The 140,000-nt window shown below is 41.7% G+C and overlaps 9 protein-coding genes, 1 non-coding gene and 1 pseudogene across 15 annotated transcripts in view; 6 read left to right on the plus strand and 5 right to left on the minus strand.

The window, feature by feature from the left end:
- Nucleotides 1–1,816: 1,816 nt before the first annotated feature.
- Nucleotides 1,817–6,790, minus strand: LOC143302041 (proteasome subunit beta type-6-like). The gene is made up of 5 exons (XM_076616530.1): nucleotides 6,686–6,790; nucleotides 6,016–6,215; nucleotides 5,235–5,364; nucleotides 3,979–4,123; nucleotides 1,817–2,086 (listed from the first exon to the last, which is right to left on the minus strand). The coding sequence occupies exons 1-5, from the start codon at nucleotides 6,770–6,772 to the stop codon at nucleotides 1,956–1,958; spliced, it is 693 nt and encodes a 230-aa protein (XP_076472645.1). The 5' UTR covers nucleotides 6,773–6,790; the 3' UTR covers nucleotides 1,817–1,955.
- Nucleotides 6,791–7,413: 623 nt separating this feature from the next.
- On the plus strand, nucleotides 7,414–14,096 carry LOC143301803 (uncharacterized). Of its 2 annotated transcripts, none has more exons than XM_076616198.1 (3): nucleotides 7,414–7,498; nucleotides 8,435–8,505; nucleotides 11,062–14,096. In XM_076616198.1, the coding sequence occupies exons 2-3, from the start codon at nucleotides 8,442–8,444 to the stop codon at nucleotides 11,865–11,867; spliced, it is 870 nt and encodes a 289-aa protein (XP_076472313.1). In that variant the 5' UTR covers nucleotides 7,414–7,498; nucleotides 8,435–8,441; the 3' UTR covers nucleotides 11,868–14,096. The 2 variants fall into 2 exon arrangements, with proteins under 2 accessions (XP_076472313.1, XP_076472314.1); XM_076616199.1 differs by having other exon boundaries at nucleotides 11,065–14,096.
- Nucleotides 14,097–18,971: 4,875 nt separating this feature from the next.
- LOC143301897 (TAR DNA-binding protein 43-like) lies at nucleotides 18,972–30,983 on the minus strand. Its single transcript, XM_076616328.1, has 4 exons — nucleotides 30,646–30,983; nucleotides 27,534–27,703; nucleotides 26,975–27,115; nucleotides 18,972–26,219 (listed from the first exon to the last, which is right to left on the minus strand). The coding sequence occupies exons 1-4, from the start codon at nucleotides 30,881–30,883 to the stop codon at nucleotides 25,353–25,355; spliced, it is 1,416 nt and encodes a 471-aa protein (XP_076472443.1). The 5' UTR covers nucleotides 30,884–30,983; the 3' UTR covers nucleotides 18,972–25,352.
- A 1,677-nt stretch (nucleotides 30,984–32,660) lies between these two features.
- On the plus strand, nucleotides 32,661–32,779 carry LOC143302148 (5S ribosomal RNA; annotated as a pseudogene).
- A 1,705-nt stretch (nucleotides 32,780–34,484) lies between these two features.
- On the plus strand, nucleotides 34,485–34,603 carry LOC143302143 (5S ribosomal RNA). The gene has a single exon (XR_013057887.1). It is a non-coding gene; the product is annotated as a 5S ribosomal RNA (ribosomal RNA).
- A 1,931-nt stretch (nucleotides 34,604–36,534) lies between these two features.
- Nucleotides 36,535–59,486, minus strand: LOC143301752 (tumor protein p63-regulated gene 1-like protein). Its single transcript, XM_076616140.1, has 6 exons — nucleotides 59,286–59,486; nucleotides 57,167–57,496; nucleotides 56,351–56,442; nucleotides 55,172–55,348; nucleotides 53,697–53,928; nucleotides 36,535–43,964 (listed from the first exon to the last, which is right to left on the minus strand). Exons 1-6 carry the CDS (start codon nucleotides 59,484–59,486, stop codon nucleotides 43,851–43,853), a joined length of 1,146 nt encoding a protein of 381 aa, XP_076472255.1. The 3' UTR covers nucleotides 36,535–43,850.
- On the plus strand, nucleotides 57,546–67,684 carry LOC143301832 (uncharacterized). 3 transcript variants are annotated; one of them, XM_076616240.1, is made up of 7 exons: nucleotides 57,546–57,633; nucleotides 59,294–59,495; nucleotides 61,343–61,489; nucleotides 61,947–62,046; nucleotides 62,790–62,907; nucleotides 63,382–63,598; nucleotides 66,276–67,684. In XM_076616240.1, exons 6-7 carry the CDS (start codon nucleotides 63,539–63,541, stop codon nucleotides 66,933–66,935), a joined length of 720 nt encoding a protein of 239 aa, XP_076472355.1. In that variant the 5' UTR covers nucleotides 57,546–57,633; nucleotides 59,294–59,495; nucleotides 61,343–61,489; nucleotides 61,947–62,046; nucleotides 62,790–62,907; nucleotides 63,382–63,538; the 3' UTR covers nucleotides 66,936–67,684. The 3 variants fall into 3 exon arrangements, with proteins under 3 accessions (XP_076472355.1, XP_076472357.1, XP_076472356.1); XM_076616241.1 differs by lacking the exon at nucleotides 57,546–57,633 and adding an exon at nucleotides 57,656–57,889; XM_076616242.1 differs by lacking the exon at nucleotides 61,947–62,046.
- A 7,435-nt stretch (nucleotides 67,685–75,119) lies between these two features.
- On the plus strand, nucleotides 75,120–78,768 carry LOC143301889 (MICOS complex subunit Mic10-like). The gene is made up of 4 exons (XM_076616319.1): nucleotides 75,120–75,230; nucleotides 76,528–76,575; nucleotides 77,453–77,562; nucleotides 78,421–78,768. Exons 1-4 carry the CDS (start codon nucleotides 75,152–75,154, stop codon nucleotides 78,442–78,444), a joined length of 261 nt encoding a protein of 86 aa, XP_076472434.1. The 5' UTR covers nucleotides 75,120–75,151; the 3' UTR covers nucleotides 78,445–78,768.
- Nucleotides 78,769–82,439: 3,671 nt separating this feature from the next.
- Nucleotides 82,440–97,613, plus strand: LOC143302053 (uncharacterized). Of its 2 annotated transcripts, none has more exons than XM_076616545.1 (6): nucleotides 82,440–82,527; nucleotides 83,871–83,958; nucleotides 84,827–84,969; nucleotides 87,795–87,925; nucleotides 90,378–90,444; nucleotides 91,869–97,613. In XM_076616545.1, exons 2-6 carry the CDS (start codon nucleotides 83,885–83,887, stop codon nucleotides 91,997–91,999), a joined length of 546 nt encoding a protein of 181 aa, XP_076472660.1. In that variant the 5' UTR covers nucleotides 82,440–82,527; nucleotides 83,871–83,884; the 3' UTR covers nucleotides 92,000–97,613. The 2 variants fall into 2 exon arrangements, with proteins under 2 accessions (XP_076472660.1, XP_076472661.1); XM_076616546.1 differs by lacking the exon at nucleotides 82,440–82,527 and adding an exon at nucleotides 83,523–83,585.
- Nucleotides 97,614–97,672: 59 nt separating this feature from the next.
- On the minus strand, nucleotides 97,673–108,079 carry LOC143302052 (uncharacterized). Of its 2 annotated transcripts, none has more exons than XM_076616544.1 (8): nucleotides 107,897–108,079; nucleotides 107,660–107,723; nucleotides 106,737–106,770; nucleotides 104,517–104,606; nucleotides 103,308–103,445; nucleotides 102,519–102,710; nucleotides 99,373–99,519; nucleotides 97,673–98,237 (listed from the first exon to the last, which is right to left on the minus strand). In XM_076616544.1, the coding sequence occupies exons 1-8, from the start codon at nucleotides 107,967–107,969 to the stop codon at nucleotides 98,142–98,144; spliced, it is 834 nt and encodes a 277-aa protein (XP_076472659.1). In that variant the 5' UTR covers nucleotides 107,970–108,079; the 3' UTR covers nucleotides 97,673–98,141. The 2 variants fall into 2 exon arrangements, with proteins under 2 accessions (XP_076472659.1, XP_076472658.1); XM_076616543.1 differs by having other exon boundaries at nucleotides 99,373–99,549; nucleotides 107,897–108,078.
- Nucleotides 108,080–139,393: 31,314 nt separating this feature from the next.
- Nucleotides 139,394–140,000, minus strand: part of LOC143301753 (uncharacterized) — a 51,290-nt gene continuing 50,683 nt past the window's right edge. Inside the window, exon 15 of the mRNA XM_076616141.1 lies at nucleotides 139,394–139,717. Within this exon, the coding sequence (XP_076472256.1) occupies nucleotides 139,427–139,717 (291 nt within the window). The 3' untranslated portion in view covers nucleotides 139,394–139,426. The remainder of the gene's footprint in view (nucleotides 139,718–140,000) is intronic.

Below are 140,000 nucleotides of genomic sequence, written 5' to 3' on the forward strand. Positions count from 1 at the left end.
CACACACACACACACACACACACACACCCGCACACACACACACACACATAATGTGAAAGTAAGCGTTCAGTAACAAAGAAAGACTACAAAAACAACAACAGCTATTCATTTTAGCATTCCTTTGAAGCAGGGGGGAAGCGGTGTAGCGAGAGTTTTGAATTTGTGTTTGTCATGCCATCTGTGCACAGGGATTATTATCATAAAACTACTGAAGCGATTTCTATCACCATAGCGTATCTACGTAGTCCAGGACACTTTCATAGCTTCTATGCCTATTTCATTAAAAAACACACACAAAAAGCATGCAGCAGTAGAAGCATCATTAGCAACAGCAGGTAGAGTACTGTGCAGCAGCAACAGTTGTGGAAGCAGCAGTGGTGTAAATAGTAGCAGTTGCAGTAGCAGTTACAATATCAGTAGCAGCGGAAGCAGCTGTAGTAGCCACCAGCAGCAGAAGCAGTAGCAGCAGCAATCACGGTAGTAGCAGCTGCACCTGTATAGCTGTAGCAGTCATAGTAGTAGCAGTAGCACCAGCAGTATAATAGCAGTGACAACTATGATACTAGCAGCAGCAGCAGCAGCAGTATGGTAGCAGCAGCAGTGGTAGTAGTAGTAGTAGTAGTAGCACCACCAACACCAGCAGCAACCTCATTAGTAGTCATGTCAGTTACGTGCAGAAGGTCAAATTTGCAGTTTACTTTCCCATGGCACTGCTGCTGCCAACAAACTAGCTTTTTTTCTTTCATACGAGGGATGTCCATTCAAGATTTCCCCTGTCTTACTTCCGGTTATTGCAGGAGGCTAAAACTGCACAAACATAATAGTCAATATTTCTATAGTTCACGTAAAAGTTTGCATATCTGAACTCCTAACAGTTTCTCTTTTACAGGTGCTATGGTGGAGTACAGGTGTCATAATGAAGCCAGTGGAATACAGAGCGGTCATCAGGTTTCTGTACTTGAGAGGCCGCACACCAAGGGAGACGTTTGATGAGATGAAAGAGACTATGGGGAGGATGCTTCATCGTATGACGTAGTGAAGCACTGGCAAGTGTGGTCAGACAACGTTATTTCACCAACGTTCAATAGTTAAGGGGTTAAAACACATTTTGAATTGTACCTCTCTGGGGTTTTTTTGGTTGTTGTTTTTTTATTCAAACTGAGTTTTCTGAATTTCAGTTATTTTATTCAACTTCAGTTTTCTCTTGTTAGACGTCTGTTTTCTGGAGCTCAGTCCCCTTTGGTTGTTATCAAAATTCAGTTTTTGGAACTAAACTCCCTCTTTTATTCAGTTCGGGTTTCTTTAATCCATCCCCTCTTTCATTCATGTTCAGTCTTCTTCCAGACTGAGCTATCTTTCTTTCTTTTGTCCAAATCGAGCCATTTGCTTTTTTTTTTTTTTACAGAAGCTTTTTGCTTTTACTGTGAATGGTTCTCCTACTGTTCATGTTTCAGGTTCAATATTCTCTTCGAACTAAAAAAAAAAAAAAAAAAAAAAAAAAAGCCCACACAAAAAAACGGAGAATCAATATTCGATTCAAAATACTTCATTATCTGCTCCAACCAAAAACAGAAAATTCTCAATATGGATATACTAGGTATGCATACATAATCATTTGTGTGTGAAGGTGAAAATGTCTCTTATTAAACACGATTTTTGTTGGGTTTTTTGAAGATTTTGAGTAACACACATGGATCTGTCCACACAGACACTTCCTTAAGACTGAAATTGAAACTAATTACACATATATCCAAAAGTACAGCACTTTCTCTCACTTACCACATTCGGGACAAAAAGACCCAAACCTTCCAAAAAGTTCAGCTTTCACACTCAATTTATTCAAACAATTGACCACAAAAAAACAACAACTCAAAAGAAATAATTTTCCATCCATTAAATTTTCAACAAGATAACAAATGAACATGATGAGCTAACGACAAAGTCCTTCAGTCCACTTAATAATCATCAAAGAACTTGGGTATCTGGTCTCCTGTCAGAGTGAACCGCTCCACGCCGTCTTTGGTAATGGCTGCCATCCTGATGATCCCTCCACTGGAACCGTCACGGTTGATGGCCAAGGACACAGCTGATAAGAACAGAATTGAACAGAACAGAACAGATCTTTATTACCAAGTGTACCGTGGTCACAAGGAATACTGGGAAGGCGAGGGGGAGGGGCATGGGGGGGCAGGGGGGGGACAGTGCATAAATTGTAAAACATACATACAAACACAATTACAGTAGGATTATAGACGCATTTGTATTTGTATTTGTATTTCTTTTTATCACAACAGATTTCTCTGTGTGAAATTTGGGCTGCTCTCCCCAGGGAGAGCGCGTCACTACACTACAGTGCCACCCTTTTTTTTGTTTCTTTTTTTTTTCCTGCATGCAGTTTTATTTGTTTTTCCTATCGAAGTGGATTTTTCTACAGAATTTTGCCAGGAACAACCTTTTTGTTGCCGTGGCTTCTTTTACGTGCGCTAAGTGCATGCTGCACACGGGACCTCGGTTTATCATCTCATCCAAATGACTAGCGTCCAGACCACCACTCAAGGTCTAGTGGAGGGGGAGAAAATATCGGCGGCTGAACCGTGATTCGAACCAGCGCGCTCAGATTCTCTCGCTTCCTAGGCGGACGTGTTACCTCTAGGCCATCACTCCACATACAAGTGCTTGTGCATGGGCACGCTTGCTCACACGCAAGCCACACCCTTCCCACCCACCAACCCAATCCCCACCCACCCTACACACACTCACACATACTCAGACCACATCAACATGCGTGCTCACTTAAATATATGCCATACATTGCACATTACATATGGATGGGGGTGACGACTAGACATTCAGTTACATGGTTGCTTATTGCACAGTTCTCTTTAGAAGAATGAATGAATAAAACACATTTGTTTTCAAAGAAAGAACAAGCACTCATGAAGCAAAAGAAAATGATCTGGATTGCAGAACACATGGCTGAATGAATGAACAAATAAAGCATCTTAGAATCTTCTAAAAAGAAAAAAAACAAGCATTCATGAAGCAGAAGAGAATGATTCTGATAGCAGAACACAACTTCCTGAACAATATGGATGCATGAAGAGCGGAATATGAGTCGCTGTTATTACTGCAACAAGAAAGGCAAAGCCTCTATCACTTTCAAAAAAGATGTCAATAACATCCAGTGTGTATATATATATACATATATATACAGTGAGAGAGATACATACATACATATATATATATATATATATATATATATATATATATAGGGATCCACACAGGGAAGTGGGGGCCCCAATCCTCTCCTGCTGTTTTAAAACTTTTTTTTATACTTTTTTTTCTCTCTCTTCCAGTTTTAGAGTAATGCATGCGTTTGAATGACTGGTGCGAAAGCGCTTTGATTTGACTCTGCACAAGATTCAGAGCTATATAAAAATAATTATTATTATTATTATTAACCCATTCACACCTGGGTGGAGAGAGGAACACGGAAATAAAGTGCCTTCCCCCCCACCCCCCCAAGGTCAAAACACCATGCCCAAACAGGGCCTTGAACCCTAGCACAGGAGAACACTGGATCACAAGTCCAACATCTAAGAGAGTACAAGAATGAAGCAAAAGTGCATGCTTTTGATTACAGAAAACACACTTCCTGAAAACTGTGGTTGACAATGGCATTGGAGCTAACTGTCCAGCTGACTTACTGCACAGAGTCATATTATCAAGACTGCTCAATTAAATATATATATATTTTTTAAAACACCTCAAAACTGTCATATCTGAGAAAAAATAAACACTCACTCCCCCGCACACACCCACACCCACTGACATACACCCACCCCCACACAAACACACACGCAGCCTCACACACACATACACGCACAGACACACACACACAGCCACACACCCTCACACACACACTCACACACACAGCCACACACACACACACAACCACACACATACACACACACTCACCACTGGACACAAACTTGAGACACTCTTCCTTTTTCATGCCCAGTTTGAACTGGGCGTCCACGAAGCCATAGAGGTAGGTGCTGCCTGACCCACCGATGGTGAACGGCAGTCGCTGCATCATCCCTCCAATGGGAACAGAGTACACCTGAAACAGTTTGAACCCCACCTGACAGGCGCAAAAGCCGAGTGGTTAAAGTGTTGGACTTTCAATCTAAGGATCCTCGGTTCAAATCTCGGCAACAGCGCCTGGTGGCTAAAGGGTGGAGATTTTTCTAATCTCCCAGGTCAACGTATGTGCAGACCTGCTTGTGCCTGAACCCCCTACATGTGTATAGGCAAGCAGAAGATCAAATACACACCTAAAAGATCCTGTAATCCATGTCAGCGTTCAGTGGGTTATGGAAACAAAAACATACCCAGTATACACCCCCCCCAAAAAAGGAGTATGGCTGCCTAAATAGCAGGGTAAAAACGGTCATACACGTGAAAACCCACTCGTGTACATATAAGTGAATGTCGGAGTTGCTGCCCACGAACAAAGAAGAAGAACCCCTACTGAAGGTGAAATTCCAAAGACCCAAGAAAATGATGCAAAATTTGCAAGCCATGAACTCATGCAAAATTTGCAAGCCAAGAAAAAAACAAAGAGCTGTCCATCCACAGACCCAAAATGTACGTGCCGGTTTGAAATAAAACCATGGCACCAGTATACTGAAAGCAAACACTGCATCAAAAATAAGAGATTTTGAATGCAGTCCTAAGGAGAAATGTGAAACAAAGAGCAAACATGTATCAATTTTGGGGTGAACAGCACTTTGAAGCTCAGGCAGCAAATGGGTGCTTGCAACAACCTGGTTTAGAAGTTTGCTTTTGAAGATCTCTTCATGAAATACATGAGACTAACAATGGAACAATTTGCTCAAGGTCCTTGTGGAGGGGGATCTCATCAAACACGGTCTCAGCTGAGAAAAGATCTGCCCAAAGACTGGTAAAACCTGCAAGTGAAAAAATGTTTGCAGTGAAGTCCGTGCAGAGTTTGTGCGATGCTCAGATCAATGTGTCTACGCAAATGGCAAAAAGGCTGATACAAATTCTTTTTATTGTGTGAAGTTCACATGTGAATTTTGGGTCTATAGAATTTCACTTTTAGCCTTCATTCACTGTCAGCTGATTTCTTAGGCCCATCACACACAGGGTATCAAGCATCAGGTTTTCAAATCTAGACAGCATGGACTGGAGGAGGTCATGACTTTTACCTGTCCTCCGAAGCGCCTGTCCCAGCCAGCCACAATGATGCCAGCAGACAGGTTGTCACGGTGATCGTAGCAAAGCTCTCTGAAGACGTTGACGGCTGTCTCCACTTGCGGCTCCTCCCCCATCTCCATTCTGATCAGTGGACAGGTTCAGGTAAGAACAACAAGTCAAGACAAGACAAGACAAGGCAAGGCAAGGCAAGGCAAGACACCCCTATCTCCATTCTGAAAGCAGTGGACAGGACAATGCAAGGCAAGACAAGGCAAAACAAGGCAATACAAGACAAGACAAGACAAAGCAAGAAGAAAAATCTATTTCAGAAAACCCCACAAGGACTGAAAAATCAAATCCAAATCAGCCAATTAGGTTTCAGCTTTAAGGAGGTGGGCAAGGGCAATCACATAAAAACAATGTATAATAAAGATTCTGACTTGTTAGGTCAGTGTCTTCTCTGTTTCACACATCCTGTTTTTTTGGGGTTTTTGTTTTGTTTTTTCAAGTGTTATTCGGTGAAGTATACATATATGCATGCATATATCTATCAATCAGTCTATCAATCTATCTAAACATATACCGATAGATAGACATATAAATACAGATAGTGTGTGTGTGTGTGTGTGTGTGTGTGTGTGTGTGTGTGTGTGTGTGTGTGTGTGTGTGTGTGTTGTTGTTGTTGTTGTTGTTGTTGTTGTTGCTGTTGCTGTTGCAGCAGCAGGTAAGAGGAAGCCCTGATCAACAACTCTACCCCCTCTCATCCCCACCACCCCCTGTTCCACCACTCACCGGTAGAAATCCAAATGGTATTTGACAATGTCGGCGATGGCTTGAGTGTCTGCCGCCGAGCCAGAGCGACAGCAGTAGATGAGGTCTGTGACCTTGGTCAGTTTGTCTGTCACACGGTTGGCAATGTAGGATCCTGTCGTCGTGCGGGAGTCAGCACCAATGACGACGCCATCAGCGAATTCCACCGCCATGATGGTTGTCTGTGGGGGGTGAGGTGGCAGAGGTGGTAGGGATGTGAGTGAGTGACATGACAGTGAAGAAGAAAATGATATACATATATAATATGCCATATATCATATACTGGTATACAGAAAGTAAAATATATTTCTTTTGTCTTCTGTAGTAATTTAACATCACAACTACAAAACAAAGTGCATCTGAATCAGTGAATGCGTGTGCACAAGTGTGTGTGTGTGTGTGAAACAAAAAATAATTAAATTCGATTTTTTTTTCTTCTTCTTCTTCTTCATCTTCTTTTTAATACGTGAAAAGAAACGATCAGTATGATAATCAGTCTGTCACCAACAGCAGCAGCAGCAGCACTGCAGCAGACAGTTTTTCTTCATCACTACGGACGCCGGTAGAGTCATCAACTTTGATTTACAAAACTTTTACTAATCTAATGGTTTATTTTAGTTTGTAGAGTATATAAGCAACAAACGCTGCTCACCCCTGTGGTAACTTCGCCAGGGCGAAGTCCTGCAACTTGTGCCATTTGATCGCTTGGAAATATGTTTGTCATCGCCGCCGTAGCCATCTTTCGCTTGTAACTCAAGGGAGATCACTCATGCATTCACGACATATTATGTGATTATAAGCATGGTCGCCGCTGTAAAACGACAAAGTTACCCTTTCTTTTCCTCGCTTGATTGTGACGGTCAAACTGAAATATGCTTCTACACATGTGCATGTGCCCAAAGTTTGATTTTTTACATATGAAGCAGTCAGCTATTTTGAAATAATTTTGAATATTCAGCAGATGTTACTCAACAACATAATAAACGATTGACCACACTAATTACTTTTTAAAAAAGTGTCTTGGTTATTGCCAGATTTACACACACACACACACACACACACACACACACACACACACACACACACACACACACACACACACACACACACTACGTACATACATGCGTGCGCAGAAATGTCCATGCCCCAGTGTGTGTGTTCAGGTTTGCATGTGTATTTGTGTTTCAGTACAAGTGTGTGCTCATGTATGAGTATACATGTACGTGAATGTGCATATGGATGCACGAGAGCGCACACGCGTGTGTTTGTATGTGCATACACGCGTGCGTGTACGAAATTGTAAAACTGTTTGTACAACCGTACTTTTAACAATCTAGAGCATCGTGTCAATAGCCAAGAGAAGAGAATTTCTTCAGGGGAGGGAACTTCGTTTGGGACATGTTGCACATGAAGTCCCACCACAAAAAATATTGTTGACAGGACCACGGCGGTCATTTTTTAACCTGTAAGTGCTTGTATGCAGCAGTTTGTTTTCAAAGCTATTGTATGGTTCGTTTTGCAAGCATCGTAAGGGTGTTATAATCGGAAGAGAAATTATCTTGATTGTGATTTTATTTTCAGAGCCGCACATCCCTGTTCCAGAGGTCACTCTATGAATCCAAGTTGGAACATTCGGAAAGTGATAAAATAAAACTTACGATTTTCCTCCTAGTTCTATTTTAATAGTTTTCATGAAGCACACATGAGTCCTTTTCGCATGTAATTTTTCATCTGATTTTGAATTTTAAAGTAATGGATCACAGGACTTCGGGTGGTTTTGAATGTGTGTATTTATTTTATTTTAAAGAGTTTTCATTTATGAGAGTTGTGTTATTGTTACGTTGTTAGATTTTGATTTCTTATCATGATTGCACAAATATGGTAAGTTTGGCGCTGTCAGTGTACTGGAAGTTAGACCACCAGCCGTTATTGTTGACTTATTCAAAGTTATTGTATTGTGCTTTCTTGTGACAGCATACGCTTTTCTTTTTGTGTGCATTCATGTGTAAGAGTCATTGTTGTGTGTAACACAACATGTGTGGGTGGGAGGAGTTTGGAACCTGCAAGGAAAGACTTGTACATTAATGGCAATGCAAGTGAGCAAATGGATACTGTGCATAGCATTTCTTCGTATTTGTTGATTTTCGCTCATCATTGGGTATGTATACTAACAGTAGTTTTAGCATGTGTAAACTTTTGTTTGTTTGTTTTTGCAAAGCTTAAAGCAGATTTTAATAGAAACAACAACAGTATTTTAGCATCTAGTTAGTTGTGTAATTGCTCCAATGGCAATGAATATAGTATTTTGAACAAAATTGAAATGATCTTTATAGCCTATGTCATCAGTTGTGTTTTAAGCTGTAGTGGAAAGCTGTTACTGATGATGAAAATGTTGTTCCAGGTTAAAGATGGCTCTCCAGGGCAAAGTTTTCCACAACCTGTGTCGTTCAGTGTGGCGTGTAAAGCTGTCAGGTCAGTCAGCGCTAGGAAATTACCAAATTTGTAAAGAGTGTAACTGCTACTATAGTAATTAATCAGTACATTAACGGTTAAAAGGTGGTGCCCAATCCTCTCCTTCCATCGTCTGAACCTTCCCCAATATTAAATCAGGAACCCATTCACACGTGGTTGGAGTGAAGATTACTGGAGTGAAATGCCTTTCTCAAGGACACAACACCGTGCTGAAATGGGGCCTCAAACCCTGATCACTGGTGAACACTGGATCACAAGTCCAATACCTTACCTGCTATCATCATTGATACATGTATGATACTTGCTGCTTACTACTCCCGTAACCCTCCAGGTTTGTACAGGCATGATGGAACACCACAATGTAAGTCTCCACCTGTCACAGTGGTGCGCTAGTGCCTGGATTTGAGCACATGAATAATGATAGAAATGTCTATCCAGTCCACTCAGTGATGTTATCCATCTATCACTTTCGTTTATCTAACCCTTTTCCTCTTCCCTGAGCTGTGGATGACGTTGGAGAGGCCAGTCAAGTTAGTAGTTACTAATGGCATGTGGTCTCTCATCCACAGCAGTTTTGAACAAAGAAGAGAGGGAGGTAAAGAAAGGAAAGGAAAACCGACCCCATATATATCATAATTATATGATATTTTTCTGTGTATCTGTGTATGAGTGTGGATCACAAATCTTGATAAAGTTCATTTCACAGAAGCGTTTATAAATACAGCGGTTGCTAAGCTAGAGGGCCTAACTCTGTCTCATTGATGGGATCATACTAACACATACAATGAATTCAGGAACAGGGTTTGTCGTCAAAGAATTAACATCTGGATATAAGCTACAGTGTATGCATATGTTTTCATGTAATATCTGGAACTGCATCGCAGTGTATTTCTGACCTTCTAAGCAGATATATATGTATGTCCCTTCAAGGTCTTTCCGCTCTTCTGCTGATGATGTAATCCTTAGTCTTCCCCTTTTTTTTTTCTTTTTTTTTCCCCAAGGCCTGACTAAGCGTGTTGGGCTACGCCGCTGGTCAGGCATCAGCTTGGCAAATGTGGTGTAGCGTATATGGATTTGTCCGAACGCAGTGACGCCTCCTTGAGCTACTGAAACTGAAACTGAGCAGAGAGAAATGTGATAGGAGAGCCTTCAGTTTTTCAGCTGTACAGACATTGAATTCACTGCCTTTTTCAGTACGCCACAGTCCTTCACTCACATCTTTTAAAGCAAATCTAAAATCATTCCGTGATTCCTGTTCAAGCAGTCTCTAATTAAAGGACTCCATTCCATATATGTATTCCATTGTTCAACATTTATTTTTACCGTGTGTGTGTGTGTGTCTGTCTGCATGTGTCTGCATTTGTGTTTGCATGTATACAAACTTGACAAGTTTGGCAAGCAAATTTGACAAGTACATGCTGCTGTCTAAGAATAAACGATGCTTGACTTTCACACAAAAATGATGTTGATCATCAGATCACTGGAGACAGTACACAGAAAGGTGGTGCCAGGGCTGATGCAGATGGGGTTACCCAAGTCTCAGAGCAAAAGTCAAGCAAAATACTTAAGTGTATTGCATTGTATTGTATTTTTGTCACAACAGATTTCTCTGTGAAATTTGGGCTGCTATCCTCACGGAGAGCATGATGCAACACAGAGCGCCAACCATTTTTTGTATATTTTCCTGCCTGCAGTTGTGGTTTTTTATGTTTTCCTATCGAAGTGGATTTTTCTACAGAATTTTGCCATGGACAACCCTTTTGTTGCCGTGGGTTCTTTTACGTGTGCGAAGTGCATGCTGCACATGGGACCTCAGTTTATCATCTCATCCTTATGACTACCGTCCAAACCACCACTCAAGGTCTAGTGGAGGGGGAGAAAATACTGGTGACTCTGCCGGGATTCGAACCAGTGCACTCAGATTCTCTCGCTTCCTGGGCAGACGTGTTACCTCTAGGCCATCACTCCACATACTGGTCATGATTGGAGCAACAAGAAATGATGAGAACAATTGTCCGGCTTACAGCTTTTGCCATGTCTGATTGTGAGCAAGTGGGAGGGGATGTGTGTGCAATAGGTCAAATGTCATCTGTTTATGAAGAAAGTTGCCCATATTTGTGTCAGCATAGATTGTGTGTGTGTGTGTGTGTGTGTGCATTTGTGTTTGCATATATGCTTGTGTGTTTACATGGTTAAGAATGTATTAGTATACATGCATGTTTGAATGCGTCCGTTACTTAGTCTAATGGATTGCAGTGCCCTCTTGAATGTGTGTGTCTGTGCGTACATGTGTTGTGTATGTGCATGCATGCGGGTGTGTGTGTGTGTATGTATGTGTACCTGTTGAATGCCATAATGAGTTCCCACCACATGAGTGCACAAGTTACATTTAGTTTGTGAGTCTGTTTTGAGCAGATTATTCAAATTAAAGTTATTGATGAGATGTGTGTGTGTGTGGAGGAGAGGGGTGGGGGGCTGTAAAGTGCTTTGAGAGGTTTTAAAAACATATAAATGTTCTATTATTATTATTGTTTTCATATTTTCTGCCTTTCCCAGCAGGTAGCACAGGACATAGAGATCTGCTGAACGGGTCTGTCGCTGCACTAGGGCATCAGCGCCAGCTGTCATCTCTCCCGCAGCGCCCCCTGTCCGCCTCTTCCCAGACCTCCCCACCTCCACCCCCACCCCTACCCTGTTTTCACACAGAGGAAACAGGCTCCAGTGTAAGCCTTCACAAAAAAACCCAGAAAAAGACCAGCGTGGAAGTTGAAGGACAGTGTTACCAGAAGGAGGCAGACACTAAAGTCGATATCTCTTCCAGTTTCTCCAGTCTTTGTTTACATGCTGACGTGAAGCCGCGTGTGTCTGTGAAGGGCGGATGGGGTCTGGCCTCGTGGCCAAGCCGGGACCACATGGAGTACGTTTGCCCGTCGGAAAAATCATCAGCTCTCCCGGAACTGGTGATCCTGGAGCAGCTCCCCCTCACCACCCCCTCCTACGACTTGCCCCAGACTTCAGCCATCGTTTCCCACATCATCGACCCAGCTTCCAACTCATCAGCCGAAATCTCTGAGCCGACCAGCTCGGAAACCACCAACGCTCCGAAAGAGGCTCGCATGATCATGAAGATCCGGCGGAAGAAGATGAAGCGGCACCTTCTGAAGAAGTTCCGGAAGCGCATGGCGTTCACGCTGCGGAAGATGAAGCGGGACAGGCGGAAGAAGAAGGAGGCGGTGTTCCAGGCGCGGCTGGCGAAGATCAAGGACTGGGGCGAGTCGTTCAACGCCAGGGACTGGGTGCAGCAAGAGCTGGACAAGGCCCGGAAGGGCGGGTTCTTCATCAACGTGCTGGAGAGAAAATAAGTGACAAGGAATGTGTTATGTTTAGTCTCTGTGTGTGTATGTGTGAGCATTTACCTTTGCCGTCATTAAAGAAGAACTGATTAAAATTCGTGTGAAACAGAAGAAAAGTGTTCTTCTTCGATCACAGGCATGATGGGTGGCTGAAGGAGAAAAAATGATCAAGTATTTCTGTAATCTTTAGAGTCATGTGCAGTTGAGTGGTAAAGGAAAAAGTGGTGTCTGTGCATTGAATGATCAGCACACTCTTATTAATGTATTTATTATTATATTGCATTGCCTTTCTCTTTTTTTATCACAACAAATTTCTGTGTATGAAATTCTCCAAGGAGAGCGTGTCACTACACTAAGAGCGCCACCCTTTTTTTTCTTCTTTTTTTTTCTGCTTGCAATTTTATTTGTTTTCCTATCAAAGTGGAATTTTCTTCAGAATTTTGCCAGGGACAACCCTTTTATTGCCATGGGTTCTTTTACATACGCTATGTACATGCTGCACACGGGACCTCGGTATATCGTCTCATCCGAATGACTCGTGTTGAGGGAGAAAACACTGGCGACTTTGGGATTCGAACAAGTGTGCTTAGATTCTCTCACTTCCTAGGCGGACGCGTTACCTCAAGGCCAACACTCCATGTCCACTCTTGTGTGATACAGCAAGGCTGTGAGCACACATTTAAGATAAGATTTGTTCAAAAATTATATTTTGTGAACAAACACTCTGCATTGGACTACACTTTCTGTGGATTTGCATTGCTGCTGTTGATTGTTCAGATTAAAGTCTTGTGCATCATCTTCCAACACAATATCCTTGTATTCTTCTGGTCAGGACATTGGGGAGTGTGTGTGTGTGTGTGTGTGAAGGCAGGTTGAGTTGTAGTGCAAGGAAATACTTTTATGCAATGTGGGATAGGAAGGGATGTAACTAACTATTATTTTCAAACATTTCTCCGTGCGTGCGTGTGTGTGTGTGTGTGTGTGTGTAAAGACATGTTGAGTTGTAATTTACCAGTGAGCTGTTTTCTGCTATGTGGGATAGGAACGGGTGGTATAGTTGTGTTTTCAACAATAAAGCAGCAAAAATTGTGACTGTGAACATGCATGCAACTGCAAGTGGAGTTTGGTGTAGAGAGGGCAGGGGAAGAGAGGGTTAAATAACTTAAAATGACGCAAATCATGTGGTACGTATATATTGTGCGTGCAGAATTGGGGGTGCTGGAAGCTGTGGGTGTATGTTGTGTTATTGAAGTGTTCTGATGTGTGACGGATAAAACATTGTTAGTGTGCAGCTGTGCACATCAGTGTGAGACGTGGGTCGCAGACTGATAAAAGAATGAGAATGTTAGATAATTTCATTGTTGAAGAGGACAAATGTCCCATTAATATGTCGTTGGTGAGCTTATGATCTGATACATTTCTTTGTCATCTCAGACACTGTGTGTGACAAACTTGGGTAACAACATGATCCTCCCCAAATTTCCAGTTCAGTGGTGACAAGGCCAGCATCATCACTCACTTGAGGCAGTTTCTGCCAATTGATATCTTAACATTTGTTTCAGAAAGTCTTTATTTTCACAGCTTCCTTTTTATGTTTTTCACTTTCAGGGCTTCATACTCGTATTCCTCATTTTCAAGACTTCGTTTGGATATTTTAATCTTCATGACTTCATTTCCAATCACATCCAGCTGACTGTCTTTAAAGTACAGGAGTGTTTTTAACTTAACATACTGATATTGAGTGATAATGAATTTGTTCATTTTTGTCATAGCTGATTAACATCTTTAGACTCGAGCTGGAAGAATGTGTCAGCCAATTGTTTTCGATGTCCTGTTATGTTTTTAATCGTCAGGACATTTGTTGTCCCTGTGGATGTACAACCCAGTGTAACCTGTGAAAACGTGACAAGAGGTGGGTGAAGAAAGATGAAGTTGCTTCAGATTATGATGGTGGGCACCTGATGCACGTCTTGGGGTGTGTGGGCTTTTTTGTCTTTATTTAACAGTCTAACTTTCTGTGCTGGGAATATTCTGTACAAAAGAAAGTATGGCATGTAATTATCTTTTTTTTTCCAATTAAACTAAAGAGTGTCTGGGGGTTGATTTTTTGTGGCCATCATTGAAAGTGTTCTCATTTTTCCTGCTGATGGTAATAGGAGGAATGCTGTCTTTTGGGCTTAAGTCTGTCAAATTGTGTCACATTCCAGTTGTTAAACAAATAAAGAAAGAAAGAAAAATATATAGGGTAGGTATGAGTAATTGCGAACAGTGTCTAATTGCGAACGATTGGTATACCGCCCCACTTCGAAGCGTTCTTAACAGCTGCATTTCACAATTTAACATCTGCTTCAACCTTTTTCTAATACTTTGATGAATAGCCATTTCCAAGAAACAGTCAAATATCAGCTATTTCTGACTGGTTCTGCACTCTTTCTTCTCTTCACGCACTGCTGCTGACCAAAGTAACAAACGTGTTCTCGAAATCCTAAAATCAGTGGAAGCAAGTTGTAGGACTTTGACACAGTTTGAAATAGCTGATTTGATCGGATATGTTGAATGAGCAGTGCCAGTGCTGGGAGAATTTAAGAAAGCATATTGGTGACAGATCAGAGTGTCAGTTTTGACAGGCATCTGCAAAAAAGTGTCGTTTACAATTAGACCATAGGATATTTTGACGCGAGTCTATTTGCGAACGATGTTGCACAGCTATTAAGCACTCTCAAAAGGGTGTGTTTGTGTGGGGTGTGTGTGTTTAAATGTCTGTTTGTGTGCATGTGAGATCAAAACCAACAATACAATAGTCTTCTGCAGTGTTCCTATAATAAGTTATGTCTAATGAGTTCAAGACCTGCTTCTGTTTTAATTGTCAACATATACCCAAAGCAATCATTTGCAGTTATACTTGCCCGTTCACATTTACCCTCAGGCACCCCTGCCATTTCAAATGTTGACAAGAACGAGCAGAACTGTTCCTGATGCAACCAGTTGGAGAAAGCCTTTGAAAACAAAAGAACTAAGTTTGACTATCATACGACTTGTTATCTTTACAGTACACACGTTGAGCTGGTCGCTTCAACTGGATCCATACCTACCCTACTACACACAAGTCTGCCACTTTTTTCTGTCTGCTAGTGTATTTGTTTTAATGTCAGAGTTAATGTTTCTTCAGCCCATTTGTTGCCATGGTTTCTTTAACCTGCGCTGGTGCGTACTGCATATATGGGTGCTTGGTTTTTCATCTCATCTGACTGACTAGCACCCAGGTCACCACTGGGAGACTTCAAATCACCATTCGTTTGAGGGATTAAACCCTTGGATTCCCGCTTCCTAGTTAAGCACATTATCACGAGGCCAACGCTTCAGTAAGTGGCAGTGATCTCGGGTGGTGTGGTCTTGTGTGTCACAGGGCAGGAAGAAGGTTAAGAGTAATGCTTTATGTATATTTTGTGAGCCGCACAAAATGTGTCAATGTGTGTGTGTGCAGGGTGGGACCTGGGTACGTATGTTCATAGGTTGAGGGTTGGTCCTTGGTGTCTGTGAGGCTGCAAATTGTTGCATGTGTGATGTATGTCTGTGTGTGTGTGTGTGTGTGTATTAGCCGAGTGGTCAAAGCATTGGACTTTCAATCTGAGAGTCCAGGGTTCAAATCTCAGTAACGCTGCTTGGTGGGTGAAGGGGAGATTTTTCCAATCCTGCAGACCTGCTAGTGCCTGAACCCCCTTCATGTGTATATGCACACAGATCAGATACGCACATTAAAGATCCTGTTATCTATGTCAGCGCGGCATTCTGTGGCTTTTAAAAACAAGAACTTGCCCAGCATGCACACCCCCAAAAATGGAGTACGGCTGCCTACATGGCAGGGTAATTGAACAAAATTGGTCTGGCACATAAATTGTTACATGTCTGAGTGTGTATGTGTGCGTGCCTGAAATCTGATAGCATGACACAGGAAACGAATGGTAAGCGCCCAAAGGCAGCCATCAGTCGGCTCTACCCAGGTAGGCAACCTGTTGTGCAAATTAGCTCAAATTTGAAAAGCGCTTAGAGCTTGGTCGACCAGGGATAAGCGTTATATATAATTTTTCCTATCATATCATTTGCACACATGTATGTGGTTTCACTGGCCAGTTTTTGTTGTTTTATTTCCATGATTTGCCTTTTAAGTATCTTTGACTCAAATATTTCAATGTATTTACTTGTTTATTTTTTTATTTAAATGTTTTACACAAACTTTGGGTAGGCTTTCAAGGCCTGACAAACATGCTGCATTTATGCAGTACAGATGTGTTGGTGCAGTTTCAGTTTCAGTAGCTCAAGGAGGCGTCAACGCGTTCAGACAAATCCATATACGCTACACCACATCTGCCAAGCAGATGCATGACCAGCAGCGTAACCCAACACACTTAGGCCTTGAGAAGAAAAAAAAAGGGATCAGTCTGTGCGCTCTGGCACCTTGTAATTGAATGAAGTTTAATGTGATAGTGATTCCAGTCATGAATCCACACACTTCAAAATACGTCTTTTAATGATGATGAAAATGATAACGATGTTTCCTCCCATAAGGAGATCAATGGGAAGAAGTCTGTCCTTGGCAGAATCCTTGGCCTTTCTGGTGACTGTCAAGACCAGTCCGTGACCAGCAGGCTCTTCAGCAAGAAAGGGCAGGTATTGACTGAAGCTGTGGGAGGCAGCTTCCGTTCTTCCTCACCTTCCCTCCTGGACTCTTCAAAGTTGGTCACAGCACTCCTGGTGGTTGTTCTCCTGCTGTTCTTTTCAGAAGCCAGCTGGTCCCAGTGATCAGTGCTGGCCAGAGCAAGTCGATGTTTCAGCTGATCTTTTAACCGTTTGCATGGGACCCTTTAACCCATTAACTTTTGTTCTCTTCCTTTTTTTAATAATTGTTGTCCTTGCACTAATTCCTCATTGATCTCTCTCTTGAAAATCATCCTATTTGTTCAGACACTAAATTCCAATGTGGTCAGAAAAGCAGCATCATTTTCATCACAACACCAGCTGAAACTGGCTATGCTCATTTCTGGAGCGGTAAAAGTTTGTGAGCGATGCATAACCACTTGATATCAGATAAGAAACCCATTAAGTTGTCTTTTGGCTATTGCCTGACAGATTCATGCAATTGCATGACATGCACCATGTATGTGTGTGCGCGCATGTGTGTGCATACTTGTAAATGCATGCTTACAAATATAACATATAACTGAAATATAAAATAATAATAAGTGTTGGTGGATCAAGAAATTTTCTGTTTCATACATGATTAATGTCTCCCATGTCCTTTATGTCATGGGTTTTGCTCACCCTATCTATTGTATCTATAATCAAATAGGATTTATTCAGTCATTCATTTTCTCTCTCCACAAAAAGATAAAAACACTCAAAAAGAATCCTTTCTGTGTTGTCAATGTCAAATGTTTACTCATAAAACATCAGTACAGCCATGCACACCAGAATACAACAGCTCCACACTTAAGTTCTGAAAAAAAAAAGAGAAAAAAAAACAAACTCATGCTACACAACTCTAAGCCAAAATGGTGCAAGCATCATGTCCAAAAACTCAAAAAACAATACACTTTCCTGTGAGAGAATGAAAACCATGGTAAAAAAAACAACACCACACCTCAACTGTTTCACAAAATGCCATACAGAACCACACTTAAGTAATAACGCCAGTGTGTGTGGACACCGTTAACACACTGCCTCCTGAAGTGAGGGGCCAAAAACAGAAAGGAGAGCTTTATTAAAGCTTCAGGTGTGATTTAGTCGAGTTACTTCTACTTCTCTTGTACCTTTTTTCCTTCTTAAAGTGATGGGGGGAAAAAATTCAAAATTAAATTCCACAAATTAGCTCTTTTTTTTTTCTTTTTTCTTTTTTTAACAAAAATACAGACTTAACACTCTTCTGCTCTTTTTTTCTTTTCTTTCTTCTTCTTCTAGTGATGAAAAATTAGACTGTCACAATGAAATAAACTTTAATTATCTAATGCTGTGTTTGTTCAAATTACATAGTCTCTAACTTCTCTGCTTTACTTTCTTCTGTCTGTTTTATTCTCCATTATTAATCAATCAGCCCCCTGATTGTTTTCAGCTTATCACAACTGCTTGCACAATTCTCACTTTCTTTTCTTCTTTTTTGTTTGTTTTTTAAACAATGAATAATCAGTTCTCAGATTGTTTTCCGTCATACACCAACATTAGTGATTATTCTCCTCTGAAGTCTTGCCAAAAATTAAATTCATAAACGCGCAACGTTTTACTGAGTTAACTAACCCTAATGAGTTAAACTTTGACAAAGAACAAGAATTTACGGTCTTTCCCCAATTACCACTTATGTATTAAGTCTGCAGAAAAAGTCATCTTTGAAGAACAATAATTTTACTGTCTTCCAGCAATAATTTCTGGTCTTTTCAGTTTATGCTTTTAAAAATATGTCCTTGTCTGCAGAAAGTTCTTTTCTGTTGTTACTGTTGTTGAAACTGCATAACATGTTATCAAAAACCATTTTTCTTTTTACATTCATTGAAAATAATCCAGATAACGTATATTGATAAAGTATAATCTAGATCTTTAAGACTAGTTGTCACTTCAGTTGTTCAGTATATCCTGTAAACTTCTCTTAATGTATCTGGGGAAATTCTGTCGGTCTGTTGTATTATACACCTAAATAACTTTTTTTTTTTTCAATCACTTAAGACTTTGGCAGAGTTAACTGTGACACCACACCAGTAAAAGATGTTTCACCCTCACAGTGTGAATATAACAACTATACAAACACAGAACACCACAAGTGTAACACACCACATACACAAGGAATCAAAGCTCACTAAGCCAACTAAAAGGAAAAAAAAAAGTTTTCTTCCAGAAAAATAACCATCAATTCATTCTTCCAGGTAAATTCCACTCAATTATTTACACAGATGAAAAAGATGGGAAGAAGAAAGAAAAAACCGCACTCAATTCATTTACTCCATTTTGTTCTTTTCCCTTTTTTTTCTTTAATTTTTTACTGTCAGACAACAGGGAGGGTATGCAGATGGTAAGAGCAAAACTGTATGATGGTAACACACCTTTTCATGTTCCAACAGAGTTTAAAAAAAAATCTGTTGCTTTTTCTGCTTAACAACTGAAACTTGGGGATGCAATCAATAACAAAAGACTAAGTCAAATAGCAATAGCAGAAAAGATGTATCCATCTACAATGGCAAGAAGATGTTCTTTTTTCATAGGTGGGGTTTCCCCTCTCAATTTTTTTTCTTTCTTTTCCTTTGAATCTGGTTGGGTTTTTTTTTTGGTTTTTTGTTTTTGTTTTTGTTTTTTTCTTTCTTTTTTTTTTTTCAAATTATGAACAAAAAACAACCTTCAAACCAAGCCAACACCAACAGAAACATGTGAAAATATCATCAAACACGGGACAGATTCATCAAACACTAGACTGATTCAAGGGGCTTTTAGGGGGGATGTCGGGGTAATAAGATACGTCAAACCACCACTCTGATGATTGCCAGTTTAATGGTGCTGTACCAATCACTACAGCAACAGAGAACTTCACATCTATTCACAGCCACAACCACAAATCTCCAAATCCCCTCCAACCCAGTTTTGGGTACTTAGCACATTTAATATGCTTCGTTAAATTCATATGCCCAGTTAAATTTTTCAGTAAGAAATACTCGTTTAGTGGTTGTGGCATAATTAATCATCCTATTCTTTTATGTTGGATGTTGCATTAAATTTTTCAGTAAGAAATACTCGTTTAGTAGTTGTGGCATAATTAATCATCCTATTCTTTTATGTTTTGTGTTGCACAGAAATGTTCTGCCAAAAAAGGTAAAAGGTTCATGGCACAAACCTCTAACAGGTATGTATTGGGTAGTCACGTGAAACATTGAAAACAATCGTGTTCAATGCCATAACCATGCACAGGGTGAAAGTAGTGGTGTGACATGAAACCATCACAAAATAAGAGTTGTCATTGTCTATATTTCATTATTTTCAAGCAATTTGTCAATATTTGCAATGATCATTCTAAACACTTAAATTGTTTCTTTTTGTCATACATGTGCATCCAAGCACAAAGACCAGTTCCGTAGCCATTAGAATATTTCATGTGGCAATTTCTCAAAATGGAGATGTGTGTTTGTGGCTTTGAACAGACATATCAGTGTGTGAGTATGGTGTTGCCAGTTTCCCACTGACGCATACAGATGTTACTAGTGGTAGTACAGGACAAAGAGTCACAAGAACCACATCCCACTTAAATGCAGTCACAAGTGTTCGGTCACAAACAACCAACAAAATGCATACATACATACATAACCTCAACAACAAAAAGACATGCTAGACCGAGTACAGGTACAGGGAGGTCCTCTTATGTACATGGATACAAAAAATAAAACAACCAAAGAAAAATACAATGCATTAACTAACCCAATCTGCATCACCAGGATATTTAGTCTTCTGTTAGCATTACTTGGCAAATACCTCATGATCCAGTGAGTCAAGACAGGACCACATTCCACTGATGCCTCCTACAGATGCAGTCTCCTGATACAATTCATGAAAAACACCTTTCCACACAACCTGATTTTGTTAAACTACAGGCCGGATATATTCTACTTCACAATGTTGCTTAAGACTGATCATTTTCTGTTGACAAGGACTTCAAAAAAATACTGGTGGAACGTAAATGATCTGACAAAGACCTCAAAATAACTGGTCGAATGCAACAAACTTCCACTGAACATCAGTTTTCTGTGAATCACACTTACGAGCACTACAAGCATACATCAATGTCATTGGTGATACATTCACTTAGGACCAAATCATATAACAACTGGTTTCACTAGTGTACAACCATTTAACAAGTCTTAATACAGATCTTACAGACTTGTATAAAATGGTACTCAAAAATACACGTTTACACAATTTGAGCCTGTTGAACCAAGCCATACCATGAAGCATGGTAACACCTCAATTTAGTGACACAGATATGAACATGTTTACACAAGTTTGCTATATGCAGAGTGAGAAACACACACACCTGTCGCCATCAATCCCAATAGACCACGCTGCATTCCATTTCATAACTGATCTTAGTTAAATTCCATGTTTTCGTATACTGTTTTGTACATTGCACTTGTTATTCCACTATCACTATATATGCCACCTTTTCAAGTTCTATTTAATTTCTGCCATTGGAGACAAGATGGGGAGCTCAATGCAGTAAAAATGAATCATTCACATCAAGGCTTGCAATGCTCCATACTGTGTCATTTAATATCAGTCCAATTACAAACATCTGTGAACAGTCTTCAACCAATCACTTGGTTTGTTTCGTTGGTTTTTTGTTGTTGTTTTTCTTTCCCTCCATCCATTACTTTATCAGATTAATAGAAAGGCTTCATATCTGAAATCAATATTTTGTTTTCTTTTTCTCCAACCTTTTTGATAGGATTTTGTGTGTGTGTGTGTGTGTGTGATTATGTTTTTACTTTTTAGTTTTTTTCTCTTTTTTTTTTCTTTTTCTTTTTTTTAATTAATATAAAAATGTCATACCAAGCATCATGGATCCATGCAGTACTTGACAAATGATGAATGAAATGAACCCACTTACTCTTCCCATACCCTATGATACCTGAACAGCCTTATAACGCTATTATGCACCAAGGTCACACTGACAGTTAATGACATTGACAAACACTGCTTCCCACTCAGCCAGGTTTTCTTCTTGCAAACCTCCAAAAAAATAAAGAGTTCACTAACACTGCATCAGAAGACCCACTCAACCTCTTCACTCTTCCTTTCTGAATGATGCACAAGTTGTTTTCTTTGCTCACTCTACCCTCCCTCTCCACCCAAACAGCCAAAGAGCTTTTCTTCTCCCTCATGAAGACACCATTCTTCCTGAAGCCGAAAATACACAGCACAAATGACCCACTCACAAAAGAACAATAAAAAATACAGATGATGTGACGAGATTTACCACCAGAATCCTCAAGCTCAAACACCTTCTACAACCGTTCACCAGTAAAATGCCCGCAGAATGATTGAAAAGACATGCAACAGGACGCTACCTGGCACGCTACTCAAAGGCGCTCTCTTCTTCACGCTCCACAGCACAACTCTTCAGACCATGCATAAACCTGATTCTTCTTATCAAATGACTTGGCAGAAAACTCACCACCAACATCAAGACAACCACTGGACATCCTGGCTACCAGGTAGACACAAGAACAGATGTCACGACGCATTAATGGATTACAACTGAATGGAGTACAATTTCCTCAAATGCTGTAGTCTCACTCCCCCTTTATGTACAACACTTAAGCAACACTGAACAGGAGCTAACGCATGTACACCTTCACTCCAACCACTTCCATCATCTGGACTTCACTTTAATTTGCTGTCATCAGCTGGCCAATACTCCAAGTCCGTTTCACACAACTGTTCTCAAACTAAAGAAAAGTGGAATAGTAAATAGATCTGTCATCCAAGCTGTTGCCCTTTATTTCTAAATTCCATGAATGTTTGATCTTCAAGGATGGAACTAAAGCCAGCTGAAGCTGAACATCACCTTTTCATTTTAAGCACTCACCTCTTCGCACTGATTTCCACAAATTTGGTTATCATTAAATATCCAACAAAGTGCTGGGAAGGGGGAAGAGAGGGGTATTGGTGATGTGTTATAATGTGCATTCAACACGAAATTTCTCCTTTTCCTTTGAAAAACTATTACAACTTTTTTTTCTTTTCCTTGGGTCACAAAAACTTTGTCCTTTCAATCTCTAGCTGCACAATCAAAAAATACTCCTGAAGTTTCTCACACACACTCCCCCCCAAGCCAAGATGAATGACAACCTGTCAGAAAGAAAGAGAAATAACAACTATGAACAGTGATAATTCTGCCATTGATCAATAATTTCATGCAAATTTGGCTTCTGGTAAGCACAACAACAGGAACACCAGACTTGTAGCATCGGTTCCCTTCACTCGGCAGGTCCACAAACACCGACAACCACACACACATCTATACACAAATGCATTATTGTAGACACCTCTGCCTACTGAATACACCCAACCTTCACCCTCCTTAAACTCAAAAAAAAAAAAAAAAACACCAAGAAAACTGCAACAAATTTCCACATCGTGGCATACACAGAGTCAGAAGACCTTCACAGCAAACACCACACTCTTAACCAACCAAATGAAGAGAGAGAGAAAAAAAACAAGAAGACAGAGTGAGAAAGGAGATGGGGGTAATGCAAACAGGCAGCCAACTGGTTAAAAACAGACATGGCAGAAATACAAAAAGAATCATAAACACTTCCATCAACCACAGATCACTGTCACTTCAACCAAGCAAGCTGAGGAGGGCACAGCTATATCATCATACCCGTGTTAATGACAAAATCTTTCATTATCTGTAGCACAGAGAGAGACCAGAGATAAACACATTTTTTCCTCTAGGGTATGCAGTAAAACACAATATGTCACAAAAACACCACCAAATTTGCAAACGTATATATATTATACTTTCAGTTCTATCAACCCCAAACTGCTTACAACAATTAATTAGAAAAACGCATTTTCCAACACCTCAGTCAAATAATTTTCTGCCCCATATCTGGTGTTACATCTGGGAGCTAGATAACAGGCTCTTGCAAACACATCATCGTCATCGCTCACCGCCACTCTCAACCGATAAATACATCATCACGGCCATGGACACTAAGCAACTCCTCTCACCTACACCATGCAAACAGCTGCTGCCCTTGGGTGGTTGTTATAAGCATGACCAGGATCACAACGAAGCGCACAAGACAAAATGAGCGAAATTACTCCTATGAGTTATAATAAGCAAAGACTTCCAGTACAACCATTCGTTTCCCTCCATCTTTCACAACTTTTTTTGTAGTTTTTTCCCTGCCACTCCAGCTACCAAACCCCAAAATCACCAGGTCATCCACTCCACTCCAAACAAACATGCTGATCAAACCCAAACTTTTGTTTTCATGCAAGCACCTCTATGTGAAAAAAAAATAACCCAAACAAGTCGCCACTCCTTTTGCTTGTACTTCTTTTCCAAATCACAATATCCTTTCTTTCTTCTGTCTGCTTCCAGCTCACATATCTGGGGCCTATCCATCTTAAAAAGGGGAACAGATTTATTTATTAAAAAAAAAAAAAAAAAAAAACCAGCCTGCTAAGCTTCCAATGTGTTCTCAGCATCTCAGACAATCCAGATCTCATCCAAAACTGAGTCAAATTCACATCTACCCTGCTTAAACTGCACAAAGTACCAACATCAGAAAGTCAACATGACATAAGAGAACAGTCCCATCTTGTTATATTTCGTTCATCTGTGACTGTGAGATCCTGAAAAGCTTCTACTGATCTGTCTCTTCTAGGGTTTGTTAAGTTGTTTTTTCTTTTTCTGTTCAGTGTTTCATGTCTCTGAATAATACAAGTGACACTTAATGATTTTTAAAACCAAAAGTCAGTGGACACAGTACAGAGTATTCATTGTCTTAATAAACATTCATCTGCACTCAACTTCTCTGAACAATGTTTGTTGTTTTTTTGTTGTTGTTGTTTTGTTTTGTTTTTTGTTTTTTTAGTTAAAAGTTCTCCAAAACAGTGAGCATCAACAACTAGGGAAACAGCTCAGAAGAAAGAATTGTTCCCAAGATAACAGTTTTGTGGCATTCAACACACTGCTAACATCTGAAAAAAATAAGTTTTTGTCATGCCTCATTCAGTTAACATTTTTACCACTTGTTTCCTTTCACCAGAAAACACAGGAGCATGTACACAGTATAAATTATTTTAAAGTCTGTTGGACCTCCCTCACTCCCCCCAAAAAACTAAGACTAAAATCATATAAAGCATACTCAGGGAAAAAGGAAGTTTTATTAACTTGCACTGTTCTTGTTTCTTACAACTGTTATTTCACACCTGTTTACTTTCAGTACTGGACTTTTCTGTTTCCTGCTCACTAAATCAGCCAAAAACATGTGACAAAAAGAGACTGCCTCTCAATACAGAAAACCCGTGAATTTGGATCAGTTGCTTAGTTATTACCAGGAACTGTTAAACAGGTGTTAAACCAAAGGAAGCCCCAAGAAAAGTTTACAAACTTAAGTTTTCCATATCTACAGCGTAGCTTTTTACCATAAATGGGGAAGTAGGGGAGCAGATCAGGGTTGAAAAAAAAAAAGAGAGGAAAGAGAGAAGAAAGAGAGTCAAGGTGAAATGCGGCAGGTGTTTTGCTTGCAATTTCCACCAGGAGAGAAGAGAAAAAAACCGCAACACCACCATTCATCCATTCCAAAAAGGACAGGAGGACAGGACCGTTTGACCACCAAAGGACCAACCCCCCCCAATAGGACCCACCAACCAACACACCCCACCTCAGGGGCAGGCAGGCAGACCTCTCCACACCACACCACAACAACACCAACAACTCACACCAACGACCTAGTTCCAGCCGGTGGGTGCCTTGGAGTGGGTGCTGCCCCACCCGGCAGCCATCTGGCTGGGGCTGTGGGTGGTCATCTCTGAGGCCTGCGTGCCCCCCCATCCCAAGAAGCCCCCAGCCCCGCTGGTGCCGTTGCCCACCGACCCGAAGGTGGTAGGGGCCGGGGTGGTGTTGGTGACAGGCTGCGACTGGTCGCCATTGCTGGCTCCGGAACCTCCAGGCCCCGCCATGCTAGCCGGCACAGCGCCTCCCTGACCCCCAACCTGACCCTGCTGCACCACCCCCCCCTGCATCCCTCCCCCTGCCCCTCCCTGCTGGTTGGTCAGCCCCAGGGGCCCCCACCCTCCCTGCCCACTCAGCACTGCCTGGGCAGCAGCCAGCATGGCGTGGTTCAGCTGCAGTGCCCCCAGCCCCAGGTTGCCCAGCCCCAGGTTGTTGCCGTAGGAACTGGCCGGGTTGGAGGTGGAGCCAGGGCGTGCCGCGTGGCTCCACGACCCTTGCGAGTAGCTGGGTGAGTAGCCTGCCAGGTGGCTGTAGTTGGAGCCACCAAGACGCCGGTCCCCTCCCATGCCTCCGCCACCCCCACCCATCCCTCCCCCGTAGCCGCCTTGCTTCTCGCTGGCCTTGGGTGCGGCCCCGCTGATGTGCACAGAGGCCCCCTTGATGATGTGGTCCTCACCGCACAGCGACTGGGCCACGTCCGGGTCGGCGAAGCTGACAAAGGCAAAGGCGCGGAAGGGCTTGGGGATGAAGACGTCCACCACCTCCCCAAACTTGGAGAAGTACTGGCGCAGGTCCTCAGCGTTCATGTCCTCCGTGCAGCGCCCGACAAAGACCTTGCGGTTCATCATCTGCTGCGATCCCTCCTGACAACACACCATCTCCTGGTCACACATCTCTAACAGGCTTTAACCTATATCTTTATTTCAGCACCTTCACTCTATGTTTATGGCCACACCCTACTCCAAAGTTTTAAGGTGCCATAGCCTTCTACAGCCATCAGAGCAGTGAATTCATATCTACTGTGTCTAGGAAGGCGGAGACCAATCATCTCCTTCCACAATTATAACCTTCCCTGACCAAAGCCAGGTACCCATTTACACCTGGGTCGGGAAAAGTAAAGTTCCTTTCCCCAACGACAAAACATCACACCAAAACAAGACCTCGAACCCTGATTTGGCTACGGCGCCAAATGGTGCACGTGTTTACTTAATACTCTGAGCCAATTCTCAACGTCAATTCTCACATAATTTCCAAGATACTAGCTGCAAGTGTAACTCGCTTTTATCTTAATGAACAATGGTTAACATATACTACCATTTTAACATTCATAGGTAACCAACTACTACAATCAATCACTGCAAATTTTTCTTCCAAAAATCACATTTCACAAATGTTGTTACCATCTCCCACTGGTGCCAATTCCAAAAGGGTAGAGTGATTTCTGTCCTGTGCAAAATACTACTCTGCTCAGGCGGAGACACCAAAAGCAGGTGCAGCTAGTGGCCTTGCTTAGTGTATTACTTTCCTTCTGCAAACGGTTTACCTACAGTGTCTACTTTCACTTTAAATTTCACTGGATCAAATCAACACACACACACATACACTGACAGGCACCAACCTTAGAGTTTGGGATGCGGACATCACACCACCGGCCATCAATCATGTGGCGTTGGGCCATGCATTTCAGCTGAGCATCGTACTCGGCAAAGCGCACGAAACCGAAACCTTTGGACTGACCCGTTTTGGGATCTTTCTTCACCTGAAATACAGAGTGACTAATGTTAAACAACTCTTTCAGTGTAATGAGGCACAGACCTAAACAGTGCAACTGAGCAATGACAATGACCACTGATGATATCAATTGTCACAAGTGATACAGCTAGTTATCTCCCTTCCTCGAATCCTCACTCCAGTTAGATGTATGTATATATATATATATATATATATATATATATCACAATGCATTTTCTTCATTCTCAGTGCCGGTAAAAATAAAAAGTAGGAATAGCAGTAGAAGGGGTGTGGGATGATGGGAGGGAAAAGAGAGAGACAGAGAGAGAGTACAAATTGCAGCTTCTAAATTGGATTTAAACATTTGTTATTGAGAACATAAACTCTGCAAAAAGAGAATAAATGTGAACAGCAAAATTTTTTTTTTAATGTCAAATGCCACCTACCTGCACCATGAGAAGATCACCAAACTGAGAGAAGTAAGTACGCAGGTCATCCTCTGTACTCTTCCAGGGTAATCCCAGCACGATAAGGTCACTGCACTTTTGCCGGCTGCTGCTTTTTACCGGCTTCACCACTGTGTGCTCCGCCACTGATGAAGCGCATTTGCCTTCAACTGCACAAAGGAAAACAACTTTGCATTTATAGGACTATGAAAATATCTACAGCTAGTTATCTCCCTTCTTCTAATCCTCACTCCAGTTTCCCTGTAAAAGGATTCATTTTCATCTGCAGAATACTTGATCTCCAATAAGAAAAAATTGTTTGTGGTGTATGTTTTTACATATTGCATAAACAATGTGTTAGAATCACAGTCATTCAATATGAGACACAAAATTCTTAAATGCAACTCGACGTAAGTCTCAGTTTCACATACATGAAACAGTAAATGAGTAATTACAATGATGCATATGCAAACATCAAAATAACAAAATAGACATAAAATATATATTTTTACTGCATTTTTTTATGTTTTAACATGAACCTATAATGCACAAATTTTGTACAAAATGGTAAAATAGCAAACCTCACAATATGTGATTTTTTTTTTTTTTTAACTGTGTACATATAGTTTTCAAATGTAAAATAAAATGTACAGCTTTTTGAGAGAGAGACTGTGTGTGTGTGTGTGTGTTTGTGTGTACATGTATGTGTGGAGGAAGGTGGCAGAATGGTTAAGACGCTCAGCTGCCAATACAGAGAGTCCGTGAGGGTGTGGGTTCGAATCCCGCTCTCGCCCTTTCTCCTAAGTTTGACTGGAAAATCAAACTGAGCGTCTAGTCTTTCGGATGAGACGATAAACCGAGGTCCCGTGTGCAGCACGCACTTGGCGCACTGAAAAAGAACCCATGGCAACGAGAGTGTTGTCCTCTGGCGAAATTACGTAAAATGAAATCCACTTTCATAGGTACACAAATATGTAAGCATGCACTCAAGGCCTGACTAAGCGCGTTGGGTTATGCTGCTGGTCAGGCATCTGCTCAACAGATGTGGTGTAGCGTGTATGGATTTGTCCGAACGCAGTGACGCCTCCTTGAGAAACTGAAACTGAAACTGAAACTGTGCACGCACTCATGTCCATGTGTGGGCTTTTTTTCCTTAAGGAATACATGGTCTTTGGACAATAAAAATTTTTTTTAATTTAGACCTATCCATGTGTGTGTGTGTGTGTGTGTGTGTGTGTGTGTTGTAACAAATGTGTGTGTGTGTGTGTGTGTGTGTGTGTGCTGTAACAAACTATTTAGCATTTCTATCAAAATTCCAATCATGTGACACACACACACACTTTTAAAACATAAATACACAGTAACACGCACAAAATGTTGAGCTTTTTGCAGACACAATAAAATGCATAATTAGACATTCTGCTTTAATTCATATCTTCCCAATCCAAAGCACAAATCAAACATGCCATGAAAAGTTTATTCTCTGTAATGAAATACACGCCTGGTCAACAGCACAGAATGAGAAAAGGGACATGTATCTGCTACAAGCAGCAGTTGCTCAAGTTGCTTCCTCTTGTGAACAGCAGCATTCCTAAGTTATGTGCTGACCACACCAATTACCACAAAAAATCCCTAGATGTTTCAGGTACAACATGAATTCATGCACTGACTGACTGCCGAGTACTTGAACTGCCCAAACAATAAACACACCAACTGAGTATTTGCACAGAAAACTTTTTTTTTTCAGTGGTAATAAATCAGCATGCTTTAGGAGTATATCATTCGACAATTTGTTCACACTTCCATTCAGTCTACATCTATGAATTTCTGGATAAAACCATAAATAACGTGACTTTGGGAGGAATGGGTTTTCTTTTTTCAAATTTGCTTTCTTTCATTCTGCCCCCTTTCTATCCCACATTCACATAATGTAACTTAACATTTTAATGTTCAATGACTGACCTGAACAAAATTATTATCACACAGCTTATGATTTGATTGGGTTTGTCTAAAAAATGAAAAATGAAAATACTATCAAATAAAGACATGCACATGCTAGGTACTAAAGGACATTCATTTTGCAGAATCATCAACACACACACACACACATATATATATATATATATATATATATCAGAAGTGAAAGAAGCTGGAACTTTCAAGTATCCAGACATCAGTTTATTCTAACATACATTTTAAGTAGTTTTTGCCTATATTGGTGGTTTATTTCAAGCCACATTATTTCAAGGTATCTTACCTTATAGTAATACTGGAAATGAAAAATTACAGAAGTTATCTAATGTAAAGATTAATTGAATATAGAGGCAAATTGATTGCCTAATCAATAATCCAAATAATATGCAATTTCAAAGCTAACATGGGTTATACATAGTAATATTTTCGGTCAAACATACATACCCAAATTCCAAAATAATGTTCATTCTTATAATTTTTTTAAATAAGAGCAAGAGGGGGACGGGTGGGGGGTTGGAGCTGCTAATCTACAAGCATATACACACCGCAGTCATTACAGCAGATACATAAGGTTTGTTAAAAAAAAAATTTAAAAATAAAAAAATTTAAAGTGACCTCCAAATGGGGTCGAGAACAAAATACCTAGCCTACTGCTAAGGTAGCAACGCAAGTTATTTTTTACTAAATAAATAGACACCGTCCAACATACAATTTATATTTAACACAGTAAACAAAATATCCCTGGTTGACAATTCAAACAAAATAATTAAAAATAATAAAAGAGAGGAAAATACTTCCATCCGAAATGACTCAAGTGAAAGTAGAAACGTAATGGCAGAGTTGCTTCCCTTGTATCAATGCAACCTCCCCTCCCCTTTTCCACGCCTTCCAAAGTAAAACACGTCGTGCATGCACTTAGAGACAATAACATGCGTCGCTTTATACGTTTATGTATTAGACTATTGCGAATTTAGTCGCATTAGATGTGCAAAAATTGCTAAATTATTCAATTTTACTTAAGCAAAGTAACCACATTACTCGTTAGAGGGCGCAACGGAGCACGAGGGGGAATTTGTCAAACATTTGGTTGTCATAGCATGGTAACATCTAAAACATAGCAAAACAAGCAGTCACCTACCTTTCGGAAACACGCAGATGAACACCTGTTTTCCCCAGTCTTTATCCGGAGGGTAAAGACGACCATCTGATAATCTGATTCCCCTCATAGAGCCGGTGTCTGGGTTCCGATACTTCAACCCACACGATCCTGGGAACTGAGCAGACAGGGTGGTGAGCAAGATGGTACCGTCCTCCTCAACTGGCAGCTCCAATGGCTCATCGCCATCGTCTGCTACCACCTTGATGTACTGTATCATAGTTCTGATGCACAAGGAACACAAAGTTCCTGCACAACCGAATGTTTTCCTTCCGAATTAACTCCCGCCTAGCTCCCAGGTACGCTAACGAAGATGGCGGCCTAGCTCGCAAAGGGTTTCGGGAAATTGTTTCCAACGGTGATACATCGTTCATTTTATCAAAACAGATATTTTTTTGTTGTCTCCATAAAGATTGGCAGTTATTCTCTGTTAGATACAGTTTGAGTCACTGCTGATAAAATATTTTGGTTACAGTGAATATATTATGATAAGCAGTTGGCTAGTGGTATGATGTCCCTTTGAATTCTAGAATTATGTCCCTTCCGTCCGAGTAAAAGTATGGACACAATACTATGTAATTGTATCTTTGTGCGTAAAAAAAACAAAAACAAAACAAAAACGAGCAAAAACACAAATTGGTTTGTCTGCTGTCCATAACCAACGAAAGTGTTAATAATGATAGTTTCATAGTAGTTATCTGAAAGTAATACATAAGAAACAAATTCTTCAGACTTGGCTGATGTGACATTTTTTTCTTAATCACAGACAATGATAGGGTAGACGAGACATTTGTTTTATCTTAATCACAGACAATGATAGGGTTTGACCTTAAGGGTGTAGGCGCCAATAGGTCGTTAAACTCCAATCTATCTATGATAGGGTGTGTTCGAGGTACATTCAAAAGGTCCGCATCAGTAAACGTTTCGACTGACTTGGCCCATCAGTCTCTCTGAAACACAGCTTGTTCTCTCTCTCTCTCTCTCTCTCTCTCTCACTGTTTTTATACTTTGTCGATTAAGTTTCAGTTCATACATTCCGAGCACAGTTCACGATGATACAGCTTTGTTTTTTGGTTATACCTTTCAGACGGCTAAGAGGCGGAGTTGGTTGAGTGCCTGTAGCCAGGGACTCGACTCAGAACAAAATTAATATAACACGACTGATTCATTCTCTCAGTCGCTCAAGAACTCTAGACACATCGACACTTTCTTGAGAAATGTTATATGTGACATCGAATGACGATGCCGCTAAAATCGGATGTGGGAATACTTGCTGCGCTCTCCCGCCAGGCCAAGGCCACACATCAGTCATAGTGCAAATCAACGGCCGTGACTGATTAGTAAATTAATTGCTCCAGCTGAAGGAACGCATAAATATATGCTGGCACATCCATGTCGTACTAAGAAGCATTGCATACAGCATGTATGAGTCATCAGTCCTATACAGATTGACATAACCGGTTACGAACTACAGTTCGGCCAACTGAACAGCAAAGTGAGAGTTGTATTATCAATGGTTTCTCCATTGCAATGGGAAATCGTTTACAACTTAGTCTTTTGTGACGGAAGGATAATGACTGTCAAACTAGAAGGCAATATTGCACTGGCTCTTCAGTTAGTGCTGCAGCCTGGGGGTTCACTGAGCTAGTCGGCCCGCTTTGGGAACCATCCCAACTGACATGGTCAACCGTCCTAAAACCCTAGTCTTGGCCGAGACGGAGTGGGGATGTAACATGGGCAAGACACTCTCCACTGTAATCAAGCCCAAAATAGTCGAGACAGCAGTTGCCTCCTCTGCCGCGGCGGTACTCAGTGATGGTCATAATCGGACACGACTGACAATCGGCACATATACACAGCACAAACATCCTGAACATTCACAAGATTGAACCTGATAATGCACATGGGTAACATGTCAAGGAGAGGGGGAAAAAAAGAGAACAGGACAGTGAATCACTGGTTGAGGGTATATTCTTTAAAATGTTCCATATGATAACGCCAACGGCCCTATCATGTTGAAAACACCGGTTTTCGTCCGATCACCGAAGATTAGCAACGTCGGGTCCGGTCGATACTTGAATGGGTGACCGCCTGGGAACACCGGGTGCTGTTGGCAAATATTTATACTATTTTTATCTTCTCAATTTTTTTATACGCATAGCCTTCTCTTTCTTTCCCGCGATTCTCTCTCTCTCTCTCTCTCTCTCTCTCTCTCTCTCTCTCTCTCTCTCTCTCTCTCTCTTTGCTCTCTACCGTTAAATGTATTAAGTACTGGCTCAAGTTAACACAAATGGATGAACACAGATTGCCATATAAAGCATACAAAATGTTGTTAGACTTAGATAATAAGGGTAGAAGAAATTGGGTTTCAAATGTTAGAAAGAAATTATATGAGTACGGTTTTGGTTTTGTATGGCTAAATCAAGGTGTTGAAGATATAAATGTTTTTATTCGTGTGTTCCGCGAAAGATTGGTTGATTGTAGATGGCAAAGTTGGAATTCTCATATCCAGGACAGTGACAGATTTAAGCTATACAGAATGATCAATAATTTGCATAATGTTCCAATTTATATGCGTATGCATATTGCTAGAGGTTTGAAGTATTTAATGACGAAATTTAGGTTCGGTGTCTCTGATATTTTTACTCATCTGTATCGTTATAGACAGTCAAACATTTGTAATTTGTTATGCCCATTATGCAAAGAATCAACTGAAGATGAGGTCCATTTTGTGCTTAGTTGTCCAGCATTGAGAAATATTAGAGAACGATTAATTCCACTCAGATTTTATAGACAGCCTTGTTTATTTAAACTCATTTTGTTATTGTCGTCTACGAACGAAACTATTGTACAACATTTTGCTTTATATTTGCATAGAGCTTTTAAACAACGCAATGCTTATGTAACGTAATTTTTTCTTTGTAGAAATATGCGACTTAATGTCAATTCCATGTGTACCCCCTTCTAAGGGGCTATGGCCTATATGAATAAAACATCTACATCTACATCTCTCTCTCTCTTTCTCAGTCTCTCCAGGCTCTCTTTTGTACAATTTCAGTTCTGGCAAGACTCAGCTTGAGGAAAACAAATGAAGTATATGTATATCTCTTTGTGGGGGTGTCAAAGGAATCGCACTGTTTGCTTTCTGGATTTTATAAAGAAATTACTTGGTTTTTCAGAAACGAAAGAATGTAAAAATCTGTCAGATGAAGATTCAGCCACTCGGTGTTGATAAGTTGGCGAACTGACTCAGTTCAATTGTGTGCATCAGTGGATGTTGCTGTCACTGAAAGGCATGAGAATGATGGAACAGCAGATCCCCTCTCTTTGCCAGTGCTTACTGATATATATATATTTTTTTTATCCTTGAAAGCTAAATACGGATAGACATTTTCGCCCAAAACTCTCCGCCGGGCAAGGGGAAGGTGAGGGCGACCCGAGGAACAGCACTCAGGGGGAAGAACTGCTTCAAAACTACGATCATATCACATGAAGAGTTATGTCTCTTCGATATACTGGTTTACTTGGTCTCGACGTATTAAAAAAAATTCGAGAATGTTTGGTCTCGCCGAAAGGATGTTTCCGTCTCTCGATCTGACTAGTCTAGTCTGTCTATCTGTCTGTCATTTTACTCTGTGAATGCGTGTGCATGGGCACCAGTAGAATATGTAGACTGTGTGGCCACCTGAGTTTGACACTTTATATATGGCATCTGATCAATAAGAATTTAACTGGTCAAAAGAATATGGACCGAAGAAAAAGATCATGATGATCGCTGGATGAGAGTTTGCTATACGTTTGTTAAATTTCTATCGCATATTGCCAACGGCCATACCACGTTGAAAACACCGGTTCTCGTCCGATCACCGAAGTTAAGCAACGTCGGGCCCGGTTAGTACTTGGATGGGTGACCGCCTGGGAACACCGGGTGCTGTTGGCATTTTTCTTTTTTCTTTTTCTTTTTTTCCTCATTTAAATTTTTTTTAAATACACATAACCCCTCTTACCTTTCCTCTTTTTTTCCTAGGTTTTTTTTTTTTTTTTTTTTTTGGGTGGGGGGGGGGGGGGGGGCTTTTTGTTTGTTTGTTTGGTTGGTTGGTTGTGTTGTTTTTTTGTTTTTGTTTTTCAGATACATAATTGTTCCTTGTTTTTGTTGTTGTTGTTGTGTGTGTGTGTTTAAGATATATAATTGTTCCTTGTTTTTGTTGTTGTTGTTGTTTTGTTTTTTAAAATATATAATTGTGTCCATTTTTTATAGCAACTTTTAGGCTCAGGGGGAAATGAGGTAGATAGCATAGCTGGGTGTCTCTTTGTGGGGTTGCCTAGAAGTCACGTTGTTTGGGTCTGGATTTTAAAAAGCTTTTTTTTTTCTGGAATGAGACAGTCTAATTTGAAAACCTGTAAGTTGAAGAAGATTCCATTATCCACTTGGTGTTTAAAAGCTGGACTTCTCAGTTCAGTTATGTTGCTGTAACTTACTGCCCGCGGAAAGGCAGCGTGTGATGGAACAGTAGATCAACGGGAATCCCCATTCATTCTTTGGCCAGTGTTCTATTTTGGTCTTTTAATGGTACACCGGGAAGACATATCATACACACATTGAGATATATATATATGTGTGTGTTAGATACACATGTATGTTAAAATGTATTTATGCAGTGTGTGTGTGTGTGTGTGTGTGTGTGTGTGTGTGTGTAGTCACATTTTCCTGTGTGTGTAACATTGATGTAATGTTTTATGTTAACAAAAGCGTTTTTGTAAAGCACCTAGAGCAGATTTCTGGATACTGTGCTATATAAGTATCCATTATTTTATATATATATATATATATATATATATGTGTGTGTGTGTGTGTGTGTGTGTGTGTGTGTGTGTGTGTTTATGCATACACACCAAAACTCGCAGCCCTGTTAGAATATTGGGGAAGGTGAGGGCGACTCGAGGACAGCACTCAGGGGAGAAAACTGCTTCGAAACTGCGATCATATCATGTGAAGAGTTATGTCTCTTCGACAGGACAGTCCGCTCAGACACACCGTTTCGAGAATGTTTGGTCTCGTTGAAAGGATGTTTGCATAGACCTGTATGTCTGTCTGTCTAAAACATGCCATTTTATTTTATCGGCAAGTGAAAGTCATTCAGATACTTGGAATTCAAGTGTGTGTGTGTGTGTGTGTGTGTGCGTGTGTGTTTGTTTCTTTTTAGGGAAGGGAGGCCAGGGAGGCTTGGGGGGGGGGGGGGGGGGGGGGGGGGGGGGGGGGGTGAGGGTAGTGGTCAACATTCTATGACCCACTGCTTCTCAAATGGCAATGAAATATACCAGTTCAGAGACAAGAGACAGACTCAGGACTCTTTTGCTGGCCTCAGAGTAATTTGACATGCACTTGGGATTTTTTTTTTTTTTTTTTTTTTTTTTTTGGTCTTCAGTCAACGCCACGCCCTTTCTCTCCCAATGTATTTATTATTATTCATTCTACATGTCTCATGTTTTTTGTTTATTTAATAAATAATTCATTCATTCTGTCAGTGTGTGTGTGTGTGTGTGTGTGTGTGTGAGGGCATGGTGTAAAGAAGTTGTTTTCAGCTTATCCATAAAACATATTGTCATTGTCCCTCTCTCTCTCTCTCTCTCTCTCACGACTTATCCACATGTCAGCTAAGTAAATTGTAGGATTGTGTAATCAGAGTCCAAGCAAAATTGTACTAGAATACTGTCTGTTATTGTTGACTATGTTAGGAGCCTGATGACTAATGAGCATTAAACCATCTGGAATCTGGAATCTCTCTCTCTCTCACACACACACACTGTGAAAAAGATACCCATGCACACACAAAAACAAAACCATCACCAAAAACAACATCAATGAAACAATTCAATTTCAAAAAAGAAGTTTATTACCAAAGTGCATAAAACCTCAGCATGTAATCCTGTCAGCTGTTCTATACCAGTCACAGAGAATCATCTGCAAAAATCTACAAGATGTTTATTACCCAAATGCATAACACCTCAGCATGTAATCATGTCAGCTGTTCAAATTAATACTAGTCATCAAAAATCATCTCCAAAAATCTACAGGGACAATGCTGTCTCACATAAGAACCAACTGTCTGTGCATGCCACATCTACATCAATAATAGTTATGCTCCATCATCATGCATGTATTTTCTCTTCTAAAGGGGCAATGGATGATAGTGTACGATCTTACAACTGCACAATGTGACTCATACTTGAAAGCAATGTCAGATATCATTTCCAGAATCCAACAGGCACAACAGCGGAGTGGTCAAAGCATTGTACTTTCAATCTGAGGGTTCAGGATTCCAATCCCAATTGCGGCACCTGGTGGATTAAAGATACAGATTTTTTTCTTCTGATCTCCCAATTCAGCATATGGACAGACCTGCTTAGTGCCTGAACCCTCTTCATGAGTTTACATATGCTGAAGGTGTCTGTATGTATCTATATCTATATACCGGGGTATATATATATATATAGATATATATTAAAGACCTCTTATCCATGTACATCTTCAGTGGGTTATGGGAACAAGAACACACCCAGTATTCATACCCCTGAAAATAGAGTATGGCTGCCTACACGGTGCAGTTTAAGAAAATAAAAGGGAAAAAAACAAGAAGTTATACATATCAAAACATGTAATAAATATACCAGTTACACAGTCTGAAGGTACTATTTAGTCTACTAGCAAGACAGCCCTAAGATACTTGTTAGGTTGTTGACAGGTTACATTGCCTAAAGATACTAGTTAGATGGCATACTAGTTATGTAGCTGAAAGATACTAGTTTGTCTACTAGTTAGCCTACAGATATTAGTCTACTAGTTAGAATACTTAAAGATACTAGTTTGTCTACAAGCTAGATAGTCTAAAGATACTAGTCAGATAGACTAAAGATATTTGTTAGGTGGTCAACACTTTTCACAGCCTGCATATACTAGTTAGAAGCCTACTAGTTGGACAGCCTGAAGGCACTAGTCCGATAGTCAAATAGTTAGATATCCTAAAGATATCAGGTAGCCCACTAGTTAGATGGCACAAAGATATTTGTTAGATGGCCTACTCATTAGATAGCAGTACAGATATTAACTATATGTTCTACCAGTTAGGTAGCCAAACGATACTGGTGAGAGATGCATGCAAACAGTCTTGATTGATTACACAGGTAACAGCTGCCTGTATCTGAACATGTCAACGCCACAAGCATGCATGTTTAGTTGAGCTTCTTTTTTTGTTCAGATGTTTTGAATTCTCTAATACATTTCCTCACAAGAAACACATCACATTTTGACACAGTCATCAATAATTTACTTTTTTTCCTTTCTTCTTCTTTTTTTTTTTTTTTTTACCTGAAAGAGATGGGAAGATGGGTGTGCAGGAACACTGAACACATGCTGTCCTTGCACCACAACCAGTCACTGTCACTGAGGTACGTAAAGGATAAGGTAAGTGAGATTGATAAAACTGTACTTAAAAAGAAAAAGAAAGAAAAAAAGACTGTTTGCAATAAAGAACATCATTTCAGGAATCGGTGATTTTCCACAATGAGGGAGGAAAAAAAACTGTAAAAAAAAATTGGATGATATTTCACCAGATTGGGTCAAAACTTCATGAAAAATGGACAAAAACACCAACTATTTCAAGTTCAATTTTGGTTCTGTGCCCAGTCGACTGAAAAAGGCAATGTCAAGACTGAAAACGTCATGGGACAAAACATACCAGCACAATAAGGTAAGTGCATAGACTGGTTTTTCCCCTTTCTAGAATGGAACCATGGGCCAAGCGGTTAAGCATCCTCCCAACACTCATCATGATTCTTCCCCACCCATCCCCAGCCCTTCACCTTCAAACTGATAACATGATTTTTTTGAGAACTCAGAACATTAAACAAAAAAAACCTGTGTCAAGTCACCTCGAGCAGATTGTCTGATGCGTCAACAATAATGTCTGCATGTATGAAAACTGATTTTTCTGTCTCCATTTAAAAAAAAAAAAAAAAAAAAATCACAACTGTGACAAGATGAAGCAGATTTTTGTTATGCATAGTTTGGTCAATATGCGTACTGATGACCAAGGGATTTTTTTTTTTCTGGTCATGATGTGAACAGCTGTCAAATACACTGCTTACAAGTCCAGCTGGTGTTCTCTCTGGAACAAATAAACGAACCTTACAACAACAATAACAACAACTTACAAACCCTGAATCACATTTTCTGAAAATGACAACAACTACGAAAAAAAAAAAAAAAAAATCACATGGCAGTCATCTGTATTGTAAAAAAAAAAAAAAAAAAAATTAAAAAATTAAAAAAATCACATGGCAGTCATCTGTATTGTAAAAAAAAAAAAAAAAAAAAAAATTTAAGCGAGTAAAAAGGAAACCACACAAAATCAATACATTCAGTCTGGCCTTTGATTTTTCAACTATCATGAAAACATTACTGGTAAAAAATGAACACACTTCGTTACCTCTGGGGGAAAAAATCTATACAGAAGCAGAAATAAATAAATAAATAAATAAATAAACATACAAATGAAGGGAAAGAAACAAAGCAACGAATCAGTCAACAGATGAATAATAACAAACATGATTCTGTTGATATGGAGCAACAATCAACAAAATGACTAGAGCTGACTGCTTGACACCCAAACCTACGTGACACATAAACCAATCTAATTACGGCTTCTTCTTTTTTCTGAAAGGAATGTATCTTCATCGTTTTGTTTTATTTATTTATCTATAGTCTGTTCATCTCAGATGATGATATTAGACTGAAAATAAATGATATTATTATTATCATTATCATAATCGTTATTATCATTTCTATCATCATGATTATAACTGTTTAGTATCATTGCCTAGTTATTCATCATTTCTGAAAACCAATGGCAGGGGAAGAATTATTCAACTGAAAAAGGGGTGGCTGAGGTGGAGGGGGGCTGGGGGGAGGGGAAGGTGGGGGAGGGGGATTGGGGGGGGGGCTGAAGAAGGAAGAGAAAGAGAGAGAGAGAGAGAACAGAATGTGGAAAATGTAAACTGGAGAACTGGAGAGAGTTAGTGTCAGTGACTGGAGAAAGAAAAAACATGATACTGGAAGGGTGTGTGTGAAAAGGGGGGGGGGGGGATGGGGGAAGCGGGATTAGGACAGAAAATAAATCAATAATCTTACACTGTATGCAATACTTCTATAGATTATTATTTGAAAAGAGGATGATGTGGGGACCTACAGTACCTTCACAAATCTTGAAGTGGACAGAATTTCCAGGTGATGAAAGAAGCTCATTTAACTAACTGATCAAGGCGGAGAGAGTTTCAGGCGAAGGGACAAAACTCCACGGAGAGACGGACAGAACATCACAGAGAGATGGAGAGAATTTCTTTAAAAAAAAAAAAAGATGGACCAAAATTCAGGCAGGTGAACAGAATTTCAGACAGATGCAACAATTTTCAAAGAGACTGACATAAGTTCATACCAGCAAAAAAAAAAAAAAAAATCAGAAACTACACCAAGGAGCCAGGAGGATTTCCCTGAGATTGATAAAACTGTATTTTAAAAAGAAGAAAGAAAGAGAAAAAGACTGTTTGCGATAAAGAACATCATTTCAGGAATCAGTCATTTTCCACAATGAGGGAAAAAAAACTTTAAAAATTGGATGATATTTCACCAGACTGGGTCAAAACTTCATGAAAAATGGACAAAGACACCAACTATTTCAAGTGCAATTTTGGTTTTGTGCCCAGTCGACTGAAAAAGACAATGTCAAGACTGAGAACGTCATGGGACAAAAACATATCACCACAACCGCACCATATAAGAAATAAATTAAAAATCTGCCCTTAAACCTTAAAAAACAAAAAAGACAACCACTAGAAAAGAAGTTGTTACATAAAAATTAATACACACATTAAAGATTATATATATATCAGTATCAGTAGCTCAAGGAGGCGTCATGCACTGCGTTCAGACAAATCCATATATGCTACACCACATCTGCCAAGCAGATGCCTGACCAGCAACGTAACCCAACGCACTTAGTCAGGCCTTGAGAAAAAAAGAAAGAGAAAAAAGAAATATCTACATTAAAAAAATATTAAAAAGAAAAAAAAGGAGATAATGACAATAATAATAATCATAATAATAATAATACATATATATATCCCTTCAATTAAGTGTATCTGTTACATATATCAAACTATATATATATGTATGATGGAAAATAAACAAAAAGTTAGGAAACATAAAGATACATATTTTAGATTGTGTGTACACAGATGTGTGTGTGTGTGTGTGTGTGTCTGTCTATGTCTATGTCTGTGTCTGTGTGTTTCTGTGTGCATGTGTGTGTGTTACACAACCATGTAACTACTTCTTAACTGGTAATCTCATCAGATGCTGTGATTTGTTACACACACACACACACACACACACACACACACACACTCCAAGCAGCATCATGGGAATAAGTGAATTACTTTCCTGCATTCAGAAAAGTATGCAAACGTGAGGAGATTCCCCAAAGTGCAGCACAAACAGCAAGCAGAGAATGTAGCGGAGACGTGTACTCTCCACAACGCTGTGTGGCTCAGAATGCTGGAGGGTGTCTGAGAGTGACCCAACGAAGTTGTCAACCTTCCACAACAACAAAAAATTCGAAGAATCCTGCGAGCCTTCTGGCCCAGAACCACCTCCAATCGACAACTACTTGGAGACCATCATCATGAGAAGGCGGAGGAAATGAATGGGACATGTCATGTAAAGGGAGCAAGGCAAACATCACCTGGACAGCCCTTCACTGAACAGGTAGACGCAAGAGAAAAGGCCAAAGAACACCTGGCGCAGAACAGCCAAAGGGGAATTCCAGACCCTGAAACACACACCTGGGGCACCATTCAGAGACCGGCCCAAAACAGATAAGAGTAATGGTTCTTCACTGCTGCCCTGGGAGCCAGAAGGCTTAGTGGGGCTGTAAGTTCGAAAGAAAAGCCGGGGTCCAGAAGTCTCTTTACCAGAATGTGGGTCTTGATACCGAAACCAAGTAAAACAAATTTCAAAGGTCATGATTCTTTTACCCCTTCCTCATTCAAACTTACTTATCACATTCTGTTCTCAAAATCAAATGATCTCATCAAATGCGGGTCTTGATGCTGAAACAAAGTAAAACAAAGAAAATCAGATTTAAAGGTCAACATCCTTTTCTCTTCCTCGCTCACACCAACTTATTACATTCTGTTCGCAAAGTCAAATGATTTCATCAAATTATTCATCTCCGACATGAAATAGGAAAACAAGACTAGCTGCTTTTTTTTCTTTTCTTTCCCTTTTAATCTAAGCAAACCGGCTCAGCTGACAAGGTATGTCTAAGACATACAATAATAACTAATTGCCACAATCTCCAGCCGTCCTTAACTTCCCACATCGCCGCACCCCACCCCAAAGAAAAAATTATTAAAAAAACCAAAAAAACATACACACACACAATAACACATTGTAAAATCAAATATTTTATGCTGAAAATCCCTCCGTAACAATCAAACGTGTGATCATCAGTTCTCTGATCATCGTGAAGAGCACCATCACCATCCCAAAACAGCACCTCCACACCCCATCAGCACAGCACCCTCCCATGACGAAGATGGCAGTGATCATAAATTTCTGATTACAAATAATTACAAGGGCTAACAACCCTGATTCCACACACCGAGGCACGCAAAATGAACGGCTGAGAGACATCCCCAGTCTTCACTTTCCTGACACCATCCAACAATACACAGGACACCGTCAGGTTCTTTTCTTCGGATTGCCAGACGGACCTCCCTCCAAGGTAGGCATCCAGGGCTCCACCCCCCCACCCCTTCCTCCCTTCCATCCCCCCCCCCCCCCCCCCCCCCCCCACACCCCGTGAACAACACAACCTTCACCAAACTAAACCTCCACCCCTCAACAACACAACCTTCACCAAACTAAACCTCCACCCCTCAACAACACAACCTTCACCAAACTAAACCTCCACCCTGTGAACAACACAACCTTCACCAAACTAAACCTCCACCCTGTGAACAACACAACCTTCACCAAACTAAACCTCCACCCCTCAACAACACAACCTTCACCAAACTAAACCTCCAGCCCTCAACAACACAACCTTCACCAAACTAAACCTCCACCCCTGGACAACACAACCTTCACCAAACTAAACCTCCAGCCCTCAACAACACAACCTTCACCAAACTAAACCTCCACCCCTCAACAACACAACCTTCAACAAACTAAACCTCCACCCCTGGACAACACAACCTTCACCAAACTAAACCTCCAGCCCTCAACAACACAACCTTCACCAAACTAAACCTCCACCCCTCAACAACACAACCTTCACCAAACTAAACCTCCACCCCTCAACAACACAACCTTCACCAAACTAAACCTCCAGCCCTCAACAACTCTTAATGGCACCAGCCAATATGCCGCAAATCTCAACTCTACCATATTATCATTCTTCACAAAACTTAACTTTTCTTTCTTTTTTTTTCTTTTTTTTCTTTTTGATACAAATCTTCTAAAAAAAAAATCTGATAAATTCAAAATCAAACATGTACTTTAGCAAGCAGACAATTGCCATTGATCGATATTCAAATATTCTATATGACAAACACAGCCATAAAAAAAAATGTGTTCAAACAACCTGAAGAAGAAAAACAAAAACAAAAAAACATTAAACAAATTTCTTTTTAAGTCACAAATCAATGAAGCATGTGTTCAATGTTTTCACTGGGAAGGCCCAAAACAGATGATTTAAATGCAGTCTTGATCAAGGTACGTCATTCCTTTCATAAATACTCAAAAGAGTGAGACATGAAATAAAGGGGGAAAAAACAGTGAAAGGTGCAAGATTAACACCTATAATATTCAGCAATCATTACTCATATCAGCTGACAAAAAAAAAACAATCACAGTTTTCAACAACAACAACAACCAAAAAAACAAACAAACAAAGAAACAAAAAAAACAAAGACAGACAGGAAAATCAGTAACAGCATTTCAATCATGAATAATCATTTGAAACGGACTCAAGTGATGACTGTAAATCAATCACATGCAGTCCGTCCACAATATTTGACACGTGAGCACTCAAGTCCAAAAACCCCAGCAGCGAAACGCTTCCTGACCTTCAGAAGCACAGTCCATTGCGGTCACGGAAAAAGCCAAGACCACTCTGGTTGAACACCATGGAAGCCACGCTTGCATAGCTCTCGATCTCAATAGGGCCTTCGATAACTGTCACCTGGTAAAAAAAATATTTAAAAAATCAGATGAATCAGTAATTATATGCATATTTATATAGCGACTATCCTCGGTTGTAGATCAAGCTCTAAGCACTTTACAAACTCGGGGTCATTTGCACAACAGGCTGCCTACCTGGGTAGATCCAACTGACGGCTGCCATTAGGCGCTCATCATTCGTTTCCTGTGTCATTCAGTCAGATTTCAGGCACACACATACACACTCAAGACAGACATGTAACATTTTACGTGTACAACCATTTTTGTGTATTAACCCCACCATGCAGGCAGCCATACTCCGTTTTTGGTCACATCTCATGACAAAATCAGATATGAGTGCTAAACCCCCTCGTTCACCCACCCCATCTAGCTAGAGAGCAGTGTGGGTTGTGCTGCTTGCACGAGATTTTCAGTCTGTCTCGGTCTCAGTTCAGGCTGTCACTGAACTGAGATCAGCCTCTTCCTTGTCAACAAATGACAAGATTCTGGGCTTTTCGCCCGCGACTGTCAGAGGAGGCAGCCGTGCCAGTCTTTGGCTCTCTTCAGGGCTGTTTGCCGTCTGGACGCTTGTAGTGGGGATCATTTTCCTCCGAGTGGTCGTGGTCTCTGTGTTCTCTGTGTGAACTTCCAGCTTTGGGGTAGTGGTACCTCTCTGGAAGGTAAGAGGAGACTGTAAAGACAGTCCTAACCTGTGTTCTGTCTGTTTGTCTTGTGTTCATGTCCGTGAATGAGAGAGAGAGAGAGAGAGAGAGAGAGAGAGAGAGAGAGATAGGAGGGAGCGAATATTTGAGTAAATATAATACTTTGCTCTTTTATGTGCATTTGTAGGATGCGTATGCATTTTTAGACATAAATTTTATAAGAATGTGATAAAATATTTGTTACGTGTATTAAAGGGTTCAACCGTAAAATCTAGATTTAAGTTTTCCTTGTGAACCCCTTCAGTTGTTAGTTCTATTAATGTGTGTGTATGTGTGTCACTGTATTATATATGATACATAAGCTAGAATATTCCAAACTACCCCCTTATCCTTTTCCGTTATCCTTGCTCTTGGGTGTGGTTGTTGTCAGCCTTTTAAACTTCCGAAATAGCGCAGCTGAGTAAAATTGATCTATTCTGTAGCCCATGTGTTGATCAGGGAGGGGTTAAACTGAAATTTTGTAAGATCTGTTTTCTTTACGAATTCTGGCTAGGTACATTTAGGTTGTTTAATTGGGGTTGTCCAAAAGTGAATCCTACCAGTGGATAATAGATTATATACAGTGGTTTCAGTGTTCCCACTTTCGTGTTTATCCACGGACTTCCCTACTCTTCCACTGACCCTCCACTGTCTCCCCGGGAACCCCTCTGCCTGCCTTTGACTTCCTTGGTCCAGGCCTCCGTTGGCTGCTGCCGCCTGCCGCTGGCTTCCGTCGCCAGCGTTCTCTGGCCTGGCGCTCAGCTGTCTGGGTGTTCTGCCCTTCGTCTTCGTCGTCACTGCTCTTCGTCTTCGGCGTCACTGTTCGTGTTCGTCGTCGCTGTTCTTCGTGTTCGTCGTCGCCGTTCTTCGTGTTCGTCGTCGCCGTTCTTCGTGTTCGTCGTCGCTGTTCTTCGTCGTCGTCACTTACTGTTCGTCGTCGTCGTCACGACAGCATTAACGTTGTGCTTGTTTCCTTATCTTAAAGCTCTGTTTTTGTTGTGTGTGTGGGTTTTTTGTGTGTGTGTGTGTTATATTTATCCATTCTGTTATTTAAGTGTTGTTGCAGCTGGGGTTGTGGTTATTGTTTGTGGGCAAGCTAGGCGTGTGATTAAACAAATGTATGTGAACCCCGGATTGTTGTAGTCTGTGTTTGTGTTGTCTGGGTGTTAGTGCTGGGCTGGGTGGGGGTTTCTAGTCCGCTCTCTTATAGAGCGTGACAATTTGGTGGAGATGCGGGGTACGTTAGGTTACAGTGGGAGGGGGGGGGGGTGTAATCGTTTTGTCTGTTACCTGTGTACATATGATATCTGATTAAAATTATGCTGAGTCACTGGAAGAATGTTTGGGTGAGGTTAAGATAGACACCTTACCTGTTCAAAAAGTTAGCTGTTGTTCAGGCACTTGATTTCGGCTGTTGATTTTTGCCGAGTTTGGTTTGCCTTTCTCGCATTCTGCGAGGAAAAAAAAAACAGAAAAGGGGGGAAAAAAATGCCCACTCGGCGACAAACGGCTGCGGCCGTCACTCCCGGGTCAAAGTCCCAGAGGGATAAGTCGAGTACCTCTACTCCTTCTCAGATAGATAAGTCAGGTTTGTCTGGATGGATACGGGGTCAACTGAAAGAGGATGACCCAGGTAATCTGTCTGATGATGGAAGAAAAGGGGACACTGTTCCTCTATCTCACCAGGATCCTTACACAAAATTCAAAGCCATGGGTGCTGACATGGGTTTGACTGGTGAGGCCCTTGCACGGTTTGTGGTTGATGCTGCTGCTAAGGAGGAAGAGCGCGCAAATAGGGAGGAAGAGCGCCGTTACAGGCGCTGGAGGGATCACAGGGAGGATGAATATAGGGAAGAGGAAAGACGGTATAGGGAGAAGAGGGATGAGGAGGATAGGCAGCGGTTTGAAAGGAAGATGGAATTAAAGCAAGAAGAGGTCGAGGCTCAAATAAGCCAACCGTTTTCCCTTGCTCCTTACGATGGGAAGGGTGACTTCGACGACTTCCTGACCCATTTTGAGAGGGTAGCGCTTCTCAATAAGTGGAAGCCAAGTTCATGGGCAGCTCGCTTGGTAACCTTGTTACAAGGTCGAGCTAGGGACGCTTGTCTGCGAGTGCCTCCGGAGAGACTTCATGACTATGAGTCATTGAAAGCTGCTTTACTCCGCGAGTTTCGGCTAGATGCCCATGCATACTGCAAGCGTTTCCGATCGATGCGGAAGCTTGCAGAAGAGACCTTTATCCAATTTCTGGAAAGGCTTAAGGTCTGTCTGTCTCGCTGGTGCACAGCTGCTGGTCGCGATTACGACAGTGCTGAGGACTTAAGGGACTTGTTCCTTCAGGAACAGTTCCTAGCTACCCTTAACCCTGACCTCGTCAGTGAGGTTAAGCGTGAGGAACCAGATAGGGTGGAGGAGGTAGCACGCATTACCTCGAAGGTTGTCGGTGCCAGGAGAGCGGGACGGATGGCTGAGAGTGAGGCACGAGCCTCCAGGAAATCCAGAGATCATGGTCTTGGTGCCAAACCTCATGCGGAGCAAAAGGCCGCATCTCTTGGACAAAGTAGTTCCGCTCTTAGCGACAGCTCAAGGGGTGTCGAGAGAACCAGAGGAGTTACCTGTTTCCTCTGCGGGAAACTTGGACATGTGGCCAAAGAGTGCCGCCAGCGGAAGGTTTCCCTTGTGGCACAGCCGAGCTTTAGGCAGCAGGGTTCCCATTCCCCACCTCCATCTCTTTGCGTTAACTGTGCTGCAAAGCAGTACTCGCCACGATGTGAGGCTTTCGTCAACGGGGTTTCAGTCCCGGCTTTGCGAGACACCGGAGCTCACATGGTTGTCGTTGCACGCCATCTGGTCAGTCCAGATTCTTTCACTGGAGCGACTGTCCGTGTGGTGCTGGCCGAATCGAGATGCACCTCTGTCCTACCCATCGCCAGAGTAGATTTCCAGTCTCCTTTCGTGGAAGGCAGGCTAGACGTGGCTGTAATGGAGGCTCCTGTGGAAGAGGTCCTTATTGGCAATACTGCCTGGCGCGAGAATGGCACTTCAGTGCCCGTGCCAGTTTACTCGGACGCCAGTCTTGTGGGTGCTGTGGAGACACGGGCCCAAGCAGCTGCCAGGGCTAAAGAGTTACCTCCCTTGCCTGTCAAGGACATCCAGATCCATGTGTCTAGACAGGACCTAGAGCATCAGCAGGATAGCGATCCTGACCTGTGTCAAGCTCGGGAGCTGGCTGTGTCTAAAGCCGTCAAAAAGACACGATCTGGAGAGGTCATGTACTTCAGGAAGCAGGGAATACTGATGCGGCGGTTCAAGGACCATCGGGGGGAAGCAACCCAAATCTGTGTTCCTAAGGAACTGCGTTCCACAGTGTTGCTTCTTGCCCATGAAGCCCCCATGTCTGGTCATCTTGGGGTTAAGCGCACGCAGGGAAGAGTTTTCCCACATTTCTACTGGCCTGGCATGTGTGCTGACATTCGGCGTTTCGTCCGTTCTTGTGACAGATGCCAGAAGACGGTAGCTAAGGGTCGAGTCCCGAAAGTGCCACTCGTCAAGATGCCCCTCATTTCAGAGCCCTTCAGTCGAGTAGCTGTCGACATTGTAGGACCTATATCCCCTTCATCTGAGTCTGGCAACAGGTACATTTTAACAATGGTCGACTATGCAACCAGGTACCCAGAAGCTGTCGCTCTCAAACACGTTTCGGCTGAAACTGTGGCTGAGGCGTTGTTCACCATGTGGACACGAACAGGTGTTCCTGCTGAGGTTTTGACTGATCGTGGTTCTCAGTTCACAGGCAGTGTCATGCAGGAAGTCTATCGCCTCCTGTCTGTGCGGGGCTTGACCACAACCCCCTACCACGCTCAGTGCAACGGGTTGGTGGAGCGTTTTAACGCTACTTTGAAGGCAATGCTGCGGAGACTATCGCACGAGAAACCTCGAGCCTGGGACCGCTGGATTCCCGCTCTGTTATCTGCCTACAGAGAAGTTCCCCAGGAGAGCACTGGCCACTCGCCTTTCGAGCTGCTCTATGGGAGAACAGTACGGGGTCCCATGCAGATCCTCAGAGAACACTGGCTCCACCCTGAGAGGCCAGAAATTCAGACTGCTGCTGAATACGTGGTAGAACTGCGAAACAGAATCGCAGAGTCCTGTACCATTGCTCAGCAAAACCTCGAAAGGGCCTCAAGGCGGTACAAGGGTTATTTTGATGCCAAAGCAAAGCAAAGACAGTTCGCTGAGGGGAGCAAAGTACTTCTCCTTCGCCCCACCAAACAGAACAAACTGGAACTTGAATGGCAGGGTCCATACACTGTTCTGCGTCGTGTGGGCATCGCAGATTATTGCGTTCGGATTGGCGAGAAAGAAAAGCTGTACCACGCCAATCTGCTGAAAGAATACATTGAGCGCACTCCTCGAGGGACTGTGGCTCTGGCTGTGATTGAAGACCCAGAGGTCTGGGAAGGAACGAGGACAGTGGAACGCGACATTCCACTCATGCCCCTGGAGGCAACTGAAGGTCCGGAGGATGTTGTGCTGGCCGCTGATAACTCCTCACTGAAAGAGGCCATTCGTGAAATGACTCGAGGGTTTAGGGATGTTCTCACTGACTTGCCTGCCTGTACGAACCTCGAGACATGCACGCTCAATCTCACCTCCGACACCCCTATTAGGGCTAAGCAGTATCCACTGCCCTACTCCCAACGTGAGACGATTCAAGAGGAGGTCCAACAAATGTTGAAGATGGGCGTGATAGAGCCATCCTCGTCCCCATACTCCTCTCCTATCGTCCTCGTAAAGAAGAAAGATGGGAAGGTACGGTTTTGCGTCGATTTCCGTCGCATCAATAAGATAACCGTGTTTGATGCTGAACCAATGCCAGATGTAGAGGCACTGTTTTCCCGGTTATCAGGGAAAAAGGTGTTCTCGAAGCTAGACCTTTCAAAGGGGTACTGGCAGATCCCCGTGGCAGAAGCTGATCGCCCTAAAACAGCTTTCACTACTCCTCAGGGACACTTCCAGTGGTGTGTAATGCCGTTCGGCCTCAAAACTGCTGGCGCAGTATTTTCCCGCATGATGCGGAAGTTAGTACTGCCTCTCAACAGCCCGGACGTGGACAACTTCATGGACGATGTTCTCATCTCCTCCGCTGATGAAACACGGCATCTAAGGCTCTTACGCAGCGTGTTTTCCCGGTTGCGTGATTGCAAACTGACAGCACGGCCCTCCAAATGTTTTCTCGGCCACAGGGAGTTAGACTATCTGGGTCACCATGTGGGTGCTGGGAAAATTTGGCCAGATGCAGAAAAAATGGAGAAGATCCGAGAATCACCTCGTCCCTGTACGAAACGACAGCTCCGAGGGTTTCTGGGCCTCGTGGGGTTCTACAGGAGGTTCGTTCCTCAGTTTGCGGAAATCGCTCTTCCCTTGACTGAGAAAACCAAGAGCAAGGAGCCAAACGAAGTTATCTGGGATGAGTACTGCGAGGGAGCTTTTCTGCAGCTCAAACAAATCCTCTGCAGTAGGCCAGTTTGCTGTCTCCCCGATCTGTCCAAGCCTTTCATACTGCGGACTGACGCTTCGAACGTGGGGTTGGGAGCTCTTCTGCTCCAAGATCAAGGTATGGGTGCTCAACCAGTGGCGTGTGCCAGTAAGAAATTGAGCCCAGCCGAACGCAATTACCCCACAATTGAAAAGGAATGCCTGGCTCTTGTGTGGGGTATTCAGAGGTTTGAACCCTACCTCTACGGGAAGGAGTTTGTCGTCCAGGTGGACCATGCGCCGCTGCAATATCTAGACAGGGCCAAAACGGTCAGCGGCAGACTGACGCGCTGGGCTCTACAGTTGCAGCCTTTCTCGTTCAGGGTGCAAGCCATTCCTGGCAAAGAAAACGTTGGTGCTGACTTCCTCAGTCGTCTGCCAGAGTTGGATGAAATATGATCTGAATACGGCCCAGTTTGAGTGTTAACACCTGAATGAGGCAGCTGTATACTGGCCATGTGTATCTTTTAATATTACTTATTAGTTGGTAAGGTTGGCAATTCTATAATTTGCAATTCATCCTGCTATTCCAGACTTCATAGTTTTGATGATGTTGTTGTTTTTTCATTTAATTGTTTTGCCTTTCCTTACGTCTAGTTTCAGGAGGGCAGTGCCTTGGCATATGTCTCTGTTTGAGAGGACATTGTGGATGATACGGCAGTGGGAATGTGTGTTATTGTGTTTGTCATTCTGTGTGACATGTTTATAATTAAGTTTCAATCTTCGTTTGAACTTGTGAGGGGGGCTGTTGTCACATCTCATGACAAAATCAGATATGAGTGCTAAACCCCCTCGTTCACCCACCCCATCTAGCTAGAGAGCAGTGTGGGTTGTGCTGCTTGCACGAGATTTTCAGTCTGTCTCGGTCTCAGTTCAGGCTGTCACTGAACTGAGATCAGCCTCTTCCTTGTCAACAAATGACAAGATTCTGGGCTTTTCGCCCGCGACTGTCAGAGGAGGCAGCCGTGCCAGTCTTTGGCTCTCTTCAGGGCTGTTTGCCGTCTGGACGCTTGTAGTGGGGATCATTTTCCTCCGAGTGGTCGTGGTCTCTGTGTTCTCTGTGTGAACTTCCAGCTTTGGGGTAGTGGTACCTCTCTGGAAGGTAAGAGGAGACTGTAAAGACAGTCCTAACCTGTGTTCTGTCTGTTTGTCTTGTGTTCATGTCCGTGAATGAGAGAGAGAGAGAGAGAGAGAGAGAGAGAGAGAGAGAGATAGGAGGGAGCGAATATTTGAGTAAATATAATACTTTGCTCTTTTATGTGCATTTGTAGGATGCGTATGCATTTTTAGACATAAATTTTATAAGAATGTGATAAAATATTTGTTACGTGTATTAAAGGGTTCAACCGTAAAATCTAGATTTAAGTTTTCCTTGTGAACCCCTTCAGTTGTTAGTTCTATTAATGTGTGTGTATGTGTGTCACTGTATTATATATGATACATAAGCTAGAATATTCCAAACTACCCCCTTATCCTTTTCCGTTATCCTTGCTCTTGGGTGTGGTTGTTGTCAGCCTTTTAAACTTCCGAAATAGCGCAGCTGAGTAAAATTGATCTATTCTGTAGCCCATGTGTTGATCAGGGAGGGGTTAAACTGAAATTTTGTAAGATCTGTTTTCTTTACGAATTCTGGCTAGGTACATTTAGGTTGTTTAATTGGGGTTGTCCAAAAGTGAATCCTACCAGTGGATAATAGATTATATACAGTGGTTTCAGTGTTCCCACTTTCGTGTTTATCCACGGACTTCCCTACTCTTCCACTGACCCTCCACTGTCTCCCCGGGAACCCCTCTGCCTGCCTTTGACTTCCTTGGTCCAGGCCTCCGTTGGCTGCTGCCGCCTGCCGCTGGCTTCCGTCGCCAGCGTTCTCTGGCCTGGCGCTCAGCTGTCTGGGTGTTCTGCCCTTCGTCTTCGTCGTCACTGCTCTTCGTCTTCGGCGTCACTGTTCGTGTTCGTCGTCGCTGTTCTTCGTGTTCGTCGTCGCCGTTCTTCGTGTTCGTCGTCGCCGTTCTTCGTGTTCGTCGTCGCTGTTCTTCGTCGTCGTCACTTACTGTTCGTCGTCGTCGTCACGACAGCATTAACGTTGTGCTTGTTTCCTTATCTTAAAGCTCTGTTTTTGTTGTGTGTGTGGGTTTTTTGTGTGTGTGTGTGTTATATTTATCCATTGTTATTTAAGTGTTGTTGCAGCTGGGGTTGTGGTTATTGTTTGTGGGCAAGCTAGGCTGTGTGATTAAACAAATGTATGTGAACCCCGGATTGTTGTAGTCTGTGTTTGTGTTGTCTGGGTGTTAGTGCTGGGCTGGGTGGGGGTTTCTAGTCCGCTCTCTTATAGAGCGTGACAGTGCATGCTGGGTATGTTTCTGTTTCCATAACCCACCAAACGCCGACATGGATTACAGGATCTTTTAACGTGCGTATTTGATCTTCTGCATGCGTATACACACGAAGGGGGTTCAGGCATGAGCAGGTCTGCATATATATTGACCTACGAGATCAGAAAAATCTCCACCCTTTACCCACCAGGCGCCATTACCAAGATTTGAACACGGGACCCCCAGATTGAGAGTCTAATGCTTTAACCACTCGGCTATTGCGCACGTCAATGATGAGAAACACTGCAGGGAAACCTTTAGCTCTCTTGGTTCTTCAGCTGTACAAACTTTGCATGAATAAAGACACACCGCTCACCTGCATTCTATGGATGAACATCTATTTCTTCCACATGTGGGTTTGTGCATTGCATCTGTGTGTGTGTTTATGTTATGCACTTCTGTATACATGTTGATCTATGTAAGGTGCTCAGAGCCTTTATGTTATCATGCACTTCTGTATACATGTGTTGATCTATGTAAGGTGCTCAGAGCCTTTATGTTATCATGCACTATTGTATACATGTGTTGATCTATGTAAGGTGCTCAGAGCCTTTATGTTATCATGCACTATTGTATACATGTTGATCTATGTAAGGTGTTTAGAGCCTTCATGTTATCATGCACTTCTGTATACATGTTGATCTATGTAAGGTGCTTAGAGCCTTTATGTTATCATGCACTATTGTATACATGTTGATCTATGTAAGGTGCTCACAGCCTTTATGTTATCATGCACTATTGTATACATGTGTTGATCTATGTAAGGTGTTCACAGCCTTTATGTTATCATGCACTATTGTATACATGTGTTGATCTATGTAAGGTGCTCACAGCCTTTATGTTATCATGCACTGTATACATGTGTTGATCTATGTAAGGTGCTCAAAGCCTTCAGTCTAATATCATCATCTTAGAAGATGAACAGACTATAAATAAACAAACGAAACGGAACGCGCTTAGAGCCCATGACATGAGGAGTTTGCGCCAAAAAGTACTACCTATTAGTATTATTATTATTATTATTCTCATTATATGTCGAATGAGGGTTGTCCTGCACTTATTCAAAAGAAAAGAATCTTCTTTGCAAGGGTAAAAATGATTATTAAAAAAAAATTTTTTTTAAATCAAAAAAAATCTACTGACCTTCTCGTTGGGCCGCTTGGCCTTGAAGACCTGACTGGTGGCCTGGACCAGGGCCTCGAAGAACTCATCCACGTTGAAGGTGGCCGTCTCGTTCTCCTTGGGGTGGTAGAGGACGGGGTGGTGGGCCAGCGTCAGCCAGGGGATGTCCGAGCACCAGGGGTTCCACCTCTGCCCGAAGGAGAGTTCTGTCCCCTGGTTCCAGCGGATCTGGATCCCACCGTGCTGCCGTTCGCTGCGAAGCCATACCATGCACGGTTTATAATTACAACAATAATTAGTAGAAGTACTACTACTACTACTATTCCAATGCAGACTGATGCTAATACCTCTAATGCTAAAAACACATTACACACACACACTCACTACATGATGGAGCTCTGAGGGGACTTCCATGACATGGCTAGCACCAATGACATGCTACATTACACACACAATATACACACAAACATACACATACTACACAAAGACATTACACACACACACACTACTCAAACACATTACACAAACACACACACTCACTACATGACGGAGCTCTGGGGGTACTTGAAGTCCCCGACATGGATGGTGCCGATGATGATGTGCAGCACTATACACACAATATTTACACACAACAAACACACACTACACAAACACATCACACACACACACACACTCACTACATGACGGAGCTCTGGGGGTACTTGAAGTCCCCGACATGGATGGTGCCGATGATGATGTGCAGCACTATACACACAATATTTACACACAACAAACACACACTACACAAACACATTACACACACACACACTCGCTACATGACGGAGCTCTGGGGGGACTTGAAGTCCCCGACATGAATGGCACAATAGTTACACACAACACAATATTTCCACATAACACAATATTTGCACATAACAAACACACACTACACAGACACATTACACACACACACACTCACTACATGACGGAGCTCTAGGGGTACTTGAAGTTCATGACATGGCTAGCACCAATGACATGCTACATTACACACACAATATACACACAAACATACACATATTACACAAAAACATTACACACACAAACTACTCAAACACATTACACATACACTACACAGACACATTACACACACACACTCACTACATGACGGAGCTCTGAGGGTACTTGAAGTTCATGACATGGCTGGCAACAATGACATGCTACATTATACACACAATATATACACATAACAAACACACACGACACAAACACATTACACACACACACTACTCAAACACATTACACATACACTACACAGACATGTTACACACACACACTCACTACATGACGGAGCTCTGAGGGTACTTGAAGTTCATGACATGGCTAGCAACAATGACATGCTACATTATACACACAATATATACACATAACAAACACACACGACACAAACACATTACACACACACACTACTCAAACACATTACACATACACTACACAGACACGTTACACACACACACACTCACTACATGACGGAGCTCTGGGGGTACTTGAAGTCCCCGACATGGATGGCACCGATGATGTGCAGCATGACTCGCCGAAACTCCTGCTGGTGCTGTGTAATGAAGTTGTACTTCACCACCAGGATGGAGTTGGTCGTCAGCAGCACTATCTTCTCCCTCTCCAGGTCCCAGTGATCGATCCTGCAACAGTGCAAGCCCCCCCAAAAAAGTTTTTAAACTTCTTCTTATTCTTTTTTCGTGGGCTGCAACTCCCACGTTCACTCGTATATACACGAGTGGGCTTTTACGTGTATGACCATTTTTACCCCGCCATGTAGGCAGCCATACTCCGCTTTCAGGGGTGTGCATGCTGGGTATGTACTTGTTTCCATAACCCACCGAACGCTGACATGGATTACAGGATCTTTAACGTGCGTATTTGATCTTTTGCTTGCGTATACACATGAAGGGGGTTCAGGCACTAGTAGGTCTGCACATATGTTGACCTGGGAGATCGTAAAAATCTCCACCCTTTACCCACAGGCGCCATCACCGTGATTCGAACCCGGGACCCTCAGACTGAAATTCTAACGCTTTAACCATTTGGCTATTGCGCCCGTCAGTTTTTAAACAATCTTTAACATATCAAGGCAAGGAAAGGCAGGGCAAGAAGTTTTTTTCATGTACCCCATGGGGGGCATAGAGTTTCAGTTTCAGTAGCTCAAGGAGGCGTCACTTCGTTTGGACAAATCCATATATGCTACACCACATCTGCCAAGCAGATGCCTGACCAGCAGCGTAACCCAACGCGCTTAGGGGGCATAGAAACATTACATATTGACGTCTGCAACACACACCATTTAAACAAAACGAGTGATTTCAAAAAGTAAAAACAAAAACAAAAACAAAAAAAACAAAAAACAACAACAACAACGAAAGGCCCTCATAACAAAGTAAAATTATTGTTTGTATCAACAACATAAAAAAGTAAAATTTGTAACAAAACACAAAGTAACATAATTACAACACAAACACAAAATTATGTCAGTATACACTTCATCAGTGTGTTCCCTCAATGACAAAGGGAAATAGGTATATGTAACAACAGCAACACACACACACACACACACACACACAGCAACACACACACACACACACACACACACACACACACACAGCAACACAAACCACATGCTGACTTACTCTGTGAGGAGCCAGGCACCCAAAAATTCTCCATCCAGTTCTGGTTTGATGATAGATCGGACTTTCTCCACTGCACTCTGAAAGGCGTTGTCCTGCACACACGCACACACACACACACACACACACACACACACACACACATACAGTACACACACAGAGGTGCACAGAGACACATAAACACACACAGAGGTGTCCACACACAGGCACACACAAACACACACACACTCAAACTCACACATACAGAGAGAGAGAGAGAGAGAGAGAGTTCAAAATACAGACCCTTCACTCCTGCGCTGATGCTCAGCACATGTCATACAACACAATGGCACTAATAATGTGCTGATGTACATTGTTGTCCTAATACCAAGCATTTTCTGTTTCGCTCAGAACAACAGAACAAAAGTCCGCTAGGCAAGAAGTGAGAACAATCTACTCCCTTTAAGGATGGTGCTCAAATGTGTGTGTGAGTGTGTCTGACAGTGAGTGAAAAGGGTGATGTATTGTAACATTCATTCATTGCAAAGGAACATGAACAGGCACAAGATCTTTTCAACACATTTCAAAACTGTGTGTGTGTGTGTGTGCGCACGCGCGTGTCCGTGTGTGCATGTGAGAGAGAGAGAGAGTACACGCTGTCATAAACGCTGGTTCACGTGCGTGCGCGCACGCACGCACGCACACACACACAGACACACACACACACACACACACACACACACACGCACACACACACACACACAATAGGACTTACTGTCATTATCAGCACCAAAAAAAGAAAACGAAATAAAGAATAAGAAAAGATATCAAGCTCTTCACCTTGTAACTGAAGAAAGTCCTAGCAGCCATGTCGGACTTTGTTTGCCCTGGACGCAACGATGTTCTGCTACTTGAACTGCGCACACTCTGTCGTCCGACCACACTTCCCGGACGATCTCTGGACAATCCAGGGCCTTCGAAGCCAACCTCTGGCGTTCCTGCTCCATTCTGTGTGTCGCTTTCAATCTGCAGGGTTGCGCCGACAAACGCTCCTTCCTGAAGAGGTTTTCCATCGTCCAGATTGGCAGCTTGGTCCCTGCCTTCCGCAGGACGAGTCACTGTTTCTGTCGCCATTTTGAAACAAATAGTGTTGTCGATGACGTCACTTACCTGGCGATCACATGACCTGGGTCACATGACTTGATGCATTTAGCTTGAAGGACAACTGCGTACCATCTTCACTCGAAAGGCGTATGCCTCCAGGAGTGTAAGATGTTGCTTATAACTCACACTACGTGATTCACAGGGTACAGCAGGTGTTATACGAAATATCTGTTGCTTATATGACTTTTTTTTTGTTGGAATGGGAACTCGATGAGGACTTTTTTCATTCATGTCACTAAGTTCGCGGAAGCCGACAGCGTCGATAAACTCACATGAGTTAGTCAGGTTTTATCACCAGTCGTTAGCCTTGAGGCTGCTGTCCAAAATATGGTGTTAGTATTCTTTCAAAGATGCTGATGTTTTCATTTGGAGTAGTTAGTGTTACTTTTTGAATCAATGGTATGTAGTCTAATGATTTTTTTGATATTGTTACTCCCAACGAAATGCCACGTTCACAATTGTCTACCCCAACCACACCCCCTCCTCCCCCTGATCCCCACTCCACTACACATACACTTGATGGCAGAATTATCAGATCCACCATCCTGTACATAATTTCAGTCAACCCTTATACCCACCCCACTTCACAGTTACTCATATCAATATTTAGGCCTGCAGGCCTGATAAGGACTTTGACCTGCATGAAGTGGGGAAGAAAAGAGTCCCCACACATTAAGCATTTTCCCAACATTGAGTGCACAATGCTTGTCTGTTCATAAGTCAAGAAATATCTAGATGAGTTTTGTATTTAAAATTCTGTAAATGAACGTCAAGATAATCTTTGACTCACTTGTGTAAACAAAGTGAGTATATCTTATTTAAAGTAGTCACTGTTCCTGCAGAAACAGCATCTCGTTTCAAATTATTCCAAACATTTGTCACTCTGTTACTATTAGGTCATCATTCTGGAACCATTATGAATCTGAGTCAGAGGATGAAGAACCAGGAGATGAAAGGCTTTAGTCAAGGGAACGTTATCATTAATTGCCCCGAAAGCAAGCAATGACCAACACTTTTCATGCTTTTTTTATGATTGTACAATAAAAAGTTTTGTAAAAGAGAGAGAGAATAGCATGACAGTGGAGGGGATAACTGTTCAGCGAAATGAAAATGTAACTTTAAAAAAATGAACTTCATTACTTAAAAATGTATTATGGTTTTGTATGATAATGATAGATAAATAGACCCATAAAAACACATGGATAGATAGATACATACACCCAAGTTATATAATCATCTGTTACTTAGGTGGCATGATGAGAAAGATTAAAGTTTATATCTACTCATGTTCCTTCTAATTCTGCATATAAAATTTGCACAGCAATGTAGTGCAGGGCAAGCTGGTGTTGTTTTTTTCATTTTCTGTTCTGTTTGTATGCTTGTCTGTCAATGAAAATAGATTTTTTTTTACAAAATGTAGTCAGGGAAAACTTGTAGCTGTATGTTACAACAACAGCACATTCAAGGGGTTAATTTCAATGGATAGGACTTGTGAGGCCTGTTAAACTGAAGCAACTAAGCTACTGCTGCTGCCTCATACCCAGGATAGTGTATTATATATTTTCAAATGGGTTACTTTTATTATAGCAGGACAAGGGCAGGTAAGGCAAAAAGCTAGGCAATAGCCACAATTTTTCACCTCAAGTAGGAATGTGTAATGCTCACAACAAGGTCTGGACATTCACTCCACCAGTCACACACACACACAGGAGCAGAGAGGGAGAAATGTGAATATCCCCAAAAGCTATACCACATACCATTTGCAGAAATCATCAGGATGTTTTGCACTGGAAACTGTTTCAGACACAATGATGGCCAGAAACACCACAGAGCCGGGGAAGACTACCACAGAATTTGCTGCAGGGTGGTTGTGGTAGAGCACAGGTTCCAGTAGCTCACTGATGGATACAAGTTCATTAGACTCTGTTGGACTGTCACTGTTTGGTTCCAGTAGCTCACTGAACGGACCCAGCTTCATCAGACTCTGTGGGGCCATCACTGTTTGGTAAGACTTTTTTTTTCTTACACCAAACAGCACCTCAGTGCATGAGGATGCTACTGCTGCAGAAGATGACACGGCTGAGGGGTGCCACTGCACTGTGGAGTGATGGCCTAGAAGTAACGCGTCTGCCTAGGAAGTGAGAGAATCTGAGCGCGCTGGTTCGAATCGCGGCTCAGCCGCCGATATTTTCTCCCCCTCCACTAGACCTTGACTGGTGGTCTGGACGCTAGTCATTTGGATGAGACGATAAACCAAGGTCCCGTATGCAGCATGCGTTTAACACACGTAAAAGAACTCAGAGCAGCAAAAGGGTTGTTCCTGGCAAAATTCTGTATAAAAGTCCACTTCAATAGGAAAAATAAATAGAATTGCACGCAGGAAAAAATACCAAAAAAAAGGGTTGCTGCTGTAGTGTAGTGGCGTGTTCTCCCTGGGGAGAGCAGCCTGAATTTCACACAGAGAAATCTGTTGTGAGAAAAAAAGAAATACTCACACTCAGCCTCACTGCACCAATGTTGTAGAGGGTTTGTATAGGTTTTAAAACTTTATAAATATATGCCAAGAATGAATATATAAATATGATGTGTCTCTCCAAAATGACTAACCCTTTTCAGTTCACTCTAACCACTTGGAAAATCTTTGTAATTTTTTTCTCTCTGAGTCTGAACATAGAGTTGAAACTTCTAGCTCCACCAATACCGTCTACTGCAGGAGAAATAGATGAAATTTAGTTTCAGGACTATCTTCAGCTACAATGGCAGAAATTATAACTATGTAGGGAGCTTTATCCTGGTTCATGTGAATGTGAAATAGTGGTTTGGGTTTGTAGAATATATAATTATTGTTTGTAATTTGTGTTCTATTTACAGGGAAGAAAAAGAAAGAAAAAAAGAAAAACACAGTTTTTGTCAAAGATAGCTGTGAAATGCCTACCTGATTTTCAAACTTAGCTGTAAGATAATGTTTTAAAAAAGATTGATCCCAAACAGTTTTTCTGACAAGTCTTGTGCATGCAGCAGATGATTCATGCAAGGGGTGTAAGCCACCACACAAGACAAAATACTGTCCCTTTGATGCAAGTTGAAGACTTCATGCTTGGGTATCCAGACACACTGCAAAATATAAATGTGAAAAACAAACCAAATGCCTGTGGAGGTGTGTGTTGGAGGTGTGAAGCATAGCTTAGAAAAGCCTCAGTTTGCCAGATAGTTATGGAAGGACAAAAAAATAAGCATAAAGCTTTTACTTCACTCTGCACAAAGACTGGACATTCTGTTGATAGGAAATAACACTATATTGTGGTGTTTGTTGTTTTTGTTGTTGTTTACCTGTGTATGACAACAGCATGTTACAAGACTTTTTTCTATGTTTTAGAGTTTTAACTCTTTCACTGCCAAGTTTCTGTGTGAAAAACAAAAACACTCCCCAGCACCAACTATTTTTAGAAGCGATGCTCTCTGTCACAGGCTTCGGTTCATGTCAAAACAACACCATGGACTTGTTCACTGCAAACTGGGTCAGGGGGCAAAGGTTAGTCATTGTTCTATTGATGGGAAACTGGCTGCAGCTGTTGAGCTTTGTTACAATATGAAAGTGGTTTTTATCAACATGACCCCTCGATGTAAAACTTAAGTCGCCTATGGCGGTGAAAGAAGTAGAGGTTTGGTTCCAACGAAAAGATTTTTTTAAATTTCTGATGAAAAATTTGTATCAAATATTATGTATTACTTTTTATGGGGGCTGGGGGGAGGGGGGCTTGGGGGGGGGGTCACAAGAAGATTTCTGTCTGTGAGATTCAGGCTGCTGAGAGTGAACCCTGTTGAGTGAAAGATTTTGGTGATTCTGTGCAGACTGCTGTGACAGATTCAAACACAGAATTTGAGCCTTTGCCGCCTCTTGCCTGCTACAGGTGAAGAGATCATCGAGATACACTGTACAGGAAACACTTGCAGCGTGCAGCAAAATCTACCACAGTGGATATAGGGAGAATTATGATGGTCTGTGAAAGTTTCAGTTGTTTTTTTTGGTTTTATATATATATATAAATTTGTGATGAGAGGAATGGCACATATTCATGCAGACAAGCATGTGCACACACAAGCATGTGCACTCACGCACATATATACACACATTCGCACAAACAAGCATGCACATATAACATACACACCACTCATACTCCCCAAGATGTGTGTGTGTGTGTGTGCACACATGATTGTTAGGGTCCCTAACAATCACACACACACACACACACACACACACACACACACACACACACATACATACATACACAAACAAGCACACGGGCATACACACATGCACAAGCATGCATATATTATATGCACACACACACACACACACACACACACACACACATATTCACACACACAAGGCACAAAGAAAAAAATCAAGACTTGAGATGCATCTTTTTTTTCTTTTCTTTTTTTACAATTACAGTACACATACTGTACCCTTGACCCACTGGTGCAGACTCCGGCAGGGGTCTGATTCCTTGTCCTGTGCAGACTGCTACCCATGATAAGGGGAGAGAAGGAAAGTATGTGCGACCAGGTATCGGTGTGTTTTCTTAACAACAGTATGTGACATTTCAGTGTGTTGTCTGTTGGTGTTTTAAAGGCTTTTAATGAGATGGACCAGCGAGAGAATTTCTAACAACAGTATGTGACATTTCAATGTGTTGTCTGTTGGTGTTTTTAAAGGCTTTTAATGAGGTGGACCAGTGAGAGAATTTCTAACAACAGTATGTGACATTTCAATGTGTTGTCTGTTGGTGTTTTAAAGGCTTTTAATGAGATGGACCAGCAAGAGAATTTCTAACAACAGCAAGTGACGTTTTAATGTGTTGCCTGTTGGTGTTTTTAAAGGCTTTTAATGAGATGGACCAGCAAGAGAATTTCTAACAACAGCAAGTGACGTTTTAATGTGGTGCCTGTTGGTGTTTTTAAAGGCTTTTAATGAGATGGACCAGCGAGAGAATCTCTAACAACAGCAAGTGACGTTTCAATGTGGTGCCTGTTGGGTGTTTTAAAGGCTTTTAATGAGATGGACCAGCGAGAGAATTTCTAACAACAGCAAGTGATGTTTTAATGTGTTGCCTGTTGGTGTTTTTAAAGGCTTTTAATGAGATGGACCAGTGAGAGAATTTCTAACAACAGTTTGTGACATTTCAATGTGGTGCCTGTTGGTGTTTTTAAAGGCTTTTAATGAGATGGACCAGGGAGAGAATTTCTAACAACAGCAAGTGACGTTTTAATGTGTTGTATGTTGGTGTTTTTAAAGGCTTTTAATGAGATGGACCAGCGAGAGGACAGCCCCCAGGTGACAGCCGGTCAGAGCGGATTCCTGGACATTGTCCATTTACTGTTGGAAGGTGGGGTGGACGTCAACACCAGGATAGGTGAGTCCATCTTCTCCTTTTTTTATGTATGTATGTATAGGATAATGATGATGATAATGATGATGATTATAGAGAAGCCGTCTGCCGTGTGTGTGTGGCAGGGTGCTAGCAAGTGCCCATGAATTTGTGTGCATGTGCATGCCTGAGTGCATGACTGTGTATGACCTTTTTTACCACACCATGTAGGCAGCCATACTCCATTTTCGGGGGTACACTGACACTAAAAAAACCGCCATCAACACCCTTGACAGTCCACTAAAGAAATACTGTCCAAATATTCTACCAGAGGTAGAATCTCCTCTGTTATAACAAAAAATTTTAAAAGTAATATGCGTATATATGTGAGACAGACTGAAACCTGACTGAATGACAATCTTAGATAATTAAAATCAATCCTTTTTCTGTCTTTTAAAACATTTTTCTCTTAAAAAGTTTTTTTTTTTTCTTCTTCTTCTTTTTTTTTTTTTTTTTTAGGCCGTTTCCTCTACCCTAATGTTCTGGACAAGGTAGGGGACGTAACCCTGGACGTTGCCATTCACCACGCCCACAAGTTCAGCGAGAGCATTTGCCAGGAGGTTCTGCAAACACTGGTGAGGGAAAGTGGGGGGCGGTGGACGTCGACTGCACCAACATGGATGGGCAGACAAGTCTGATCATTGCCGCCAGTCTGCTCTGGCCTTCCGTCATTCAGGTTCTCTTTTTTTTTTCTTCTTTTCTTTTAACTCTTTCACTGCCATAGGCAACTTTAGTTGACTAGACAGTTCACTGCCTTCTTCTTCTTCTTCTTCTGCGTTCACTCGTATGCACACGAGTGGGCTTTTACATGTATGACCGTTTTTACCCCGCCATGTAGGCAGCCATACTCTGTTTTCGGGGGGGTGCATGCTGGGTATGTTCTTGTTTCCATAACCCACCGAACGCTGACATGGATTACAGGATCTTTAACGTGCGTATTTGATCTTCTGCTTGCATATACACACGAAGGGGGTTCAGGCACTAGCAGGTCTGCACATATGTTGACCTGAGAGATCGTAAAACTCTCCACCCTTTACCCACCAGGCGCCGTCACCGTGATTCGAACCCGGGACCCTCAGATTGACAGTCCAACGCTTTAACCACTCGGCTATTGCGCCCGTCGACAGTTCACTGCCATTGTCGACTCTTAGTCGACATCAAGGGTCATGTTAACAAGACTATTTTTCACATTGTGACAAAGCTTGACAGCTGCAGCCAGTTTCCCACCAATAGAACAACGACTGAGTTTGAAGTGAACAAGTCCTTTGGGTTGTTTTGACATGAAGCGAAACCTGTGATGAAAGCATAGTATCTAAAATATATGGCGCTGAGGAGTGTTTTTCACTGGTGCAGACTCCAGGATGGGTCTGATTCCCTGTCCTGTGCAAACAACTACCCCGATAAAGGGGAGAAAATGAAAGTAGATGCGGCTGCTTAACTCCCCGCCCTATATATTACCTCCCCTATGCGTGCCTGTAGAGCGCCCTCTTCTTCAATCCCTCACATGCATCCAAGTGGCTAAGTGGTTTCTTTTGTTGTTTTTTGGGGGTGTTTTTTGTTTGTTTGTTTTTTTGTTGTTGTTTTTTTTGTTTTTTTTTTTTTTTTTTGCATTTCATACTGTCTATAGTTTCTTAATGCTTTTAAAAGGACATAGGACTACCTCACTCATTTTGGTGATCAGGCGAAGATTAAGCCAAGATCGCTGACGATAGAAGGACACCCGACGGGCGCAATAGCCGAGTGGTTAAAGCGTTGGACTGTCAATTTGAGGGTCCCGGGTTCAAATCACGGTGACGGCGCCTGGTGGGTGAAGGGTGGAGATTTTTATGATCTCCCAGGTCAACATATGTGCAGACCTGCTAGTGCCTGAACCCCCTTCGTGTGTATATGCAAGCAGAAGATCAAATACGCACGTTAAAGATCCTGTAATCCATGTCAGCGTTTGGTGGGTTATGGAAACAAGAACATACCCAGCATGCACACCCCTGAAAACGGAGTATGGCTGCCTACATGGCGGGGTAAAAACGGTCATACACGTAAAAGCCCACTCGTGTACTTACGAGTGAACGTGGGAGTTGCAGCCCATGAACGCAGAAGAAGGACACCCAGGTCCTGCTCTTTCAGCCACTGCAAACACCACTACTCCTCCTCTTTCACCTTCCCCACCACCCCCCGTGCCCCTCCCTATCCCATCCACCACCCCTCACACTGCCTCCAACATCGTCTCTGGCTGTCACTCAGGCATTTATAATGTGCACTATCCCTTCAGCTCAGGTGCCGTGAGCACTAACAATTAACCCTTTCACTTCCAGAACTATTTATGGTTTTTGCAAAACAATCACCAACCTTAAAAAAAAAAAATCACAAAAATTAAGATTAAGCTCAAAAGTACAAAGAAGTATGTGTTCTTGAAGGAAAATGAATAGAGAATATAATGTGGAGTGATGGCCTAGAGGTAACGCGTCCGCCTAGGAAGCGAGAGAATCTGAGCGCGCTGGTTCGAATCATGGTTCAGCCGCCGATATTTTCTCCCCCTCCACTAGACCTTGAGTGGTGGTCTGGACACTAGTCATTTGGATGAGACAATAAACCGAGGTCCCGTGTGCAGCATGCACTTGGCACACGTAAAAGAACCCACGGAAACAAAAGGGTTGTTCCTGGCAAAATTTCTGTAGAAAAATCCACATCGATAGGAAAAACAAATAAAACTGCATGCAGGAAAAAATACAAAAAAATGGGTGGCGCTGTAGTGTAGCGACGCGCTCTCCCTGGGGAGAGCAGCCCGAATTTCACACAGAGAAATCTGTTGTGATAAAAAGAAATACAAATACAAATACAACAAATAATGATCCTAACTTCAGTGTTCACAGGATGAGATAACTCCCAATCAGGAGAAGATCTAACCACCTCTTCTGTACTGTACGTTCTGGCAGCCATGTTGACACGCTCAACAACTTTTTGCTTTATAAAATGCAAAACAAACTGCATCAAAATCAAGCCAGGACTTGCCAAGATGCCCTTTGCAAGGGAGGTAAGCGTATGCAAATGAGTGGCTGGACACCTGATTCTGCAGTTACCGCTAAACTGCAGATATATCCGTGGTTGGAAGTGAAAGGCTAAACTTTGATGTGTGTGTGTGTGGGGGGGGGTTACAAAAAATTAAGACCTCAGGGTACTATAGGCAAGGTAATCATGACTTGCGAACAAAGCATATCAAATGTGTGTCAGTGACAAGGCACACACGCATGTACACATACACACTTGGGTGCCACACCACATGCGGCCACCAAGACATCCATGAAGGCCGTGACCTTTCACCTTTGACCTTTTGACCATTTTTCATCACCATTCAGGTCCTGCTGGAGATGGGAAGCGACGTCAACGCCCGCGATCGATGGGGCCAAACTGCTTTGTACTACTGCTTCCGCGGCGTGGACAGGAACTCGGGGGTGGTGGTGGTGGACAAGTCTCGGCACTGTGCACGCCTGCTGGTGTCCGCCGGGGCCGACCTCAGCATGCTGACTGCCGCGCACGACACACCCCTCCAGGCTGCCATCAGGAACCGGAACCTGAAAGGCGTCTGCTTCCTGCTCCGGGCGAACTGTGACCCCTCCCTGCCACCGCCTCCTCCTCCTCCCTGTGATCAAGGTGAACAGCGTTTCGTTTCCGTCGATAGGATGCAGGCCAACGGAACCCCTCTGCACATCTGCTGGCAAGTCAGAGACTTGAAGACGTTGAGACTTTTCTATCAAGTGGGGGGCAGGGTGGCAGCATGCCCCAGTCCCGAGGAGTTCTGCGCCGAGGTGCACAGACTGGCCTCACAGCCGCGACGGCTGACGGAGTCGTGTCGGGTGACCATCCGTCATGCACTGAGATCCAGTGGGGGGAGAGGGCTGGGGTTGACGGTGGAGGAGAAGGTGGAGGGCGGGTTGCCTGTGGGGCGTGTGCCCAGGCCCCTGAAAGACTTCCTCCTGCTCAGGGACGAGGGGCTCGACGTCTGCGTGGTGTCTTGAAACGGCGAGGAAACTTTCCAGTTATGTTTTATATTTGGATTAACTTTTTCACGACCACATTTCTGTGTGAAAAACACTCCTCAGCGCCAAATATTTTAAATATGATGCTCTCAGTCGCAGGTTTTGGTTCATGTTAAAACAACAACATGTACTTGTTCACTTTGAACTTGGCTAGGAGGCAAAGGTTAGTCATTGTTCTGTTGGCAGATAAACTGGCTGCAGCTGTCAAACTTTGTTACAATGTGAAAATTGATCTTGTCAACATGACCCCTCAGTGTCAACTAAAGTTGCCTGTGGTGGTGCAGGAGTTATGTTTGCACACCTCAAAATGCACTGGTGTTTTTGGGGGGTTTTTTTTGGTTTTTTTGTTTAGTCATTTGGATAAGACGATAAGCTGAAGCCCTGTGTGAAGCATGCACTTTGTGTATGTGGATGTCGGGTGTGAAAGCGCTTTGATTTGTCTCCGAGTCAGTGCTCTGTAAATGATGTTACTGATTAGGTTTTTAATGGCAGAATTGCTGGGATGTTGGGCTTCTGATCTAGTGTTGACCAGTGGTCAGGGCTGAAGGCCCTCTTTTCTGCACAGTCCTGTGTCCTTGGCACTTTGCTCTGTTTTTTCTCAACTGACCCCAATCGTGAATGCGTCACCTGACCCCAGTCGTGAATGCGTCACCTGACCCCAGTCGTGAATGCATCACCTGACCTCCGTTGTGAATGCGTCACCTGACCCCCGTTGTGAATGCGTCACCTGACCCGTCGTGAATGCGTCACCTGACCCCAGTCGTGAATGCGTCACCTGACCCCAGTCGTGAATGCATCACCTGACCTCCGTTGTGAATGCGTCACCTGACCCCCGTTGTGAATGCGTCACCTGACCCGTCGTGAATGCGTCACCTGACCCCAGTCGTGAATGCGTCACCTGACCCCAGTCGTGAATGCATCAACTGACCCCCGTTGTGAATGCGTCACCTGATCCCCGTTGTGAATGCGTCACCTGACCCCAGTCGTGAATGCGTCACCTGACCCCCGTTGTGAATGCATCACCTGACCCCCGTTGTGAATGCGTCACCTGACCCCAGTCGTGAATGCGTCACCTGACTGTGGCTGGGGAACATGAAGATGGTGGAGGAAGATGATGGAGGCTGGCCTTCCTGTGGTGCACCCAAGGCACGGTGGATTTCATTATAAAAAGTATTATTTATATTCTAAAAAGTACAAAGATTGGTGTCATGGCCAGATCAGTTAGGCATTGCGCTTCGGAATGAGCGATCAGAGTTCAGAATCAGAGCCTTCTTTTGGCCAGGGGAAAACGTAGGAAGCAGGAAGAGCAATGCATTTCTCTTGTCAACGGTTTGCATTTGAAACATTTAAAAACTGGCAAAAAGTAGAGTAGGGTAGAAAAGTAATTAAGAAAAGCCCTTTTCTTTATGATTTTAACTGAAGCTAAGGCTGATGACAGTGTTTTCCTCAAACACCTATCCACATACAAATGCTTTCTCAGAAGAGGCCTTATCATGTGGTTCAATGATCATGACTAAAATAGGGCAAAAATCCTGACGTGTTCTTAGTAAGTTAGTCAAAACTATACCCTGCATGCAGACACTGATACTCCAAATGGACCAAATACAGCAAGCAAGCAGACACACAGTGACCTCAACCACACCAGCAAGGACAGGTTTATACACAAAAGAAAAAAAAAACGGCCCTCATTTCACCAGTCAAGCCAAAAACGTTTCCACACTAAGGAGGATCAGATGGACACAAACACAAGAGATGCTTACACAAGCAGCAGTCAACCCTAAGCCAGCACATGTAATGCAGAAGAGAAACCAGAAGTCAGCTTTGAACAATACAACAGAACTCTTGAGAAAATAAGCATGTTTGCCTGCGGTGCTCTTTTTGCAGTGGTGTTCTTTTCCTAATAAGGCAGTCAGTTTGGGGGATGCTGGCTTAGTCTAGAAACTGCCAAGCATATGCGCTTGTATAGCTATGCTTGTAGGGACATTACAGGTATATAAAGATTAATGCTCACACAAGCTGACCATGCCAAACCAAAAAGATGTTGTTTTTTGTTGTTGTTGTTATTTTAACCTTAGGAGTTAGATTATATATATTATATATATTATATCTATTTACATCTAAACACACACATACACACACACACACACACGCACACACACACACACACACACACACACATGAAAATTATCGGTGTTAACAGATTGTGTGAAATTTAATGCATGTGTGTGGTTTATCGACTGCACTTACATGGATGAAATTATGTGTGGAATGTATTTTTTGTCTGCACATGTGGTACATTTACATATGCTTCTGCCTCCGTGGGCTGCAGCACTTTGTTCACTTGCATACATTTGTGAATGGGATTTTTTTTTTTCTTTATTTAATGTTATGAAAACCATTTTTACCTCACTCTTTTGGCAGCAGTTCTCCGTTTTATTTTTTGGGGATGTGAACGATGGGCTTGTCTTTTTTGTGTGCAAGGAATGTGTGGAATGAGCACAAGGAATGTATGGAATGTCTCTTTTGTGTGCAAGGAATGTGTGGAATGAGCACAAGGAATGTATGGAATGTCTCTTTTGTGTGCAAGGAATGTGTGGAATGAGCACAAGGAATGTATGGAATGTCTCTTTTGTGTGCAAGGAATGTGTGGAATGAGCACAAGGAATGTATGGAATGTCTCTTGTGTGCAAGGAATGTGTGGAATGAGCACAAGGAATGTATAGAATGTCACTTTTGTGTGGGGGTTGGTAGACTGAGTATGTATAGAATGTGTGGAAAGATTTTTTTTTATGATATGATGGACTTTGTATTATAGAATGTATGGAATATCTTTTGTTTTTTTGTGCAAAGATAAAACTGGGTTTGTATAAAATGTGTGGAATGTCATTTTTGTGCATGAGTGGTGGACTTAAGATGTTTCATATAAAATGTGTGAAATGTCTTTTTTTTTTTTTTGCAATGACAGACTGGCTGAGCGTGTAAAATTTTAAAGAAATTTGTGAGATGTCATTGTTGTGTGCAAGGAAAGACTGAGTATGGATAAAATGTGTGAATTGTTATTCTTGTTTGTGAGTGGTGGACTGTGTATGTTGTGTGTGAAATGCCACTTTTTGTGGGCACGGATAGACTGAGTGTGATAAAATGTGTGGAATGTCATTTTTATGTGCACGGATAGACTGAGTGTGATAAAATGTGTGGAATGTCATTTTTGTGTGCACGGATAGACTGAGCATGAATAAAGTGTGTGGAATGTCATTTTTGTGTGCACGGATAGACTGAGTGTGATAAAATGTGTGGAATGTCATTTTTATGTGCACGGATAGACTGAGTGTGATAAAATGTGTGGAATGTCATTTTTGTGTGCACGGATAGACTGAGTGTGATAAATTGTGTGGAATGTCATTTTTGTGTGCACGGATAGACTGAGAGTGATAAAATGTGTGGAATGTCATTTTTGTGTGTAATAATAGACTGACTGAGTGTGAATAAAATGTGTGGAATGCCATTTTTGTGTGCACGGATAGACTGAGTGTGAATAAAATGTTTGGAATGCCATTTTTATGTGCACGGATAGACTGAGTGTGATAAAATGTGTGGAATGTCATTTTTATGTGCACGGATAGACTGTGATAAAATGTGTGGAATGTCATTTTTATGTGCACGGATAGACTGAGCGTGAATAAAATGTGTGGAATGTCATTTCTATGTGCACGGATAGACTGAGCGTGAATAAAATGTGTGGAATGTCATTTCTATGTGCACGGATAGACTGAGCGTGAATAAAATGTGTGGAATGTCATTTCTATGTGCACGGATAGACTTGAGCGTGAATAAAATGTGTGGAATGTCATTTTTATGTGCACGGATAGACTTGAGCGTGAATAAAATGTGTGGAATGTCATTTTTATGTGCACGGATAGACTGAGCGTGAATAAAATGTGTGGAATGCCATTTTTGCGTGCAAGGAAAGACTCAGTGTGTACAAAATGTGTGGTATGTCATTTTTCCACGCATTAGTTCATGCATAGCCCCATTTCTACATTCCTTTAATGTACTTCAGAATTGTGTTAATGGTTTCTGATTAGTATTATTATTATTATCATTACTGAATTGTCACTGTTAAATGCAATTGCATGTTAGTTATGCATTTTTTGGGGTAGTTTTCTACCTTTCCTGTTTTCCTCTTCCCTCTCCTCTCCACTCTCACCCCCCCCCCCCCCCCACCCCCCACCCCCACCCCCGCCCCCTCGCCCCTACCTCCCCCTGTCCCCTTTAAAAAAAATTTTTTTTTTTTTTTTTTTTTTTTTAAATGGTCTAATATCACTGATGGTGAAAAGACGCTAAACTAAAGAAAGAACATGCATATGTGCCCAATTGATTAAACTTTTGTGTGTGTGTGTGTATGTGATAGAGGAGGGAGAGAGAGGGAGACACACACACACACACACACACACAGGTACATGCAAGCATGCACACACACATACATATATTGTAGGGAGGGCAGTAAGATTGGGAAGTGTGAGAGGAAGTGTGAGAAGGGATAGAATGGGAGGTCCAATTCAAGTCATGTATGGGAAGGGTTTTACTATAATCGGGGGTTTGTTCCCATTATTAAAAAAAAAGGGGGGTGGGGGGAGGGTTGGGGGGGCCTCCATATCCCTGCAAGGCTTGTGACCTCTTGATTTCCTTCTCTCTCTCTCTCTCTCTCTCTCTCTCTCTCTCTCTCTAAACATCTTCACCCCTTCTAACAGTAAATAACTCTGATCTTTGAATTACTGTAGACAGTAAAAAAGGGGTCAGTTATGTCTTATTTATTGTATCAGTTATTGTTGCTGTTGTTGTTGTTCTTTACTTGCTTTCTCATTTCATCATGTTTTGTTTTGCTCTTTTCTTTTTTTTTCTTTCTTTTTTTTTTCTTTCTCCTCTCGTTCTGTTTCTTATGCATGCATAAATCTATTCATTTCATTCTATCATAACCGTGACTAATCTCCAAGTAATATTGGTGATGGTGGTAGTCACTGTAGTATGCTGCACTTGCCACATGTAAATTTCAGAAACAGTAACAATACTGTACCTTTTGAACACTTGGATGTTTCTGGAACTTCTATACTGATGACATCTCTCTCTCTCTCTCTCTCTCTCTCTCTCTCTCTCTCTCTCTCTCTGACTCACTGTCCTATCCATCTGTCAATCTTAGTGTGTGGGGGGAGGGAGGGAGTGCTGTCAGTGTGTGTGAGCGCGCGTGTGTGTATGTATGTGTGTGCGCTTGCGCACGCGCGTGTGTGTATGCATGTGTGTGCACGGGTGTGGGTCTGTATGTGGGGGTCGGGGGGTTCTTTATATGTATACCCTTCTGCATGAAAACCTATTCCTTTCATTTATGTGTGTGCTATTTGTAATAGATGTGGATTAGCAAGGACAGATTGGAAGAATAGGCTGTGCCTAAAATCTTAATCCTTGAATAAAAACGTTTTGAGTTCTGAGTTCTGAGTTCTCTCTCTCTCTTCCCCTCCCTCGCCCCTCTCTCTATATATATCTGTCACCCTCTTTCTTTCACCTTCTCTCTCTCTCCCCCTCCTCCTCTTCGTCTTTTTTTTAGCAATGATTAATTTGTCGTTGAATAACCTCGTAACGTTTTAGTACATGCACTCTTGGCACAGTTCATTATGTTATAGAATCTTTTTTTGATTGTGCCAGCTTTAGGATGCCTACTTGCCTCAGCTGGTTGAGTGCCAAGCTTACAGTCGGGTTTTGAGTTCAAGTCTCAGGTCCCCTCAAAATCAGTGTGGTGAAGAATGTTGTGAAAACACAGATATGAAAAATAAGTGCTGAGAAATGTGAAGAGAATGTTTGAAGGTTGTTGTTTTTTCTGCACGCAATAAACATTACTTACATCACTCAATTTCAGGGGGAAAAAATCATTAATGACAATAATTTTCTCTTTTTTTTCCTTTTTTTTATTTTTTGTGCTCCGTAGATGAAGATGCTGTTGACATCTGAGTGTTTCAAAGAAAAAAAAATTAATAGAAAAGTTGAAAGGCACACTGAATACAAATTTTTAGTTATGTGTGTGTGTGTGTGTGTGTGCGTGCGTGTGCATGTGTGTGTGTGTCTGTCAGTGTGCGCATGTGTGTATGTGTGTGTATGTATGTATGTGTGTGTGTCTCTGTCTCTCTCAGACACATTGTGTTTTTTGTTGTTTTTGTGTGTGTGCATGTCTAATATCACAAAGTATTGAAAAGACATTAAACTAGAGAAGACATGCGTATGTCCTCTGCTCACAGACAATATGACACACAATTAAGTGTCTGGGAGAGAAAGAGAGGATGTAGAATAACTGGAAACGATTCACTGACAAACGTGAACAGTGCGTACCAACAGAATCAAACAACCATCATAATCACATCATGACTGACAGACGTGAACAGTGCGTACCAACAGAATCAACCATCATAATCACATCATGACTGACAAACGTGAACAGTGCGTACCAACAGGATCAAACAACCATCATAATCACATCATGACTGACAGACGTCAACAGTGCGTACCAACAGGATCAAACAACCATCATAATCACATCATGACTGACAGACGTGAACAGTGCGTACCAACAGAATCAACCATCATAATCACATCATGACTGACAGACGTGAACAGTGCGTACCAACAGAATCAAACAACCATCATAATCACATCATGACTGACAGACGTGAACAGTGCGTACCAACAGGATCAAACAACCATCATAATCACATCATGACTGACAAACGTGAACAGTGCGTACCAACAGAATCAAACAACCATCATAATCACATCATGACTGACAAACGTGAACAGTGCGTACCAACAGAATCAAACAACCATCATAATCACATCATGCTACGTTGGGTTAATGACATGACCCGGCCATAGTACCTACTGGTTTCCTGACTCCACACAAAGAAGGACGTCGCATCACACCTTGCGACTTAAAAGAGTACCACGCAACAAGTGCCATCTCCAATCACATCAGGAACAATTCAAGATCCTTTGTAGTAGGCAGATCTCAGACTGAGCAGTTCAGAAACTCCTTCTTTATTGGCACTGTTCGTGACTGGAACCATCTGGACGAGGCAACGGTGACAGCAACATCTGTCGAGAGCTTCAAAGCACGGCTCTCAGGACACCAGTAATGCTAGGCTGCGCACTCCCCCCCACCGTTGCGTTTATGTCACAAGTGGCTGTAGCAACGTATTCTACAGATACAGATACAGAGACCCACTTTTCTTCTTCTTTTTTTTCAAATCTTCCCCAGGTTTTTTCCCTTTTTCTCTCTTCTATCTATAATTCTCTGGGGTTCAAATAAAATCGAGATCAGAAAGTGGTCATGCACTATGTAGCAGAAGGCAATGAATACTGACGATTAAAGAGAGAAGGTCGGGGTTGAAATAAAATCGAGATTAGAAAATGGTCATGCACTAGATATATATATATAGCAGAAAGCAATGAATACTGACGAAAAAAGAGAGAAGGTTAAAAATGGAAATTCCATGGAAAAAAAACAATAACAACAACAAAACCGGTCGCCCTTCTGAAAGTATATGTGAGCCGTGTACTGGGGTCAGTGTTTGGAGTGTCCGTCAGTGCAGCGTGGAGAGATGCCGGCCGGGGCTGGTCGGGAGTTGGAGGGGTGGGGGTGGGATGGGGGGGGGGGGGAGGTCAGGGTGTGCATTTCACTGACACGCATGCACATAGGCTCAATCGTGTGGACTGAAATCTGATACGGAGCGTGTATGGCCATATCAATTCTTATTTGTACACAATCCCAGTTTAGATCTGCAATTTCATTTCGCACATACAAAGTTCCTTGTGGTGGTAGTTGTAGCAGTTATAGTATCATATTTAATGTTATCTTTATTGTTCTGAAAAACAACCCTGTTTTTCTTTCTTTTTTCCTTTCTTTTTTTTTTAACGAGTGTTCGACATGACATTCATTTTCGTAAATACAAAAAAATGTTCATGTGGTCTTTTTTTTTAGTTCAATTATTTCTTGATCTATTTATTTATTTATCTATCTATTTATTTCATCATTGTTATTATTCAAATTTCGGTTGTTTTTCTACTCATTTGGCACTTCACAAGGAAAATAACTTTTTTCTTTTTGTTCTTCGTGATCTTCCCGATTCATCTTTTCTATCGTTGGCAAGGACAAGATGGCGGGCAACGTGAGGTCGGAGGACGTTTTGGGACAAAAATGGGATCGATGCGTCTCAGATACGATGATAAAGTTTGGTATGCCCATTTGAAAGTGTTATTTACATCTCGTAGAAGTTATTGACAAATAATGTAAACATGGAGTTCAATCAGTTTTGGAAATAAGAGTGTGGAAAGAAATACCGGTTTCCTTCAACTTTCAGTTTTGTCGGGGTTATTTATAAAATTAATTTCATCATGTTATTAACTTACTGCATTATTTGCTATGTTTAAAACGCTCACAAACATTGTTAGGATAATCTCATTGTGTGATAGATTTATCATTCGGGCTTACCTGAGAAGCATCAGCATGGACATTGCTAATTTACGAGCGCAAGTGCACATTGCAAAGTAGGAATGCAGATTCAGTGGTCATGTGAATGTGTGGGTGACATTTTGACTGACACAAAAGAAAATTATAACTTCCATATGCCTTACATGAGCAGGGAATACATTCAGGAGAGTGTGCTTGTGTGCACGCTCATGGATGAGTCATGCTTGTGTGTTCACAAAATTGTCAGCAGCAAACACCTTGTGCCTAACTAGTAAATGCCCCTGAAATGATCTCCTGGTATCCTAACAAATGTACACTTTTGACTTACAAGAAGGAATTCTGACAGTTCTCGACTATATGTGACGACTTTAGACTTTAGAATAGAAATAGTATCCCACAGTGTCTGACAGTACTGGTAATTCTCATACTTTGATATAACATGAAATGATATGCAAATTAAGAAATGACAAATAGCTTTGAGGACTCAAAAACTAGTAAATTCCAATTGTTAATTTTAAAAAGAAAAAAGTATCCAAAATGCAGGATGCACAGTTTGATTTATCTTACCTTAACTTTAAGCTTGTTGTTTTGTCCTTGGGGAAAGACATTCTCTAATTTTCTTCATGTCACCCAGGTGTGAGTTTCAGTTTGAAGTGTCAAAACATGTGGAGTGAGCCATGATAGTGACATACACTATACCACATCTGCTTTCATTCAAGGGTAAAACGCCAGAAAGGATTGGGCCCCGCCTTCTTATGTCAAACCCTTGACACAGTGGATATAAGTCCACCATCCCGATGACTGTTGAACTTAAGGCTTTGAGACCTTTAACCTGGAGGCAACTGATTAATGATAGAAATAATTATTATAATTATAAAAAATATAATGAACAATACCAAATACTGATATTATTTGCTTTGAAAATTGGATTGATGAAAGGAAGGTGATGAGATGTATTAAAAGTGGTAATGAATTTGTTTTGACTTGTAATTTCATCAAATAAATTATGATGAAAAGCTGATTGTTATTTCTGTCAGCTGATGGTTTGTTGTTCTGTTTCAGCTAGCGGCTTGGGGCTGGGCATCGTTTTCTCAGTTGTCTTTTTTCGAAGTGAGTGTGTGTTTTAATTCAGTACATTCATTATGATCATGTACATGTGTATATGATATATATGTACACAGTATTCTGTGCAAATGTATACTGATTCAGTCAGTGCTACAGAGCATGTAAAATAAGATGCTATTTAACTTATTGTATACACTTAAAATGCTCACTATGATAATGCACTTAATGCTCATTCACTCACTGATTAGTCACTGCCACAATTCATTTAGAGTAAGTTATGTTTACACTTTTTATACTGTTCAGTTTGCTCATGATTATGCATTTGTGTATAATTGTATACATGTAAACATGCATTCTTTTACTGATTCAGTCACTGTCACAAAGCATGGAAAATACTTTGTGTATGTTCATACTTTGAATTATTATGGACTGCATAATCACACACTCAGAGTGGAGGCTTTCATTTAGTATTGATTACACAGGCTCATATTCACACATAACATCACATACATATGTTCTTCCGATTTCTTTTCATGTGTGCATATTTTAATAATCATAATCAAGGAGTTAAAAATGAAGAAGAAATGCTCTGTGGTGAGAAGATATCCTTAACCCCATAACAGCTGAACTTTGGTGCAATGATATTCGTGTGGCATCAAGTTGAAGTGCAGTTTGCCCGCTTTCCAGTAGTGTACTTTTGGTTTTGCTAAAGAAAATAAATGCAATCCAAAGAGGAAGAACTCTAAATAGATCAAGGTGATCTGTAAGCTTTTGACTTAACTCCATGAAGTGACATAACCCTCCACTGACGATCGTACGTGTCAGCAGTAGCGAAGGGGTTAAAGGGGGAAAAAAGTTTTAAAAATTCATTTTTGTGGTGACAAACTTATGTGAACCCTGTGATGTTTGCCATGTTCTGCAGGACGACCATGGCCCGTGGCGTTTGGAGCAGGCGTGGGACTGGGCATGGGGTATGCCAACTGCCAGCACGACTTCCAGAACCCTTTCCTTCAGCATGGACAGAAAGTGAAGGTCTGGGTCTGTGCAATGTTGTTTGTGTGTGTGTGTGCATGTGTGTGTGTGTGTGTAAAATCTAAAATCACTGCTTTCTTAATTTTGTAACACAGGTAATTATGCAACACACAAGCAGTGTCTGTACAAACATTCTTAATAATGATAATAATGCAGATTCACACTTACTCCTCCCAGACGGGGAGCTTATGGCGTACACAACAAAAAGTTATATATATATAGGAATATACATGCATCACGTACATCATGCATGAACAGAATATCATCGGCAGCAGAACATCCGCTTTTTCTGTTCCTTCAGACGGTTTGATGCCTGAAGAGAATGGCACCATAGCCAAGCAGCTAAAGAGGTTGGACTTTCAGTTTGATGGTCGCAGGTTTATACCACACATCAGCAACTGATGCATCTAGGGTGAGGAAGATTTGTCTGATCTTCCAGGTCACAGTATGTATGCAGACCTTCCAGTGACCCAATCACTTTTTGTAAGTATACGCATTTAGAAGATCACATGTGCACATTGAAGATATAGTATGATCAGTGTTTTTAGCTTATGGAAAAACACAGCATGCACACCACCGGCCTCTGAAAAGGAGGTGTGCGTGCATTCATGGCAGCTTAAAAACAGTCACCACATAGAAGCCCAGTCAGATTTGAATGTGGGAGTTGCAGCCCACAAATGAAAAAGAATGGAAGGTGGTGGTGGTGTTGTTTTCTGTCTCACAGGGTAAGGAGAGGATTGGGGCCCCTGCCCTCCCTGTGCCCAGTGCTAGGTACAGTGGATATGAGTTCTCTGCTCCCCAATGGCTGTAAAAGGCAATAGCAGGAACTTTTAACATTTTTTTTTTTTTCTGTTGCAGGTTACAGATAACAACTCATCATAGACGTTTGGGAGGACAGCAGAGAGAAAGGAACCAGCCCAGTGGAAGGGGGAGAAATGTGATCATCACTGTCATCGGTGTGAACGATCGCTGCGTGTCGTTCTGTGTGTCTGAAATCGTCGCTTGAGAGCTGGGGAGATAGCCATAGCCCCAAACTTTCTTTCTGTAGATTTGCGTTGCAGTTAGATTTTTTTTCTTTCTTTTTTTTAGTGTTCTCCAACCATGTCCGCACGTTGTATATATATTCTGGAAGATGTTGAATTGCAAAACACACAGCGTCATCCAAGGAAAGCGATGATAAAGTGAGAAATGTGAGAAAAAATATAATCCATTGTTGTTCATAGTTTGGTGGTGTTGATTGATTGGGCATGTCAGTGTGTGACTATGGAACATGGGCAAGTTATTTTCTTATCTTTGTTGCCTATAGCACAGCTGACCACATCGAGGCTGAAAGCACTCAAACTTGATCCTGTAGAACCTGAAAAAGCAAGCACAAAAAACCTGGAAAAGTAAATGTGGCACAAGTACAGTCGTATTCATACTCGTAAACCAAAGACGTTGATCATATTCCAAAGGGTTTTAGCAACCTGAACACCAACGGGATGATTGATGATACAGAAATGTTGATGACACAAACCGGCATACAAAATCCAAAAATGCCAGTAGGCATCTCACAAATCCAAGGCACAAACAAAAAAATTCAAATAAAACAGAATAAAATGAAATGTAAATGTGGTAAGAATGTCAAATGATCAAGTCCAGAAAAAAAGACCCCCCCCAAAGAATTCAAGGTTTACCAGGAAAAAAATGTAGCTGAATGGATCAGCAAGGCGGGAAATAGGAAAGAAGAGAACTGAAAAAAAGGAAAACACCAGAAACACAGAGCTATAGACATGAAACTTATAGCACCAGGGTTCACAGGTCCCTTCAGGCTTTAAGGGGTTTAAAACAAATTGTACTTAAAGAATGGCATGTCTTTTTAGATCTGTAACAGTTTTTGAAGGGGGGGGGGGGAGACAACAACAAAAACACACAAAATGAACAAACACAACTGCCCACTTTTGCAACAACAAAAATTGTTTAATTTTCGGCTTTATGTATTACTGACAAAAAAAAATTATACATAGTTTCTCAATTCTATCAGTGAGAACACAAAGCAGCTAAAGGTTCCACCTGAGTTTTTAGGATAATAGGTTTAAAATAAAAAAAGGGGGGGGGGAACATGAGGTAAGTATGTTATTTAAATGTAATTGTAGATAGAAAATTTACTATTACATTGAACTTCTGCAGATCTATAATTTATATTGCAATTTCTTTTTAGTCGCAACAAATTTCTCCTTGTGAAATTCTAGCTGTTCTTTCTAGGGAGAGAGTCACGCACTGCAGAGTCAGGGTTTTAGGGTGTGTACTGTTTGTTTGTTTTAACCTTTTTCCCTGTCTGCAAATATATTTGTTTTAGTGCCGTTAAAGTGGGTTTTTCTACAGAATTTTGCCAGGGACAACTACTATGTTGCCGTGGGTTCTTTTATGTGTGAACATTTTTTTATGCAAATGCTGTCTTGATGCATCACCTTACTGATAAATAATAACCTGTCACTCATCTCTCATAAGATAATCAATAATCTCAACTTAGCACAAAGCACAGAGAAGCACTAATGAGTAGGTTTTTACACACATCCATCCACACCCGCCTTTCATACTCCGTTATTGTAAACATAGTACTTTGGTGACAGGCACAATGGCTGAGTGTCTAGACTGTTAACTCTCTCCATACGAACGGCGAAAGAGACAACGTTAACAGCGTTTCATCCCAATTACCATCATCAAAATATTGCAAGCGGAAGGCTCTTATACTGAAGAGGTGAATGTTGACAAAGAATACCACAGTTCTGACGACAGAAGCTAAAGGTTGGGTCATTGAGACACCCACTGAACATCCGAGGGGCCTGTGTAGAGGAGAAGAGAGGGCTGGCCGTACTGCGAGAGTTAAGCTTTCAGTCTGAGGGCCAGTGCAATCAGTCCAGAAAACATGACGACCATCATCATGAGAGAAGGTGATTGAAATGGATCGGACACACCAGGCGAAGAGAGCAAGGTGACATTACCCAGACAGCTCTTCCAGAAGGTAGGCACGAGAGAGGAGGGCCAAACAACACCGGGCACAGAACAGATGGAGGAGGACGGGTGGGATAGCCCAGTGGTTAAAGAGTTGGACTTTCAATCTGAGGGTCCTGGGTTCTAATCTCTGTAATGGCGCCTGGTGGCGATTTTTCTGATCTCCCAGGTCAACATATGTGCAGACCTGCTTGTGCCTGAACCCCCTTTGTGTGTATACACAAGCAGATCAAATACACAATGGGTTATAGAAACAAGAACATACCCAGCATGCACACCCCAGAAAAAGGAGTATGGCTGCCTACATGGCGGGGTGAAAAATGGTCATACATGTAAAAGCTCACTCATGCACACATGAGTGAACATTGGAGTGTAGTCCACAAAGGAAGGAAAAGATGAAGAACAACAGACCCTGAAGCACACCAGGGGTACCATTCAGACTGGCCCAAAACAGACGAGTGCTGGTTCTTCATTGTTTCCCTGCATGCCTGATGGCATAATTGACTGATTAAACGAGACTTACCTGGAAGTTCAATTGGGGTTCTACCTGATAATAATAATAATAATTCATAACTTTTCTACGGCGCGATATCCACTACTAGTGCTGCTCAAAGTGCCTTACATCATCGAGCCAAATATAAACATAGCATAAAACATTACACCAGCTCAATCCAATGCATTCACAGAATGAATAAAAAAGCATGATCCACCAAACAATAAAAATATCAAGTAATGCTTAGATTAAAAAGAAATACATTCCTTAAAAACACAAAAGAAATACATTCCTTAAAAGCACAGCTATATGCTGCAAGTGTGGGTATCTTGAGCACAGCTGTATGCTGCTTATATGGGTATCACTGGCACCGCTGCGTGCGTACGTCAGCGCGTGCGCGTATGTGAATGTGTGTGTGCATGTGTGTGCGTCAGTGTGTGTGTGTGCGCGCGCGTGTGCCGCGTTGTGTGTGCGCGGCCGGTCATTGTGCGTTCAGTACGCCGCGTGCGTGTGTGTCATGTGTGTGTGTGTGTGTCAGTGTGTGTGTGTGTGTGCCGGTATGTGTCAGTGTGTGTGTGTGTGCGTGCGTGCGTGTGTGTGTGTGTGTCAAAGTGTGTGTGTGTGTGTATGTCAAAGCGTGTGTGCGTGCGTGTGTGTGTGTGTGTGTGTGTATCTGTGTCTGTGTCTGTGTCTGTGTCTCTCTGTGTCAGTATGTGTATGTATGTGTGTGTCCTGAGTGCGTGCGTGTGTCAGCGCGTGTGCGTTGGAGTGTGTGTGTATGTGTGAGTGCGTGCGTTAGGCGTGGGCGCATGTGTGTGTGTGTGTGTGTGTTTGTTTGTGCGCGCGCGGCGTGTGTGCCGCCAACTCAGTGTGCGCGGCGGCTGTGCCACTGATGAGTGCCTTCGTGTGTGTGTGTGTGTGTGTGTGTGTGTGTGTGTGTGTGTGTGTCAGTGTGTGTCACCGTCAGTCTGACGTCATTCAGTGTGTGTCAGTGCAGTGCGTGCGTCAGCGTGCAATGGGCACGCGCGCATGTGCCGTGTCAGTGATTGTGTGTGTGTGTGTGTGTGTGTGTGTGTCAGTGCGCGCGCGCGCGCGCGCGCGTGTGTGTGTGTGTGTGTGTGTGTCTGTGTGTGTCTGTGTCTGTGTCTGTGTGTGTCGGTGTCGGTGTCGGTGTCCGGGTGTCGGTGTGTGTGTGTGGCTGTGTGTATGTGCTGTATGTGTGTCAGTGTGTGTCAGTGTGTGTGTGTGTGTGTGTGTGTGTGTGTGTGTGTGTGTGTGTGTGTGTGTGTGTGTGTGTGTCAGTGTGTGTGTGTGTGGGGAGGGGGGGGGGAGTTATTCCTTCCATATTCGGCTGAAAGCCACCAAGGGAGACAATACTCCAGGGTATTGACTCCGCCATGTTGAATCGATGTCAACAAAATATTGCGCATTGAGAAAAGGCACCTAATCTTACCAGAAATTCTACCCTACCCTGTAAAGTAAGTGACGTATTGCAAATGTCATTCCCACCCCATTACCCCGTATTTTTCTTTTTATTCGCGAAAAATATCCACTTATGTTTTGTGGGGAGTTGTGCAATGTTCAGTTGATACAGATTGGGGCCAAAAGCCCTTTTGGCAGAGACATAGACACTAATATCTCAGTTCTAGTGTCTATGGCTGAGAGAGCGGGGGTGTAACTTGGGCAGGACACTCTCCACGAAAGAAAAAACGAAGAAGAAAAAAAGAAAAAGAAAAAAAAAAAGCCCTTAAGCCCAAATTTTCGAGACAGCAGTTGCATCCTCTGCTGTTCAGATAGTAAAATGTTAAAATTTAAGTTTTATCCATATCATCCAGAAACAAGAACAGAACAGTTTAAGAACTCGTTCTTTATTTGAACAGCTGTAGACTGGAACAATCTGAACGACGATCAGCTGCTGGCAAGGGTGCAGGACCACCATCACAGTAGCAGCAGCATGCCAGCTGTGTAGAAGGTACATAGCCAATCCAGAAGGTCAAATACACACGTTAAAGATCCTGTAGTCCAGCATTCGGTGGGCTATGGAAGCAAGAACGTACCCAGCATGCCCCCCCCCTCCTCCGAAAATCCAAAAAATGGAGTATGTCTGCCAGCATATTAGGGTAAATAAACAAATCGGTCATGCATGTAAAATGTTACATGTGAGTGTGACTGACACCTGATCAAATGACACAGAAAACGAATGATGAGTGCCCAAATGGCAGCTATCAATCAGCTCTACCCAGGCAGCCAGTTGTGCAAATGACTCTGTGTTTGTAGAGCACTTAGAATTTGGTCTCAGGCCTAGGATAGATGCTGTACCATATCATATCATATCATATCATATCATATACAGGTCGAGGCCAATGCACAGTGCCCACACTTCCAATTGGACAGACATAAACCACCCACTCTCAGTGTTCAGGATTCACCTAACCGAACAAGGAATCTTTGACCATACGCAGGCTAAGCCCTGGACAACTTAACCTTAAGGGCAGCAGCCAGTGGGTCACTAAACTTAACACTTAAGTCTCACCAGGTGAACATCGTGTTTGTCTTTGTGTGTTTTTGTATTTATCCTCATCAACTGCTTAAAACTTACAGCAGTGTGTGTGTGTGTGTGTGTGTGTGTGTGTGTGTGTGTGTGTGTGTGTGTGTGTGCTTACTCCTCCTGATCATGTGTTTAAAACTTTCAGAAAAAGCGTATGCACATACGTGTATGTGGTTATATGTTTGCATGCAAAGAGAGAGAGAGAGAGAGAGTGTGTGTGTGTGTGTGTACTCATCAAATGTTGAAAACTTATCAAAAAGAAAATTGTTGCAGCACAGACAGCAAGCATGTGGCAATACATGTGGGCACACACGGTCTACCACCTCATCCGATGGTTTCCTCGCAACAACCGCATCAAAATGTGAGTGATGACAGGTTGGACACAGCTTGGGATTCCATCTTTTGCCATTCGATGTATCTTTCTTTGTTGTTGTTATTATCAATATTATCACTATATTTGAACGTATTTACTTATGTTTGTTTATTTTGTTTATATATTTGTCTTTTTCCCATTTTCGGTGAATGTTTTACACAAACCTAAGTTGGCTGGCCAGGCCTGATCAGTGTGTTTGGTTTTTGCAAATGTCAGGCGTCTGCTCCTTTACTTTTCTTTTAACCCCTTCAGTGCCCCAGGAGAGAAATTCCCGTCCCCTTCCCATGTGGGAAAACAAGTGTCCCAGGACAGAAAATTCCATCTGTAGCATTGTAGGAATTTTCCTAAAATTGTTGAATTCATATGAAATAGTCATAAATAGATAGTGTGTTCATTTTCATAAATAGATAGTGTGTTTATTTTCCTTCCAGGACTGTATAGGTTATTTATATACTTTCTTTTAGTAGTTTGCATGCTAGAATTTTTTTTTTTTTAATAGCTATCCTCTGTGATGAAAACATCCCCTAAAAATCCATAGGATAGGTGCTATATATAGGTATCCATATCATCATATCAACAACAACTGAACATCTTTTTTGTGTGTGTGTTTTTTGCGGTTTTTTGTTGTTGTTGTTGTTGTTGTTTTTGTTCTGACCTGAACAACAATGACAACAAACAGAAGAAGAACAACAAACAAGGCCGGACTAAGCGCGTTGGGTTATGCTGCTGGTCAGGCATCTGCTTAGCAGATGTGGTGTAGTGTATATGGATTTGTCCGAACGCAGTGACGCCTCCTTGAGCTACTGAAACTGAATCTGAAACTGTTGTTGTTGTTTTTTTCTGGGTGTGGTGACAGCACGCTGGTGGTGATGGCGCTGACGGTGGCCATGCTGATGCCACAGTTGTGGGTGCTGCTGCAGAAACACACCACACGCTGGTGCAGTCAGCCGCTCTTCCCCATGCTCATCACCTCCATCGTCTTCACCTTCTTCGTCATCGGTCAGTCTCTCTGTGTGTGTGTGTGTGTGTCTGTGTGTGTGTGTGTGGAGTGTGCTGCCACTTCTGTGCTGTTGTTTTTTGGTTGTTGTTTTTTTTTCATTTCTTCCTCTTGTTGTTGTTGCACTTGTTGTTGTTGTTTTTCTTCTTCTGTGTTGTTGTTGTTGTTCTGCTTGTTGTTGTTGTTGTTGTTGTTGTTGTTCTTCTTCTTCTTCTTCTTCATCATCATCTCCATCTTCTGTGTTGTTGTTGTTGTTCTGCTTGTTGTTGTTGTTGTTGTTCTTCTTCTTCTTCTTCATCATCTCCATCTTCTGTTTGTTGTTGTTGTTGTTGTTGTTGTTGTTGTTGTTGTTGTTGTTGTTGTTGTTGTTGTTGTTGTTGTTGTTCTTCTTCTTCTTCTTCTTCTTCTTCTTCTTCTTCTTCTTCTTCATCATCATCATCATCTCCATCTTCTGTTTGTTGTTGTTGTTGATGTTGTTGTTGTTGTAATTGTTGTTGTTGTTGTTGTTGTTGTTGTTCTTCTTCTTCTTCTTCTTCTTCATCATCTCCATCTTCTGTTTGTTGTTGTTGTTGATGTTGTTGTTGTTGTAATTGTTGTTGTTGTTCTTCTTCTTCTTGTGTTTGTTGTTGTTGTTGTTCTTCTTCTTGTGTTTGTTGTTGTTGTTGTTCTTCTTCTTGTGTTTGTTGTTGTTTTTTTTTCTTCTTCTTCTGCTTGTTGTTGTTTTTTTTTCTTCTTCTTCTCCTTGTTGTTGTTGTTGTTGTTGTTTTGTTGTTGTTGTTTATCTTCTTCTTCTTCTTCCTCTTCTTCCTGTATGGTCTGCTTGGTGATGAACCACATGATTTGATGTCTTCCTCTTTTTCTTCCTCTTCCTCTTTTCTTCTTCCTCTTCTTCTTCTGCTTCTTGCTCTTCTTCTTACTTTATCTTGTTTATTTCTTTCGTTTCGTTTTATATGTTCTTGTTTTATACATATGTAGGGTACCCAGCTCTTGGGGCTGGATCAGCATGTCGTGTTTATTTCAAAGTTGAGGTGACTGCTGCTTTTTTTTTTTTTTCTTTTTTTTTTCTATTCTTTTTTTTTTTTTTGTTGTTGTTTTTTTTATGTAGCATATTTGGACCAGTCCGTCCACTTTGACTTTCTTGTAACTGAGACTTCTTGTTGTTCTCCTTTTTTTTTTTTTTCCTTTTTTTTTTTTTTTTTTTTTTTGTTGTTGTTTTTGTTTTTTTTTGTTTTTTACTTCTTGTTGTTCTTCATTTTTTGAAAATATGTCGGTTAACTGCTTGATCTAGTAGACTCTAAAAATTTTTTTTGAGATTCTTCGCTACGGGCAAGGAGTGCACAGTCATCTGCCAGAATCAGCTCTTCCAGTGTCTTAGTGTGAGCCATCAGTCTGTGTAGACTGAGGACACTTCCATCAGTCCGGAACCATATGTAGATCCCATCTGTGAGGTACCTTTTTAGCCTCTCTAGGCATCTTGCTGAAGAAAATTGCAAAGAGCGTTGGAGCGAGGACACAGCCTTGTTTGACTCCATTGTGAACGGGGAACGGGTCAGACAGAACGCTGCTGTCTGTCACTTGCCCTGACTGGCCTTCATAGAGCCGCTGCAGCATTGTGCTAATGTCTCTGAGTTTGTAGATCACTTACAGCTTGGTCCCTGACCAAAGATTGAGCACTAATAGAAGTATCAATGATCATGATAAATGATCACTTAGAGCTTGGTCCCTGACCAAAGATTGAGCACTAATAGAAGTATCAATGATCATGATAAATGATCACTTAGAGCTTGGCGTCTGACGGAAGATTGAGCACTGATAGAAGTATCAATGATCATGATAAATGATCACTTTGAGCTTGATGTCTGACGGAAGATTGAGCACTGATAGAAGTATCAATGATAAGGATAAATGATCACTTTGAGCTTGGCGTCTGACGGAAGATTGTGCACTGATAGAAGTATCAATGATCATGATAAATGATCACTTTGAGCTTGATGTCTGACGGAAGATTGAGCACTAATAGAAGTATCAATGATCATGATAAATGATCACTTTGAGCTTGATGTCTGACGGAAGATTGAGCACTAATAGAAGTATCAATGATCATGATAAATGATCACTTTGAGCTTGGCGTCTGACGGAAGATTGAGCACTGATAGAAGTATCAATGATCATGATAAATGATCACTTTGAGCTTGATGTCTGACGGAAGATTGAGCACTAATAGAAGTATCAATGATCATGATAAATGATCACTTTAAGCTTGGCGTCTGACGGAAGATTGAGCACTGATAGAAGTATCAATGATCATGATAAATGATCACTTTGAGCTTGGCGTCTGACGGAAGATTGAGCACTAATAGAAGTATCAATGATCATGATAAATGATCACTTTGAGCTTGGCGTCTGACGGAAGATTGAGCACTGATAGAAGTATCAATGATCATGATAAATGATCACTTTGAGCTTGGCGTCTGACGGAAGATTGAGCACTGATAGAAGTATCAATGATCATGATAAATGATCACTTTGAGCTTGGCGTCTGACGGAAGATTGAGCACTGATAGAAGTATCAATGATCATGATAAATGATCACTTAGAGCTTGGCGTCTGACGGAAGATTGAGCACTGATAGAAGTATCAATGATCATGATAAATGATCACTTAGAGCTTGGTGTCTGACGGAAGATTGAGCACTGATAGAAGTATCAATGATCATGATAAATGATCACTTAGAGCTTGGTCTCTGTCTGAAGATGAAGCACGAATATAAGTATCAATGATAATGATAAATAATTATCAATAATGTTAAATAATTATAATTTTTCAGGGTTTGCTTTCCTCTTCGTTACCATGGTACCGGTGCCCCGTGAGGTGAAAATTGCTTTCCATGTTTTTGGCCTTGTCAACTTCATCACAGGCATCATTCAGGTCGTGTTCACCTCCAATGCAGAGGATTGCGTGAGTATATAAAGCCTGTTTTTATGCATGTATTTGTTTCGTATTTCATTGACCTCTGAAAATGGAGAATGGCTGCCTACATGGCGGAGTAGAAATGGTCATACACGTTAAAGCCCACTTGTGTACGTATGTGTGAACATGAGAGTTGCAGCTCATGATCGAAGATGAAGAAGAAGTATTTCATTGAATTGTTGTTTAATTACACATACTTAACCGTGACCCAACTAGTGCAGACTCCGGCAGGGGTCTGACATTCCTGTCCTGTGCAAACTACTATCCGCCTATGCGGAGAAAAAGAGAGCAACTACGGCCGATAACCTCCCGGAAGTAGGTAACCTCCCCTTTGTCCCGCTAGCTAGCGCCCTCTTTTTCCGGCAGCCATCTCGACACCTGTTCCTGTGCTTCGCATACGGTTTCATTGAATTGTTGTTGTTTTTTGTTTTTATTTTTGCCACAGCAGATTTCTGTGTGAAATTTGAGCTGCTCTCCCCTGGGGGAGAGTGTGTTGCCACAGTGCAGTGCCACCCTTTCTTGTTGTTTTCATGTTTCTGTCTCTTGACTCACTCAGTACGGCCAGTCCTCTCTTCTCCTCTACACAGACCCCTCGGATGTCCAGTGGGTGTCTGAATGACTCAACCTTTAGCTTCCGTTATCAGAATTGTATTCTTTGTCAACATTCACTTCTTCAGTATAAGAGCCTTCCGCTTGCAATATTTTGATGATGGTAACTGGGGTGAAACGCTCTTAGCGTCGTCTCTTTCGCCGTTCGTATGGAGAGAGTTAAGTGTCGTTTTAATGGTGGATTTTTTCTGGCAGAATTTTGCCTGGGATATCCCTTTGTAGTTGTGGGTTCTCATTTGTGCACTAAGTGCATGCTGCACATGGGACCTTAGTGTCTCATCCGAAAGACTTGCACCCAGACCATCACTCAAGGTCTTGTGGAGGGGGTGGGGAGGATAAAAATCCTGAGGCGCATTTCTTACGTGCTGGTTAGGGGAGGTTCTGGCGAGACACGCTAGGAAGGTGTGTTTCTTTCTTCCGCCTCGTGGCAGGAGTGGTTAGGTTCTCGGCAGTCAAGGCCAAGTAGCATTCAGAGCAACTTTGCCATGAGGTTTAGGATGAAATCTTTCTTTCTTTCTTTCTTTTGCGTTCGACAGCTACGCAGTCAGGGTCGAAGTCCGAGGGATGCCACAAACTCGGACGTCCGGTGAAGATCGGCTACCGTCCCCCAGAACTTGGTGTTGAGGTAGTGGATGGGCCCCTTTGAGGCTGAGGGCCCGGTACCGTCTCCCCCCGGCCATGGTCCAGGAAGACGACACCACATCGGTCTAACGTTGTCTGCGTAGCCATGTGTCGTAGAGTGCGTGCACAGCCGGTTTTGACTAGATCACGCCCCTTAGAGAGGCCACTGTGGCGCCGTCTTCGGTGATCTCCTGTTCTGGTAACGGTTTACAGTTGGCCGGGTTTTCTCTTGGGAGTTTTCCTTCTCTTGGAAGGACTGCCTGCTGGGGCTAACGGACTCCAACTGCCCGGGTTTGAAATCAGAGTTGTCCTTCTCCTAGACTATGTGGGTCCACGGCACCTTATTCCATACCATTTGGTGCAACCCCCAAAGGGAGGGCTCCCCCATCCGCCACCCGGGGGACGCGCCCCTCTGCCGTATAGTCCCAGCGCGAGGAGGATGAAATCTACTCCCCACCTGGCATTCATTTCATTGTGCATGTACTCCTTGCCCTTGCCACTTGCCGCTAGCACACCAGCGTGTTCGCCATTAAGAAACACGTCTCTGGTCTGTTCAGCATGAGACTCGAACCCATGCACACTCACTTCATGGTTGGGTGTTTAACTAGGTTGGGTGTGGAGTGATGGCCTAGATGTAACATGTCCGCCTAGGAAGTGAGAGAATCTGAGTGCGCTGGTTCGAATCATGGCTCAGCTGCCGATATTTTCTCCCCCTCCACTAGACCTTGAGTGGTGGTCTGGACACTAGTCATTCGGATGAGACGATAAACTAAGGTCCCGTGTGCAGCATACACTTACCGCACATAAAAGAACTCACAGCAACAAAAGGGTTGTTCCTGGCAAAATTCTGTAGAAAAATCCACTTCAATAGGAAAAACAAATAAAACTGCATGCAGGAAAAAAATTTTAAAAAAGGGTGGTGCTGTAGTTTAGCGACACGTTCTCCCTGGGGAGAGCAGCCCGAATTTCACACAAAGAAATCTGTTGTGATAAAAGAAAAAGAGAAATACGAAAATACAAAATACTTGGCCATGAATTATGAAGAAGAAGAAGAAGTGTGCAGTGTGTGTCTTGTGTGTTACAGTTTCAGTTTCAGTTTCAGTAGCTCAAGGAGGCGCCACTGCGTTCGGACAAATCCATATACGCTACACCACATCTGCCAAGCAGATGCCTGACCAGCAGTGTAACCCAACGCGCTTGTGTTTTACAGAACAGCAGCACTGAAGAGTTGTACAAGATGTCTCTGGCGCTGGCTATCCTGAGTGCCATCGCACTTGGTGAGTTGGTTTTTGTTGTGATGAGGCGTTCTTTGCCTCATGAGTGTATTCTGTTTTGGATAGGGTATTTCTTGCCTGTAGAGTTCACACAGTTACATAGAGTGTTCCTTTCTTGTTTAGTTTGTACAGTTAAATAGGGTTTTCCTTACCTGTTTAATCACTACATTTACATATTGAGATTTTAAAGCATTTAATACTGTGTTTCTTACCTGTTTAGTTTATGCAGTTACACAGGGTATTCCTTGCCCATTAAGTTCATACAGTTTGACAATAAAATTTTGTTCTGTTCAATTGGATGTTTCCTATTAGTTTAATTTATGCAGTTAGTTATTTATACATTTAGATAGGGCATGTTCTATCTGTTTACTTTGTACAGTTAGCTATTTATACAGTTAAATAGGTTATTTCTTATCTGTTGACTTTAATACAGTGTGACATGGTGTTCCTTACCTCATGAGTTTGTACAGCTAAAGGTATGTATCTACATGTGTTTGCTCATCCATCATACACTGTCTGTAGGAACCCAAAATTGCCTGTTGGCAAAATATTTTTTTCAGTTGTGGCATCTAATATTTCTGTTGTCAGACACATAACTGTAGTATGACTTTTTCTTTTTTGTTTTAGAGTTTGTTTTTCACCCCCCTTTTTATTATTATTATTATTATTATTATTATTATTGGGCTGCAAACTTCTATTCAGTTTCACTCTGTTTCTTTTTCTTTTTGTTGTTGTTGCTTTTTATTTGTCGTTGTTGTTGTTTGTTTGTTTTTTAACATAGTTCTGCTGCTGTTTTTCTCTTGTCAGTCACACTTCTTATTTTTTACAGCAAACATTTTTCACCAGTCTTTTTTTTTTTTTTTGCGGAAGAAAATGTAGTTTTGTTGTAGTTTTTCTCAGTGTGGGTTACCCTCCTTTTTCTCTGTTTGAATCACGCTTCTCATCCACAGTATAATTAAGTGTGTATAGACCTTCAAAGGTAAAGGGTGGAGATTTTTACGATCTCCCAGGTCAACATATGTGCAGACCTGCTAGTGCCTGAACCCCCTTCGTGTGTATATGCAAGCAGAAGATCAAATACGCACGTTAAAGATGTAATCCATGTCAGCGTTCGGTGGGTTATGGAAACAAGAACAATACTCAGCATGCACACCCCCAAAAACGGAGTATGGCTGCCTACATGGCGGGGTAAAAACGGTCATACACGTAAAAGCCCACTCGTGTGCATACGAGTGAACGCAGAAGAAGAAGAGCTTCAAGAATATGTGCTCTCGCAAGATGTCTTGATATATATATATATATTTTTTTTTTAAGATACATTTTTTATTTAGTTTGTTTGCAGAAGTGAAAACGAACAGTAGTTTGATTTTTTAAAATTTTGTTGTCATCGGTTTTGTTTGTTTGTTTGTTTGTTCTTTCTCTCACAGTGTACATAGTCCTGCTGTTACCATTCTGGGTGGTGAACGTGGTGAAGAGAGACTGTGTGCTGGACACCAGGGAGCGGCAGGGGGTCTGCTACGAGCCAGTCAAGTGCTGCTCCTGTCTCTGGCACATCTGAGATCACGTCACAGTCCTGTTCTCTTTTCTTCTTCTGCGTCGTCGTCGTCTTCTTGCTGCCGCCACCACTGCTGCTGCCTGTTTGTGTGTGCCCAGGGCTAGGTCGCATTGTTAGAGAATTTAGCAGTGTTAGGTTTCACTTAAGGGTAAGACTTTTCCTAGGTTGCATGAGCGGACTTAGCAGCGTTAGGTTTTTGCAAAGTGTTAAGAATTTTCCTAGGTTGCTTGAGAGAACTTAGCAGCATTAAGTTTACTTAGTGTTCTGAATGTTTCCTATGTTTTCAGAATTTTCCTAGGTTGTATACGGGAACTTTGCAGCGATAGGTTTTGCTTGATTTAAGAATTTTCCTAGTTTAAACATGTTAGCAGTGTTAAGTTTGCTTAGTATTAAGAATTTTCCTGGGTTGAGAACTTTGCAGCGTTAAGTTCACTTCGTGTTCTGAATTTTCTTTTGTTGTATTAGGGAACTTAGCAGCATTGGGTTTTGCTTAGTGTTTAAGAATGTTCCTACTTTGCTTGAGTGAACTTTGCAATGCTAAGTTTGCTAAGTATTAAGAATTTTCCTCAGTTGCATGAGCAAACTTAGCAGCATTAAGTTTGCTTAGTGTTAAGACTTTTCCTAGGTTGCATGAGCAAACTTAGCAGCGTTAGGTTTTGCAAAGTGTTAAAAATTTTCCTAGGTTGCTTGAGCGAACTTTGCAGTGCTAAGTTTGCTTAGTATTAAGAATAAGTCCAAACCTTGTATGGTAAAACAATTATTTCTATGACTTTTTTTTTTAGCCCTTAGCACAGTCTTTCTATTTCCCCAGACTTCCATGACATTGGGAACCCTGGTTGCCCAAACTTGTGTTAACCCGTAGAGTGCGATGGGCCACAATCGTGGCTTCCCCTATGAAGCTCAATGGGCCACGATCATGGTTCTGTTTACATGAGGTCCAAAATCGTTCGGCTATACCCGGCAACTTTCGCAAAACTGCCTCGTTCTGGTCTTTCTGCTGCCCTGCTTGTGTTTGCACAAACTTTGGCCGAGTTTACAAGTCCAGATCTCTCTTTTTTTTGTAAACAATGAGTGACACTGAAGTTGAGAAAGCTCAGGAAATGAGTGACCTTGTCACTAGTGATGATTCGTTTGCTGACAGCGATTCTGGTGAAAACGGCTTTGTTATTTTGACACTTTGGCATGCTGGCTTGCTTGTTGTTCATTCAGTTTTGTGTCTCCAGCCACAAAAAGTGGGGGGTGGCTGATGGGGGTGGGGAGGGGTGGCAAACTGGGCTAGGCATGGATCCATTGCTAACTTTTGACCAAATGAAGTTACAAAACTGGGAATGATTTTGATTTAAAGCATTCTTGCTGCTTTTGAAAGCAACATGATCTAAAAGAAAACTTTTATTTCTGTTTTTGCCTGTGATTGCTTCAAATGTTGTAGATGTGCGTGTATGTGGTGTGGGTGGGCGTGTCTCAAGCAAAGAAAACAATGCTTGTAATTTCATTGTTACAGTAAAATTCATATCATGATTCTGCAGCCAGAACATTCTTCTGTACAGTTTAATGCCAATTTTGAGATTCTGACTCTGTGACAGATGTAAAAATACCTATAAATATTGTGGTTGACGTTTTGGAAAATAAGTGTGCAAAATATATTGATTATATCCTGTGGAATATCTCAAACTACTTACAAGGTATCTGATTCTTCATTCACTCTACTTTCTAAAAATTTATAGGTTTACCTATCTGTTCTTACTAGTAAGCATACAAATGCCCCAATTCAGAGCGCAGGTAGCAGAGGCAAACAGTCCCTTAAGCATGATTTCTGTATGCACGTTATATCCGGCACTTTATGTGTTAACTTCAGTAAACCTAGGTTTTATGCCTGCAAATCAGATATGTTTATTATGTTTATAACCACTAAAAATAGATATGGTGGTTGTTGTTGAGGGATGTGTGTATTTGGAATTATTGCAATGGATGGTTGTAAAGGGATATTGTTCATTTGGATGATTCATTTCAAATTTCATTCCTGGTCAAGTGCCTAATTCCATTCCAACACTTTCATAATATCAGTAATTATCATTATGTCCAGATTGTGTTTTTTTAATGGCATCCTGATTTGTCTTTTTCCCCAGATGTTCCTCATGGCATCATTACTGGTCATGCTTTTCCAGCTGGTCTGGTTATAATGTGTTGATCATTGTTTATAATGTGGTATATCATGGTCTAGTTTTACTTGTAGTGTGATAATCAAGGGCATACTTATTACGTGATAATCTTAGCCTGTGTAATTTGATAATCCTGGTTATACTGTGATATTCTTGGTCTGGTTATGGAATAATGATGGCACTCACAATCAATAAATCAAATTGACAGTTGCTCACAGCCACAGAATACGGCAAATGTTCTTTATCCCCTTGACTGGTGAACTTTGGTGCAGTGAGGTGAGTGTGGCACTGCTTTGAAGTGAAGTTACTTCTGTGTGTGTACTTTTCAGCGTGTCTTTAATTTGCTGGACAAAACCAATGCAATCCCAAGTGGAAGTCCAGAGTGATGACCACCAACTTGACCTGTAAGCTCTGTCTTATCTCTGTGACAGTGTCAGGTGACAGCTCTTCACTGACATCCTGACCTGTAAGCTTGTCTTATCTCAGTGAGGTGACAGCCCTTCACCGACGTCCTGACCTGTAAGCTTCTGTCATATCTCAGTGAGGTGACAGCCCTGTACTGACATCCTGACCTGTAGGCTTCTGTCATATCTCAGTGAGGTGACAGCCATTCACTGACATCCTGACCTGTAAGCTTCTGTCTGATCTCCGTGAGGTGACAGCCCTTCACTGACATCCTGAACTGCAAGCTCTGTCTTAGCAGTGAGGTGACAGTACTTCACTGACGTCCTGACCTGTACTGTCTGATCTCCGTGAGGTGACAGCCCTTCACTGACATCCTGACCTGCAAGTTCTGTCTTAGCAGTGAGGTGAGTCCTTCACGGACGTCCTGACTGGTACAGTGTGTGTTATCTCAGTGAGGTGACAGCACTTCACTGATGAGCATGGTGGTCAGCAGCAGGCAAGGGGTTAACACTTGAGTGGGTCAGGTGTGTGCCTTTTGTGTGTGTGTATATATATATATTTCTTATCCGAGTTGATGCTGTTATTTTATATGGGATTTTATTAACTTTGGAAATGATTCAATAATGATCCTTTTCCATATCCTGTGGTGTGTCCTGTATTTTCCTGGTATGGTAAATGCGTTTGGGTTTCAGTATGATCTGGTCATCTTTGAGTCTTTATACCGTTCTTTGGAATTGGTACGTTAGATAGGTTGTTTTTTTTGTGTGTGTTTTGGTTGTCTTTGCATCAATATTTTTCTTTTGTAAAGAATGCTATTTTTTTGCTTTATTATTTTGAATCTGTATAGTTCTTTACGTTTTCTTTTTCACCATCATTCCAGTGACCATCATCCTCAATCCACTGCTACATGGCCACAACCAGGCTCACTTTTCACAGAATGCACAATAGCATGGACAGACTGAAAGAACAAGTCAAGCCTAAAATCTTAACCTTTGAGAAAAAGTTGACAGTTGTGAGTCCCAGTGTGCACAGACCACAGGGAACAGTCAGAGTGGGTGTGAGCGTAAACTGGTCAAGCTAGCACTTGTTCTAAGAGTAGCCCAGACTAGGATGTGTAACAGAAAGGGAACTCAGCAGTGCAATGTTTTGCAGATAAGAATTTCCTACGACTTTGCTATTTAATTTCTGAAGGAGGCGTCACTGCTTTCAGACAAATCCATAATTACACACACATCTGCTAGGCAGATTCCAGGTCAGCAGCATAACCCAACATTCACGTCTGGCCTTGAATGCATGCATATATATTTTTCCTATCAGACTGGATTCCTTCTACAGATTTAGCCAGAGGACAACACTTGCATTGCCGTAAGTTTCTTTTTTTCAGTGCTCTATACATGTGCTGCCCACAGTTCAGGATATAGTCTCATCCAAATGGCTAGGCACTCAGTTTGATTTTTTCCAGTGGAAACTTTTGAGAAAGGGTGGGACCCGTTCCAGCATGAACAGGCCACAAGGAATTGTCAGTGAGAGTGGGTGTGGATGTGAAGAGCTGGGACCATGTCATGAACTGGAACAACCAGCACTTTTTCCGTGAGAAGCCAGGACAGTTGTGTAAGTGATCTTAGCAGCACAAAGTTTGTATAGTGTTGACCACCCCTCCCCAATTGATGCTAACTGCTTTGACTTACAGGGGGAGGAGAATTAACTCTTTAACTGCCATAGGCGACCTTTGTCAGCTAGACATTGCACCGGCATATGTGACTTTAGTTGACATCCAGGGGTCATGCTGAAAGGACCGACTTTCACACTGTAACAAAGCTTGCCAACCGTAGCTAGTTTCACACAAACAGAGCAATGAGTTATGACGTCTTTGCTCCCTGACCCAGTTTGAAGTGAACAGTCCATTGTGTTGTTTTGACATGAACCGAGCCTGTGACACAGTGCATCGTGTCTAAAATATTTGGTGCCATGGAGGGTTTTTCACACAGAAATTTGGCGGTGAAAGAGTTAAACAGCAAAGCAAACTTAGTGCTGCTAAGACTTGCTTTAATGTTAGGGGTGCTAAGTTTGCTTCACATCAAGAATTTTCTTAAGTCTAAGGTTTATAGACTTTGTGAAATTCTGAATGCTCAGCAAAACTTAAATGCTGTTAAGTTGGCAAATGCAGTGCAGTCCAGACATCTGTCACAAGAATCAAGTTACACATGAAACAGGGAGCGTTTATCTGAATGGCTAGATATGAAGGCATTAAGGTGCCCCCACACTCCAAGTGTTAGAGTGTGGAAAGTGTGTACATCTCTCAGTCACCGAATGTATGCTGCATTCATCAGGTCCCCCCCCTCTCCCATAATCATGAATACTTTTCTTTCTCTCCTTCAAATGCATTTGCTGTGCGGACTATTTAACCAGGTTGTTTCCTTGTGTTAAAAATGATACGTTTTCTTTATGTCAATACTCAATGAGAAAATATTTCACTTGTTGGTTTGCATTCCGTTCACAGCTGTCAAATGATCTGCTGCCAATGTAATAATAATACATGAATAAAAATAATAATAACTATTTCAGAGTTTTTCCTTTGTGACTGTTCAATGCAGGATGATGGAATAGCAGGTGCTAAAATTCCGCTGAGAACAGACCAGACAAAATCACAAATCCATTCTATTCTTTGCACCAACTTTCCAGTTTTTTTCCACATAAAAAACAAAAGTTCCTCACCCAAACAAATCATCATGGGAAGAACACTGAGCAGACATGCAACACACCACCTTTCTTTCAATATAAAGCATTCACTTCTTTGGGTTTTTTTTAAGAAACTTTTATTACAAATGTGTCAAGAAAAAAAATTGGACAGCAGAAGAAACAAGAACTAGCGTACTTAAAAGAGAAAGAAAAAAAAAAGTAGAAAAAAAAAACAGAAAAAAAAAAAAAAATTTAATCTGTGTGAAGATTTCATAACGCATCTGATGTTTTAATTTCTTTTGGGGGGAGTAATGGTTGGTTACTTCTTTTTCTTTTTGCCTTAAGTTGATAATTCTTTGTGATGTTGTTGTGTCCATGTCGGTTCCTTGTCTGATTGTGATCTGTCTTTTGGTGTGTGATCTGTCTTCTTCTGTCTTTTAAAAGAAAAGAAAAAAAACAACAACTTCCATACCTGAAAGAGACCTACCACAAACGGAGTTGAATTAAAAACAGATTAAAAAACAAAACAAAAATCCTCATTTTCAATGCAGCTTCCTCAACGTAATGTTTCCAAGCTGGGATTTGCTGTGTAGAACCCCAAAAGTGTTGCATAGAAAACATCAAGGATCTTTCTCAAGCCTTGGGAAAACGCTGGCTCAACATGGGACGACACTGTCATCGTCCCCTACCCCCCATTTCATGCGTCTGTTCTTTTTCCTACGCCAGCATGGCTTGTGACTTCAGTAAGGCATCCTTACCGTTCTTGTTTACAACTAGGCTTGTTTCTCTGCGTTTGCTGACAAAAAAGAATTGATGAATAATAAAAACACTCAATAAGATGTTGTGTCTAAGACAGTCGTAGAACCAACGATGGGACAGTTGTTGGAAGGTAGTCAGATGGTTCACTCTTTGTCGCCATCCTCGGTGGCTGCGTCAGCTTTGGCATCACCGCTTCCTTTCTCAACTTCCTTGTCTTCTACAGCCTGCTTCGTTTCCTCCTGAACACACCATCACACACACTTTGGCTTAGAAAATCATCAATGATCAAAAGGCGTTGAAAAATAAACTGTCATCACTATGTTTATAGATATACAAAACAAAAAAAGCAAAATCAACAACAATAAACGTTTACAGGTGCTGAAAAAACGTGTGGTGTTTTAATTATTGAAAAATATGTTTACAGAAAAAAAACAAAAAAAAAACCCCACACCAACAACAAAAACATCAAAAGATATCAATCTCCATTTGTGCAATGACCACCAGTCATCAGACAAAACCAAATGCAAAATAATCTATCACATGCTTCAACATGATACCAGGTGTTAGTTTGTAGCTGTGATGTGTTTGCATGCTAATGTTGCACATCTAGATGAGGGGAAAATCTCCCCCAGTGCTGAACTGACCATATTTATGGTAGTGAGGTGGGAGGCTTGGGGGGGACAGCCGAGGTATAGTCAGTAAGCAAGGAAGGAAAGAAGGTGGCAAGGAGGCTGGTGTTCTGATGTACAAGGGTGGGAGTCACTTTTTTTTTCTTTTTCATTCTCTCTTTTTTTTCTTCTTTTTTTAAATATTACTGCAAACTTTGCTGGGGGGAACCAGGGGCCATTTTATCAGAAGAGAGAAAGGTTTTCAGTCCCCTCCACCCCCCCAATATTTTTAACTGCCTATTCAACAGAATACAGAATTACTCCCACCCATGAATGTAAGTTACACTGATAAAGAGATGAGAAAAGACTGAGGAATTTTGGTTTCAGTCTAAAAACGATATTTTAAAGTACTTCAAGGAGTGTTCTACTTTCAAAACTGCCCCTCAGTCTCAGTTCAAAAATCTGTTGTGAAAAGTCAACCACTGTTTAAAATTTTTCTTTCTAAATCTTAACTCTTTTTTTTTAAAGGCATACGAGAAAACAGGCAACAGACAGGTTACCAGGATAACCCATTTAAAAGGAGTAATGCAAATCTCAGTACGCATACAAAAGCAACAATGCTGTAAACAGTCACACATACATGCCAGAATCAAGAACAGGTATATTTCTTTTGGAAAACACACACACACACAAAGAACACAAGTCCCGTTCAAGCTTTTGGTATGGATACCATTTTCTATAACACCACCATCATGACATTGTTTACCTTTGTGCTGCGGCGGTTTGGCCCCTGGCCGCGACCTCCGCGTCCACGACCCCGGCCCCCACGGTAGAATCCCCGGCCGTAGCCACGCGGCTGGTAAAAGTTGGGGTCGTAGTAGTCGCCTCGCCGGTTCATCCCATAGTTGTAGCGCTGGAAGGGGCGGCGGCGAGGGAAAGGAGCCTGCAGACGGTCACAAACAACAACATTCCACATCTGACACAGACCCTGACCATTAACACCGGGAAGGCGGCAAAAACCGCTTATTGTCAAAAAGTCAAAACAACTGACACCCGGTCGCTGGATGAAATCTCTATATGCCACACAAAGACCAAGCCAAGCCTAAGAACTATTACATACATACCCCCCCCACCCCTCTCACATTTACCATAAATATAAACTTTCCAATGCCCTTCACTGCCATTAGGGCAGTGGATTATTGTATCCACTGTCTTGGGCTCAGCACAGGAAGGCAAGGCCCAACCCTACACTTGCTGCTTTAACCTTCCCCGACTCGCACCAGGTACCCATTCACAATTGGGTGGAGTGAGGAAAATCAAAGTAAAGTTTCTTTTTCGCTAGTACACAACACCAAGCTGAACAATGACCTTAAACCCTGATCACTGGATCAGAAGTATAGGCCTCGCCGATTTGGCCATGGCATTACTGTTTAATATTATAAAACTTAAAAACACTAATAAACATATTTAAGGTAAAAAAAACAACAACAACAAAACCTAAAACGAAACAAACAAACAAAAAACCAAAGCTAATAAAAACACAAACAAGGTCATTTACTACTGTAATGGTCTATCATAAGCACAGGGCTGCTGCACTCTACATTTTTCTACAACATACCATGCAGTGTGTGCACCCCAGTGGTACATCATTTGACCCTGAAGCAATAAATCTTGAAAACATGTTGGAAGAGAAAAATCCTTACAGTAACATTCACAGCACACCGACAACCGGTTATTCAAAACCCTCACACCGGTGCCTGCCCACAAACCAACATCACCACGGCATGGCAACACACTGAACTCTTTCGTATCACTTTCTGTGGCAGCAGATTTCCACATGTTAAATTCTGACTACTCTCTTAAGGGAAGAACACATCACAATAAGTGCAGTGCATTGCCATTAGGCTGCCGCACCACTTTCTCTGTTTGCTGTCTTCTTTCAGTTCAGATGAATCTGTTGTGGTTGGTGCATACAGGGTATTTTCATGTTCACCTAACCCACCAAACACTGATATGGATGACAGGATGTTGAGTCAGTTTGACACAAAGCAAGAATGCCAAGGAATTGATAGACAGGCAGAAAATGTAAAGAAAACTTAGCCATCTGAGGAGCAAAGGAGCAGGAGTCAAGATGGCTGCTGGAAAAAGAGGGCACTAGTCTGGGATGCAAAAGGGAGGCAACGTACTTCTGGCTGTAGCCACTTTCGTTTTCCCCGCATAGACAGGTAGTAAGCACAGGACAGGAATGTCAGACCCCTGCCGGAAGTCTGCACTAGTGGGTCACGGTTCAGGATGTGTTGTTAAAAGGATGTTTAACATGTGTATTTGACCCTTTGACTGCGTACAAACAAAGGCGGTTCAGGCACTAGCAGGTCTACACATATGTGGACCTGGGGGGCTGGAAAAATCTCCACCCCTTCACCCACCAGGTGCACCAAAAATAACTGGGGATCAAACTCCGGAAACTGGCCCAAGAATCCAGCGCTCTAATAACCATTTGGCCACTGCACTTGTAACGGAATGCCCTAGTCCTTTCTAGTTCTCTGTTGTTGGGGTTTTTAGGAAATCTTTCACTGTCTGTTCTTCTGGTCACTATCTCTGTTGTTGGGGTCTTTAGGAGATCTTTCACGCTGTCTGTTCTTCTGGTCACTTACTATCTCTGTTGTTGGGGTCTTTAGGAGATCTTTCACGCTGTCTGTTCTTCTGGTCACTATCTCTGTTGTTGGGGTCTTTGGGAGATCTTTCACGCTGTCTGTTCTTCTGGTCACTATCTCTGTTGTTGGGGTCTTTAGGAGATCTTTCAAGCTGTCTATTCTTCTGGTCACTTACTATCTCTGTTGTTGGGGTCTTTAGGAGATCTTTCAAGCTGTCTATTCTTCTGGTCACTTACTATCTCTGTTGTTGGGGTCTTTAGGAGATCTTTCAAGCTGTCTATTCTTCTGGTCACTGACTATCTCTGTTGTTGGGGTCTTTAGGAGATCTTTCAAGCTGTCTATTCTTCTGGTCACTGACTATCTCTGTTGTTGGGGTCTTTAGGAGATCTTTCAAGCTGTCTATTCTTCTGGTCACTATCTCTGTTGTTGGGGTCTTTAGGAGATCTTTCACGCTGTCTGTTCTTCTGGTCACTTACTATCTCTGTTGTTGGGGTCTTTGGGAGATCTTTCACGCTGTCTATTCTTCTGGTCACTTACTATCAACACTGTTGTTGGGGTCTTTGGGAGATCTTTCACGCTGTCTGTTCTTCTGGTCACTTACTATCTCTGTTGTTGGGGTCTTTAAGAGATCGTTCACGCTCTGTTCTTCTGGTCACTTACTATCTCTGTTGTTGGGGTCTTTGGGAGATCTTTCACGCTGTCTGTTCTTCTGGTCACTTACTATCTCTGTTGTTGGGGTCTTTAGGAGATCTTTCACGCTGTCTATTCTTCTGCTGACTTACTATCAACAAACATATCACCCAGCATTCCCATAGCTGCCAACATTCCAGGCCCATCTCGAGAATCCTGTCAAGGAGTAGGTTCGGAAGGGGGGGTACTGGGGTGGGGTGGGGTGGGGGGGGGCACAGCATGAACTCATAAATAAACCTGTTCCTTATACTGTGAAGCAAAGCGCTAATACTCGTCCCCCCCCCCCCCCCCCTCCGATGATTTGCTGCCCACATCACATTGACTTACTGCTCAATGCTATGTTGGTAAAACAGCACTGGCTTGAAAAACATAGATTGGTGTACGGACCCAGCGAGTGGGTTCAGTTTCTCACGTTTTTTCCCCCTTCCCCCCCATATATTCTTTTGTTTTTTTTGGTGGAAATTTCAAATTCGGAAAAATATGAAGAAAATCAAAAAATGAAGGAATGGTTGACAGCTATGCGCTCCCCACCCCCACCCCTGAAACAGCAAAATCCAGTGTTCTTCACCTGCTCCATGTAGTACTCTGGAGGCATCATGGGCCCCCCCTGGTAGCCGTTGTAGCGGCGGACGGGTCCCCCAAAGTAGCGGCGGGGGAAGTAGCCTCGCCCGCCCCGGCGTCTGCGCGCTCCCCGCTGTCCCTTGTCCTGGTCGTCCTTCTCCTCCTCCTCCCCTTCGCTCTTGTCCTTGTCAGAGTTGTTCTGAACACATACACACACACACATATAAATTATATTAAAAAAAATGTCACTTACAAAGGAGTGCAGCTGCCTACATGGGTAAAAACTCACACCAAAAAGGAAATTTTCAATCGTAAAACTCTCACACCTAAAATCTTTTTATTTTCCTTAGAACAAAAAGCCTACTAATACACATGTCAATGTTATAGTTTACCACGGACACACACACACAGACAACCGAACACCGGGTTAAAACATAGACTCACTTTGTTTACACAAGTGAGTCAAAAAAGATTAAGACAATCAGTCCTTTTTTTAGAAACTCACTCAGGCAATCAATTCTTTTCAAAACATATTCACATTAAAAAAAATAAGATTCAACCAACTGACTCTCATATGAATTTTTGTCTGCTAATATATATGGAATGCTTCACAAAGTTCCCCATTTGCATTTCTCAATCAACGGAGAGTTGAGCAGGAGAAAGAAAGAGTGAGCAAGACAGAAGAGTGAGTTCAGGCAAGAAATACACAAGAGTGCTTGATGATTCTTTAAAAAAAAAAAAAAAGAAAGAAAAAAAGAAAAGAAAAAAAAAAAGGTTTAAAATGCCAGGTACTCACACGGCGACCGCCTCTCCTGTAACCTCCACGGTACCAGCCGCCCCGTCCTCCACTGCGGTAGCGCCGGCGGTCTGCTGCATACTTGCTGCCTTGCACATTAGTACCGTTGGGCCCAGTCACATTGGCCGCTTCGTTTCCCTGAAGTCAGAACAACAGTAATGCCATGGTGATCAAACCTTTCAAAAGCACAACAGCACATGATACTTTACTATAGGTCAGGGTGGTGATTTTATATTCACCGTGTCTAGGACTTGGCATAGGAAAGTGGGGCCACAGCCTCTCCTAACCTTCTGGATCAGAAGTCCCACACCCAACCCATTCTGCCTCCTTTACTTCACAATGTTCAACACTAATAATGATAATGAAGCCTTTCTCTGGCACACATTCCCACAGTACAGTCTGCTTCACAATATTCTCTTTTTTCTTTCTTTTCTGAAGGCCTTTTTGACAGTTCTATGAGTATTCTATCACTCTTTTTCTTTCCAAGAGCAATATCTGTTGTCCCATTTCTGCAAAAGCAATTGGGGCCTCATGGTAAACCACTTACTGATTCTCAAAATCAATGAACATGAAACCATAGTGGATGAACAGATTACAAGAAAACAAAACAACAGAAAAGTTATCAACATGTATTGAACTGTTGAAGAAATCTTGCAAAATTAACTGATCTCTAACAACATCAAAACAGCCAATGATCAGCTTTTCAACCACTGTTTGTAAACATAATAATCCTTTCTTTTAGCAGCTTCATCTCAAGGCAAAAAATTAGATATGTATATATATTTGTTTAGTGTAAAATAAGAACTTTTCCTTTCACTTTTCTTTCGCATGTATGTTTGCATGTGTGTAGAGTGTTGGCCAAGTGGTACCCTGTCCAAGCAGGAAGCGAAAGAATCTGAGAGCACTGGTTTGAATCCCCCCCCCACCAGGCCTTTGGTGGTAGTCCCGTGAGCAGCATGCACTTAGCACATGTAAAAGAACCCATGGCAACAAAAAAAGTTGTCCTTTTTGTAGGAAAATCCATTTTGACAGAAAAAACAAGGAGGCCAAAAAAACCCAACAACACCACCCCCCCCCACACACACACAAACAAAAAAACCCACACAAAAAATGGGGTAGCACTTTCACACAAGAGCAGCCTGCATTTCACACACAGGAATTTGTTGTGACAAAATACATATACATTGTAGAAGTTTGGTCTCAACTCACCTTTTCACCTTCAACCACGTCAAATTCTACTTCTTCGTTATCGCCGACACTTCGTAGATATTTTTTCGGGTTGTTCTTGATGATAGCAGTCTGAAAAAGAAACAAGAAAAATTACAATACACAATGACAGGTGAACATTCCTAATCACTCAACTTTCTAGACGCAGTTTTTACTTATTCTGTTTCAACGCAAATTAACAATCAAGGAATCAGCGAGTTCACATTTATAGATTAAATAAGACACGCCAGCCTAGAGCAGAAACACAAAACAGTTCTGGAATGGTTCAGTGCTGGTTTTTCTCTTCTTCAGACATCTGCGTATCTGGGCATATTCATATTCTGTGTGTGTGTGTGTGTGTGAAAGAGTGAGAGAGAGATCCCTTTTTTCTCTCACTGTCTGCAGTATAGTCATAATGATGAAACCAATTTTATGTCACCTGCACTTCACAGCCATAACCAGCCAACCACAAAACAGGCAATTAAATCAGGCATAAAACCTGGCTGCCACACAGTTGATAAAAAAACCAAGTGCCAAGTGTACACACACACAAACATGCTAGCTATACAATGCTTCTCATATTCAATGCTTCATTTTCATATCTTTTTGAACAAAAATTTTATCTTTTGTTCATGACAACAACAGTTCTACTGCATCTCTTTTAAGTAACTCATGTTTTATAATTTAGTGTAAAACAAAAGCTTAATTAAATGGGGAAAAAATCTCTTGATTATATGACTAAACTGTTTCTGGCTGAAATGACTAAAAAATGCTAGATTACTTTGAAAAGTCTGTAATACAATCACAACAAACAGATGCAGTTCACAACTTAAAGCTTTTAGCCGAAGTTAGATTTACATTGAAAATTCTGTAATAAAATCACAACAAACAGATCCAGTTCTAAACTTCAAAGCCAGTTAAAGCTTTTGACCCAAGTTCACACACTCTTTGGTGACCAAAAGTCCTTTCGCACAAAAGTAATCAATGATGACATTTTAAACCAATATATAAACATGAGAACACCCAGTTTGGTCTCATTTACAAGTCAGATCATGCATCTTTCCCTGGACAGCCAAAAATCCCAGTATTCTTAAGCATGTAGATGACACATCAGATCTTTCTTACTCACCAAAGGCTTTCTCAGATTAGAATTTTAATGTACCTTTACAACAATATATGGACAAACCCTGAATAAATATGTGCTACAGCAATGAAACAATGGCAAAAGCATACTTGGTTTCTTATTATTGAACATCGATGACAAAATAGAAGGCACGATTGCTGTGGATTTTAAAACTGACAGCATGAGTCCCAGTTGCCATTTTGCACGTTGGCCTAAGTTCAATGTTATTGAACTTTTAAGTTGAACAGACAGCTACAGCCTTCACTTTCATACAGATTATATATACTTAGATTAAAATTATACTGGTGTTTCCTCATTTGAAAATATATACTTGGATTAAAATCATAATGGTGTTACCTCATTAGAAAATACAGACACTACTCTTTAAGCACATCTGACAGGATTTGTATTTTGAAACTTAAAAAAGGCATTTTGTTCCTTACAGTTAATGAGTTATACTCAAACCATCCTCACAGTGGTGTGCGTGTGCACATGTGTATCTGATTTAGGAAAATTAAGCTAGGAATCTCTCTTCTCATCATGAATGATATATTCCTGGGAACAGGCAAACAGTGGCTGCATTGTAGTGTACATCACTTGGTGGTGAAAACAGTGACAAAGAGGGGGTGCTGAACATCAGTCAGTTTCAGTAGCTCAAGGAGGCGTCACTGCGTTCGGACAAATCCATACACGCTACACCACATCTGCCAAGCAGATGCCCGACCAGCAGCGTAACAGTCAGAAACCAGCAACACAACTCTCAATGTGCGGGACCCTATAATTTCAAATATGCTCCTTTGTATTTCAAACATGTAAACACTTATTTATCACAGTATTTCACAAAGACTAAATTGGACCAAAATGAAGCAGAGATGTTTTTTGTAATTATGCTGCTATAGCTGATACAAATTATTTATAGACTGTAAAAAAATATTTAAAAAATAAGTGACAGAAACCTAGTATGTTAATTTTATGGTTTTAGCCACACCTGTCCAAAATACAGTACAGCATCAGTTTTAAAAACTGATCTTATAGAATGTGCATATACAGACAAAGCACACACTGTATATGACTGATCAATGTCACCAAATCAAACTTACCTGGTGGACGAAAACATCTTCATTGGTGTCATTACTGCAACAGAGAAAAGAATGCTTTAGTTTTACAGCTTGTAAACTTCTTTCCTAACTATAATATGTACAATTTACAAGGCTGGGTAGCAAGGAAATAATACTTCAACAAAAGGAGGGAAGTTTCCCCATTTAGGACAAAATGATATTCTTTCAAAAAGCTGTGCATCCACATATATCCCTTCCCCATGCCTTTTCATTATTGTACTTCTTTCCCTCCCCATGTGCACAAAAGAACAGATTATGGAAAGAATAATAAATATAGCTGCCATTCATTAAGGCAACACTAGGAGAAAAAAAACACCAAAAAAATATGGACAGGGCCACAAAACTAAGCTTGAATGAAGGCGAGTTCTGCCAGCCATCTCCCTTACTCCACCCCCCTTCCAAAAGCAGACACTGAGACAGTGTCTGACCCAGTTCTGTGACCCAGTTCCCGTGACCCAGCCCAACAGACTGTTCCCAAGTCAAATTTGTCATCATTCTGATCCCTGATCACCATCATCGACAAAGCCATCAGCGATTTTGCAGAAAATGAGCCCAATGCACGTTGCACCACCGCGCGACCTTCACGACTCGAACTCAGCCGTAACAATTTGTAACAAAGACACGTGCCGGCGAGTCGAGCAGGCCAAAAAAGGTGATGGCCCACAGATCTTGTGCAGTCAAACCCGCCGGTCGCCTGCCCGACCAACAAAATGGCAATCGGAACAATCTTGTCTGGCTCTTCCACAATCCGTCATCAAAAGATGCCGGTGTGTTACGAACATGGAGAAAAGTTGTTCAGCGAAACAAGCGGGGTGGGTAAGTCGATCTCTGAATCATGATACAAGGGGGATTGGCAAACGTGATTAAACAAGAACACGTTAACACCCGACATGTTGCTAACTTACCGATTAATGAAACCGTATCCAGATTTCACGTTGAACCACTTGACGGTGCCTTTGATTTTTTCAGCTGAAACAGAAAATAACTGAATATCATTATCTTATATACGATGACAGACAGTGTTTTTTCACGATCCATAGCCAGACCGGTCACACACACAAAGACCCGTTCGCCATTGACGACCACGCGGTCTATCCGGTGCGGTACGATTCGCAAAGTAAGATAAAATTTAAGAAACTTACCAATGATCTTTTTCTCCTTTGGCTTTTCCACTTCTTCGGTTTTCTCTGGTTGTGTTACTTCGGCATCGGCCATGATGGAAATTTCGCCGTTAGCCGGTTTGATGGTAAAATTACGACGTGGTAGTACTGGTCTGATGGATCTCTCTGCTTTAGCTTGATCTTCGCATGCCTGAAAGAGAGAGAAAGCGGAGGTCTTTTTTGATTGGTCGGCGCTCTTCAGCTTCCCCGATGATGATTGGTCCATGTGGACGGTGAAAAAAAAAATGGGTTCGGATGATTCATGAAACGAATCAACGTGAAGCACGCCCGCTCACAATGAACATGAATATTTAGTTTTATGTTAATACACATATATTTCTCTGTCTCACAAACTATGAAACCAACAACAAAGTTTGGGATTTAATATATCATACGTATTTTAAAAAAATTGAAACTGCTACTCTTTTCATTCGGGATGAGTTGTCATTTGTTGGATCGGAAACGCCATGTGACAGCTCGCAATATTGTGTGAGGAACAAGGCGTGGTGAATCACGTTTGTCTGCCCAACACGCCACGACGTGTGTGTCTGTGTGTGTGTAAGGGAGGGGGAGGAGGGGGTGGGAGTGGGGAAAGGACTTTGAAATATTTTTCAAAGTGTCTTTGTTCTGGGAAAATCCATACGATGAATTATTTTTGTTTTGTTTTGTTTAACCCGTTGTGAAAGGTAAACTCTCAGGGGGAAAAAAAAAAAAAGAAGCAGAAGAAAAAAAAAAGTATACAAAAAAAGGAAAGAAAATTTCGAAAGATTTGCAGACATTGAAATGTTAATCCGTGTGATTTTTGTAGAACGCGTGCGCACAAATTGTGCTACAATGTCACCCAATACTGAGTGTGAGCCTGTGCCCGGCACAGTGTGCCTCTGTGTGAGTGTGTGTGTGTGCCGCGGTGTACGTGTATGTGTAGCACGGTGTGTGTGTGTGTGTGTGTGCCAATGTGTGGATGTGGGTGTGTGTGTGTCAGTGTGTGCAACCCGCGCTAGACGGAACCAGCTGTAAGCAAACTGAATCGGCCGGTCAGTTCTGGGTTACGAGGGAACATGGAGGCTTTGGCTTTTGTTGTTGTTTTGTTGTTGTTGTTTATTTTTCCCCACTGAGTTCCCTTTGTCTCAGTGACTCTCCCTACTGATCTAAATATCATCGAGTCTATTTCTAGTTCAGTGGACACCCCCCCCCCCCCCCCCCCCCGGCACGCACACACCCCTTTCTTTTCGTCGTCCGTTTCCAATGCTTTCTTTTCAGTTCTCTCTCTCTCTCGTTCTTATCGTGGATGAGCTTTCACTCCTCGAGTAAAGACTAAATAAACGTGGGATGCCGCGGTCCTATGAGAACTGAGCTGCATTATTATATAAACTGGTCGCAGACGTCAGTGCGAATGAACGGCTACTCGGTTCACACACACCATACACCGTGGCGTGGCTCACTCCGTCGCACGCCCGCGCCGGCACACCGTGTCACGCGGCACACAGATACACTGACAAACTCTGGGACGGCACACTGGCGCATACACACACACACACACAGTGCACACACACACACACACACAGCCGTTTCTAGTATTGATACAACAAGCCTGAGACTGAAACGAAACGTCCAACACTGGCTGAACGAAACCCTCACGTCAACATTAGACCCCGGCCTGCACTGCTTACCTCAGCGGTGAAGCGTGGCAGAAAATATAAGTACCAGTAAACAAAATGAATGGCTGACTTACATGTTACTGAGGCGATCACAAAATACGTGCATCGTAACTGATACTAAACTGAAACAAGCCAGTTAGTCTCCGCCCACCCATCCAGACGCAAATGAGAACATCATAGCTGAGTGACTTGGACAATGTCACGTAACCGCAATGATGGTGTTGAATACCCTGCCCACCCACCTGGGTGGGAGTATAATATAGGTAATGTATACGTAAGAAGCTGAACGTCAACAACTGAAGTGTCACTAAGAACACGTCGGACAGGTGTCAGTGGTGTCCCGGATACTGTACTTGACCGAGCTGACATCTCAAGTTGAACTGAATCGCTGAGAAATTCCGGTCAGTTGTCATCGTTCGCGGATAACTGATAATGACAGTAATAAAAGTTCTGAAAGTACATCAGACACTAGATATTGAAAATACCCGCGGTATTGTATGACTCTAGTCGATGGTGTCGGATTACGACCACCCCGCGGCCACAGCAGATCATCGAGGCAACTGCTGTCCCAGCGACAACACAGTAATAAAATAGCTCTCTCCTCCAGTCCCTGCAGTCTTTCTGTCTCTCTCTGTACAGTGTACGTTAGTTAGTGCCCCGGGCGGGGTCAAGTGTTGAGTTTTGTAATCGGCAAACATGATGTGATAACACGCTGATACTCACACACACACACACACACATGTGCATGTGGGTGGGATGGGCATGGTGTAATTGTGTGCGAGAATTTGTGTTCAGTGGTGTGTGTGTGTGTGTGTGTGTGTGTGTGTGCGTGCGTCAGTGTGTGTGTGTGAAATGGAAATGCAATTGTGTATTTTTTTTATCACATTATTCTTGTGTGTGTGTGTGTGTATATATATATATATATATACATATTTATTTATGCATTTTGTTGTTATTGTTGCTCTTCATCTGCTTGTTTCCTCTCTCTCTCTCTCTCTCTCCTATTTTTCTCTTTTTCCTTCTTTTTAATTCTTATCTATTTATTTTTATTATTATTATTATTATTATTTTCATTGATGGCTTGATGTAAAAAAGCAATTGTTGCTTATTCAATTTACCATCATGAAATAAAATCTTGACTTGTCACACACACACTGACACACATCAGTCACAAACGTCACACACACTGACACACATCAGTCACAAACGTCACACACACACACTGACACACATCAGTCACAAACGTCACACACACACACACACACACACTGACACATCAGTCACAAACGTCACACACACACACACACACTGACACATCAGTCACAAACGTCACACACACACACTGACACATCAGTCACAAACGTCACACACACACTGACACATCAGTCACAAACGTCACACACACACACACACACTGACACATCAGTCACAAACGTCACACACACACACTGACACATCAGTCACAAACGTCACACACACACTGACACATCAGTCACAAACGTCACACACACACTGACACATCAGTCACAAATGTCACACACACACACACTGACACATCAGTCACAAATGTCACACACACACACACTGACACATCAGTCACAAACGTCACACACACACACACACACACACTGACACATCAGTCACAAACGTCACACACACGGCTCACTGTCCCCCGGCTTTTCCCTTTCACTCTCAAATTCAGTTTTCGCTGACTCCATCAGTGAGTTGAGGAGGCTGAATATGTCACATTGTCTTGTCTTTTCCATTGGTCATTACTACCTGGCTTGTCTGTAACTGACGTATAGTCTACTATACTGAGTTCATTACTATCTGGTTGGGACACGTCAGTCGTGGGAATGGATGACGCGGTCATAGACACTGAGTAGAATTCCCTGCCCGGAGATATTAGTGTTTATGGACGCGGCCGAACACCCGTCTGGGATCTGTTCAGATCCCGCAGGCAGACACCCCAACTTCAAGTCACTGCAAGGACATGAACGGTCCGTCAACACAGACCTGAAGACCCCGGCCACTGGCATTGCAGGCACGTGGGAAGCTGCAGCCTCTGAACGATCATCTAGCCAGAGGCAGACAGACAATACAGAAAGGCCTCCATCTCTAGTTAAAGGGATCTCCTGTTGTAAGAACTGACTCCAGTCAGGGAATTGAAAGCGTCCCGCAGGCAGACCCCACTGACTTCAAGTCGCTGCAAGGACATGAACGGTCAATAAGGAGACCTGAAGACCCCATCGCAGGCATCAACCCAGGTACGTGGGAAGCTGCAGCCTCTGAATGATCATCCTGGCGGCAGACAGTGCAGAAAGGCGTCAGTCTCTGAGTTTGAAGAGACAATTAGTACCCAAAAGTCAGAGGCGACACGACAATGAATTAAGGAAGCCCGGGCAAAGTCTGACAGCAGAGAGATCATCCGAGCATCACACCTGGTCTGCGCTAAGCCGTGTGGGAGACCGTATGGCATTCTTGAATTGGCTTGTCAAGCAACAAGCGACGCTGCGCCATGAGAAACATCACTGACCCAGAGGACAACAGTGCCGAGACTGAAGGATATGCCAACGAATACCACTACGCCAGTTTTACTTGAAGTTGAAAAATCAGTGTTTTAGGCCAATATGGCCTTGACACGGTCCATAACTTACTACTAGTACTGTGGTATGTGTGTGTAACAGGTTGCCAACACACTAGCAGATACATACTGGATCAGAGACAGCTGGGCTGCCTCTCCAAAAAGTGTCAAGCCTGCTCTTGAAACTGTTTCACTGATGGGACTGTGACCACGTCCTCAGGCAGGATGTTCCAGAATAATACGTTACCGTTATCATTATTGCTGTTTTTGTTGCGCAATTATGTGGAAGAATTATTTATAAAAAGAAAAAGAAAAAAGTCATATATTATGTCGTGTCACAGCTCATAGGCTTTGTCAACATTTTGCTTGATTATTAGGACTTTTTTCCCCCCTTTCAACTATCTATAAGAGTGCGCAATTACTGTTGTCATGGCTAGCTTCTTATGGAGATATTTATTTGGGAATCCACTGATAATCCTTCCACAAGTTCCAGTGTTTATCTAATGAATCATTAAATGCTAAGTGTTCCTGCAGTGACAATGTGATTCCACACGTTAACAATCCTGTTAGTAAAAACTTATAAGTGTGAAAAGAAGTTTGATTTGGTGAATGTCTTTTTCAGTTTTACTGGGTGTCTCTTGGTACGAGTACTGTCCTTTAGACTGATACTGAGCTTTTGTATTGCCCGTGCTCGTATCGCGGCATCATGTAACATTGTTTCTATTGCCGTCTTGATCATATCATCCCTTACCCTGCTTTCGCCTTGATGTCAGGGGGAATTATTTCTCTAACAGAGTAGTGACACCAGACTCCGTGGTCCTGGCGCCATCAGTCAACGCCTTTAAGAGCTGGTCTGTACAACCCAGCTTGTCAGGCAACTGATTTGGTCTAGCCGCGCTCGCCACGCATGCAACCAATTCAGTAATAGTTCTTTAGGAACACGAACAGGCCTCGGGAGAGGCCTAAACCGTTGTCTAGTCAAGTCAAGTCAAGATATTCAACGTTTCAAGGTAATAAACAAAGAAAACAATGATCTTTCCTATTTTTTAAGGTTTGATTTGGGGTTGGGGAGAGGGGGTGGGGGGGTTAAAAAAAATACTAATCAATGAAAAGTAGAAGTAAATCCCAGACAGTTATTTCATCTTTAGATAAATGACTGCCGCTTGTTCTTCTTTGTTGTTCACGGCTCCGATTAAACATTTTGATCATAGCTAACATTCGACTTTTTTTTTTTTTTTCACTGATGTCGCAGAAGAATTACCACGAGGGAACAATAGCTGTTGGATGTTTGAAGAAAGAAAAAGTTGAGCGGTCTGATACTTACCCACCTCTAGACGGGCTAGACGCTCTGCAGTTGATGTTCGTTGTCTGTCAACGCCGCGATGCTTCTGTGGCAATGGTCTGACGTCATTCCAAGCGCACATCAAATCACAGTTGTGACGCAATGTAAAGCGATTTGTCATTTCATCTTTGCCGTCATCAATGACGTACTTATGAAAACACACACGCGAGAGTGAGGAGGGGTGTGTGTGTGTGTGTGTGTGTGGGGGGGGGGGGGGGGGGGGGGGGGAACCTAAACAGAGGTGTTGGAAGGTAGTGTCACACAAAAACAAAAACACGAAAATTGATTGATTAGAACGGGCCAAAAGACAACCAAATAAGCTTTTCGCAACAAACTACCAAAGGCTTTCTTGGTAGGGAGAAGTCAGAAGGTAAGGGTTGGGAATAGTTTTTCACCAGATGTGCAAGTATTCACCATATTTATAAATGACCTCCCAGACTATGTTAGTAGTTGCTGCAAAATATTTGCCGATGATTATAAAATTTATGATAAAACCCCAAATTCCTTCAAATTGCAAAATGACCTAAACAACCTACAAAATTGGTCAAACATGTGGAATCTATATTTTAATGTATCTAAATGTAAAGTGCTACACTTAGGAAGAAATAATCCAAAAAAGAATTATATAATGAAAATTGATGGCACAAATTCTAATGTTATTTCAGAATGCAATGAAGAAAAAGACCTGGGAGTAATATTTGATGAAATTTTTTCTTTTGATGGCCACATTCAGGCTGTGATAAATAAAGCTAATAAAGTATTGGGTATTATTAAGAGAACATTTACATTTATGGATAAGGACATTTTTGTCAACCTCTATAAAACAATTGTTCGACCAATTCTGGAATATGGTAATATAATTTGGTATCCCAGACTAATAAGACAGTCTAAAGCAGTTGAACAGGTGCAGAAGAGAGCAACTAAAATGATACCAGAGTTAAGAGATTTGGACTACCAAAACCGTTTGAGACAACTAAACTTGCATTCACAAAAATACGGAAGATATAGAGGAGACATGATACAAGTATTCAAGATAATTAATAAAATGGTTGACACTGACCCCTGCACCTTCTTTTCTACTAACAAACTCCATGTTACCAGAAGTTCAAATACTAACCTTTTCACAAAATTTTGCAGAACAAATATTCGTAAGTTTTCTTTTAGCTTTAGAGCAGTTAAAGGATGGAATGCACTGAATAATTCAACAAAAACAGCTAAAACTATTGACCAGTTCAAGAATTTTCTAGACAATGACTCTAAATCATTAATAAAACCATTTGATTTTGATGTATGAACATTTAAAAAATTTCATACGCATGTACGCAACCCTAAACTATTTCTGTATTAAGAAGGGGCGTTGAAAAGCCAAAAAGGCTTAAAAAAAAAAAAGCCCCAAATTCTGTACCTGTACCTGTACCTGAGTTGAAATTACTAATGAATTCAGGCTACTAAGACAGACTTTTTCTGTTTTTGCTTTTGCTCACACCATCTCTCTCTCTCTCATTCTCTGTGATGATCTGTTCGTGCTCCGCTTTAATGTCTTTTCAAATTCGAGTAACATTACATATGAAAAGGATGGTGTGTGTCAGTGTGTGTGTGTGTGTGTGTGTGTGTGCGTGTACGTGTGCGTGTGCGTGCGTGACGATGTGTGTTTGCTGTAGGTTGTCTTATTCTAATGAAATTAGATGGAAAAAAAAAGGAAAAAGAAAAAAAAGGTTAGTGGTGATGGGGATGGGAACAGGAGAAATGGAAGTGGGAGGAGAGCTGTAACTGCATGTATGCCCTTGTCTGTGTGCACGCGTGTATGTGCATGTTTGTGTGTTGTTGTTGTTGTCTTCAGTTTAACGTCTTTCCCCTTGAAGTGATATTAGACGGGAAAAAAACAAACCCCCCCCCCCCCCCCCAAGAAAACAAAAAAAAAAAACAACCAACAACAACAAACAAACAAACAAACCGTGGGGGGTAGGGGTTGTGGGAGGGGGAGGGGTAAAAGTGTGTGTATGTGTGGAGGGTGAATAGGGAGAGACGACGCTCGGGAAAATGGAAACGTTATAAACGCCAACATCAAACAACTATAACAAATGTCCTCTAGGACTACGCAGCAAACCTTCTGCAATAACAAACAACATATTGGAATTGTTAATAACACATTCAAAATAACTTTTGGTGAAGTCTGGCAAAACACATTTTAGATTCTGACATTCGAATATTACATGGTTGCTAGAAATATGTTCTCCACATATGCATCCGACATCTTTGCTGAACTGCTCAGTTATAAAAGCGTTCAGTTTTATCCAGTTTGATAATGTCTGAATCTGCCTTAATCTTACTGAATTACTGTATGTATTTGACTGATTGATAGTTCCCGGTTGTTGCACATTAATTACACTATGGTTGAAAGCTTTGCCGTTTTCCTGGTATGATTCTCTGACTTTGTTCCACAATGTTTTTTTTTCTTTCTAGTATTCGATAACCCTCTTGTACAGACAGCGGCACATAAAGTTCTATGGTTCCCTGTTCGTTTTTTGCACCTTTTCTTGCAGCCCTGTCAGCCCATTCATTGTAGAGAATACCAAGATGTGAAGGAACCCAGCAAAACGTAATATGTGTTCCTTTCAAGCTTAAAAGATGTAAAATTTGGCTGATTTCTATTATGATTTTGGATTTGTTCTTACAATTTGATGAGGTTAAAGCACATAATACAGATTCGGAAACAACGCAAAGCAAGACTTGTAGAAGGGAAATTGGAAGATCAAGAATATGAGTTAGAGCCATAAGAACAGCAATAAGTTCAGCAGTGAATATTGAACGATTTTTACCAATATAGTATGATCTTTCCGTTTTCAGTTCTGGTATAACGAACTGGCTGAACCTGCTTGGCCATTGTCCAATAGTGAGCCGTCTGTGTAGATCTGTAAATGATTACAGTAGGCCCATCTATTTTGAAGGTGTACTCAGGCTTCCGTTTCCATGATATTCAGATTTTCATTCTTTTTAATGTCAGTATGATTAACATCAAAATGTGCTTTATTCATCTCCCAGATGGGGTGTGGACTCAGTATGATTAACATCAAAATGTGCTTTATTCATCTCCCAGATGGGGTGTGGACTTACGGTCTTCTGTGTGTTTACGTCATCTGAATTAATTTCAGACTTTTCGAACATGTTTGATACAAACGTGCCAATGGGTGTTAAATAAGATATGTTTTTAGCTCTTTTGGGGAAGTTGTTTTCGGACGTAATTTTTACTTTCTCTGATGTATAATTTTCAGTTGTTGAGCTTATCAATATGTATTTAGCACATGCGAGGTTTCGTTATTCATCTAAAGGTAGTACTCCTATTTCTTTGTATGTTCCGAGGGTCGATGCATGGAAAGGTACACCCGACAAGGACAAGTCTATATGCTTTACAGACTATGCTTTGAAGTTTCTTTAGCAAATATTTTGGAGCATGACTTCTGGTCCATAGGATAGTTTGGATCGAATAAGTGATGATGATAAATGTTTCAAAATCATTTATCTTGTCCCCAGTACTGTTTACTCACAATTTTGAGTAAGTTTAAAGATTTTCTTGCTTTTGTTATTATATATTCAATATGGCTATTCCACGTTAGTTTTGAAGTAAGTATCAATCCTAAAAACTTAACAGTATCTTTATACTGAATTGTCTCATTTTCAGTCTTAAATGTTGGTAACTCTTCTGGGTTTGTACCATTGTTAAAAAGCAAAATGTGTGTTTTTTTCTGATGATAATGTAAGACCATTATCAGCAGTATATCTATTTAATCTATCTATCTATTTCTTTATGGTATATTTTCATGATACATTTTAAAGCCCTTTTGGATGTATTCCGTTTCATTGTTACATTCATCCACATACATATATCGTCTGCGTATTGCACTAGGATCACATCTTTTGTTAAGTGTTTGGGTAAGTCGTTCAACAAAATATTAAATAGAACAGGGGCAATAACAGAACCTTGGGGTAATTCCATGTGAAGAGTTTTAGGATTTGAGTACATATTCCCGACCCGTACCTGTAAACTTCTTTCACTCCGGAAATCTTTGATATAATCATAGAGATGTCCTGAAAAGCCAACAGATTTCAGTTTAAAGAGTAACTTTGCATGTCAAACTTGATCATAGGCTTTCTTCACATCAAAAAAAGTTGCAAGAACGTTTTTCCTTCTAGCGAATTGTGTGTGTGTATGTGTGTGTGTGCATGTCTCTTTGTGTGCGTTTGTGTCTGTGCATGTGTGTGTGTGTCCACAACCCCAGTGTGTATGTGTGTGTGTATGTGTGTGTGCATGTCTCTTTGTGTGCGTTTGTGTCTGTGCATGTGTGTGTGTGTGTGTCCACAACCCCAGTGTGTATGTGTGTGTGTATGTGTGTGTGCATGTCTCTTTGTGTGCGTTTGTGTCTGTGCATGTGTGTGTGTGTGTGTCCACAACCCCAGTGTGTATGTGTGTGTGTATGTGTGTGTGCACGTCTCTTTGTGTGCGTTTGTGTCTGTGTGTGTGTGTGTGTGTGTGTCCACAACCCCAGATCATTTGTTTGATTTCTCTTCCATGTGTCATGTCACTCCTAAATAAAAAAAAAAAAAAAAAAGATGCTGTGGTGTGGTGGTTATGTGTGTGTGTGTGTGTGTGCATGTATGCGTGTACATATGTGCTGCTAATAAACTGATTTACAGATGACATCCTGCCTGTCTCCCATTCACAATACACGCACACATAACACACTCGTCCAACACACACACACACACAAACAAATCCAACTCAAACAAATATCACCAAATGAAAAACTTGTTATTTTCACATTCTGTAAGAAACAACAATTGCAGAAAAGGAAAAACAACAACACATCCATCTCATATCATGTCTTTCTCAAAACACAAACATATTCATTTTGTTGTTGGTCTCTTCAAAAACCTATATTTGAAGTGGATAAGTAACGAGACTGACCACTGTTTTCCGTCTTTTCCTCTTTTTTCATAGACTCTATATTTAAGAGAACATCCTTTTCTTTGAATAACTACAACAATACTATAAAGAAGGTACTGAATTAATAATCATGCCAACATTATAGGAAGGTTCTGAATGAACAAGAATAAACTTTTTTCATATTCAAGTCAGTGACTTTCTTTTCAATATAATCATACCAATATCAAAAAGAAGGTTCTCGATGAACAAAATAAACTTATTTCGTGTTTGTTCCAGTTGGTAATTTTTTTTTCTTTTGTAATTCTATTTTCACGATATTACTTTTTCCCTCTACATTTTCGATAACAATATTACTTCCCCCCCCCCCCCCCTACATTTTGAATAACAATCTCCTCTAGTGCAGAGACTCAGGGTTTGACACACAACTGACAAACCTGGAGAAATCTGATGAACAGTTCTCCTGTCAAAGTTCACAACAACATTTGATCAAAGATCTTGAACGCAGACGACTACTGCGCTTATGAACACAATCTGAGATACCTTTTTCATTATGAGCAAAAAGTCTGGGGTGCAAAGGCAGGTGCATAAAAAAATACTCCAGTCTGGATTTGAACACAATTTTGAACACAGTTATTAATTAAAGAGCGAGTTTACAAGTCTCCGATGATGCTTTCATCTTATCGATGTGTTTGAAATGCACAGGTTTGAGAAAAAACAAAAAATCTTCACACAAGATAGATCTGCAATCTTGTCGATGTCTCTGAAACATTCATGGTAAGAGGCAAAATGAAAAATTCATTAATTTTTTAATGAAATTTTTTTGGATGAAAAACCTGGTATAAAAAGAATTTGAATGAAATTCATCCTATGTACGATGACATTCAATATGCTTATGTATCTAATGCATGCCTACAAAAATGAAAAATGTCAAATATGCATACACTTGTACAAAAAGCACACACAAGAGCATACATTCGCTATTGTACACTCAAATTCTAGTCTCAAATAGTAACTAAGAAAAGCATCACAAGAGGAATGCTATATGAAGCAAACATCATGGTCAGATTCAAGAAATACAAAAAAATTGTATTTGTTACTTTTCTACTGCATTCACATCTTCCTCATATATTTCTGTTTTTAAAATATATGTAAAAAATTCCAGTCAACTACGAAATCACTACTGATGCATACAACCTAGGATCTTTAATACTGACATATAACACAAATCTATTAGCTTTAATTTTTGAATTGGTAAATGTCCAAAAGAGGATTCAATTTTTGACACAAAATGAGACCATACAGCTAATACATTTTTCAAATCAATTTTTATCTAGAAATTAAATCTCACTGTGACACAGAATAAGAGAAAACAGTTCACACACAGTTGAATCAGTTCTATATGATACAGAATCAGAGTTTACAGCCAACACAATTAATTGAATCAGTAAATTTTTACACATGATTCAATTTTCCCTGTGAGTAATCAGAGAATAGAGCTCGCACAATGGAGTCCACTTAATTCTTACACAAGATTTATATATTCACTTCAAAACAGAAACAGAATATACAACAGATACAGTTAAATCAATCAAAGTTTACACAAGGTTTAAACATTCACTTAGACACAGAATCAGAGCATACAGCTTACTGACCGACTCAAAAACATGACAGGCAGTCTGTTCAGAATCAAAGGAAGAAAATTATTGCCTGAGAGTGTGTGGCCTTCTCACACAGGCCCTGTTTGTTTGCATAAAGGGTGTATGGCCTTTTCTCACAAACCCCAATTAAAAATTCATTTGGGGTGTGTGGCCTTTTTCTCACAAACTTGTCTTATTTGCATAAAGGGTGTATGGCCTTATCTCACAAGGCCTGATTTTTTTTTCATTTGGGGTATGTGGCCTTTTTCTCACAAACCCTGTTTGTTTGCATAAAGGGTGAATGGCTTTTTCTCACAAGTCCTGATTTTTCTCTCTTTTTTTGTTTTTGCATTTGGGGTGTGTGGCCCTTTTCTTCATAGCACGGGGAGTGAAAGCCAGCGTCTTTTCTCACAAGCCCTGAATTTTTGCATACTGGGTGTAGGGCCTTTTGTCACAAGGCGTTTGGGGTGTCTGCCTGTTTCTCATTGATGAGAAATTCTCTGTACTTTAACCCCCCCACCCCCACTCCTTTCCCCTTCTGTGAAGAGCAAGAATGGTAAGGAACTGTCTTTTGATAGATGCACAGGTAAAGCTTCTTTGCCTGAAAAGAACATTTTAAAGACACAGAACTGCAAAACTTTCAATATACAAATCCTTTTTATTTAATAAATCTCCAAGAGATAAGATAAATGGTTGACATGTTTGCTGACAAAAATGCAACAGTAAACAAAAATACATAAGAAGTTCTGACAGAAAATATATTACAATGTCTCAGAACTTTGAAATTACAAAAGCAAGTCTGGACCTCCGCGCCCCCCCTGGCCCCCCAACCCCCTTCCTGGCCCCCTTGAAACTTACAATGTTTTGATACAGTAGAATCACAGAGCATAAAAAAAAGGAATTAATTCTGCACAAAGTATACCAGGCTTAATCTAATACAGTTGAGTTACAGAATACTTTTTGTTTAATATTCAGAGTTGCCTTTAGACAAGATAATGTACACTGGTAATTTACACTAGTCTTGGCTGACAAGCAGCCAAGCATCTGACCTGTAAGGTTACCCCCCCCCCCCCCTTTGTTCAGTGTGAAAGACTGTAACTATTGAAACAAACATTGAAATAACCTGTTGTGTTCTGATTCAGTTTCATCAAATCACGTTTTCTTTCTTTAGTGTGTGTTTTTTTGTTTTTTTTTTTTTTATTTTTTAACAGCAAATAACAGGTCTTTTTCCTTTCATTAAGATGTGTGTACACATGCACACACATCCACGCGCACACACACACACACATACACATGCACACACACGCACATGTACACACACCATAGGTGGAAGTGACTGATTTTTGGAATACTGACAAATGTTCACCCACAATCCAGGGGGCCATGTAATTTTGAGTGCATGTATTAATACCGAAAAAAAATAAAGTGAAACAACAGTTGTCTTAATGCCACAACAAATTAAAACAAAGGAGGGGGGGAGCGAGGGGGGAGGGGGGTGATATCACCAAGATACAAATACGGAAATCTGTATGATACTGAAGTATTCCCACCCATGCACGCAAACACACACACACACACACACACAATCACATTGGCACATTTACCCACCTTCCCCCTACAGCCAATGGACGGAATAAATAAATAAATAAATAACACTCCTACACAATCTCACAATTAACAAAATAGAAATACTGTTTGAACCAATGAACGTAGAGCTTTGGAATTCCGTGTCAGTATGGGGTTTCTTGGTGGCCGGTCAGTTCGACTACAACACTCTGACACCAACAATACTTATTGCACTTTCCACACCACTGACCACCGCATCACAGATGACCAGTCATCAATAACCCACCGACATTAGGTTATGTGAATGAGTGTGTTTTTGTGATGAGTGTACACACACATGTATGTGTGTATTTGTGGAGGGAACATTCAGGGCTGAGTGGGGTGTGTGTGTGTGTGTGTGTGTGTGTGTGTGTGTGTGTGTGTGTGTGTGTGTGTGTGTGTGTGACAAGTGTGCACACATGCTTGCATGTGTGTGTGTGTGTGTGTGTGTGGGGGGGGGGGGGGGGGGGGGGGGGTGACAAGTGTGCACACATGCTTGCATGTGTGTGTGTGTGTGTGTGTGACAAGTGTGCACACATGCTTGCATGTGTGTGTGTGTGTGTGTGTGTGTGTGTGTGTGTGTGTGTGTGTGTGTGTGTGTGTGCATGTGAGTGTGTGGTGTGAGTGAAGTGAGCTTACAAAACTGCACACTTTTTTGTTTTCCTTTTTATGCTAGTAGTTAAGAGAAGCATTTCTCTTCTTCATGTGTTGCATAGTCTTCAAGGCAAATGTTTCTCATTTTCTCTTTTCTTCTTTCTTTTTTTTTTTTTAAAGATAATTTTCACATATTTTTATTCCCAGATTAAAATCTAAGTTTTCGAAAGTTAACAGTGAGAATATAGATGCCTTTAAAACAAAAACAAAAATAAGAGATGAACACACCAAACTCCTGAAGTACTTTGCACATGTACATCTCTGTACGACAGAGTTTTCAGTTGAACACTTTCTGATCAATCTCAAGAAGAATAGCAATTTATAAAGAAAAACATCACAGATACAACAAACACACAGACACAGACAGACACAAACACACCATATTACACACACACACTTATACACTTCCACTGCAGTGGCCTTAAAACAATGGAAATCACAAGTGTGACATTTTCCAAAACTCTGCTTTCTGTTATACATTCTTGTGTTCAAAGTGTTCATTGCTTTCAGCAATGTCTGCAGTCTTTTAATCACACAAAAAACAACCCCAAAACATGGAGAAATAAAAAAGGGACGATAAAGAAGAAGAAAAAAACCCCAAAAACCGAAGATAAAAAACAAAAATTGAAATGTAGTTTCCTTTCATCCCTTTTGGAGTCTGGAATGGAAATCACCAACCCCCGAAAACAGAGTATGGCTGCCTACCCTGGTGGGGTAAAACCAGTTTCCATGTAAAATTTCACTCATACATACAAGTGAACACGGAAGTTGCAGCCTATGAACACAGAAGAAGATGAAGAGGAATGGATATATTCATACCAAGTTCCCTTAAAAAAGAAAACTTGGGGGGTGGGGGCGTGGGGGGGAGTCTGATTTCCCTGTTTAACCTGACCCACAAGTCATTTTGGTTAAAAAGAAAAAAACAAGAGAGGCAAGGCCTTCAAGACTCACTTGCGATACACTTAAAAAAAAAATCCAAGCTTTTTATGTATTGAGTATAATTTCAAAATGTAATGTTTACGATGAGAAAGATCAGTTTAAAGCAAATTAAGTCCCCTAGCATTAATTACAGAGTAATTTCCCTTCTTTACTACCTGCACCAAAACGTTTGCAAAATAAATAAAACTTCCATGCTTAGCAAAAGAAGTTCCTGTTTGAACAAAAAATGATAATAATGACTGCTCTTGTTGTTGGGTCTGAATATCAGATCAAAGTGCCAAGTTTAGAGAATACAAAAAATATAAATATAACAGTAAATGCAGTTTGTATATAATTAGGCTTCATTTTTTTTTTTTTTGGTGCCCATCCCAGAGGCGCAATATTGTTTTAAACAAGATGACTGGAAAGAACTGAATTTTTCCTATTTTTATGCCTAATTTGGTGTCAACAGACAAAGTATTTGCAGAGAAAATGTCAAGTTAAAGTTTACCACGGACACACAGACACACACACAAACAAATGAACACCGGGTTAAAACACAGACTCACTTTGTTTACACAAGTGAGTCAAAAAAAAAAAAAAAAAGACTGAATTAATCCAAATCAAATAATGCAATAGTTGGGGGTGGTAGGGGTGGTGGTGGGGGAATAGAACAACAGTTGCAGTACAACAAATATAATTATGGATTGACACACTGTCTGATATGAATGATTAAACTCACACTTCACAACATGTGATACAAGATACTTGATATAAATAGATTTTAGGAGAAAAACAAAACAACCCCCCCCCCCCCAGTCCTAATTCCATGTCTGTGCTCAGGAACAAATTGCTAAGGCATTGAAGGATGTACTTCCCCCTCCACCCTAAAAATACAACATCAACAACAAAACAAAACAAAAAAAACCCACACACATCAGAAGACCTGAACACCTCCTACACTCCAAAAAATATTCAATAATCATCGGTCAGAAACCTAAAATAACTGAATCCAAATATCTCAACATGACAGGTATGTACAAAATATGTCTCAGTATCTCGAAAAACACATGATACTGGCAAAAACCACTATCTGAAAAAAATAATTTAAAAAACAAGAACAAACACTCACACACACACCACCAACAACAACAAAAAATTCCGGACTTGGGAATGCAAAATAACTCATAACTGGATCAACTTCCAGCCTGTCGTTTTGCACCAGTCTGACAACATACCCAGTACAATGCAAATCTCAAGAAAACAAAATGTCCCAGGTTCTGGGCCAAAAAAAACCAAACCAACAACAACAAAAAACTCACCTCAGTGCAAATTTCCAAGCACTGGAATGTTAGGCAGCACATGATTGAACTACTTCCCAAAGTGATGTCATGAAAAAGACACCAAGCATAACCTTCAATAACTGATAACTCTTTTCAACAAAAATCTCTTCAAGAGATGGATCTTTGGAAACAACAATCCATCATTCTCTCATCTCTGGTTGGTCTGCAATATTCAAAACATCGATCTATCTAGCAAAAAAAAAAAAAAAAAAAAAAAAAAAGGTGCTTTATACCAAAATGAAACTATTGATGCAAGATATCTACATAAGCAGAGACACTCTGAATCCATTCAACAAAAACTTCTTCAGAGACAAACAAGGGAAACAAGCACTCATTCTTTTAAATCTATGGTTAGTCAAAAATGTCAAAAGCACCTTTAGCAAATGGTGCTTCAAACCAAAATAAAACTAATGATGCAAGATTACACACACAAACCACACACAATCAATGTCAACATTGTTTGCATAAAGAAAAGGGAAAAAAAAAGTCAATGGACGGAATGTTGGAAAGGAACCAATCAACATTATTACTTCTTCAAACTTGTTATTTGAACAACAATGTCAGGATTCCATCAATCGTCTCCCTTGGAGAGAGTGGCAATGAATGGGTGAACAAACATTTTCATATGAGGGAAGTGGAATAAGCAGGCATGTACTTGAACAAACTTTACTTTCTGTATGTGTAATTAAATTTCTTTTTTTAACATCCAGCCCACAGAACAAAGTGAAAATATGATAAAAAATGTTCAGAAAAATGACAGTGTTGCTGAAGTACAGACTAAACATTCAGACACACTCAAATACATACATAAACATGCAAACCAAATAACCAATTAACAACTGATTAAAAAAACAACAACAACCCCCCCAAAAAAAAACAACAACAACACAATTCAAAGGCAAAATAAACCTCACAAACACATGTACAAGATTTAAACAATTATCAAGAAAAAGGAAAGAAAAAAAAACCCAAAACAAAGAGAGAAACAGATAAATAAGTCACTTCAAAGGAAAGCCAACATCAACAGGGGGTTAAGAAATTAAATAAATCATTTGAAAAAAGAAAAGAAGCCAACATGAACAGAGGGTTGAGAGTCAGCCATTTGAACAGTTATGTGCAAAATTCTAACAGTCAGCCCTGTATGCAATTGCAACAATGTTTCTGGAACTGGCACCATTTCCTACTCTGTTGCCAATGAGAATGGAGACAACAACAACAACACACACACAAAAAAAAAGCAATTTAGCTTCTGCTTTTTCTTCTTGAAAAGGATTGTACGATTGTACGATAATCTAACAATGAAAGGATTTAGTTGAAAAAGTTGAAAAATGGCATGGGAAAAACTTCAGAATTGTTTTTCCCACCATGTATTGATGTAAATGTTATCAGAAAAAAAGAGGTGAGGGGGTGTGGGGAGAGAAAGAGAGAAAGAAGCAACGTAGCTTCTCATTTTTTCTTCTTGATAATGATTATATGACCATCTAACAATATAACGATGTCAGGTAATTAAACAACTAAAAAATGGCAGGAAAAACACATAGTTTGCAGGAACACATTTCCACCACCATGTATTGATTGATGCCAATAAAATACTTCAAAAAGAGTGCATCCCAGCAAACAACAAACTGCTCCAAACACAAGTACGCCAGCACCAGATGACATCAGCGGTACTAACGCACCAATACCTGTGTAGAAGAACAAACTGTCTTTACAGCAGTCCCTGCCTGAACACATGTCTTTGAGTTTCTTTTTTTTTCCCTTTTTTTTTTGTTTTGCTGCCCCATCATTTGCACCATTTCCAGTGGCGTTAACCCCACACTGCTCAGTCCCAGTTCTCCCATGCATGACCAGACCACTCCCCGGTTCAATCATCTGTTGCAATCTCAGGTGTCTGCAGTCCGCAGGGAACTACTGATGTTTGTTCGCCAGGAGGACACACACCAGAGGAGACTCTGCATTGCTGCTGAATCACTTTGGTTACGTCTCCGAGTTTCTGAACTATCAATGTTAGGTCGCCAGGAGGCCACACACCAGAGGAGACTCTGCATTGCTGCTGAATCACTTTGGTCACGTCTCTGAGTTTCTGAACTATCAATGTTAGGTCGCCAGGAGGCCACACACCAGAGGAGACACTGCACTGTTGCGGAGTCACTTCGATGGTGTCTCTGAGTTTCTGTTTCATGTCTCAATAATGAGGGAGGGGGCTAAGTCAGTTACATGATGCGCCCCTTTTAATTAATCGCACTTCTCCTGTCAGGGAACACAAATAAACTGATCATGTACTTTTCATCAACAAGGTACAGGTTCCCTCCCCTCATCCACCAAATATATTCTCTGGTAAAAAAAACAAACAACCCCCCCAAAAAAACCCCCAGTAACATTGACAGAAGAACACATTCAGGTTTGTAACTCTGTATGAAAAGGGAATAATAATAATAATCATAGTTTTCAGGGCTAACAACAACACGAAGGTAGATATATAAACGAGTAATACATTTTTATCATGAACACCAACAGGTTCTTGTCAGTTTTCTTCTTTCTGTTTTTTCCCCAAATGGCGAAGGGAATGTCTTCACGCACAGAAGACAAATTCACAAACACTCGTAACGATCATGCTATGCAAACATATCTTCAACAGGAGGGATCATTTCAATATTTACACTATACACACAAACACACATCTTTTTTTTCATAATTAGGATCATTAAAATATTTACACTATTCTCAAAAATCACTTTTATAAGAAGAATCATTAATTGGTTCACTGCTGCTGACAAGTATGCTCATCAGTGACTGGCTGTCACCTCACTGAGATAAGACAGAGCTTACAGGTCAGGATGTCAGTGAATGGCTGTCACCTCACTGAGATAAGACAGAGCTTACAGGTCAGGATGTCAGTGAAGGGCTGTCACCATCACTGAGATAAGACAGAGCTTACAGGTCAGTATGTCAGTGAATGGCTATCACCTCACTGAGATAAGACAGAGCTTACAGGTCAGGATGTCAGTGAATGGCTGTCACCTCACTGAGATAAGACAGAGCTTACAGGTCAGGATGTCAGTGAATGGCTATCACCTCACTGAGATAAGACAGAGCTTACAGGTCAGGATGTCAGTGAATGGCTATCACCTCACTGAGATAAGACAGACATGTTTAAAGCATGCAGACGAAAACATTTCATTCATCAAAGTGCAGAAGAAACTTTGAAACACATTATTTTAAAAAAAAACAAACCAGCTTCAGCAATTCACATGCTGTCTAGGATGGACACACAGACACACTTCACTGAAGTCATGAACTTAGGTATAAAGAAATACAAAATTAGTAAAAAAAACAACAACAACCCCGCCCCGTATATGAATTAATTAACGAACCACAACTCCAGAACAATTCAACATAGATATATCAATAAAACTTTTTTGCTTTTAGTTCAAATCAACACTCAGCATTGAAGTGAACCGAATATTGAAAGCTTCATACCAAATCATTAACCATTCACTAAACAACACCAAAAACTGCTGACACTGAGAAAATAACCATTTCAAAATTTTAAAAAATTGCAAATAAATGAGGAAAGAGAAGGTGGAACACGCCCTCTCAAACTGTCAGCCAAATCAAATGCACCAGGAAAAAAAAAACAAAAACAAAAAAACCACAAGCGTTAAACACACTTGTGTGCAACACACTTGTGTGCAAAACTTCTCAAGAGTAAATACAAGACCACCCACCCCCACCCCACCCACACCGCCCCCTAACCTGTTCCCCAGTGCCCCCGAAAAAAAGCTGCAAGAATGTGAACAGCAACAAAATTAAATGCCAAACATTTTGTTCCCGCCCAAGAACACTGGTGTATTTTTCACCACAACAAAACGCACATCATCAATGGACCAAACCTCTACAGGGCACAGAGAGATGCCAATCAAAGCAGGACGGCTCAGAGAGAAACTGCACGGATGCAAGCTGCTTGAGCCACCAGAATAAAAGAAAACAAACATCCAACCAATATGATGTATTGGCTGGCACGCAGTGGCTCTGCCTTTCGGCAAATCTCAATGCAAGGAGGGTTTGTTCCCAAACCGACTTTTCACACAGAAATGATCAGCAGTAACTGAGTGATAATTTTTGTTGATGTATCAACGGGCGATCTTCAACAACAGTTTCAGCAGTGCACGCTGAATGAAGACTGGTAATGAAGGATGCTGAGAACAGTTTCCTGGTGAACTGAAGACACAGAGAGAGAGAGAGAGTGAGAGAGAGAGAGGGAGAGGGAGCATGAGAGAGAAAGTGAGGGAGAGAGAGAAAGAGACAGAGAGAGAGAGCATGAGAGAGAGAGAAAGGGAGAGAGAGAGAGGGAGCATGAGAGAGAGAAAGGGGGAGAGAGAAAGTGAGAGAGAGAGAGAGAGGGAGCATGAGAGAGAGAAAGAGAATGGGAGAAAGAGAGAGAGAGAGAGAGAGAGAGAGAGAGAGAGGGAGCATGAGAGAGAGAAAGAGAACGGGAGAAAGAGAGGGAGGGAGCATGAGAGAGAGAAAGAGAACGGGAGAAAGAGGGAGCATGAGAGAGAGAAAGAGAACGGGAGAGAGAGAGAGAGGGAGCATGAGAGAGAGAAAGAGAACTGGAGAAAGAGGGAGCATGAGAGAGAGAAAGAGAACGGGAGAGAGAGAGGGAGGGAGCATGAGAGAGAGAAAGAGAACGGGAGAGAGAGAGGGAGGGAGCATGAGAGAGAGAAAGAGAATGGGAGAGAGAGAGAGAGAGAGAGAGAGAGAGAGAGAGAGAGAGAACGGGAGAGAGAGAGAGAGAGGGGGAATGGGAACAAAACCAGTGTTATTTCAAGAGGGTAGTGAAGTGAGCATTATCACTTTCAAATCCAGCCCTCCAGGCCAAAAACTAGAAACAAAGAAATGAAAGAAAAAAAAAGGAAAAAAAAACAAAAACGTCCCTGACAAATACACAGACCATTATATGATATCAATCCTGAATCTGAACAACTGTGGGGTAAAAAAAAAAAAAAAAAAAAAAAGTATATATAGAGGAACCAGACTGAAAAACACTGTGGACTTTACTCTGAGCAAAAGTGCATAAATGGAAACATCATACAATACAGAAAGAGCTATAAAAAATGTAATCCACAAAATAAAAGGTAATAAAAAATACTGTAAAAAACCCATCACTAGTTTTAAAACACAAATCTGTAAAATGTACACTCAGAACAAAAATGATTACAAATACTCCCTTAACAAAAAAACCCCAAAACATTAACCACTGAACACTTTCTGTGCATAGCAAACACTGATGTATGCCTTTAAAAAAAAGAAGAAGAAAAAATAGAGAGAAATATTTTGTTAGTATTTCATTTTGCATAGTTCTGATGAAGGAATCTTGGCTGAACGGTCAAGCTGAAGACCAGACAGAACAAAGGCACCACTGTCAGACAGCCCTCGGTTTCCCTCACCCTCCACACCCCCCTCACGCCTTGTCACACATCATAATCCTCGTTATGTCAGTCCATATATCACAAGGGTCAAAGGGCGCCCAGTGAACAAAGATGACAAAGATGGCAGGCGAGTAGGACGGAAAGCTGAATTGCTCTTTTTGTTTTTTTCTTTTCTTTCTTTCTTTTTTTTTTTTTTTTTTTTGCTGCCCCATTATCTGCACCATTTCTAGTGGAATTTATTTGCTTATTTATCATTGTTGTTGTCTTATTTATTTATTTATTACTATTGTTATTATTATTATTACTGCTACTACTTTTTTATATTATAATTATTATTCATTTATTTATTTATTTATGTACGCTTATAGCTGACTTCATCAAGTTTTTGCGCCTTATACATATTGTTAGTAGTGTTTTTTGTTTGTTTTTTTTTTCTGAAGGCCTGACTAAGCGCGTTGGGTTACGCTGCTGGTCAGGCATCTGCTTGGCAGATGTGGTGTAGCGTATATGGATTTGTCCGAACGCAGTGACGCCTCCTTGAGCTACTGAAAACTGAAAACTAGTGGAAACACTACTCCCCCTCCTCATTCTAGTCCCCACATACACGGTTACACCTGGGTTTGTGTGTTGCCGTCCCCAGTGTGGGTAGTCCACAAGTCCCCACATACACTGTCACACCTGGGTTTGTCTGTTGCCGTCCCCAGCGTGGGTAGTCCACAAGTCCCCACATACACTGTCACACCTGGGTTTGTCTGTTGCCGTCCCCAGCGTGGGTAGTCCACAAGTCCCCACATACACTGTCACACCTGGGTTTGTCTGTTGCCGTCCCCAGCGTGGGTAGTCCACAAGTCCCCACATACACCGGTCACACCTGGGTTTGTCTGTTGCCGTCCCCAGCGTGGGTAGTCCACAAGTCCCCACATACACCGGTCACACCTGGGTTTGTCTGTTGCCGTTCCAGTGTGGGTAGTCCACAAGTCCCCACATACATGGTCACACCTGGGTTTGTCTGTTGCCGTCCCCAGCGCGGGTAGTCCACAAGTCCCCACATACACGGTCACACCTGGGTTTGTCTGTTGCCGTCCCCAGCGTGGGTAGTCCACAAGTCCCCACATACACGGTCACACCTGGGTTTGTCTGTTGCCGTCTCCAGCGTGGGTAGTCCACAAGGAGCCAGTGATGTTCAGGTCACCTTCGGTGGTGTTCAGTCATGCCTGTTCTGATTCAGCGTTCTAGGGACACCACCTACTATAAAAAGCCCCATACTGACAACAATAATCGGTGGTTTGCGAGAGACGGTCTGAGTGAGGATCCCCAACCTAGGAAAACTGAGCTTTTTTGTCAATTCAGCTTCATTCAAAAAGACTTTGAGTACGGAAGAGAGTAGATTTATTTCTTCTTCACTGGTTCATTGTCTATTCTCTGCAAGGTGATTTATATATTTATGTATACATGTATACTTGTGGAGTGATGGCCTAGAGGTAACGCGTCCGCCTAGGAAGAGAGAAAATCTGAGCACGCTGGTTCGAATCACGGCTTGGCCGCCAATATTTTCTCCCCCTCCACTAGACCTTGAGTGGTGGTCTGGACTCAAGTCATTCGGATGAGACGATAAACCGAGGTCCCATGTGCAGCATGCACTTACTGCACGTAAAAGAACCCACAAGAGGGTTGTTCCTGGCAAAATTCTATAGAAAAATCCACTTCGATAGGAAAAACAAATGAAACTGCAAGCAGGAAAAAATACAAAAAAATGGGTGGCGCTGTATTACAGTGACACGCTCTCCCTGGGGAGAGCAGCCCAAATTTCACACAGAGAAATCTGCTGTGATAAAAAGAAATACAAATACAAACAAAATACATTAATTCATTTCAGCATGCACACACACACACACACTGGGTGTGAGCGGGGAAGTATAGGTGGGAGATAAAGTCGTATGCAATAACTTAAATGAGTAATGTTACAATAAACTCAAATATCTGACGATTTTAGCTGATCTTAGCACCAGTGCGATGTGGTATGAATACTACATGGAGGGCAGTAAAAGTCGTCTTCACTTGTCGAATGGTTCAGTTTTAAACCATATCTAGGCAGCCACATTCCGTTTTGGGGAGAGTGTGCATGCTGGGTGTGTTCGCGTTTCCCTAACCCGCCAAACACTGACATGGATTACAGGAGGGCTGTATTTGATCTTCAGCATGTGTACACACACAGAGGGAACGGGGACTGGCAGGTCAGCACATTTTGTTGACCACGGAGACTGGGGGAAAAAACCCAACAAACTCCACCCTTAACCATCCAGATGCAGCTGGGATTTGAACCCAGGAAATCTAGGAACACAAGTCCAGTGCTCTAACCACACGCCTCCAACACCCATCCTCATCAAGTGTGATCTGCTGGAACCCAACACCGGCTTTCCTCTCATCACTTCAACAAAGCAATACCTTCGTCACAATGTTTCCGAATGCTGTCCACGCTAAACAACAACAAAGCTGACATCACTTTCACAGACGTTTCCTGTCTTTTTCAAACAGTCTTCCAACTTTTCCCCTGAACACAATGATTCAAATGTTTTACAGCTCATCCAACAGATAAAGGTTTATCGAGGCTGGAAAACGAGTGATTATGACAGCGGACTGTTCTTGTACTGACATCAAACGTCCACTTTCAGTTTCAATCAGAGGGTCGTGGGTTTGAACTTCCAACTTTCCCCCTGAAAACAATGATTCAAATGTTTTACAGCTCATCCAACAGATAAAGGTTTATCAAGGCTGGAAAACGAGTGATTATGACAGCGGACTGTTCTTGTACTGACATCAAACGTCCACTTTCAGTTTCAATCAGAGGGTCGAGGGTTTGAACCCCAGTGACTGGTGGGTTAAAGGGGGAATGTTTCTTTCAATCTCCCAGGAAAGCAGATGTGCAGACTTGCTAGTGCCTGTCTGCACAAGATGAGAAGTGGACGGAATCCTGTAATTCGTGTCAGCGTTCAGTGGGTCATGGACAGACTTGCTAGTGCCTGTCTGCAGAAGATGAGAAGTGGACGGAATCCTGTAATTCGTGTCAGCGTTCAGTGGGTCATGGACAGACTTGCTAGTGCCTGTCTGCACAAAATGAGAAGTGGACGGAATCCTGTAATTCGTGTCAGCGTTCAGTGGGTCATGGACAGACTTGCTAGTGCCTGTTTCCACAAGATGAGAAGTGGACGGAATCCTGTAATTCGTGTCAGCGTTCAGTGGGTCATGGACAGACTTGCTAGTGCCTGTCTGCACAAGATGAGAAGTGGACGGAATCCTGTAATTCGTGTCAGCGTTCAGTGGGTCATGGACAGACTTGCTAGTGCCTGTTTCCACAAGATGAGAAGTGGATGGAATCCTGTAATTCGTGTCAGCGTTCAGTGGGTCATGGACAGACTTGCTAGTGCCTGTCTGCAGAAAATGAGAAGTGGATGGAATCCTGTAATTCGTGTCAGTGTTCAGTGGGTCATGGACAGACTTGCTAGTGCCTGTCTGCACAAGATGAGAAGTGGACGGAATCCTGTTATTTGTGTCAGCGTTCAGTGGGTCATGGACAGACTTGCTAGTGCCTGTCTGCACAAAATGAGAAGTGGACGGAATCCTGTTATTTGTGTCAGCGTTCAGTGGGTCATGGACAGACTTGCTAGTGCCTGTCTGCACAAGATGAGAAGTGGACGGAATCCTGTAATTCGTGTCAGCGTTCAGTGGGTCATGGACAGACTTGCTAGTGCCTGTCTGCAGAAGATGAGAAGTGGATGGAATCCTGTAATTCGTGTCAGCGTTCAGTGGGTCATGGACAGACTTGCTAGTGCCTGTCTGTGAGAAGTGGATGGAATCCTGTAATTCGTGTCAGCATTCAGTGGGTCATGGACAGACTTGCTAGTGCCTGTCTGCAGAAAATGAGAAGTGGATGGAATCCTGTAATTCGTGTCAGCGTTCAGTGGGTCATGGAAACAGCATCATACCCAGCATTCACACCCCAAAAACAGAGTATGGCTGCCTACATGGTGGGGTCAATAGTCATGAAGATAAAAGCCCACTGGCATACACCTGAACATTGTGTGTGGCCCATGAACGAAGGAGAGAGAGAGAGAGAGAGAGAGAGAGAGAGAGAGAGAGAGAGAGAGAGAGAGAGAGTGTGAGAGAGAGAGAGAGAGTGTATGTGTGTGTGTGTGTGTGTGTGTGTGTGTGTGTGTGTGCGTGCGTGCGTGCATGTGTGCGTGTGTGTGTGTATGTGTCTGTGTGTGTGTCTGTGTCTCTGTGTGCGTGTGTGTGCGTGTGTGTGTGTATGTGTCTGTGTGTGTGTCTGTGTCTCTGTGTGCGTGTGTGTGTATGTGTATGTGTCTGTGTGTGTGTGTGTGTGTGTGTGTGTGTGTCTGTGTGCGTGTTTGTGTTTGTGTGTGTGTGCGTGTGTGTGTGTGACCATGCAAACAAAACGCCATCATGTTCAAAGAAGGAAAAAGTCAGCTTTTCTGTGATGATGAAACTACTGACAGCCTGGGAAACACACGATCTGTTAGGATGATCTGATCTGATGATCTTATGAACAACACCATTCTTCTGACGGACATTTTTCAACCATTTTGCAGCCACAAATATTCATGAACACCATCACTTTTTCTTTGACAAAAATTACAAAAAAAGCAATCATCATCAGCACCAGAGTTGAAGAACGTCTATACTTGCTGTCCCTTGGCAAAAACATGAACGAAGACTTAGATTTTACTTTGTCTCTTTTTTTCCTTTTTTTTTTTTTTGAGCGGAACGAAAATTAATCCTTTTATTTTCACCCATCTTCTTGATGTGTTCGAATATTCACAGTATCAAAATGACACTGCTAGAAAAAAAGTGTATGTGTGTATAAACAATAAAGTTTAAAACATTTCCAATCAGTATGTGAAATATTATACCCCCAAAATAATGATCCTAATAAAACAAAAATGTTAATATAAAAAAACCAAGCCCATAAATGCTAATGTCAGCACTTCTAGCATTTCGGAACATAGATCAGAATTGTAAAAAGCATCCTTAACCCCCTGTTTGCTGCTAAGACAGAGCTAACAGGTCAGGATGCTAGTCACCATTCTGTATTTGGTAACTAATTCCTCTCAGGACTGACACAACCCTTCTTCAGCAAAATCAAAGACACCACTTGATACGTGCACAAAAAGGTGTGACTGCACTTCCAATTCACAACAAACTGATCTCACTTCACAAAGGTCAGCAGAAAAGGGGTTAAAGGCATACCTCAAATCTCTCTTGCATTTAATTGTGTTAAAAAAAACACAAAAAACCCCACACAAACAAAAAAAAATGTTTTCTACATCTCAGCAGTTCCACTGGTTGGTTTTATTGGATTTGACGTCATGCATCACTTCTATAAAACACAGACACATGTACTGTCTTTTTCCTCTACCTGACGTCATACATCACTTCTATAAGACACAGACACATGTACTGTCTTTTTCCTCTACCTGACGTCATACATCACTTCAATAAGACACAGACACTGTCTTTTTCCTCTACCTGACGTCATGCATCACTTCTATAAGACACAGACACATGTACTGTCTTTTTCCTCTACCTGACGTCATACATCACTTCTATAAGACACAGACACATGTACTGTCTTTTTCCTCTACCTGACGTCATACATCACTTCTATAAGACACAGACACATGTACTGTCTTCTTGCTCTACCTGACGTCATACATCACTTCTATAAAACACAGACACAGACACATGTACTGTCTTTTTCCTCTATCTGACATCATACATCACTTCTATAAGACACAGACACAGACACATGTACTGTCTTTTTCCTCTACCTGACGTCATACATCACTTCTATAAGACACAGACACATGTACTGTCTTTTTCCTCTACCTGACATCATACATCACTTCTATAAGACACAGACACATGTACTGTCTTCTTCCTCTACCTGACGTCATACATCACTTCTATAAGACACAGACACATGTACTGTCTTTTTCCTCTACCTGATGTCATACATCACTTCTATAAGACACAGACACATGTACTGTCTTCTTCCTCTATCTGATGTCATACATCACTTCTATAAGACACAGACACAGTCTTCTTCCTCTACCTGACGTCATACATCACTTCTATAAGACACAGACACATGTACTGTCTTCTTCCTCTACCTGACGTCATACATCACTTCTATAAGACACAGACACAGACACATGTACTGTCTTTTTCCTCTACCTGACGTCATACATCACTGCTATAAGACACAGACACAGACACATGTACTGTCTTTTTCCTCTACCTGACGTCATGCATCACTTCTATAAGACACAGACACATGTACTGTCTTCTTCCTCTACCTGACGTCATACATCACTTCTATAAAACACAGACACAGACACATGTACTGTCTTTTTCCTCTATCTGACGTCATGCATCACTTCTATAAGACACAGACACAGACACATGTACTGTCTTTTTCCTCTACCTGACGTCATGCATCACTTCTATAAGACACAGACACAGACACATGTACTGTCTTTTTCCTCTATCTGACGTCATACATCACTTCTATAAGACACAGACACATGTACTGTCTTTTTCCTCTACCTGACGTCATACATCACTTCTATAAGACACAGACACATGTACTGTCTTTTTCCTCTACCTGACGTCATGCATCACTTCTATAAGACACAGACACATGTACTGTCTTCTTCCTCTACCTGACGTCATACATCACTTCTATAAGACACAGACACAGACACATGCACGGTCTTCTTCCTCTACCTGACGTCATACATCACTTCTATAAGACACAGACACAGACACATGTACTGTCTTTTTCCTCTACCTGACGTCATGCATCACTTCTATAAGACACAGACACATGTACTGTCTTTTTCCTCTACCTGACGTCATACATCACTGCTATAAGACACAGACACATGTACTGTCTTTTTCCTCTACCTGACGTCATGCATCACTTCTATAAGACACAGACACATGTACTGTCTTTTTCCTCTACCTGACGTCATACATCACTGCTATAAGACACAGACACAGACACAGTCTTCTTCCTCTACCTGATGTCATACATCACTTCAATAAAACACAGACACATGTACTGTCTTTTTCCTCTACCTGACGTCATGCATCACTTCTATAAGACACAGACACATGTACTGTCTTTTTCCTCTACCTGACGTCATACATCACTTCTATAAGACACAGACACAGTCTTTTTCCTCTACCTGACGTCATGCATCACTTCTATAAGACACAGACACAGACACATGTACTGTCTTTTTCCTCTACCTGACGTCATGCATCACTTCTATAAGACACAGACACATGTACTGTCTTTTTCCTCTACCTGACGTCATACATCACTGCTATAAGACACAGACACAGACACAGTCTTCTTCCTCTACCTGACGTCATGCATCACTTCTATAAGACACAGACACATGCACGGTCTTCTTCCTCTACCTCCAAGTGTAAAAACATATTCTGTTAGCTGGCACGAGTTTCAGTCTGCCTTGGCAAGCAAGTTAATGAAAAAACAAAACCAAGGCATTCCAACCAGCCAATGGCCACTTAAAGATCACACACACACACACACACACACACACACACACACACACACACACACACACAGAATCTGAACCTTCATAGTCAGAACAGTGCAGCAAAAAGGAAAAAATAGGTAGCAATAAATGCAGGATGCTAGCATCAAATGCAAAACGAGGAATCTAGCACAACACACACAGACAGGGAACACCATGTGCACAGACCAAGGTCTTTGACACACAACTGACAGACCTGGAGGAATGTGGTGAACAGCTCAGGCGCCCAGAGTGACTCTTCACAGAGTGACCGGAGAGGGAGAAACACACACACACACACACAAATACTTGATCCTTGTGGTGTAGAAGGCCTACCAGGCCTGTCCACCGTTCCAGGAAAAAGAAATCACAACACATCAGACTGTGTGTGGCATGCGTGGCACAGACTAGTGGTAACACTCTGGGTTGTAGAGTGTGGCTACACTCCTCCAGTGTGCATCCAGCCTGTTTTTGAACGTGATGACGGATGGGGCGGTTACAACACTGTCAGGAAGGCTATTTCAGACTGACGAAACATTGGGACCAGTGTGCATCCAGCCTGTTTTTGAACGTGATGACGGATGGGGCGGTTACAACACTGTCAGGAAGGCTATTCCAGACTGACGACACGTTGGGAGAAGTAGCCAGCACGTAGGTTCAGCCTACAGTGTCCCTAGGCCAGCTTAAGGCTGTTCCCCCACGTATCCCTGCCTTGGAAGAGGTGAAGCACTGGTCGATCTGTGTCATAGATTCTGTGGACGTATTTGTACACGTCGATCATGTCACCTCTGGTGCGACGATGCTCCAAGCTGGGTAGTTTCAGGCTAGCAAGACGTTGTGGGTTGGGGAGCTCCTTCAGGGAACCTATCAGGCGGGTTGCTCATCTTTGGACATGCAGGATTCTATCATCAAATGCACAGGGAAAACCACGTACACACAATCTCTCTCTTTCTCACCCCCACTCCATCCCACAAACGAACAAAACAGCGACTCAAAGCTGGAAAACAGACACAGCAGATGGTGGCAAAACACGCAAACAAACACACTCAGAAAAACTCCAACAAAAAAAGAACACCAACAAGGCAGGCAGCAAACCCACCATTAGTTTGTTCAGCGTATCATTTTGACAGCGTTAAAGACCCCTGGGCGAAGCAGTTAACTCTCAGCAGTGATTTCCTTCGGCGCAACGGTATGAACACCTGCTTAACGCAGTTCAGCAGCATTTAGGAGCCTTGGGTGCAAGAATGCTCATCACTTTCACACAGTCCGTGAAGGTAAACAAACACCTGCATAATATAATGCTGTCCCCTGGGGTTTAAGACCTGTGTGCACAATGCTCAGCAAATTCTTCCAGCATGAAGGGGTAAAAAAAAAACAACCCACCTGCTTTAAACAGTTCTGCAGCAGTTCATGACCCCTCGGTGCAACAACACTCACTGCTCTTAAAAAGCAGACCAACAGCTGCTATCCCACAGTGTTTAAAGACACCCTCATGCCTCAGTGCTCTGCTCACCAGTTTCAAACTGTCCATAAAGGTATAATGTAACACCTGCTTGAAGCGATTCTGCAGTGGTCAAGACACCCCCCCCCAACCCCCCTCCCTCCGAGCATCGCTCACCAGTTTCAAACTGAGCGTGAAGGATAATAATACCTGCTCAAAGCCATTCCACAGCATTCAAGACACCCCCCCCCCCTGCCCCCTCCATAATGGATCACTCACCACTGTGCGTGAAGGTATAAAATACAACACCTGCTCCAAGCGATTCCCGCGGCGTTTAAGACCCCTCTGCGCAACACTCCGCAGCGTCCTCGTGTGAGGTGAAGGTGAACACCTGCTTGAAACTGTAGCGGGTGATCTCGTAAAAGCCCGGGCAGTAGGAGCTCTGCTGCGACGACCCCGCCAGGCTGGGGTCATCGTGAGGGGTCAAGGCCAGGTCGGAGGTGGCGCCGAGGGAGGGCTGCAGCTGGGAGAGGTCGACGGTGTTGTTGACGGACTCCCGCCAGTCCACCAGGGCCTTCCAGATCCGGTTCCGGTGCTCCGTGCCGATCCGCAGCTTGGCGAGGGACTGTGGGGGAAATGTGTGACAGTCAGTTGTTTTCTACGATGACCACCAGAACAGCAGAGGAGGTAACTGCTGTCCTGACTATCTGGGCTAGAATTGGATCATAGTGGAGAGTGTCTTGCCCAAGTTACATCCCCACTCTTTTGGCCAAAGCGGTTTTAGGACAGTCGCCGTTGGGATGGTTCTCAATGACCAACTAGCCCCCAAGGCTGCAGCACTAAGAGCCAGTGCAGTTTTGCCTCCTCGTTTGAGAGTCATAGTCCTTCACAAAAGACTAAGCTGTTAA

This window comes from Babylonia areolata, chromosome 28, assembly GCF_041734735.1.
Source record: "Babylonia areolata isolate BAREFJ2019XMU chromosome 28, ASM4173473v1, whole genome shotgun sequence".
In the NCBI taxonomy this organism is placed as follows: Eukaryota; Metazoa; Mollusca; class Gastropoda; order Neogastropoda; family Buccinidae; genus Babylonia; species Babylonia areolata.

Coding starts and splice junctions, on each gene's coding strand:
- LOC143302041 (XM_076616530.1), bottom strand. CDS start 6,772: ATGGCTACGGCGGCGATGACAAACATATTTCCAAGCGATCAAATGGCA. Junction 4,124..5,234: donor ACAGGCGCTTCGGAGGACAG/GTAAAAGTCATG, acceptor AAACTGTTTCAG/GTGTACTCTGTTCCCATTGG. Junction 2,087..3,978: donor TCTCAAGTTTGTGTCCAGTG/GTGAGTGTGTGT, acceptor TGTTCTTATCAG/CTGTGTCCTTGGCCATCAAC.
- LOC143301803 (XM_076616198.1), top strand. CDS start 8,442: ATGGCTCTCCAGGGCAAAGTTTTCCACAACCTGTGTCGTTCAGTGTGG. Junction 8,506..11,061: donor GTGGCGTGTAAAGCTGTCAG/GTCAGTCAGCGC, acceptor TGCCTTTCCCAG/CAGGTAGCACAGGACATAGA.
- LOC143301897 (XM_076616328.1), bottom strand. CDS start 30,883: ATGATACAGTACATCAAGGTGGTAGCAGACGATGGCGATGAGCCATTG. Junction 27,704..30,645: donor CATCTGCGTGTTTCCGAAAG/GTAGGTGACTGC, acceptor TCCTTTGTGCAG/TTGAAGGCAAATGCGCTTCA. Junction 27,116..27,533: donor GTGATCTTCTCATGGTGCAG/GTAGGTGGCATT, acceptor TCTGTATTTCAG/GTGAAGAAAGATCCCAAAAC.
- LOC143301752 (XM_076616140.1), bottom strand. CDS start 59,486: ATGGCCCCACAGAGTCTGATGAAGCTGGGTCCGTTCAGTGAGCTACTG. Junction 56,443..57,166: donor GGACTTTCTTCAGTTACAAG/GTGAAGAGCTTG, acceptor GCGTGTGTGCAG/GACAACGCCTTTCAGAGTGC. Junction 55,349..56,350: donor GGTGCCTGGCTCCTCACAGA/GTAAGTCAGCAT, acceptor GCACTGTTGCAG/GATCGATCACTGGGACCTGG.
- LOC143301832 (XM_076616240.1), top strand. CDS start 63,539: ATGGATGGGCAGACAAGTCTGATCATTGCCGCCAGTCTGCTCTGGCCT. Junction 63,599..66,275: donor TCTGGCCTTCCGTCATTCAG/GTTCTCTTTTTT, acceptor ATCACCATTCAG/GTCCTGCTGGAGATGGGAAG.
- LOC143301889 (XM_076616319.1), top strand. CDS start 75,152: ATGGCGGGCAACGTGAGGTCGGAGGACGTTTTGGGACAAAAATGGGAT. Junction 75,231..76,527: donor AGATACGATGATAAAGTTTG/GTATGCCCATTT, acceptor GTTCTGTTTCAG/CTAGCGGCTTGGGGCTGGGC. Junction 77,563..78,420: donor AGCATGGACAGAAAGTGAAG/GTCTGGGTCTGT, acceptor TTTCTGTTGCAG/GTTACAGATAACAACTCATC.
- LOC143302053 (XM_076616545.1), top strand. CDS start 83,885: ATGTGGCAATACATGTGGGCACACACGGTCTACCACCTCATCCGATGG. Junction 83,959..84,826: donor CGCAACAACCGCATCAAAAT/GTGAGTGATGAC, acceptor GTGTGGTGACAG/CACGCTGGTGGTGATGGCGC. Junction 90,445..91,868: donor CCTGAGTGCCATCGCACTTG/GTGAGTTGGTTT, acceptor TTTCTCTCACAG/TGTACATAGTCCTGCTGTTA.
- LOC143302052 (XM_076616543.1), bottom strand. CDS start 107,969: ATGGCCGATGCCGAAGTAACACAACCAGAGAAAACCGAAGAAGTGGAA. Junction 107,724..107,896: donor AAAGGAGAAAAAGATCATTG/GTAAGTTTCTTA, acceptor TTTCTGTTTCAG/CTGAAAAAATCAAAGGCACC. Junction 98,238..99,372: donor CAAACCGCCGCAGCACAAAG/GTAAACAATGTC, acceptor TGGTGTGTTCAG/GAGGAAACGAAGCAGGCTGT.